The 139,467-nt window shown below is 37.4% G+C and overlaps 1 protein-coding gene across 6 annotated transcripts; it reads right to left on the bottom strand.

The window, feature by feature from the left end:
• Positions 1–69,513: 69,513 nt before the first annotated feature.
• TRIM33 (tripartite motif containing 33) lies at positions 69,514–134,761 on the bottom strand (the record flags this gene model as incomplete). 6 transcript variants are annotated; one of them, XM_083360427.1, is made up of 20 exons in its annotated part: positions 69,514–74,111; positions 74,194–74,244; positions 76,116–76,268; positions 76,631–76,705; positions 80,228–80,351; positions 81,587–81,930; positions 82,452–82,611; positions 85,425–85,488; positions 86,247–86,379; positions 88,446–88,646; positions 89,101–89,271; positions 89,470–89,717; positions 92,677–92,794; positions 99,159–99,305; positions 109,084–109,198; positions 113,664–113,780; positions 116,009–116,141; positions 117,237–117,384; positions 117,523–117,641; positions 134,242–134,761. In XM_083360427.1, the coding sequence occupies 20 exons, from the start codon at positions 134,759–134,761 to the stop codon at positions 73,899–73,901; spliced, it is 3,354 nt and encodes a 1,117-aa protein (XP_083216553.1). In that variant the 3' UTR covers positions 69,514–73,898. The 6 variants fall into 6 exon arrangements, with proteins under 6 accessions (XP_083216553.1, XP_083216555.1, XP_083216554.1 ...); XM_083360429.1 differs by having other exon boundaries at positions 89,110–89,271; XM_083360428.1 differs by having other exon boundaries at positions 116,009–116,138.
• Between the last annotated feature and the right edge of the window lie 4,706 nt (positions 134,762–139,467).

Genomic DNA, 139,467 nt, shown 5'->3' with positions numbered 1-139,467 from the left:
CTTACTGATATTCTAAAAATAACAGACATAGAAGAAAATGTACCCAACCAAATGCCAAGTGCTAGGTTCCAGAGAAGATCAAGAAAAGATTAGGAGTTATAGCTTAATACAAAGAATGCTAAGAAATTGAGGATAACAAACGAGAAGGTTAAGGTCTCGATTTAAGAAAATTACTGACAGCAAGGGAATCTTTTATATAAAGATTGGCATGATAAAAGAGAAATAAGGCAAAGATTTACAGGAGAAAGAAAGCATTAAATATATGATCCAAATTTACAGAACAATTATACAAAAAAATCCCAAAATTGTTGATACATATGACGGTTTAAGCCCTAAACAAAAGCTACACACTCTGGAAAGTGAAGTTAAATGGGTCCTAGAACATATTGCTAGAAACAATTGTACCACGCCTAAAATCGTTCTGCGAGTATATGTGTGTGTGTAAACAAAGCTGAAATTGCTGAAGAAAAGCCATAAAATTGTTTAAAAATTTGCAGAATAGTTTAGTTCAAATTCTATTGTTATTTGTAAGTGGGAATGTAGAACACAACAGTGGCCAAGAGAATGGAAAAGATGAATTCATAATCCAATTCCTAAAGGAAACAAAGTTGAAGAATAGTCATAATGCTGGATAGTGCTTTTATATGTTTTACTAATAAGATAATTTTCAAGATTTAGCAATCCAGACATCAACAATACATGAAATGAAACCTGCCAGGAGTACTAATTGGATTCAATCCAAAAGGAGTCAGAAGAATAAGATCTCATTACTAACAACTGACAAATAATGCAAAAGGCAAGAGAAGTCCAAACACCTATCAATTTTTGCTTTATTGATTAGAAAAGCTTTTGGTTGCTTTAATATATTGTGGATAGATTCTATATATGCAATTGTATTGCCCTATTTCATCTATCTTTTAAAGAGTTTGTATGGTGATCAGGAAACACTCTTAGAAAATGATGAGTGACAAAAAGAGTGTGCCCTAATTTATTTAATTAGCTTACATGCAGATTATATCATGAAGAATGTTGGACTAGACAAAAAAAGAAATTGTAGTTAAAATTGTTGGGGAGGGGGGGAATATCAGCAACTTTTAAAATGCTGATGATACCACTTCGAGGGTAGAGAGTTAAGGGATCTCTTAACAAAAGCGTAAGAAGAGAGTGTGAAACAGATAATACCAAAATAGACAGAAAAGTTAATAGTGTCAAATTTTATCTTCAGAAATTCATAGTGAAGTTGAGTATAGTCATGAAAAAAGAGCATCTCCTACTTAGAAGAAAGAGTATGAAAGAAACTGACAAATAATAACATACAGAGATATCACACAAAGGTACATACTATCAACTGGTTTTCTTAGTCAATGGTCCAGTGAAAGCTGGGCCATTAGAAAGGCTAAATGAAGAAAAAGTGATGCTTCTGAAATGTGGTACTGAAGAAACTTGTTCAAAATACAGGCTGAGACAGCAAGAATAGCAAACTATTCAATAGTAATTAAAACAAAACAAAACCACTCACTAGAACTATTAATAATGAACCTAAAAGTGAGTAATTTTGGACATAGAGTATAATAAGAAGAGTCACTGAAAAAATAGAAAGTGATTGAAACAGGTCATATGACTAAGTACTAGCACTGAGTTTAAGAGAAAGAAGCATTTACTGACAGATAATGCTGGTGATAGGATGTGGTGAGAGATTATGGGGAGGCTGAGAAAGAACTGGAAGGAGAGCAGACAAAAATAATCAAGAGACAGAAGGCAATTCAGTTGGCAGTTCATCACATAAATACCTGCTCGGCCCAGGTCGCAAGAAGGCTGCAAAGCAACCTTTTGAATCTTTCAAAGGTGTTCTGCTTGAAAGAAGTCACTAAATGAGGCTTAGAAATTTGTCTTACAATATCCAAGACTCTGTGTTTACTACAAGACTAGCATTACTGACGGACACCTTGGCCCTAAACAATAACTTATTTGAATAGAACCAAGTCTCCTAAGGGTATCAGAGACAGACTGAGAGAAATAAAAGAGGTAGTATATTTCTTCTATAAGAAGCAGTCTGAGGAGAGAATACCAATTTTAAAATCAAGTGAAAACAAAAAGAAAGTCCCTAATTTGTTATCTCTATCCCTCAGTGGTTATTTGAATAATAGTGTTGCATTTTCAAAATTCAGACTCCACATCAAAATATGACATCAAAGAAGCAACATTGGAATGTCATCTACAAAGGAAATGAACTGTTGGTCAAAAATGCCTCTCAAGACTAAAATAAGATACATAATAATGTTTAAGAATGTCACTTGGTAAATAAATTGTCAGAAAAATACATATACCAGAAATAACAGCCAAAACAGATGGGCATTCCTTTGTCATTCAGGTTTATATGTGGCATTGGTAAAGATCTCGTATTAGTTGGTAAATCAACACACATCTTTCATTTTGAATATGATATTTAAGCCAGCTGTAATGAAAAACCTGGTGATTTTTTTTTCATTATTCAAAGCAACATATTCATCCAGTGTGCTGCAGCTACCAAAAAAACCAACACAGTGCTAGGCTGCATTAACAGAGGGATAGAATCAAGATCATGTGAAATGTTAATACCATTTTACAATGCCTTGGTAAGGCCACATTTGGAATACTGCATCCAGTTTTGGTCACCATGATGTAAAAAAGATGTTGAGACTCTAGAAAGAGTACAGACTAGAGCAACAAAGATGATTAGGGGACTGGAGGCTAAAACATATAAGGAACAGTTGCTGGAATTGGGTATGTCTAGTTTAATGAAGGGGTGACATGATAGCAGTGTTCCAATAGGGGCTGCCACAAAGAAGAGGGAGTCAAGCTATTCTCCAAAGTGCCCGAAGGCAGGACAAGAAGCAATGGATGGAAACTAGTCAAGGACATAAGCAATCTAGAACTAAGGAGAAACTTCCTGACAGAACAATTAACCAGTGGAACAACCTGCCTCCAGAAGTGGTGAATGCTCCAACACTGGAAGTTTTTAAGAAGAGACTGGACAGCCATTTGTCTGAAATAGTATAGGGTTTCCTGCCTGAGCAGGGGGTTGGACTAGATGACCTCCAAGGTCCCTTCCAACATTATCATCATCATCATCATCATCATCATCATCATCATCATTATATAACTTTTATTCATTAAACATGAAACTCCGTCAATTGAACACTCAAATTGACTGGCACTAATGATTGACATGGGTTGCTGCCATCATCCTAGGTATCAACCAGGTATCTCCTTAAAATGTAAGATGTTCCAAGTAGCACAGTTTTTTGCGCTTTGCTGGAGTTATTGCAGAAAGCTGATGTATTTTGCAAATTTTTTGGACATAGTTCCCAGTGCCCCGATGACAATAGGTATCACTGTTACACGTTTCATCCATAATCGTGTAGTTGTTGTTGTTGTTGTTGTTGTCTCTAATGTCTAGTCTTGCAAATGCCGGGTCTGCTATTGGTCTATATCATTGTCCCAGATCAAATAAGGATGTTTCTCCTGTGCTAAATGAGGTCTGAACGGAACCCCACTGTTACCATGCACAGGCATGGCAAATAGTCAATTGATTAACACACTCTCAATTCTATATATATCTTCTCAAAAGTAAGCCTCTTTGAATTCACTTAGCATTACTGTAAAATAAATGACTGTTCAGATTCTAGCCTAAGTTTATATTATTAATTTTAATAAAGACTATAGCTATCTTGAGATTAGATGCTGGATCTTTTATTAAAAATATTAGTACTATATATGTGGACTTCAGAAAACATGCAAATCTAAACCGCAATGTGACTTTCCTGATGAAGCGCTAATACTTCCTGGTAATTCTAATCTGGATTTAAGGATCTGCAAGAAAGCTAAAATGGACTGAGCATTATTATATTTAATAATGTTAAGAAATTAAAATTGTGCTCTGTTTAAGAGTAGGGCTTGCTCTCCCTTCTGTCTGTAGAGCTTGTTAAACTGCACTGTAGCAGATTCTCAGCAATGCTAATACTATTTTATTGCCCATGAACTGTTCCGGTACTTATTCCAGTTGAGTCTGCAATTGCAGATTATATTGCATGGATTATGGGGTCTAAAGCTAATTAAAAAGTTGAGTTTTTAGAAACTAATCATAGGGTACTGCTATCTTACTGAAAGGATTCAATCATGTTGTCATAGCAACTGGAATTTTGTTATGTAAAAGGTATTTGTTCCATAATGCAAATTTGCTATGTAGCTCTTTAATAACATATTTTGGTAACCTATATCAATGAGAAGCAAAAAGTATTAAGAAACTTCATATTCTATTCTCCTACTTAAATCTGTAATACATGGATGAAATAGTGAAGAGATCTTTTCCATGGTTTCTTATGCACCTCTTACTTCAGCAAAAAAATGAAGAATTGCTGTTAAAAAAACACCCAATCTCACCACCACCAACACTAGAAAATTATGGCTTAATATGGTGATCGCTACTTGAACTTCCACTATTAGTAAAACAACTTTGCAACTCTCTTTATGAAAACAGCCTTGTTTACAGAAGGAATTGCTTCCAGTAGCAGGAGCCACCTAGCTGCTTTCAATTTGATTGCATTCCCACAAAACATTCAGTCAGAGGTTTTAAATTTCAGATTGCTAAGCAAAACATTATGTTAAACCAAAATGGATAGATCAGTAAATTATGCTAACTTTAAATTAATCATTAGAGTATTAAGTGAAGCCAACCAAAGGACTATTCCTGCTAACAAATGCTAAATATTTTCCTCTCTGGAGACAGGAAATTCAGCTAGGTACATTTAAGTCAGTATCTCCTTTCTTTTTTTTTCAAAGCCTCCCAATCTCAAGGAAATGGTTTCCCAAGTAAGTCAAAGACTATAAACCATTGAAGTGTTTTTGAGTAAAGTCAACATTCAGGTGTTAGCTATGATAAAAGTGTAGTCCGGTAAGCAATATACAAGATGAATCTAGGAGAGGGGAAAGGCATAAGGTAAAGATATTCCAAGAAAAAAAAATCTGAGATCTGGATACAATACCCTTTAAATATTGGATATTATACCTTGCATTCTCTATTCACAGATCAACTGAGATTATCAAGAGAGTTGCAAGTGTGTTTTATTTTTTTTTAAAAAAGCATTATTGTATAGTAGTGATTTCAATCTCAAAGAAATATTCATTTAGCAGTGGTTTCATGGATTTGCACTTTCTGCATTTGGAAGTCCCTACAGCTGATTCTCCCTTTGTATATGGTAGCCTCTGGGCAGTGTACGATGTGGCCAACGCCCACTTGCAGATCTCGGAAGCTACATTCTACAGCTTCCAAAATGTTGGCACACCCTGCCATACATCAAAAACATTTCAGAGGTTGTAGAATGCAGCTTCCAAGATCTGCAAGTGGGCATCGCACACTGCCCAGAGGCTACTGCAAAGTAATTTGGTCTCTCATGTATATTGCTGCTAGAATTGTAGGACTTCTTTTGCAAAAGTGTCAGAGAAATGCAACCAAAATTCAGGCAGTTAAATACCATTGTACGTATGTAAGTATGTATGTATATATGTATGTATGTATGTATGTATGTATGTATGTATGTATGTATGTATGTTCAGCAGTGGCACATGCGTTTTGTATGCCAAAGTTCCCAAGTTCACTCTTTAGCATCAGGAGTTAAAAATAATGTACCACTGCTATATCTAGGAGGCTACATTTTCAGATATATAAGACTCACACTATATAGAGGAATTTAATATTTCATGCGATTAGCTTGCTTCTGGTCATTTTCCCACTAATGTCTTATAGCAGCTTCTAGACTCATCCAACCACTGTTAGGCCAAAATAACTGCAATGAATATAATCAGTGACAGTTGTGTGATGCTATGAGATTGCTGTAAGTCACTAACAAGGAAATGGTATTTGAAAATCATCATCTCTTCTGGGTATCCTCAACATTTCTGTAGTTTTAAGGCACTAGTTCAAAAATCACATTTTCCCCTGTTTCTGGAAAACAAATTTAAGGGGGGGGTTGTTTTGTTTTATAACTAGTTTTCCATTGTACCCACATACTAAAAATACAGGTTGGAAACTTGGAAATCTAAATTTATATGACAATTTCTGTCTATAATGTGAAGATTACAACTTCAAATTTACATCTTCTTTTTTTAAAAGAACTAGACTTCTGGGAGATGAAGATCATTCCAGCTCAGTGTCATGTTAAAAAGCTCACCACCTGGCACACACTGTTTGCCTTCTCTCAGCAGCTGATAACATATTCAATGTGTCCAAGTTCCAAAGTGACAAGTACATAATTTAGTGTAGTGACAGTGAGAGCCACCAGGCAAGCACCCACTGAAGACATGCCACTTTGGCATCTGTTACACTATGTACGTGCATCAGATGCTCAATGCATAGTCTAGACAATATATTATTTCCTGGCAAAAATTCTTCCTCAGAGCAGATACCAAAGCATGGCCTTGGTGCATCCTTTTCCCTCAAATAATAGCAATCCTGTTAGTGAGCAAACAAAGGCATAAATGGCAATTAGCTTTTAGTAGCATTTAGTTACTAAAGGAAGTTCTGTGTTTCATGGAATGTTCTCTACATTCAAATTTCCTCCAAAAAGAGAAGGAATGGGTTCCAGAAAAACTGCTGCAAAACATGAATGAGGAATGCAACAGCTACATTTTGGAAATATGAGACATTAACTTATTTTCAAATTTTATAACGGGTAGCTTAGAGTGCTTTACTGCCTTTCCATGCAGCTTCAGAACGCTTCGGGTTACCCAAAGGATAACAGCAATACAGTGATTATACATTAAGATTTGTTGCTGTGGGCTGCAAAAATGAAAGAGGACAAATTTGGCTTGCAGCTCCATCTCTCTTGTCCTTATGACTTAATATAAAAAGAATATAAGCACAGAGCAAAAACTATAAAATACAGGTACAAACATAGCTCCCCACTTTCCAGTACTCCCCACTTTTAAGGCATAGGTTCTTCTATTTTTGTATGCATATGTGGTTGTATAGCTACAAATTCATCTAGATAGAACTGCTATTAAAAATATTGCAATCTTGAAACCTAAGCAAGAAGTCACCTATTCATGAACTCCAGCAAACTAAGAAAGGTCTTCACTTACATACATTTTACAACTATTCATCAAAACCAGGAGCTACTTACAGGCCAAAAATAAACATTATTCAACATTTTAGATAAGTAAACCAGTTCTAAATAATTTCTGCTCTATCTTCATTTCTAGCTGACAATAAAATGATTGATTTTGGGGAGCATTTTGAATATTACCTGTACCCAGGATTTCAACATGACTGTACAAAAACCCACACAAGCTTTGTTTAATTAACAAAGATATAAAAGAGTTATTGTACTCTTGTAGACTGTACTGTGTGATTATGATGAGTGAGCAGGTCCCTGATCTCATAAAATAACCTCCAAAAGTACCATTAATTTCCTCTTTAGGCCTTCATTTTATATGCAGGAAACTGGAATGAGCCCAGGAGAGTACATATGAAGATAAAGGTGATGAATGCTTCCCGTTCCTATTAAGAGTAATGTGTGAGGTGGACTTCACTGCAAATTTTTAGTCACATTTCTATGTAACATTTTATATACAGATTACATCTAGTGTATTTTAGCAGCTGTCAATGTTGCTTACGAGTGTAGGGTCTGTTTATCCAGAACACTGTATGCTGCATTATAGTCTTCAAAATGGAAGTCCTTGAATTTTCCTATTGTAGGCATTATCATTTTTTCTGCAGCTTTCCAATAAACATTTACAGCAGGCCCTAGAAGTAAAAGTCAAAGGATCATCATCTTGCTGAGAACTTCAAAGAAAGGGAATGAATAGCAATGAAGATTGAACGATGGAGAGACTGGTGATAGAACACAACTCTGCCTGCTCTAATTGTTAAATTAGGACATCAGGCACACTGATAATGGATGTTTTAAAAATATGCAAAGTATGCACACTGCAGTAAAATGTGATAACTTGAAAGTGAGTGTTAATCTTAAGTCATGTGACTCCTTAGGCAAAGTATTTCTTAACTTATCTCAGTCCTTTACATTAGTATGAAAAGATGCTAGAAACTTGGATTAAGACAACTGCATGGATGTGGAGTCCTAATTATTCTAAAGCACCCATTTACGTAGGTACTATCTACATGTTCCCACCTAGAAATTTCCTTTTATACAATTTTTATTAAGAATTTTGGTTATAATATTATGACAAATTAAAGAAAAAATAGAGAAAAAGAGTAAGAAGTACAAGAAAAAAGAGAAAGAGAAGACAAAAAGTAAGGATGTAATAAAGAAAAGAAAAACTTCCAACCTTAATCACAACTATAAACAAACTGGGTAATTCTTGACCCTTTCACCAGTTACAAACATTTACCCTAACCCTTCTTTTATCCCTAAAATATCTTCTTTTCAGTCCTGGTAACAGCAGAAAGTCCAAAAATGGTATTCAGAAGTAAAAAACAAATCTTATTTTAATGATCAAATAAATCAACACAACATTCCTTCCTTTTATTTATAACAGTTTTAATCTTTAGTTCATTCAAACATTGTTGTAGAATTCGATTTCTTTTCATTTCATTGCATGGAGTTCTTCAAAGCTTTAAAAAGCCTCTAGGAAATTCATAGGAAAAAGTTATCCTGATCACTCTTTTGGTTTATCGTTTGTATTTCCTTTCTACATTTAAAATATCAGCCAATTTCTCTTTTAGATCCAGTGAAACATATTTTTCTAAATCGTTATCTTGGCCTGTCAATTGTAAATTCACTTTTGATACTATCTCTATTTTGTGAAATAAAATTTGTTCTACAGCTGACATTTCTCTAATAAAATCTTTTGGTCATAGTCTATTCACAGAAGGAGACATCATTACTGACAATGTTGATATTTTCTGATTCCATTCTTCAAAAGTCTCCTTCAGCACTTTTGTTGTTATAACCATATTGCAGGCCTGTATATATTACCTCTACCTAAATCTTTAGTCCACTTTAGTGTCAGTTTTTGAAATCTTGAAATTATTTATGTACATTGTAGCTTATTATACATGATCTCTTTCCCACAAGAAGCTGTTTGCATCTCATAATTAAATCTAAAATTTTATTGTAAATGTTTCAATATTCCAATTTTATCTTGACTCTTACTCCATTTATAACTTTCTAAGATCAAAATCTTATTTAGGTTTTTGCTGTTTGTTTCAGGTTTTTGAAATTTAAGGGTTTTTTTTCCATTCAAGATCAAAGACGGACTCCAACCTAACATTTTCACACTGGTTAAAAGTACAGCCAGAAGAAAGAATGATTGATGGTAGAGTTGGCTAGACAACATAGACTCATTACTTATATTTGGAAAACATGAGATGATTTTTCTGAAATTCATTGTTGTCACTTTTGATCAGACAAGGAATGAAGAAAAGCTATAATGTGTGTGTGAGCAGAATGAAAGCATTCTCACATCATGGCAATTTTATGAAGGAGAACACTAACCTTTTTTGGCCTTGCTCCTTATCCTGTGCTTTGTCATATAACTTAAATGTTGTATAGAAGACACTCAAAATCCTGCCCTATACTCAGGCCTTTTGCAAGCAGGAGTGAAGCATTCTTTTTTCTTTCTTTCTTTCTTTTTTTTTTTGCTCCCATCTGAATTAGTTATATTCACTTTGGCTTTGCTCTTTTTTGTTTTATGCTCTGTTTTGTTTTTTTAACATTTTGTAAAGTGCCCAGGGTCATTGGCAAATGGGTGGCATATAAATACAATTAATAAACTGTTATGCTTTCTTTCACTTCAGAATATTTATGGGTGTTGACAAACATCCCTTTTTAAATGGTCTTTCTCAAGTTCAAAATCAGCCTCTTCAACACAACTTTGACATGTTTAGGTAGAGAAGAAAATTTTTGCTACTGACATCTGCGATGTGGTAATAAATATGATATAAAGGCATGCTGAACAAAATTTTCATTATTGCTAATAGCATTATATATCATGTAGTTCACACTTCAGTCTACCTTTCTGCACAACCAATACCCCAACTGAAATCACAGAAAGTGCAAAATACTACCTAGGCAGCAGAATATTTTTTTACAAAAACTGAGCAACAGCATAAAAAGGATAGCAATATTTTAAATATAAACCAGAATCAGAGTAACCCAAAGAACCTGAATGCTAATCTAAAAAGGGCAGAAAAAAGCAACCACAGTCCATCTTACTGGAGAGAGAGTCAACAAAGTGGATGCTGCCAATAAAAATTTTAGAACATAAAATGCTTATTTCATTTTATTCCTGTATGAAAAATAATCTAAGCTAAATAAAGTACATCATATGTTATGCAGTATATATTTGCACTTTTGCCCGAGCTGCTTATGAAAACAAGTATTTATTATATATAACACATGTAATCATATCTCTATATATCATTTCTTACCAATCCAAAATATTCTGTTTTATCTTATTATGGGTGGAGGTTACTGAGAGCTTTAACGTTTAAATGCAAACTGGCAGCATTTGTTTATTCCTATTCTAATGAACACTATCACATTGTTTATTCATTCAATTAATATGGTAATTGGACGTAGCTCAAATTATTCATAGCTTTATTTAGAGGAAAATCACAGTGATCTGGGGTTTGGACTACATCAGTGTGGCAGCTATGTATATATTTAATAGGAAATGTTCTGCACTTACAGAAATTACTTTGATGTGCAAGTGCCCTTTCATGGATATTGTCTATGCAAACAAGAAAAGGAGAAGCAGCATTTTTATTCTTAGCTATCTATATTCATGTAACCAGAAAACACTTTACATCTGTGGAAAACAAATACCCCATTTGTGTTCTAGATCTGTATTCATATTATACATCTGTCCACTATTGCTAAATAGTCTTCCATTCCAATTTTCAAGTCAAAATAATAACAAAAAAGATATTCCAGAAAGAAATCTCCCACCAATTGTTGCCTTATATCCATTCTTCCCTATAATTACTCCTTTCCTCCTTCTCACTTAGTCTCTTGGGTCATCCCATCCACTTGATATGTCACAATGCTTCAAGCATATCAAATTTAGCTTTGTGATAAAATAATTATGGGCAAGCTATTGAATAAATTGAAAAAAAGAAAGCTGGGTAATAGACAAAGTCAGGTCAAAAAAGATCTTGACAAACTTGAACAATGAACCCTATCCAACAAAATGAGTTTCAATGTGGAGAAAAGCAAAGTTTTATATTTAGGCAGGAAAAATCAAAGGTATACAGGTGAAACTTGAAAAATTAGAATATCGTGCAAAAGTTCATTTATTTCAGTAATGCAACTTAAAAGGGGAAACTAATATATGAGATAGACTCATTACATGCAAAGCAAGATAGTTCAAGCCGTGATTTGTCATAATTGTGATGATTATGGCTTACAGCTCATGAAAACCCCAAATCCACAATCTCAGAAAATTAGAATATTGTGAAAAGGTGCAATATTCTAGGCTCAAAGTATCCCACTCTAATCAGCTAATTAAGCCATAACACCTGCAAAGGGTTCCTGAGACTTTAAATGGTCTCTCAGTCTGGTTCAGTAGGAATCACAATCATGGGGAAGACTGCTGACCTGACAGTTGTGCAGAAAACCATCATTGACACCCTCCATAAGGAGGGAAAGCCTGAAAAGGTAATTGCAAAAGAAGTTGGATGTTCCCAAAGTGCTGTATCAAAGCACATTAAAAGAAAGTTATGTGGAAGGGAAAAGTGTGGAAGAAAAAGGTGCACAAGCAGCAGGGATGACCGCAGCCTGGAGAGGATTGTCAGGAAAAGGCCATTCTAAAGTGTTGGGGACTTTCACAAGGAGTGGACTGAGGCTGGAATCAGTGCATCAAGAGCCACCACACACAGATGGATCCTGGACATGGGCTTCAAATGTCGTATTCCTCTTGTCAAGCTGCTCCTGAACAACAAACAACGTCAGAAGCGTCTTACCTGGGCTAAAGAAAAACAGACCTGGTCTGCTGCTCAGTGGTCCAAAGTTGTCTTTTCTGATGAGAGCAACTTTTGCATCTCATTTGGAAACCAAGGACCCAGAGTCTGGAGGAAGAATGGAGAGGCACACACTGCAAGATGCTTGCAGTCCGGTGTGAAGTTTCCACAGTCTGTGTTGATTTGGGGAGCCATGTCATCTGCTGGTGTTGGTCCACTGTGTTTCATTAAGTCCAGGGTCAACGGAGCCGTCTACCAGGAGATTTTGGAGCACTTCATGTTTCCTTTCGCAGACAAGCTTTATGAGGATGCTGACTTCATTTTCCAGCAGGACTTGGCACCTGCCCACACTGCCAAAAAGCACCAAAACCTGGTTCAATGACCGTGGGATTACTGTGCTTGATTGGCCAGCAAACTCACCTGACCTGAGCCCCATAGAGAATCTATGGGGCATTGCCAAGAGAAAGATGAGAGACATGAGACCGAACAATGCAGAAGAGCTGAAGGCCACTATTGAAGCATCCTGGTCTTCCATAACACCTCATCAGTGCCACAGGGTGATAGCTTCCATGCCACGCTGCATTGAGGCAGTAATTGTTGCAAAAGGGGCCCAAACCATGTACTGAGTTCATATGCATGCTTATACTTTTCAGAAGTCCGATATTGTTCTATGTACACTCCTTGTTTTATTGATTGCACGTAATATCCTAATTTTCTGAGATTGTGGATTTGGGGTTTTCATGAGCTGTACGCCATAATCATCACAATTATGACAAATCATGGCTTGAACTATCTTGCTTTGCATGTAATGAATCTATCTCATATATTAGTTTCCCCTTTTAAATTGCATTACTGAAATAAATGAACTTTTGCACGATATTCTAATTTTTTGAGTTTCACCTGTAAGTACAGATTAGGTGAGACCTGGCTCAAAAACAGTAACTGTGAGAGGGACCTTGGAGCTAGTGGACGATCACTTGACTATGAGCTAGCAGCGTGCAGCAGCAGCCAAAAAAGCTAATACAATCCTGGGTTGTATAAACAGAGGCATAGAATCAAGAACATGCAAAGTATTAGTACTGCTTTATAAAACACTAGTACAGGGGTGTCAAACTCGCAATGTCATGTGACATGTCGCAACGTATCACAATTTTTTTTCCATTGCTGGCAATGGGGTGGGCGTGGTTTCACCATGATGCATCCGGCTCATGGGCTGGCAGTTTGACACCCCTGCCCTAGTAATACCACACCTGGAATACTGCAGCCAATTTTGGTCACCATATCACAAAAAAGATGTTGAGAGTCTGGAAAAAAAATTCAGAGAAGAGCAACTAAGACGATCAAAGTCCTGGAGACTAAAACATACGAAGAATGGCTGCAGGACTTGGTTTTGGCTAGTCTAAAGAAAAGAAGAAATAGAGGAGATATGATAGCAGTATTTCAGTATTTGAGGGGCTGCCACAAATAAGAGGGGGTCATGTTATTGACTAAAGCACCAGAGGACAGGACAAGAAACAATGGTTGGAAACTGATCAAAGAGAGAAGCAACCTGGAATTAAGGAGAAACTTCCTGACAGTGAGGACAATTAACCAGTGGAACAGCTTGCCTTCAGAAATCGTGGGCGCTCCATCACTGGAGATTTTTAAGAAGATGCTAGACAGTCACTTGTCTGAGATGGTACAGGTTCTCCTGCTTGAGCAAGGGGCTGGACTAGAAGACCTCCAAGCTCCCTCCAGTTCTATTCTATTCTATTCTATTCTATTCTATTCTATTCTATTCTATTCTATTCTATTCTATTCTATTCTATTCTATTCTATTCTATTCTATTCTATTCTATTCTATTCTATTCTACTCTACTCTATTCTATTCTATTCTGTTCGAATTTACTTTTATTTCAGGTTATAATAAGTATATGCAGAATTATTTTAAAACCAGTTTTTCAGATTTAAAAAATATCACACAGGTACTCTTTGACTTACAACAGTTCATTTAGTGACCATTCAAAGTTACAACGGCACTGAAAAAACTGACTTATAAGTGTTTTTAACACTTACGACCGTTGCAGCATCCCCATGGTCATGTGATCAAAATTCAGATGCTTAGCAACTGATTCCTACTTATGAGAGTTGCTGTGTCTCAGGATCAGGCAATCCCCCTTTGCAACCTTCTGACGATCAGAGTCAACATTGAAGCCAGATTCACTTAACAACCATGTAACTAATTTAACAGCTGCAGTGATTCACTTAACAACTGTGGCAAGAAAAGTCATAAAATGGGGCAAAGCTCACTTAACAAATGTCTCAGCATCAAAAATTCGTAAATTGAGGACTACCTGTACTTCAAGCAAAGACACTTTATTTTTCTAAAACAGAAAAATAAAGCAGTGTTACCCAAGTTCCACCACAGAAGGCTTTAGACCTAGTCTGCTTCCATAATTTATAAAGGTAAAGGTAAAGGTGTGCTAGTTGTTTCCGACTCTAGAGGCCGGTGCTCATCTCCGTTTCAAAGCCAAAGAGCCAGCGCTTGTCCGAGGACATCTCCGTGGTCATGTGGCCGGCATGACTAGACGCCAAAGGTGCACGGAACGCTGTTACCTTCCCACCGTAGTGGTCCCTATTTTTCTACTTTCATTTTTACATGCTTTCCAACTGCTAGGTTGGCAGAAGCTGGGACAAGTAACAGGCATTCACTCTGTTACGCGGCACTCGGGATTCGACCCGCCAAACTGCCAACCTTCTGATCGACAAGCTCAGCGTCCTAACCCACTGAGCCACCGCATCCCTTCCATAACTTATAAAGGTTCACAAATTCCTTTGGGAAAATACGAATGAATGGGCAAGCCAGAAATGTGTCATCAAAAAGAGTGGAAAGGCTTTCGATATCAAAGAAAAATATGATTGAAAAGTAGCCAAGCTCTTACATTACTTGTATTTATTGTACTCTCCATCTCCCTAAGCAGAGAGATTAATAAGTAGATCCTGTTAGGTTTTTTGCATATGCAAATGGAGAGCTGGTGGCATTTTCGGCAATAGGATACTCTCATTTCAGATTAGATGCACACAAATCTGGATATCGCCACCAAGCAGCAGATGAAAATCCTGGAAAGTTATAAAAATGTGGTTTCTTCCTCTCTTTTCTCAGCAGCAGTTGCAGCAGCAGAAAAAGGCATAGTTCCATATGCTGGGAGTGGGAGGGAGGGAACACACCTTCTTTGAAATTTATTTTTTTTCCCCTTCCTAGAGCTTGTCCTACTCTGTGTTCAGTTTTTTTGGCTTCAGTGCTTTCACCTGGGTTAACACATCAACCTGTAAACGTGATTTCTCATTTATTTGTGACAGCTGTAACCTAAAGCGGCTGCACCTGGAGCATGCTGTGAGCAAACTGTTGGATGTAAACTTGCTAGATAAATATCTTATTTACCTTTCCTAGAAAAGCATAGAGCAGGGGTGTCAAACTGCCGGCAAGAACCTAGAATTCTGATTTATTTATTATTTATTTATTTATTATTTGGATTTACATACCGCCCCTCTCCCGAAGGTCTCGGGACGGTGTACAGGGCAATTAAAACACTATATACAACACATAATATACAAAAATTAAAATAAATTAAACCAAGTAGCCCTAAATAATAAAACATGTTCTAAAATGTAAAATTTAAAATTTAAAATCTAAAATCCCAGTCCCTCAGTCCAGGCCGGCAAGTTCAAATAGCCAAGTCTTCAGGTCGCGGCGGAAAGAGCGAAGGTCAGGAGCTTTCTGTGAAAAAGAAAGAGAACAATTTGAATTAATGGAATTAATTGCTGTCATCCCTTCCTTGTCAAGACTAAGAACATGCTTTTTTGGCTTATAAAAAGGTTGAGCATATCACTGTGGTTAAGCACAGGTAAAATTGCAGAAATCTCTTGTAATTCCAGTTGAAGTGCTGTGAGCAAGGAAAAGCCAAAAACAAAGGAGTCAAACAGTGGATTATATATAACATGATGGCCCTTTCTATGTTTTTGAGGGATCAGAGTTAAAAAACAGATATTGTGTCTCAAGGATAGAAGCATAATAGTGTGCATAGACCCCCAATTCAATCATTTTTTAAAATCTTTAATATATTTTTGAGGACACTAATTTGACTCATAGTCTTATAGTTATCTGGTTGGTTGACTAATTATTACCACAGTCATCTAATTACTACCACCATTATTTTGCATCCGTTTGAAGCACCATTCTCTTTTTCTTGGGGCCTTCCAAACTTCTGAATCTATTACTTTTGTCTAGAAAAAAATAGAACTTTGAGCTAAGGTATCAAGATAATTTAATAATTACACATAGCCAGAAAGCCAGGCAGTCTAAAATACTATTTGATATTTCTATTTTGTCTCGCAAAGCCCTACAACTTAAGATTTTGATGATGATTGAAATCTGTTGCATTCTCCTCTTACCTTTGAGTATTGGTAACCTCTCTTGTTTTATTTTTGTTATAATAAAAGATCTTGTTCAATTTTATTTGAATTTTACTTCTTCCTTAATTATGTTGATTAAGCTGTAATGCAAGGAAAATGAAGCGGAAGAAATTTATGAAGGATGCTGTTTAGTAAGGCTTATCCTGGCCTGAAGCAATATTTATGACATGGTTTCTGATACAGAAGTTTGAAAAGAACAGACCACAATTTGAAATAAAGGAACAAAGATGTAGCTAAGGCTTTTGGCCTAGTAATTAATCAACATCCAATTAGTCTTTAATCAAAGTGAAGATTCTTGATTCATGTATTAAGCAACAATTACAATTCAGGAAAAATATTCATGTTTTGAATAAGTGCATATGTGCATATTAAATAATTTGATTAGACTTAGGAGTGGTCCATATGCTTTATTCTTAAGAAGACTTGATCTAAATCTCCTCAATGTTAATTAATTTGGGAAAAGGACATATAGATAGATAGATATATCAAAAGTAGGTACATTTGTATATTTGCCACATATCTCCATAGGAAAAAAAAACTCCAGGATGAAGTGTAGAATGAAGAAAAGTAGGAGTGTTCAATGTTATGATTGTCAGATCTAATTTATAATAATAGAAACTAGATTTACTCGAATTCTTCAATTTGAAGTTGAAAAAGTCATATATTGCAGGACTATGCAATAGTCCTCTATTCTAGATCATTGTCCTATAAGAAGTAAAAGAGTTTTGGCAGAACTGGTGAAATTGAGAGTCTCTTCAGATTTTTTTTTCCTCTTTTTATCTTGGCCACTCTTTACATCCATTCTTTCTTTTCATTGTACTTGTGTTACTTCTCATACTGGAATAGTCAACATAGAGACAAACAATCTCAGATATTCAGTTTTCACAAAAAGTATTGCAGCAATTTTGGAACCAATTGGAAACAAACTGAGGATTTTCTCCACAGTTGTTTTTGTTGGGTATTATTACAGATTTTACGGTCATAGATACTAAATTGATGCTGAATTTAATCACGGCAGCAAGACTTTTAGTTGCGCAATTTTGGAAGAAGGAGGAACTGCCTACTATAGAAGAGTGGACTTTGAAAGTTTCTAACTTGCGGGAAATGGCAAAGATTTCAGCATATTTGAAAGAACAATCACAACAGAGATATATTGTGGAATGGAGAAGATGGATTGAATATATTCAGAATAAATATGGGACTAAAAAGTTTCATTTAGCATTTGAATAAGTATTGGTTTTATATGATGTATTATTAGTTATTTGTTATTTGTTAGTATGTTTAAGGTGAGTTAAAGTGCGATAGAATTTAATGTTTTATTTTAGCTTGTTAGCATATTTTAGTTTAAGTTTGTAAAGTTTATACCCTGTATTCAGCTCTGGGAAGTCGGGGGGGGAGGGGAGGGTAAGGGAGGGTGAGGGGGGGAGGGCAGGAGTTTTTTCTTTTTAAAAAATGTACTGTAAAACTTTTCAATAAAAAATAAATAAATAAAAGGATTCACTAACAGCTCTTTGGATTAGGTGTTATACAGCCCATATACGGAATATTTAGGTTGTAATCCTGCAAACTTGGTGAAAGATCCCAGATTTTTCTGAACTTCTATCAAGGCTGAGGTCCTCACCCTCAGATGCTCACAGCCCCCCAGGAAAACTTTTATAGTCCTTATCTTCTCACCTCCCCAAGAGAGCTGTAAAAGGGCAAAGAAATTGGAAAATTCCTTTGGACTGTGAAGAAAGATATAAATCTGCTAAACCCACTATTTCATGTCCTTGACCTGTTCAAAAATGGGCAAAAATGGTATCTCAATGTTGCTTATGAAATGTTCATTTCCCTACATTTTTCAGACAGAGAAATATAACATTAAAAAAAGTCTATCCGTCATTTTTTCCCAACATTAGTATTCCCTGTGTGAACTAGTAAAATTACTGCTAGGGTATCTGGGAAATTTCAGTGCTTTTGAACAACTAGTTATGTCAATTAGTTAAATTGTGTGTATTTGTGCTTTGTATCTCTCTGTTTACTTCTAGTAAGAGAAGTATCATTAATAGAATGAAAGTTTCTCCACAAAAAAGCCACTCCTGTATTTGAGCAATATTTATTTTATTTATTTATTTAGTTAGTTACATTTATATACCGCCCTATTCCCTGAGGACTCAGGGCGGTTTACAGGGAATTAAAAAATCCATCATACAAAAGTTAAAAAACCAAATTAAAAAATATTAAATTGACCCTGTATACTTAAAACCCCAATTAAAAATTTCTCCTCAGCCTGGGCCTGAGAGCTCAAAGAGCCAGGTCTTCAGGCCCCGGCGGAATGATCGGAGGTCGGGGGCAGTTCTCAGCTCCACCGGCAGCTGGTTCCAGAGGGCAGGCGCTCCCACTGAGAAGGCCCTATCCCTGGGTGTCACCCGCCGGCAATCTCTCACCGGCGGCACCCTGAGCAGACCCTCCCTGTGGGAGCGCACTGGGCGAAGGGCGTTTGATGCCGGCAGCAGGTGTTCCCTCAAATAGCCCGGACCCAGGCCATGTAGGGCTTTATAGGTAATAACCAGCACCTTGAATTTCACCCGGAGGGCAACCGGAAGCCAATGCAGCTCGCGGAGTAGAGGTGTTACATGGGAGTATCGGGAGACCCCCATTACAACTCACGCGGCCGCATTCTGCACCAGTTGAAGCCTCCGAGTGGTCTTCAAGGGCAGCCCCATGTAGAGAGCGTTACAGTAGTCCAAACGGGAGGTAACAAGCGCATGAGTAACTGTGCGTAGGGCATCTCGGTCCAGATAGGGACGCAACTGGCGCACCAGGCGAACCTGTGCAAAAGCCCCCCTGGTCACGGCTCCTATGTGGTCTTCAAAATTGAGCCGTGAGTCCAGGAGGACGCCCAGGTTGCGAGCCCTATCAACGGGGGGTAACACCTCACCCCCCATCGTTAGAGGTGGAATAAGTTGGTTAACCCTGAGATGCCGATATGCACAGCCACTCAGTTTTGGCGGGATTGAGACGAAGCCTGTTTCTCCCCATCCAGACCTGAACCGCCTCCAGGCACCGGGACATCATGGAGAGGGCATCGCTGGGTTGGTTCGGGGTGGAAAGAAAAAGTTGGGTATCATCAGCGTATTGGTGATACCCCACCCCGAAACCATGAATGATCTCGCCCAGCAGCTTCATATAGATGTTGAACAGGAGAGGCGAGAGGACCGACCCCTGAGGAACTCCATAAATGAGAGACCTCGGGGCGGATCTCTGCCCTCCTGTCAACACCGACTGCGAGCGGCCCTGGAGGTAGGAGGAGAACCACCGTAGAACTGTGCCTCCCACTCCCAACCCCCTGAGACGCCACAGCAGGATACCATGGTCGATGGTATCGAAAGCCGCTGAGAGATCTAATAGGACCAGGACAGAGGAGCAACCCCTGTCCCTAGCCCTCCAGAGATCATTCACCAGCGCGACCAATGCCGTCTCCGTGCTGTGTCCGGGCCTGAAGCCCAATTGGTACGGGTCCAGATAATCAGTTTCCTCCAGGAACAGAGGGAGCTGATGCGCCACCACACTCTCAACAACCTTCGCCAGAAAGCGAAGGTTGGAGACTGGACGATAGTTGTTTAAAACAGACGGGTCCAAAGCAGGCTTCTTGAGAAGGGGCCTCACCACCGCCTCCTTCAAGGCGGCAGGGAAGACACCCTCCTTCAAAGAAGCAGTTATTACTGCATGGAACCAGCCTCGTGTTCCCTCCCGAGCTGCATAAGCTAGCCAGGAGGGGCACGGATCCAACAAACAGGTGGTGGTGCTCAGTCTCCCCATGATCCTGTCCACATCATCAGGGGAAACAGGGTCGAACTCAGTCCAGATAACGTGCTCAAGACCGCCTGATTCCTCCACGTCAGACTCTGCCCAGTCAGAGTCCAGACCGGTCCGGATCCGAGCGATTTTGTCCGCCAGATGATGACTAAACTCCTCGGCTCGTCCCTGCAAGGGATCCTCTCTCACCTCCTGGTTAAGGAGGGAGCGAGTCACCCTAAACAGGGCGGCCGGGCGATTATCTGCGGACGCGATAAGGGCGGCAAAGTAGTTAGACTTCGCCGTCCTTATCGCCGCAAGATAAGACCTTATAAAGGTTCTTAACTGCAATCGGTCAGATTCGGATCGGCTGGACCTCCAACCGCTCTCTAGACCTCGTCTCCGACGCTTCATCTCCCGGAGCTCCACAGAGAACCATGGGGCCCAGCGGGATCTGCGCCGGGTCAGAGGTCGCATGGGTACAACCCAGTCAAGTGCCCTGGTGGCAGCCGTTTCCCAGGCCTCCACCAGAGCATCGACTGGGCTGTGGGTAAGGGTGATAGGTATAGGCCCAAGCGCCCTCTGGAACCGATCCGGGTCCATTAGGCGCCTGGGGCGGAACCACCTGGACGGTTCCACCGCCCAGCGGCGGGGGGTGGCATGACGGAAAACCAGCCTCAGGAGGTGGTGATCTGACCATGACAGAGGGGTGATGGACGGGGAACCCCCTCCCAGATCGTCCAACCACTGTCCAGACAGGAATGCCAGGTCGAGAGTATGATCCCCCTCATGAGTCGGGCCCTCAATAACCTGGGTCAGGCCCATGGCTGTCATGGAAGCCATGAACTCCCGAGCTAACTCCGACGACCCTCCCAGTGATGGCAGGTTGAAGTCACCCAGGACTATAAGCCTGGGGAACTCCACCGCCAACCCTGAGAGGGCGTCGAGCAGCTCAGGCAGGGCTGTTGCCACACAGCTGGGCGCCAGGTATGTAAGCAACAAGCCCAACTGAACCCGAGGACCACATCTCAAGAGGAGGGATTCACTCCCGGCCATCTGGACAATGGTGGCCTCCCGGGGACACAAAGTCTCCCGAATAACCACTGCCACTCCACCACCCCTGCCCTGAGCCCGCGGCTGGTGCAGCACCCGGAAACCCGGCGGGCATAACTCGGTGAGAGGCACCCCTCCCTCCGAGCCCAGCCAAGTTTCCGTGATGCACGCTAGATCCGCACATTCCTCCTCGATCAGGTCACGGATGAGGGGAGCTTTGTTGACTACGGATCTAGCGTTAAAATAGACCAACCTGAGCTCAGGGGCCTGATCACCCTCATCCCCGGGTAAGAGGGTGCTAACCGGAGGGTCGGAGCGCGCCACCGCTCGGAGATAGCGGGGGCGCGATCCCAGGTGTTGATATGGCCCTCCGCACAAACACCTGCTGCCATTCCCTATCGCCGTGGGGATTTGAAGCCCCACCCCCACATTCCCAGAACCAGCAGCCACCTCCCCCGACCCCGTCCCGTCGGGACCTCTAACAGGTCCAGACTGAGTGCCGGTTAAAGATTCCCTCCCTCCCCTCCCCTCCCTCCCCCTCCCTAACCTTTTAAAATAACCGGCTAAAAATTTTATCAGGGGCCTCTTAGTACGTCTCCACTCGAGGCCCCTAGTTAAGCCCAGCCACCTCTCGGAGCCCCAGCAATTGGGTCCGTCATCAAGGGGAATGTTAGAAAAGAAGGCTGGTCATATCCAGGAGGGAGAAACCCCTCTGAGGGCTCACAAGTCCGATCCAGAGTATTGTAAACGAGCCATGAGATGGAACTGTCTATATGAGCCATTGTTCACAAATGGGGTCAGAAGTTATTAAGCTGATGGGATGTTAGTTCAGATGTAAAGAACATTAAGTCCGGAACGTGTCTTCATCCAGCAGTCTGCCAATCCGGCTCTGCTCTCACCTGAGCCGGTCCAGACAAGAGCTCATGACTGTCCTCTCACCTAGCCATGAAATCCAGCCTGGGATGGATAGGGGCAGCGTTGCTGGGGAAGCAAAAGTCCACCTTGCTAGTCTCTCACACCAGCAGGGGATTCATAGCCAGTCCAGAGCCGCCCTCTCACCACGGCCTGTCCTAGACTCCTTCCGGAACATCATAGGGAGGTCACGGGAACAGGAGAAAAAATGTCCCAAATCCTGTTCCAGCATCCAGTCCATCTTAGAAAGTAGCAAGCAGACCATCCAGCACACAAATCCATTTCTAGGGCTGCAGGGAGCTCAGTTATAAATGTCAGATGCTCAGGTTCAAGCAGCCAAATCTCCATCGTCCTCTGAGAAAAAGGAGACAGAAAAGTCTCTCCCATAGCCTCCACGCCGAAACGGGAATCCGCAGCCATTTTATAAGCGGAAAGGCCAGGAGCAACAGACAGGAACAGAGAGATCCACACGGCTGCAGACGGCGCCCTCCAACCGAGTTCAGGCGCCTGATAATCCATCCAGAGGTCCGCAGCAGGATCCTAGGCTGCCGAAGTCATCTCAATCTGAAAAGCTTCCACAACGCCCGAGGAAGGGGGAGCGAGCAATCAGCACAGCGCCTAACAGCTGATCCTGAGCACCAGCTGATCAGCGGCAAGCTACAGGCCGCCCGGCTGCTGCCGCTGCCGCTTCTACTTCTCTGGGGGGGGGAAAGGCTCCACACTGCGAAACGGTGCTAGCCTGTTGTTCCTACACCCCCCCTCCGAATATGCCCTTCGGCTGGGCTTTCGTGAACCTCACCAGTCCCCATTGTGTAGGCTCACCGCAGAGCTCAACGAACGCCGCCCGTGGTCGCCGCCATCTTGGGCAAACAAAAAACAAAAAAAACTTATTATCTCTGGGACAGAGCTTCAGAAGACCACTAGAGAAGACTGGGTTCAGCTGCTCCTCCACTTGGGATAGCTCAGGGTGGCCCATTTCACACCATTTTAAGCTACTATACCATTTCTTATCTTAAGGGAAAGGCCTGAAACGGAATTTTTGGGGGAAATGATGATGGAGATCCAAAACTGTTGCTATGCCTCAATACAGGACCATCAGCTGTGTGAATGGAAATAGATACAAGTCAGTCAAAGTTGAAATATACTGTAAGATCTGCCATATCACTTTTCCATAGCTCTGTTTGGTCTGTTTCATTGATTATTTAAAAACATTGGGAATTTACATTACAGGATTCACATTGGGCAGAAGGATAAAAGCCTAACTCAAATGTCAATATTTGATCTTTGATGTGCTTTGTTTCTAATTACAATTTGCCATCATCTTCTCAGAAAGGAGTATGGTGTCATTAAAGAGCATAATTACCAGTTTTAGATTTAATTCATCATACTATCTCCTGGGTATTTATTAAAATTTCTTTTCAGAAGAGTATTTCTTTGTGTATTATTGATTCATTGATTATAATGTGTCATTGAGCCAGTATCAATTCTTAGTAATTACAAAGACAGATTTTCTCCAGAAGGATCTCTTTCTTACCAGGTCCTTCAGGTCTTCCAACAATGTATAATTGCTGCTGTAATTGAATCAATCCATCTTGATGCTAATCTTCCTCTTCTTTTTTCCCCCCTTCCATCTTTTGCAGTATTATAGACTTCTCCAGAGAGTTAGGTCTTTCCATGGTGTATCTGAAATATGATATTTGTGCCTGGTTATTTGTGTCTGGAATGACAACTTTTGGGCTGATTTGTTGAATGATTCATTAGTTTGTTTTGTTGGCTGTCTATAGTATTCTCAGAAGTCATCTCCAACACAAATGTTCAAAAGCACTAATTCTCTTTCAATCCTCCTTCAAAGTCTAATTTTCACTTCCATAGAGCATCACGGGAAAAGTATTGTCTGAATTTATTCTCTCAACTTTTTTAGATATAGGTATGTGCATAGCATCTGAAAATCTGTTCCTAAAAAAATCCTAGGAAGGAGGAGGATAGAAAGAGAATAGAAAGGTCTTCATGGGCAGTCTAGAAAGTTGCAACATATTTCTTAATTGTTGATTCCTTCACTGTTGATAGTAAAAGATGCCCCGTCAATATCTTCATTGTGTTTTCTAAGACTAGTTGCTGTACCTATTGTCATTAATTAGATTTTCTTTATATTTAATCCTAGTCCTATATTGTATTCCTTACCTTTGCATTTTCAGCTGTCATTGTCTATTAGAATCTAGATTTAAGTCTATGGCACTGTAAAGACTAACAAATACATTGTGACACAAGTTTTGTCACAAACATGAACACTAACACATACAATACAGAGACTGGATGCTTTTCTGTTACACTTATGGCTAGTGTGATGGGGTCCTAATGGATTTCCTATTAAAACTATGTAAGGATTTGGAATAATGTGCTTTGGAACACACAGGAACACATGCAAGTCATTATTTTTCTCAGGAAGAGATGTAAACAGTCAAAAGCATCTTCAAAAATATCATTTGAGATTGGGGGGGGGAAACAGAGGTTGCTTTTAACAATTTAAAAAGAGGGGCTTCTGCTCATTCCAAAGTGAGTTCCTCTCTTTCTCAGGTTTGCACAGCTCTACTTGCCGTGTGTTCTGCAGATTCTTAGCAACATTTTGTACAACCTGGGTCTTGTCATGCCAGAAACCTGGTCACTTTTACGTATGCCAAATCTCTCCTTGTACATGGGACACTCAGGCAAAGCTTGGCCATCTGTGCATGCCATGCTTTCTATGTCTGTTCAGGAAACAGTAGCAGCCAGAAAAGATTGGAAGATGATGATGCTACATTCCTCTGGGGTTAGCTTGGACTTTGAATTATAATCTTTTTTAGTCAACCAGAAGTCACAAATGGAATATATTTAATTAGCTAGGGTCAAGTCGCTCTGTGCAAAGTAGGAGTGATTTTCTTTGCCACTTTTTAAAATCTTTCATGTTTTTGGTATTTTATTCTGTTGTTACAAGTGAATGCAGTGGATAGAGATAACTGTTATAATTACTGGAAAAATAAAATGAATATTCATAGCTTTCGTCTATCAAAAGGGAATAAAGCATTTACCACTGAGAATGAAAGGTTATCTTATCTGTCAAGATATTTTACATAAGCTCCAGGAAAAATCTGTAATAATATGATTAGTTGTAATTTAATGCAATCATTTTCTCATCTATTTCCCTAGGGTTATAGTATGTAAGAGAGCTAAACCCAAATGACAGCTCTTCTTCCATCTGTCAGCTTCATATTGGGAATTTATTATCAATAGGAAGATGATCTCCCATGCCAATATATATGTTCTCATTGTCAAGGAAAGATATTTACTTATTTAGCCACCTATCTCATATAAAGCAACTCTGAGTGGCTAACCCAATAAAAACACCTATGCAATAATAAAATGCAAGAAATAAAAAAGCAGAAAGCAAAAGAAAGGTACATTTGTTCAACTCATTATTGCAGAGAACTTTATATTTCCTCTTCTAGTAGGAAGAATACAGGTAGATCAGTTTTGCAGCTAGATCAGTTTTTACTTTAGAGAAGTGTCCTATGTGGTAGAGTGGTTCATCAAAATTCAAGGTTAATTTTTAACTCAACCATTTTGGCTTATCAGAGTTTCTCACGGTTGTTTTTGAGAGAGCCATATACAATCCCTAAAAGATAGTTGCAAGAACTTTTCTGTTTTCATGTTATTGCTTTCCATATTCCTGAGACACATCAACAGGTTGAGGAAAATCATATTGTTAGCCTAATGATATAGAGCATAAATATTCACCGGTATAAACACAATAATAGAGATACTTTCCCAATGCCTGGATGCTGGAAGGGAATGAATGGGGAAGAATTGGCTTTGGCACAATCCTGACCAGACTGAGTAACTGTAAATTTTAGGGTCCCTTGTGACCTGTTTATTTCTGGTTGGAGTAACTTTCCTCCAATCAGAGCTAGTGCACAATCTGAGACTTGACCTAAACTCTTGACTTCTGTATGAAGAGCAGGTAGCAGGAACAATCAGGATGTTCTGTGTGCAAATGCATAATATGCAACTGTTGTTCTCTTGCCTATTGGAGGAGACACTGTTCATGGTCATTCATTCCTTAGTCACCTCCCAATTGGACTACTGCAATGTGCTTTATATGAGGTTGCCCTTGAAGAGCGTTGAGAATCTACTAGTCCAGAATAAATCAGCATGAGTACTCTGCGTGAATCTCAGTATGCTCATATAACAATCCTGGAGCTACACTGGCTCCAGTAGGCTTTTGGGTATAATCCAAGGTACTGATTGTCATCTTTAAACTCTACATGGCATTGAGCTAGGTTACTTGTGGAACTGCCTATCCCTGAGGGTTTCTGCCTACCCTATTAGATTGGTCATGCTTGGTGTTCCCAAGGTGAATCAGTGCTATCTGTTGGGGCCTCAGAAGTATGCCTCCTCTGTCATGGTGCCTGCCTTATGTAATAGCATTCCCCAACCCTCTTGGTCTTCAGGAAAGTGGTGAAAACCTGGGTTTTCCTCCAGAACCAAGATGTTGACAGAACAGGGATATATCAATTGCGACAACAGAAGAGTGGATGGAAAAAGTGGTGGAGCTAGCAGAAATGGCAAGATGGACTGCTTTAATTAGATAAAAGAACATTTCCAGCTTTGATTCTACTTGGAAACCCTTCTGGAATTTGTGCTAAAAAAATGAACTCTTGACTTTCATTTTTGCTGATTAGACTAGTTTGTTGCTAGAGAAATGGCTGGTAACTATCTAAAAATAAAAAGTTGAGGTTGTAATTTTATTTTGTATCTTACTGTGCTGAAAAAAGTTAGAAGTTAATGCTTTTTTTTCTTTCCCCCTTTATCCTGTACTTCTCTTCCTTTCTTATCCTTACCCTTTTCTCTATTATCTTAACCTTCATTTGTATTTTATACTATTATAATTTCAAAAAAAATATTTTTTAAAAAGGATCATATGGGGTGATTGGTGGATAAATATGAATTTTTATCAACATAGTTTATATTTGAAATTGTTGCATTATTTTATTATATTGATTTTTTATTTTATTTGCTGCCAAGAGATAGGGGTTTTTTGGTAGATTAGTGGCCATATAAGTAATCATTTAAAAATAGTAAAATATTCATTGTAGTCATAGCCAATTGACTGACTATGAGTTTGTAATAAGCTTGTCAGTGGAGTATTCTTGAAAACAGCACCTTGAGGGTTTCAGAAATTCCTTTATGAAGGTACTTGCAAAAGCTCTTAACATATCCACTGCTTTGTTTTGTGAAATGAACAGCTCTATAAATCTGAATAAATAAATAAATCTTTTGGGGCTTCAGGTAGGAAGTGATATTGATTTAGCAGGTAGCTAGTTTAGGTATTTTAATGTGTTGTGTAGTGACAATTTCCTATTTATAAAAAGAAAAATGGAATAGATCAAAGTTGACAGTATAGAATTATCATCCTTCACATATACAATTTTAAGACTAGGGATTATTTTACACCAGGAAATACTTACATAAAATTAATTAATCAGTCTGAGGATTCTAAGCTTCTGGAATCCAAAGTTACTACTTACATTAACAAGTACCCTCAAGTTCAAATTGTACCCTCTAGTCCTCATAAACATATTCAATTCACCTCTTACCACCTGTCAAATGCTATATTAAAACATTTCAAATTGTAAAATTAGGAATAATAAAACAGTGTATAGGCTGTTGGATAGATTTATCCAAATAACTGGTGAAGAGACTTAATAAATTAGCCATCCAGGCCAGGGTGTGCAGACCTAGATCAAGTTTAAGCTGTGATACTATTTGGACAATATCAGTCTGGAACCCTAAAATTGAACTAAATAAACCTGAAAAATAAAACCAGGGAAAATGGCTTTCACTTATGCCTCAGATAGAGAGAAATAGAATTAAATGAATGTTAGGCAATAAAGAATTTCACAAAATGAAAGCAGATACTTAAAATATCTAGCTTTTGTCACAATATTATCCTGGCTTTATTCAGAATTATTTATTCATGTACCAACTGATTTAGACAAATTGGACGAGATTATTTGGGAAATGATGCTGTTGCAAATAACAGCTGGACATTAGCTCTGTTTGGAACGTGGCTGAATCTCAGAGGAAGCTCAAGGAGCATTCCCTATCTGCCCCTGAGAGCCACTGATAAGGATTCCAGCCATTCTCTCTCTGTCCTGTAGCTAGAAGAATTTGGAATACCTCCAGGAACATAAGAATATGCATGTTGACAGTAAGAAACGAAAGCTTCGCATCCAGTTTAAGAAAAATAATTAGTAACATTGAAGGCAGAATTTCTTAGAATCAGAGGATAAACTATTGAACACTAAAGTATAAACATTTATATATAAAAGCAAACTATGGGCTGAATCATCATCATCCTTTTGTTTCTGTTGCTCTGTTATTTGATTTCCTCAGACTCCTTCGTTTGGCTTGCAATACTAATTTACATCTTGGCTTGAGTTTTCTTTCAGCTCTTGCAAATAATTCCCTGAGACTTCGCCTCTCACCATTCATTAACTTCTATATACACTCTTGCTACTTTCTGACTACAAAATTATGCCAGAATAAAGTAGCTTCAGGCAGAACAGGCAACACAAAGGGGAGTCTCTTGTTTGATTCTCTTATGGACCAAGATTTATTTAGGTACTCTTTAAGATACGCAATGGCTCAGTGGGTTAGGACGCTGAGCTTGTCGATCAGTTTGGTGGGTCAAATCCCGAGTGCCGCATAACAGAGTGAGCGCCTGTTACTCGTCCCAGCTTCTGCCAACCTAGCAGTTCGAAAGCACGTAAAAATGCAAATAGAAAAATAGGGACCACTACGGTGGGAAGGTAACAGTATTCCGTGTGTCTTTGGCATCTAGTCATGCCGGCCACATGACCACAGAGACATCCTTGGACAAGCGCTGGCTCTTCGGCTTTGAAACGGAGATGAGCACCGGCCCCTAGAGTTGGAAATGACTAGCACGCATGTGCGGAGGAACCTTTACCTTTAGGTGCTCTTTTAGCTACTTTGATTCTAGGATGTTTAGGACTGAAAAGACTATAAGCAAAAGACTGAATTACATCCAGAAATAATTTTATTTATCATAGTGTTCAATAAGCAATGATATATACATATTTTTGAGTCCTTTTTCAAACCAAGCTACATGTCATTATTTTATAGGAAAGCTTCTAGAAGACATGCAGACTCCATTCTTAAATTCATGACACCACTGTGGCCAACTGTTAGCTCAGGGCTTTTCAACCAGTGGTATGTGTACCACCTGTGATACATTGGCACCTGGCAGGTGGTATGCGACCATCCTTGAAAAGTGGTAACGGGGGAGGGGAATGAGCTGAACCGGTGACAGCACCGCACAAGCCTGAGTGAGAGATGGCTGGAGCTGCAGGGCTGTCAGGGCTCAGCGGAAGCACCAGGATCAGTGCTTCTTCAGGGCTGTCAGGGCTTAGTGGAAGCACCAGGATCAGCGCCATGCTCCAGCTGGAGCTCGGCACTGATCCTGGCACTTCTAAGCCCAGAAGAAACACCAATCAGCTGGAATGTTGCAGCTTCTCCAGGGTCTTGTCATTTACATTCAGATGCTTGGCAACTGATTCATATTTATGATGGTCACAGTGTCCCAGGGTCATGTGAAGTGACCAAAACCTGCTGCAACCACCCAGCAGACGGGGGTAATAAAAACCAAACACCCCCACCCCACCCCCACTGCCAATCCTCAACAGAAATGCTCACAACAATGAAAATCTCAGACAGGAGGAAGAGTGCTACCGGGCGGGCAGACAGGCAGGTGTCTTGTTTGGCTGTGACTTGGGGGAGACTTTTTTCAGTGCCATTGTAACTTCAAACAGTCACTCAGCGAACTGTTGTAAGTCGAGGAATACCTGTACTTCATCACTTTTTCCCCTTTTTTTTGGGTCATCAAGTTTTTGACTCCTTGCTAGGTGACTGGTGGTACTCAGATGTTGCCATATCCTAAAAGTGGTACAATGGGTGAAAAGGTTGAAAAGCCCTGTGTTAGCTGAAATAAACATCACACTTGCATCTTGGTCTTTGTTAGCTACCTTGCTGGCTTTGTGTTCTCTTTGCCATGAAATTGACTGTAGGATAGGACTGATTAAAATGTTTGCTATTTTCCATTACAAACCATCATTGTGGTGGTGACTAGCAACAACACATTTAAATATACTCACTTAAGATTAGACTAACAATCAAGAAGCAAACAATACCCCAATCAAGGAACTGCCAAACAAACAGTGAACAACAGCTCAATCAAGGAACCACTAAAACCACTCAGATATAAAAGGGTTGATGACTTGCATGTTTTCTATAGCATTAAGTGAGGCTGTACAATAACCGATTAATTTAACCAGACCTGGCAAAGAGCATGTTTGCTTTCTCAGGGCTTTTAGTGACCTGGCTGCAATCCAATGGGTTTCTTCATGGCTAGAAACTTGGAGAAAGATACTGTATTTTTCAAAGTTGTTCTGCTTAGTCCAGTATACATACATTAAAAAACAATCCAACCAATGTTTGACCTCAGCTTTTGCATGTTCTGTAGCATTATGATTCAAAGTTTTTTTTAAAAAAAAACTACTAAACTGAATCAGATATAAAATAAAATCATCGGAAATAACAAAAAGTAATATAGAGTTTTTCTGTATATGAAGCTATTTATTGTAGAATGTTGAATTTTTCAGCATTCTGCTCTTAATAGGGTCAAAAATCAGGATGAGGCCACTGATGAACCAGTTGTTGAACAAAACAATATCGACATTATTTGCTTTTTTAAAAAGTCTACTACCCAATAACTAGAAAATCCATATCTACATTAGTTCACTGAGGACTAAAGAAAATCAAACAATGACCGCGTGGCTGATTTTTTAAAATTGGGGTTTCTGATCCCAGATCCCCATATCACGTCTATTTATTATTTGACCAAATTTAGAAAGCTAACCATGTCTCAAATGGCTCCTGGCCGCTAAAAATTTTAAAAAGGGAGGAACAAATAAAAAAAGAAAAGTACATTCCAACAAACACACATTGCATTATGAAAACCCACCAAGGGCTCAACAGTCAAAGGCTGGAAGTACAGCCACATTTTCAACATCTTGAAGATCTCTGGTAGGATTTTACTTTAAGTGCCATGTGAAATAAAACCCACAACTCTCTCACCTAATCCTGCTATTTTAAACCACAGGCGTTGACATAGTATCTGGGAAGAAAAGACATTATACTGGGTTTTCTGTTCTCTTCCATTTTTTAAAAAACTATGTACAATCAATCTGAAGATTATATGAGTCTGTGGCATGAACCTGAAGTTTCCCAGGGCCATGTGTATTTGAATATAAAAACAGTCCTACTGTGATTACTGTTCAAAAAGGGCATCCAGATGACAATGGAGAGAAAACTCTGTAGAAAGATCCTCCTATATTTCTTTGGATCCTTCTATTGCTATTGCTTTTCAGAAACACCAAAATTTCTCATCTCACTAAAACAAAGTCTTCATTCCCAAAATTAAAAGGAACTTCATCCTTAAATTAGAACTTCAATAACAGCATTGTTATGGCCACTTAAAAGGACCATAGTTGTCATCCATAGATTTCCTTCTCTCTCTCTCTTCTTTTTTTTTTATTAAAAAAGTTTTAACATACAATTTTCCCCCAAAAATCCCCCCTCCCCCTCCCTTCTCCCTCCCCCCCTTCCTCCCCCCCCTCCCCCCCCGACTTCCCAGAGCTAAATACAAGGTATATATATAAAAAAACAATCATAAACAACCATATACTACCAACCATAAACTCTAAAATCTATCACTCTCTAACTTATATAGGATAAAACAAACCTTAGTAATATTAAATATGTATAAAAAAAACTAAAAGAAAAAAAGAAAAAAAGAAAAAAGACTTATTCAAATACTACATGAAACTTCTAACCCTATACTTATTCTAGATGAACTCAATCCATTTTCTCCTTTCCATAATATAGCGTTCTTGCAAGTAATCTTTCAAATAAACCGAAACTATCAAAAGTCTTATTGCTGTAATTAAATTCAACATCAACTTTGTGTCCAAAACTGTAACATCTGTAATTATTCCCAACAAAACAAAAAAAGAAAAAAGTTTCGGACAAAACTTTAACCTCCATTTAAAAATCTTCTGTATGTTCCACCAAACTTTTATCCAAAAAGCCTTAACCATTTTTACAAGTCCACCATATATAAAAATATATTACGTCTTCATCACCACACCTCCAACATTTAGGCTAATAATTCAAATACATACTTAGCTTTTTAAAATCTAATTACCATCCATAAAACATTTTATAAGAATTCTCTCTTAAATTTCAAGCTTATATAAATTTTACATTCCTTTTACATTCCTCAGCCAAATCTTTTCCCACCTCCCACTACTTGGCTGTAAGTACGTTGTGAAAGTTCCATAGACTTCTGCTGATCTTATTCTTTAATCTTTTTTGATCGTTTTAAAGCAGCACGCGTCACCCTCTGTTCTCTAGGATCATCCAAAAGAGTTATAACTTGATCTCCTCCAACACCATTCTCCTCTGTCTGCCCGTCATCAGCCTCTTGATGTTCTCCTTCTCCAGATCCGTTTGCAGCTTCCAACAGTGTTAATGGGGTTGCTTTTAAAACATTATTGTAAAAATCACGCGCTTGCATCACAGTAACCAGACGGTACCTTTTACCTTCATACATCACCGTCAGCCCAGCTGGGATCTCCCATCTGAACCTTATATCTCGTTGCTTGAGCTCTTGCACAAGAAATTCTCTCTCTCTTCTTTTATCTGACCATGAAATTTGCTTCCACCTGAAAAGAGGCCAAATCAGATAGAGTGATTATTATTATTAGGCAGCAGATTAAGTTGATTAATCTATTATGCTGAAGATAGTCCAAGAACCTTATGGGCAAGCTAACTCCTTATAATTAAATTTGGGGGTAAAGGAAATGATAAGAAACCAAGTAGAAACAGAATTATACTATTTAGGGCACCCACAAAGACAGCAGGAGAATTGATTTCCAGTGACAAAAAGTTACTGGAAGTTATCCTAAGAACTACCGTTGTAATATAGAATGTATATTCAGATATCAACTTCTTTCATAAATGTTTTCCTTGTGAAACAATAAATATTCCAGATTATGAACATTTATTTTAATGTTGAAGCCACCATATAAACCACCAGCCTTCCACATGTTTTGCCTTCTTCGTGATATGATCCAGCAGGATGAGTGTGAACCCCTTGATAAAATAGTGTTGGGAGCCAGGAAGCATGCTTTTTCTGAAGCAGTACTTGCCCTCTGGAAAGAGGATCCCCCACCCCCCTAAGATCCATGCAGTTTTCATGGCGTTCTGGAAGTTTCCTTAAAAATCTAGCTATGCTCCATGGTTAGAGTGGACAGGATTCTCTTCTTGGTGATGTTCTATATATTAATATGTTATCAGAATTGTCCTTTGGCAATTATTTTGGAGCCAGGTTTTTTTTTTCCTTTTTGGAGGGGGTGTAATTTAGTGTATTTTTATTTTATTTTTTTCTACATTGCTCTTTATTTTTGTCCCCGGAGTCAGCTGGAGTCAAGCAGCACTGAAACTGAATAAATACATTTAATTAATTAAATTTTCATGGAGCAACATGCAATGTGGATCCATATTGTTATTCTTCCCAGTGAGGTTGGAGTTTATAGGTTTCATTTTTATGACAAAGAAATCTTGTTGTTGTTAAACTGATCTGAGGTTTCAACTTCATGGATCTCATTAGAATTTTTTATGGCATAGAATTCTTTTTAAACCAATTTCAGTAACTTGTCAGGATCCAGATAAATAAATTAAGTCATTAGTTGGTACGATTGCTAAGAGAAATTAAAGGTAAGGGTTCCCCCGCACATGCGTGCTAGTCGTTTCCGACTCTAGGGGCCGGTGCTCATCTCCTTTTCAAAGCCAAAGAGCCAGCGCTTGTCTGAGGACGTCTCCGTGGTCATGTGGCCGGCATGACTAGACACCAAAGGTGCACGGAACGCTGTTACCTTCCCACCGTAGTGGTCCCTATTTTTCTACTTGCATTTTTACGTGCTTTCGAACTGCTAGGTTGGCAGAAGCTGGGACGAGTAAGAGGCGCTCACTCTGTTACATGTTGCTAAAAATACTAATAGAAACTGTGATCGTTCTAGATTGTTTTGATAGCATATGAACAAATTGACACATATTACAATCTCTGATAGAAGGTCCCGATTAGCCAATCCTTTTCACTGAAAATTTTGAATCATCTAACAGTATTTTATAATGAATCTTGCTGTTGATTTATTGCCCTTATTTTCTAAGACTTGTACATCAATGCCACATTGATTCAGCTCCTCTTGTTAGTTGCCGAGTTTGTTATCATAAAAAAATGGAAAATTAAAAATACAATTGTTTTTGCATCATTTGTATTGAAAAATATAGAAAATTGCTCTCACTAAATATTTAATACAAAGAAAAGAACCTTAAAAAAATCTTCAGTGAAAGCTAAATTTACTCATATTATCTCACCATTTACCAGCAAGATTTTGTCTTATTAGAGTGCTTTCATCTGTACAAATGTCACTCTAAACAGAAATATTGAATATGGGTATATGTCTAATGGGTTTTAGGCATTTGACCAAGATGTCATATTTTTCAAAAAAAAATGCCTAACCTTGTTTATCACCACAATAGTTCTTGTATTAAACAATACAATGGTTCTTCTTTTAGTCTTTTTTTATTTTGATGTCATGTGTATAATCCCAACCACTCTCAATGGGATACAAATTATAATACAAGAGACATATTACTGTAAAAAAATTAAAGGCATATGAATATAAAAGGCATTAATATTGTAAAATATTTCCCCATAATATACTGTTGATTTAACTAAATTATACAAATAAGATATTATTTATTATTTCTGTTAATATCTTGCTCTTCGTAATGTTTTCATTATAAAACCAGTTCATAAGGCAACTCTTAAATATTCCCTAAAGTACTAATTTGGATCTGAACCAAACTTAGTAAGGCATAAACATTTGAGTATGATATCATCATGAACCTATCATTTTGAAGTATTGTAAATGTGGATCAAGTCTGCGTAAAGAAATTATACATAATAAGCTCTTCCTGGACTTAGATATAATAAGTAAACATACTCCATACAGTATGTCTGATTTTTGAAATTCATCAACTTAAATTCTCATCTACTTTACTAAGTTCAGCAAAAAGCACAGATTGTTGGAGCCATGGTTAGAAAAATGCAAAGGGCAACCACATTTATCACTATTGTTTAGTGTCTCTTTGTGCAGGCAGGATTACTAGTTTCTTTCTCTGCCTGAAATGCATGAGCAGTTAAGATTTTATGCCCACTAGCCAATGAAAAGGTAAGGGCCTCAAGTTCCAACATCAATTGGAATACAAGAGCAAATTCAACAGGCCCTATCTGGGCTTTCGAATTTTAATTGCTGTTTTTAGTGGAACAACAAATAAGAGAAGGCAAAGCATCTGCCCAGCATGACAGGAAAGATGTCCATTGAACACAAAATACTCTCTCCAGCAGCTTGGGTTAGTTTGACAGAGTGCCATCTTTTGCGATTGCTTCTTTGGCTACTGAGGGGCACAAATGAGGGTAAATAAAAGGTGACAATATCCCAAAGGCATTAAAAACAAAGCCATTTGAATACTTCAGCCTTGCAGCAAGTACAAAAAGGGGTGAACACAACATACTAGTTATAGCTAGTTAGATAGCTATCTCTCATGGATGCTACAGCAGATTTCCTGCACTAACAGACAACTGGACACAACAAGCTTTAAGTATCCTTCTATACAATTAGTAACAATCCTTATTTAGCTTTCTGGATTTTTGAATACCTTTTCATGAAATGTGACCAGAGCTTTACATGGATCCTAGTGATATATAAAGAGTCCAAATAAACAAATACCAAAGTTATTGTTTGGTATTTGATTTCTTTGTTTCATGTAAAAAAGTAGCCACTCCCCAAATTCAATCAGTTTAGTTAAAGGCTTAACTAGGGCCAGTTATGTGGACATTTCATCAGGGCTGCTTTAGTTCAGCTGGGCCCATATATACATTTTTATAAACAGAGGCTCCCCGCATCATAGCAAAGTTATCAGTACAAAGGTTCTAGAGAAACATAATGCATGCTCAAAAATTCTGTTAACGTATCATTGATGCTTACCAGTCCGAAAAAGTTTACAAAGTCTTTCTTATCTAAACTCTGAGGCTGTCTCAATCCACAGTGAGACTCATTCACAGAGCAATGGTGATGTTCTTACTTCCCATCCTGGAGAGGAAAATGCTACCCTCCAAGCCTACAATTTCCCATGACCCAGCAACAAAGCCAGTATGTTCTCTTCAGGCCAGTGAATGTTTCTCCTTTTCCAAGGTTGGAAAAAAAAATGCAGCTCTGTGTTTAATAGAGTTCACTGGGAAAGCACTTAATTCCTTCTGAGTGCCAGAAATCACATTGTGGTTAATCTTGGCATAATTTCCAGCATCTGTAAGAAGAGTAGTGTCGTTGCAATGAAAGTAATCACTGGTACATGAAGTTCTTTCCCGTACATGTTGCATTAGATGAGGAATTTAATTGGTATCAACAATCATAGGCAGTACCTAGGTTTATTTTTGCATAACAATAACAAAGCAATAACAATAGAGTTGGAAGAAACCTTGGCAGTGGTGGGATTTAGCCAGTTCGCACCAGTTCAGCAGAACCGGTAGCTAATTTTTTGTTGCCTAGGCCCAGAATGGACTTCTGGAAGCAGCATCCACACAGAGAACCAGTTGTTCACATATTTGAATCCCACCACTGGACCTTGAGGTCTTCTAGTCCAACTGCCTGCTCTGGCAGGAAACCCTATACCATTTCAGACAAATTGTTGTCCAGTCCCTTCCAGTGTTGGAGCATTCAAAGCTTCTGGAGGCAGGTTGTTCCACTGATTAATTGTTCTAATTGTCAGGAAATTTTCCCTTAGTTCTAGATTGCTTCTCTCTTTGATTGGTTTCCATCCATTGATTCTTGTCTTGCCTTCAGATGCTTCAGAGTATAGCTTGACACTCTCTTCTTTGTGGCAACCTCTGAGATATTGGAACACTGCTATCATGTCACCTCTAGTCCTTCTCTTCATTAAACTAGACATACCCAATTCCATCAACTGTTCTTTATATGTTTTAGCTCCCAGTCCCCTAATCTTTGTTGCTCTCCTCTGTACTCTTTCTAGAGTCTCAGCACCTTTTTTACATCGTGGTGACCAAAACTGGATGCAGTATTCCAAGTGTGGCCTTACCAAGGCATTATAAAATGGTATTAACACTTCTTGATCTTGATTCTATCCCTCTGTTAATGCAGCCTAGCACTGTGTTGGCTTTTTTTGGCAGCTGCAGCACACTGCTGGTTCATAGTTACATGATTATCCACTAGGACTCTCACAGTTACTACTATTGAGCAAGGAACCACCTATACTATACCTGTGTGTTTGGTTTTTCTTACCTAAATGTAGAACCTTACTTTTTTCACCACTGAATTTCATTTTGTTAGATAGTGCCCAATGTTCAAGTCTGTCAAGATCCTTCTGTATCTTAAGCCTGTCTTCTGGAGTGTTGGCTATTCCTGCTAGCTTAGTGTCATCTGCAAATTTGATGAGTTCCCCATCTATCCCTTCATCCAAATCACTTATCAAAATGCAAGCAAAGATTGGGCTGGAACAAGATGGAGGTTCCATTGAAAAGGCATGCCTCAGCATTCAGTTAACAGAGCACCTTCAAGCCCAGGTAACTTGGCATTTAGATCCAGTCATTGAAGTTAAAGATGGTACAACCAATTACTGAATCTAAGGAGGCAATTGTTTTTCACACTGGCACATCCCATTTTAGATGACTTTCTTTATGAATTAAATGATATTAGGAACAGACTTCATTACCTATTCATTCAGACTATATTAGAATGGAATAAATAATAAATAAATAAATAAATAAATAAATAAATAAATAAATAAATAAATAAATAAATAAATAAATAAATAAGGACATACTTTTTCATACCACTACAGATACAATATTTTATTTCCATAGAAGTTATTTATGAAATAAAATATCTCAAAAACATGATAAAGTGTTACATTCTCAATCCAATCTTTCATATCTTTCATTTCAGCAAGCACTCAGAATCTTAAAAGTACTGTATTATACAAATAATATAAATAAATATTATTATTTCATGATATGGATCTAGGTTGTCAACAAAATAGGTACTTCTTTAGACAGCATTTAGACAGAGAATATACCCTTTCATTGTTCCCTGCTGATTTTATTTAAGAGCACTGTCGGGCCTACCGGCCTGTCTTCAAGTGGTTCTTTATGAAGTGAATAAACGTTGCTCAGGAGAACCAGCTCTCGTTCCGGTCGCATTCTTTCATTTCGTCGGACGGGGGCTGATAAGCACTTTACAAAACTTAGTGTATATTTGAACTCTCCCTAACTGTAGCATGAAGAGTTAAAGCCTATTCTATAACTTCAGCATGATGCATGCAAAGGTCAGAGCAAAAATACGATTAATGAGTCAGGCTTCATTAATTTCCTAGAATCTGATATTACCTTGTAGAAATAAGTCTGCTTCTTTTCTACTTAATACTAATCATAAACAAATAAATAAATAACCAGCAAAATACCTTTCACTTTTGGTAATTGATAATTCCATTTTTCACATCACATTTAATTATGTAGTTCAAACCACAGTTTAAAATACCTATTACAAATACAGGTACTCCTCATTTTGTGGCTACAACTGGGACTAGCAACCAGGTCATTAAGCAAAGCAGAAAGTGTACTTACAATCTTACTTCAGTTTTCCTTTGCCTTACAGTCCTGCAAAGATCATCACAGGAAATATTTTAGAAGCCAATATAAGACAAATTGACATATGTGCCAGAAAACCTGCTCCCAAGTTATTCTACTTTTCATGACTAAAAATTTATTTACTATTTTATGTTTGTATTTTGTTTTCAATAATTGGTAGCTGCTCAGAGTCATGTATTTGAGATGGCCGACCTACAAATTGAATAAACATAATAAAATCAGCATCTTAAAGTTGATTAGAAATGAATAAAAAAGACATTATCTAAACTATCTTTAAACACAAGTTCACATAGCACATATGCCATCTAAAATTTGGCAGCATGATTAAGAAATTGAATAGTGACACTGAGTAGCTTTATCTTAATAATGCAAATTGTATAATGATAATAGTAATGATATCATATTGCACCATGTTTCCATCAATTTCTACATGCCAAGCCAAAGGTAAAGTACCTTCCTGAGCAGACACTCCATATAAATACCTTGTATCAGCAATTAACCACAGTAAACAACTAACATAAATTTCTAACCATCTTTATTAGCATACTGGGAATCTTTCTCAAAGAATCACAGAAAGAAACATAAAGGGAACACAAGCAGCATCTAGTGGACAAGATTTGGCACAAATGTCTCTTTCACAGAGCTGAACAGAGAATTTCCATTAGGGTAGCCCACACTTTCCAACATGGTGATACCCAAAACTCAGCATTGCAATTCCACTAACACATTGTTAGCGTAGCTAGTGATTACATGGCACTGACCTCCAAACAGAGGAGGAAAAAAGGGAGAAGGAGAAAAAAATCAGCAGCACCCCTTAACATCTGTGCCCCAATTGCCTCATTTGCAATATATATCTAGATGTCTAATAATAGGTTATACAATTTAATATAAAACTTGATAGGATAACTGCTTCCAGTTCTCCGTTTGAGCATAAATAAAATTTGCTTTTCTATGATTTCAGGTTCCCATGACTTCACCTTTGATTTAGTTGATTTTTCCATTTCAATCTTTTTGCCAAACTAATAGCACAACTTAAAACTGGGTCTGCACCAGGGTTCTCACCACCACCTGGACGGTTGAGCAAAGACCTCTAGTATTAATCAAGTAAGATTATATACTGTTTTCCATCATTTGGTCCACACTATAAAAGAAAGGAGACAGATCTTCTGAATATTTTTTTTATTTTATTCTCTGGTTAGATTTATTCATGCATGAGTAAGGCCTACTCATATAAGGGAGCGAGAAGTCCCAATTCTCTAGATGTGTTGATACTATAGCTTCTAGAACTCCTAAACAGCATAAGGAAGAATGTGATCAGACTGCTCACTGTGAATCAGACTGTAGTTCATTAAATGATATCCATCCATTCCTATTTCAATAAGCCAACTAGACCTTATATTGAGAGATTTCTTCATATAGAATTTCTTATTCTATTCCTTTAGACATGAAGAGACATAAAGTGATCCATTTGAAGGATTTGCATGTTGCCAGAAGTCATACTTTTCTTCTTAGGTAAGTTTACAAAGACCCCCATTTTCTCTTCCTACCACTTGTCAATGGGGGATAGTAAGACCTTGGCAAAACCCAGGAAAGAACACAAAGGCATATTAGAAAAAATGGAAATTTTCACCATGAAAAAAATACTTATCTGGGATCATCCATGTCCTGAAAATATATTTTAAAAATGTATAATATTCTTCACTAGGAGAAGATTTAACTGCAGTTTCTTAAATGCAGTGATAAAAATATATTAATACTTGTTCTTTCGGGCTTATGTCCACTTCAAAGATTTACTATGTCTGCATGAATTTAAAATATCTTATGAAAGTTTCCTCAGAATAAATTCTACTGTATCTAAATGTGCTTACTTGGCTCTAAAAGACTAAAAGAGCCCAGATCTTTCCTAGCATAAAATGCTTTAAATTCCATAATAACTTCTCTCAACGTTAAGATATATTAATACTCCAAACCTGAATATGTCAAACTATCGTCTACTTCCAACTGGAAGATACCAGACTGAGAAAATCTGCTCTAAAATCACATTTCTATCAGACTTACAATTTGATTTTCAAAACTTTTTTAAAAATAGTAAATACCATGCTTATCTGAAATGTATATAACATGGAATTCTACCTCCCAAATAAGACTGGACAGATATAGTTTTCCAGTATCTCAACAAATATAAAGATCACCCTCCCATTTCAAATTATTACGTTATTGGGGGAAAATAGTCTTTATTCAGATAAATAGAATTACTAATATTAGATTATTAAGAAGCCAATAAAACAGGCCTTGAAGGAATCATGAAAATGTACAGCTTTTGCCACTAAAATCAACATGTTTGTGTGATTTTAAAAAAATATTAATATTTATAAACCAATGATTCTTGGCATGTGTAAGGAAGATTCTCATGTAACAATAACCTTCAATATATACAATACAGTGGTAACTAAAATCAGATGATCACCTCTCATCCTGAATAGGCATCAGAACCATCCATAAACCTATCTACAAGTCTTTATAAATTTCTTAAGTATCAAGATTGAGGGAGCCAAATGTATATCCAGGGTCACCATATTTTATGGCCCATCATAGAAAAGATGTCCACCGACCTCTCATTTTCCATGCATTTGGGACATTAAGCTAGACTTTCTCCAGAATCATTTTGGACAAGATGGAGTACTGTAAGACTTTAAAAGTAATAACTAACCTTAAATCTAAATTAGGCCTGGAAGAATATAGTGACTATAAATTCTATTTAATGGTAGAGTCTCCTTGCCAACAATCTGGACATTGCATTCTGGATCAGTTGTGGCTTCCAAATGATCCAACTGCAAGCAAGAGTCACTGTTACCAAGCTCCTGATCCAGACAGGGCAATGACTGATATAACTGGCAAAAAAAAAAAAACAAACCCTGATCACTGTCCCACCTGCTTATACAGAAGAATCTGCAAGTTATGAAGTAGGGAAAGTAGTATCCTGTCTAGAACCATAACTAGAACAGGTACAGTATTTCTAAACAGGTCGGGATGCCTATGAACAAATAGCACTCACCTTTTGCTAAGGTTTAGTTTTGTTTCTCCCTATTGAGTACCTGACAGCCTCAAGAAGCCCACAATATCATCTGGAGTTGGGATGTACCCTGTACCAAAGAGTAGCCTCTGTTTCATATAACTATTAAATAACATAAGGGAGAGAACCTTAGTACATTCACATTTTTGAATGTGGCAGATAAATAAAACTGAGAGAAATTACAGTAAAATGGATATATTTTACTGCATTTGTAGTTTATTAAATTTATGTGTCACCCACTCACTCTGAAAAGCTTGTAAGCTTTGGGCAACTTATAATTAAAAGTGAAGTGATGGTTTCTGATTTGGAAGAAGTCTTTCATGTTTGAATGAGCTCATCTTTACCATGCTGCAATCACCTTCACTTCACAGTATAATATTTTTTTCCATCCCCCAGTTTATTTATTTATTTATTTGATTTATATACCGCCCTTCTCCCGAAGGACTCAGGGCGGTGTACAGGGCAACAAAAATATGAATACAGGATGCAAGATTTAAAGTTAAATGATTGTGCCCAATGTAGTAGGTTAGTTAAAATAATGTTAAAACCCAAACCCATCAGGCCAGGCTGGCTTGTTCGAATAGATAAGTTTTTAGATCACGCTGGAAGGAGCGAAGGTCGGGGGCCATCCGGAGTTCAGCCGGTAAGCGGTTCCAAAGGATTGGTGCACCCACCGAGAATGCTCTCCCCCTGGGGGTCACCAGCCGACATTCTCTGACCGGTGGTACCCTGAGGAGGCCCTCTCTGTGGGAACGTACAGGACGGAGGGAGGTTGACGCCGGCAGTAGGTGCTCCCGTAGGTAATCCATAGTTCCCGTAGTTGCAGGGAACCCAGAGGGAGCACTAACTGGGGATGGTACCAAACTAGAGGAACAGGAAGAGAAACAGCCATGAGCTGGTATGAGCCGATCTCTGATACTGACTTCACTTATCTATGCATAACTTTTGAGTTTATAAAGAAAGAATCAAGTTACAAAAATTAAGGGAGAGGATGTTATTTGCAAGTTTTCTCCTTCTTCATTGTATCCAGCAGGAAATATCATAACGTTTCAGAAGGACAGTAGAAATGTTGAGTTCAACAGAATTGAAATAAAATAATTAAAAGTAAGGAAAAGTTATATATGTAACTTTTATATATATTTGGCCTTAGGTAAGTTCCATAATTTATCATGCCAAGCACATCATTTTTGTTTAATTTCTTTATTAAAGATTTCCCATAATACAGTACTTCAAAGCCAAAATGGTTAATTTAAAAGCCTGAAAAAATAAAAATGCCAACAGTGGCTTATAAAATTTATACTGCCACATAAAATGATTCATAATAATGTTGAAGTATAAGATGAAAAAAGAAAATTAAAGACAACATAAATAACAAGAGGCGCTTGCCTTTTTTGATGTATGTGGCATTACAACATGAGACAGTAGTGCAAGTGAAAAACAAATATCAACATATGGGTACCGTATTCGTAAGAGCTATAAATTTAAGCATCACTAGGGAATCAAAAGAAGCACAGGAAAAGAAAAGAAAAGAAAAGAAAAGAAAAGAAAAGAAAAGAAAAGAAAAGAAAAGAAAAGAAAAGAAAAGAAAAGAAAAGAAAAGAAAAGAAAAAAAGAAAAGAAAAGAAAAGAAAAGAAAAGAAAAGAAAAGAAAAGAAAAGAAAAGAAAAGAAAAGAAGAAAAGAAAAGAAAAGAAAAGAAAAGAAAAGAAAAGAAAAGAAAAGAGAAGCAAATGAAGCCAAAAATATCAGCTTCATCAATGACTTCTCAAATTATCCTTAGCTGTAATTGTTTTGCATACACATACACAAATGCATATATGTCCAAAGTGGTCATTTCATCATAACCATCTTTTCCATCTTTTTTCACAAAGAAAGCCCTTCAAACAAAAAAAGTGACTTTTTAATTCTCAACAAAAATGAAAATACTTCACAATAGTCCTAATAATGGCCTAGGATTCAAACATTGTCCTTAAGTAATGTTTCTTATTTATAGTCATACACAATGAGATTATTAGATAGATGACATATAGATACAGTAGATGATAGATAGATAGATAGATAGATAGATAGATAGATAGATAGATAGATAGATAGATAGATAGGTAGATAGATAACCTTTATTGTCATTTTTACTGTGGACACATTGGCAAGTTGATCCAATTCAGGCATAACAAATTAGAGTTAGTTCAAACAGGGAAAATGCGAAAGAAACTGGATTCTCCAATCTAGTCTCCTACCAATAGTTAATACATAAAATTCCAAGACAAATCCATTTCATTAATCATAAGACATTTATCGCTCCCTTCCAAGGCTCCCTACAATGCAACTAAGTTGGCCTCAGTCTCAACTGCAGCAAGGGATGTAATTATCAGACAAAGACAACTTACTGTAATTTAATTCAATACACTCACTAAAGTTGAATGAGTGGCAGAGCATTTCCTCACCTGATAAAAATTCAAGCTAACTCAAGCTGTGTTGTTTAAAAGGACAGTCATTTTATGTTTTTAAAGGCAATTTGATAAACCAGTTCTCAGCTTGTTATTCTAAACCCCCAACTCCTTATCTATGTCCCAAATAGATATAAGCTCTGAAGGGATTTCTATCATGTGAATGCCTCCCTCCTGATAATGATTTAATAGGGGCAGACACAAAGTTAGAACATTCTGTGTTTCAGGGTCAGAACAAAATAGCTCCATTTAGAACATTCCAGGCTGGTTGCATTCCAGCAGAATAAAACTGGAGGCTGCTGAAATAATTAGTGTAGCAGTAGAACAAATATCAAAGCGTTTCTTATGTTCTGACCATAGGAAGCAGTGGAACTTACATGGTTTGGTGGAATTCTGTTTTCTGTCACCCCTGGGTCACCATCATTAGCTGAGGACTCCGATTCAGGACAAGAAACCATTAAAGTGTTAATAACTCTAAAGCACCCTCACTCCTTTGCTTGTGTTAGAAAAGCAGCTTTTGTCCAACAATTGTGTAATGTAGTGGGTCCGACGCAAGGAAGAGACGCCAGCCGGAGTACGTGTTCAGCTCTTTATTTGGGGGGGTAGCATACTAGAGAATGAGGGTTACCTGGCCTCCTTAAATACCTAGCCAGGTAGGCGGACAGTCAATGGGGTTGGCCCTAGGTTTCCCACCGAAACTAGGTTTCCCGCCAAAACTGTTCAGGCCAACGCCCCCTGGTGGCTGTTGCTATGCAGGTGCCTGCATATATAACAAATTGGCTCTCCCTCAACTTCACTAGCCACAATGACACAAGCCGAGGAGTCTACATACTACCAATGTTGAGTCTCCCCATCATATCAGCCTCCCAGCATCATAGATCTTGCCCTAGCCCTTTCTCTGACTAAATCAATGGCCCCTTCCCAGTCATGGAGTCTGAATCTGGACTTTTACAGGGTGGAAAAGGTGGGTGTAACCTGAACGGGGAAGTGGTAAAGTCCAGTTTGGATTTAAAGTGGAAAGAGCTTTTTCCATGTCCCTCTGCAACTCAGTATTAATTTAATAGTGATTTCCCCCCCACCCCAAATAAGCATGCAGGCATCACTGGGAGGTGGTGCTAGGAAATTTGGAGGACAGGGAAATGTAATGGGAATGAATTAAAAAGTGGGGGTGGTGGAATTGGGAGAGGTGATTAAAGGAAGTAGACAAGATTCATCAGTAAGGAAAAATGAAATGGTAACTTGTTTTTTAACTGGGTTAGAGTTCTCCCAACTTTCCCTTTCTAGTCCAACCAAAAACAGAGAAAATATAGTCCATTTTCCCCTCAAATATTCTTAAAAAAACATGCCAACAGAATGGAAAGAAATTGGGGATGGGGGAAGGAAGCTGCAAAAAAAAATCACAATCAGGAGCAACGTTAACTACATCCTGGAGACAACACTGAGCCATCACTTCTTGAATACTTGCTCTCACAAACCAGATTTGTGAGGTCTAAGATAGCAAATCACCTAATCATGTACTTCTTGCCTATACCAGAGGAATCTCCCTGCAGTGAATTAGGGGTCATCCTCAGTACATGGGATAGCCTTTCTTCTATTCCTGAAAGATTCCATTTGGGATATTATTAGGGTTTTCTACTTTGTTGTATTTTTATTGTTGAAAGTTTTAAAAAGACAAACGTTCACTCACTGAACTACAGTTCACTAAAGCTTATGCTTTAAAATAAAATTTGTTAGTCTGAAAATGTGCTTTCCAATTCCTTCTAATTTTTGGTTTTCATAGACTTTCATGGCCATCTATCTACAATGAGATACAGTATGTAGTATCATGACAGATTTTAAAATCACAGGTATAGATTGTTTGGAATCTATACTTAATAACCAAGCACATTGTAATAATACACTAACAAGAATATATCATACTGTATCTTTGGACCAAAACAAGTTTTAGTAATTTTTAAGCTGAAAAGTCATCATAGAGATGTAAGATACATTAGGCAACTATATTTCTCCAGCTCAATCCAAATTTCTTCTTAGAAGAGAGATGGCAAATTTAATTAGAGGATTAAATATAACATGTTAAATATAATGCAAAATACTGTAAAGTAAATTCAAATAGCTTTACTATCCTTATAAAATTGTAAAGCATTTGGTTGAGTGAAAAGTAATTTTGTTTGTTAAAAATATTATGAAAAGAGGGGTTGGAAATGTTCAGTATTATAATTAATCAGATAATTAATTATAAATCTTGCAAACTTGTAATGTTTGAATATGTTTTGCCAAACAAATCCCAAACACAAACTACCAACGTGGTTTCAAACAAGTCAGGTAAATCATTCCTTTAACAAAATACATTGCTTGTATCACTCAAGTCAATTAAGAATATTTAAAGAACAGTATGCGTCTCTTCCATTTACTAGTAAGACATCAATATCATATAAATGTGTTATATTAAACACAGCAGTTTCCCTTGATACTTTCAATATACTTTGAACAGTAAGCTTGATAAATCTCATTGGGTTTTTTTCTTGACACAGAGAGAATTCAGAATGTTGTCAAAAATTTCTACTGAAATTATACTGTTGTTAACAGATATAACTCTTCTAGAATGTGTGGATATGCAAACAGATGTGTACAGAAAATCTGTAGTGATAAAGCCCAGTAAGTCAAATATTTTTAAAGAAACTGGAGAAGTCATAAAGCAGACATGTCAAACACAAGGCCCGGGGGCCAGATCCGGCCCGCGAAGTGGTTTCATGTGGCCCGCGAAGCCATCCTGGAAACACTGAGGGAACGGCCCCCACTGCCTTGGCCCTGGCCCAGAGACCTTCCTTCTGCCAGAGACCCTCAGATCTGTCCCACTCCTGCCCAGGCCCCCATAGGCACCCTTGATGCGAATGATGTAGAGCTGGCCACGCCCACCCAGTAGGCCATATGCACTTTAGCCACGCCCACCCAGTAGGCCACGCCCACACAGGCCACACCCACCCGGCCCCCTGAGGGCAACCACAATGCTGATGCAGCCCTCAATGAAATTGAGTTTGACACCCCTGTCATAAAGTAATACTACTGTATTTCCTACTGTATTTCTTAATGTATTTCTTAATGCAGCTTAAGGTATTATTATATCTTATTATCAGCAGCTAGGTTTATTACTGTAAAACACTGGAAACAAAACTGTTTTCTTTTCAATTAGCTCTTAAGTAAGCTTTAGGTTCCTATACTTTGTGCTGGTATTTTCTTTCAACCATTGCTTTTTATTTTAAAGTTAAAAATAAGACGATAAGAAATTTTGAATTGCTTGAATGTTGAATTAAACATTTCAATTTAAAATGCAAATTAAAATGGCTGGAAAATATTGAGGAATAATATTTGAACATTTACCAAACTTCAGAAATTTATAAGCCACATTTGGTTCCAGCGTCAAAGGGTGAATCCATACAAGGATCTCATCATAGTCTTATCTTTCAGCGTTGAAGCATTTATTTCAGCTACTTCTATATGAATTCTATTTCCCAGATGCCAGACAATGAGACAGCTTTGGCTTCTCACATGTCTTCCTCTCTTTCCCACATTTCTTCAAATCTCTAGTTGGAAATATAAGAGATTGAATTGAAAAACCACACAAACTAAATATGCCCATCCATTATTAAATAGAACCACCACAATACAATACCGTCTAAATGAAATTCAGACTGGCTTTCAGGGTACAATTCATGACATTGCAAAGAAAATCAACTTCGCTTTTATCAGTTCCAACTGAGATCATCCCATAGAGCATTCAGAATAACCTTGATAGCAAAACCACCGCTGGTATCCAATTACAGATGGCAAAGTCTGAAAACAAAATAGCTTTCTTCAGAAATAATAGCACTTCCTTAAAAGCTTAGAATCATTGCCTTCTTAATTTCTGGAATTAATTTACTCCCACAATCTACTAGAGATCACCTTCCCTGGTAGAGATAGCAAGGCATGAGGAACAGGGATCAAGTAAGTGCCTGATAGCAAAAACAGTATTAAGACCTAATCTATATTCTCAAGACTCACATATTAAATTATCCAACAGTATAAGATGTGGATGGTGTTCCGTACATACTAGTGGACTGACCAGTGGCAAATGTAGAATATAAGTGATGACAAATGCACTTTGAGCTATGTTTGTCTTTTCTCTTGGTTCATCTACAAAACTAGCAGCTCTTGACTGCTGTCTGGAATTGAAGGAATAAAACATAACTGAAAAGTACATTTCAGTGCTACAAGCTATTATTTCTTCCATTGTCTCATGTGTTCACATTTCCTCCTCAGATACAATTACTGAAATTATGTCAAAGAAATTATATAGCTATGGGTCTCATTCTGTAACATCAGGGACATCTATTTAGATGTTTAAATCCAATTGCTATTCAGGTTCACATGAGATAGCTGTTTATTTACCTTATTTCCTTTCCACCTACTTGCTTAATGGATGCAAATAGAGAGCATTAAGTGACATTTAGTGTTAACCCTACTGATATTTGGGTCAATTGAAAAGAAATCGCCTGGCTACCACAGGTGTATTTTTCAACATCAAAGCTTCAGCAGTTCATTTTATGGGATTATCTGGAGGGTGTCTTATAAATTATAGATACTTAACCTTTCTGAGTTTAGTGATAATTCCAGGTATAGTCTGGAAGTTTACTGCTAATAGTTTCATTTTCGTCATAGATATATTAAGGGAATGGAGGTATTATGAAACTGAGATACTATAGCTTGGGCTAGACATGTAGATTTGACAACTTTGTATCTGTGACAACTGTGTCTAAAATAGCATGCAGATTCTAATTGTTTACGCCATTGTTTTTTAAATGGCAGGCTATCTTTGTTCTAGCACAACTAACTAAAACTTCACATATAAGAAGAGGATATAGAATGTATCAGTTGGATGAAAATGCATCTGTTGGGTTTAAATAACTAGAGCCACATTCAACATTCAACTATGTTATGTTATCAAAGCTAAAAAATATAGATGGCATTCATAACTGGAAGGGTTGGAAAAAATGTTCCCAAATAATATAAATAAAATTATATACATAATAAATGATAAGCGCATTTTTAGCTAGGAGAATTTTCTGAAATCTCCTATTCATGTAAATATGTACATTTACATATATGCATCCAAAATTATTATTTTGTTGTATTTATTTAATTATCACATTTATACACCACCCATCTCACTATCTAAGTGACACTGGGTGGTTTACAGCTGTAGCTATATGAATACCCATTTCACTGCTTGTTTACTTCTCTCCCCCCCCCCCGCAAAAAATATATGTGGGAGTGGAAAACAGAATATGGAGAAAGGGGGAGACGTATTTCCAAGTCAGGAAAATGTAATGAATTAAAGATTAAGAAAATGTCATTGCCACACAGATCAATGCATCTATTATGCTTCTCTAACGTTTCTTTCCCCTTCTCTTTTTTATTTAATTTTATTTTTTTAGGGGGTTGTATAACTATACTAGGGACGCGGTGGCTCAGTGGGTTAGGATGCTGAGCTTGTCGATCAGAAGGTCGGCAGTTTGGTGGGTCGAATCCCGAGTGCTGCATAACAGAGTGAGCGCCTGTTACTCATCCCAGCTTCTGCCAACCTAGCAGTTTGAAAGCACGTAAAAATGCAAGTAGAAAAATAGGGACCACTGCGGTGGGAAGGTAACAGCGTTCCGTGCGCCTTTGGTGTCTAGTCATGCCGGCCACATGACCACGGAGATGTCCTCGGACAAGCGCTGGCTCTTCGGCTTTGAAACGGAGATGACCACCGGCCCCTAGAGTCGGAAACAACTAGCACGCATGTGCGGGGGAACCTTTACCTTTACCTTTATAACTATACTTGTGCTTGAGTTGCACAGCTGGTTCACTGCCGTCCTGAAAGGAATACCAGGTAGTCCTTGACTTACGACCACAACTGAGATCAGAATTTACGTCATAACTCATTGGCATCTTCAGTCAAGTCAGACTCAATTTTACAAATATTTCAGGGTGGTTGTTAAGTCATTCGTGCAATTGTTAAGTGAACCACAAAATGAATAAGGAAATCCAGTTTCTCCAGTGCGGTTTTTGTCAGAAATTGGAAAAAAAATTCAAATCTCATGATCATGTGACTGCAGGATGCTACAACTAGTCATGATAATCAAATGATCAAATGATTTGCAATCAAGTGATCACAGGGATGGTGTGACACCATAAGTGCAAGTACAGGTCATTAGTCACTTTTTCTAAGACCATTGTAATTTTGAACCATTAAACAAATGGTAGTAAATTAAGGATTACCTGTAACATGGTTTTTTTTACATTAAACCAACTTTAAAACAGAGGGAAAGAAAAAGACAAATGCTTGAGGCATTGTGAACTGATTATGTGATACATAATCACCAATGTTCAAATACAAAACTATAACAGTATAAGCACAAAATGTAACTATGATATGTGTGTAACTGCTCTCTGCAGCACTATTCCCAATTATTGAGAAAACTTTATGGTATCTCTTTCTGAGTTAGATGATATTCCCTCCAAACTCTGCCTGTGGACTTTCTGCAGTCATCTAGATATCCCATCATTTAGAACAGATACCTTGGACTAATCTCACATGAATTTAATTATCCCCATGAATTAATTACTCCAGAGTGTTGGCTGACATGCCAGGGAGCACATGCTTGCAGGGAATTAAAGGAGGGGTGAAGTAAAAAGAGATAGGATCAAAACAAAAGTGAAGACAATTCCACCTGTGAAGAAGTACTGTGACTCAGGTTCTGATTGTTCCTTTGTCTACTTTTAACAATCAGGGAATCTTTAATCAGCTGCCCAAGCATTTAAAAAAAGAAGATAATTCACTCTCATATAAAACAGGCTATTAAAAAGTATCTTAATCCTTTCAGCTAGAAATTTCAAATATGAAAAAATAAGAAATAGTAGGTTTGTGGAACTGTTAAAGTCATGGCAAGGACTGTCATTAAGCAAAGCAATCACTAAGTGGGATGTTTCATGACCATAACTATGCTTTTCTTTTTCCCACTTCCCTAACCTTTGAAATGCTTATCCCAGTGCTGGAATAATTTGCAAGAAGGAAATTTATTTTTATAATTACATTAATTGGAGAAGAAAGCTTATAAGAATGGGAATACACATCTAAAACTATGAAGAGAGTATGCTACACAGTCAAACTGGTACATTCTCCATTGCTTACTCTCTTGTAATCCCTTCCTCTCAAAACTCTCCATGCTTTGGGGTGAGAGGGAGAGAAATAAAAGAAATTTCTGTAGGCAATTTGCATCTAACCTGTTTCCTCCTTCACCCCCACAACAAATGAGATCCTGCCAAATATCACAATCATAGAATTTCTATCAGCAAACCCCAAAACATACAGGTATGCTTTGTAAAAAGAAGAATCAATGCTAATGATAAAGCATCTTACATAAGCAGTGCTAATTGTGATAAGTACTAATTGAGACAAATCACTCAAGTAAGTCTCCTCACTTTCTTCACTCACATAACACTGTACCCTCCTTCCCCCTTCATTCACACACATCCATGATCACTCTCCTTCCCTGCCTCCCTGAATTCATAACCATGCACACATGTTTTCCACCCCTTCTCTTAGTGGCAATCTTTCACAGATTAGCAGGGACCCAGCCATGGTCTCGAGATATAGAAAAAAATTCCCTTACAAAGTCAGTTGACCCCAAATGCTGAAAACCTTCAGAAGCAAGTGAAGATAAAATTCTTTCTGGGGGCTTCTTTTCATTTATATGATGGCATCTTTTGAATCATTTCTTGTGTAGATCTATTTTTTACACTGTATGGTGGTTGAGTTTGATTTTTTGTTGTTATTTTTGTGCCATGGATATTTGTTTGTTGTATACCAACAAGAGTCTTTTGTTTGTGGCACGTGGGGAAGGGGAGGTAGTCCCAGCAGTTTTCTTGGCAAGATTTCAAAAGTGGTTTGCTATCGCCTCTTACTTAGAGCTGAGAAAGAATGACTAGCCCAAAGTAACCACTATACCAAATTGACTCTCTGTGGCACTATAAGCATATAACAAATAAATAATTTCAGGATTATACTTAGCTCTGCTACTGTGTGATGCACACTATAAATATGAACAAAATCTAAATTCTAATCATTTTTTTTCTTTGCTGTGAAAAGAAATAAGAACTGACCACAAATTTCTGGAGCTCTGCAACTTCTTTAGGAAGAATGATATATATTCACTTTATGAAAATTTCATGATCTTCCATGGTTCCGTCCATTCAACATTCTTCTCAGATAACATCTATGGCAAAATTAATGCAGCAAGAACGAAGTCTAAAACATTAATCTTTTTCTTTTAAAAATCCAAGGAGATACTACATTAAAATGAATGAGATAACCAACTTTGTATGATTGCATGATATTCCTAGAAATGCTCCACTGGAACATCAGGTTTGCTGGGAATGTATAAAATTAAAGATTAAACAATCAGTCCCAGTCCCAACTATGGTTGTTGTTGTTAGCTGCGAAGTCATGTCCGACCCATCGCGACCCTATGGACAACATTCCTCCAGGCCTTCCTGTCCTCTACCATCTTCTGGAATCCATTTAGGCTCACACCTACTGCTTTAGTGACTCCATCCAGCCACCTCATTCTCTGTCATCCCCTTCTTCTCTTGCCCTCAATGTTTCCCAGCATTAGGCTCTTCTCCAGTGAGTCCTTCCATCTCATTAGGTGGCCAAAGTATTTGAGTTTCACCTTCAGGATCTGGCCTTCTAAAGAGCAGTCAGGGTTGATCTCCTCTAGCCCAACTATAGTAACTAAACATTAAAAAATGAAGACAAAAGAACCTGACAATAAGGATACCATAATTAAATCCATTTTTTTCTAAATGTTTAATTTTAAAAACCTTACAAATATTTTCCGCTTCAAATATATGCCCTGGGGAGAAAAATGGTAAAATATCACAGAATAATACTGATCTGCACAATCCCAGTCATAAAAATGTTCCAATTCCAACCCTGAACAATTTCATAAAAAGGAAGCAGATTTCCCTCCTTCCTCTGCCAGAAAGCCTGAAAATCTGGAATTAGGGATGACCAGTAAAATGATTAAATTAGCCTAATGGTTAGCAAAGAGTAAATCTGAAGGAATCCAAAAAGATCTTTCCAAACTGGAAGAATGGGCATTAAAATGGCAAACAGAATTCCATATAAGCAACTGTAAAATGACTCTGGGCTCTCACCTAAAAAGAATTTGCACCTATTATAATTTCTGCTTTTTATATACCCATTAAATAGAAAGAGGGTCTGCCAGAAAAATGTTGTTGATTTTCGCCACCAATGACGTGTCCACAGTGACTCTGGAACAAGCAACATGTATACTAGATGGCCCACAGGGAACAGAAGATGTGCTGAACTGCAGCTGGTTATTTGCTGAAAAGAAGGATCCGCTATAAATAACTTGTTTCCCTGGTGGAATCCATCTTTTTTAATGAATGAAGCTGTATAAGAAATTATCAAAATATTGCTATTAAATTTTAATTTAAGCAGCTAAGGGAGCAGTGAAACAGAAGTAAATGCCAGGCAGGCTGCTGAAGTTCTAGCAATGAGTAAAGGATATAACTTTCCAATCTATCATTCATGTATCATCCTTTAGAATTTCAACAATGTATTTGTATAATGCAAAGGAATTATTTGCAGGAGAGGATTCACACCACGCTCTAAGCTCCACATGTTGCTTCCATCTTTTGCCTATTAAGAATGTAAAACTGAACACTGAGAAGTGTATAAAGGAGAGTTTGAAGTAGCAAGCTCAATATTATTTCTGGGAATTTGTTTCAATTTCAGGAACTTTAAAGTCAGATCAGGGACACTATTCACAGCACTATCACAGCACTAGGTTAGTAGCAAGCAGCATGGTAGATTTGCTAGATTTCCACAAGACAGCTTTCAGCTCTTGAGTCAGATGATGAACACTGCTGAAGCAAAAGTTCAAGCACCTTGAATATATTGGAGGCTGGCAGGTCAGAGTTATTACAAGAACCAAGAGAACTCATTCCAAATCATGATTAATTTTTAAAATGAAATCTTTCCTGTTTTTATCTGCTGGTCTCATCACTGGATTTTAGGAAGGGATGTTGTTTCAATTTTATCCTTTTGGTATACTTGCGCTGTGCTTTGACTAGGTAGGAACCCAGAATGAGGTAATTGACATTGACTTAAATATTTATTTGCAACCAGAGGTTTTACTAAATTCATATAAAATAACAATAATTAGTTCAATACATCCCTTCTAATATTTCCGTACTATTTGTCAGCAAGTGCTTTAGTATCTTCCTTGAACCCATTGCAAATAGTGCAACTTGTTTCATTAGATGTTCATCTTCATCAGACAGCAGAAACTTTTTTTTTCCTTCTAAGCTAGACTCCTCCAGTTGGTTTAACAAGGGCATAATGAATCTAGCTCTAGCTTCTTGATAAAATTTGCAAAGTAATAAGTAATGTGTTAAATCTTCCACCTGTAAATTACAAACGTATAAATGGTGTTATAGTTAATAATCCTTTATATCATACATGTCAAACTTGCAACATCACGTGACATCACAAGACATATCGGGACTGTTTTGCCATTGCCAGCAATGGGGTGGGTGCGGCTTCCGGATGATGCGGCCAGCCCCCAGGCCTGCAGTTTGACACCCCTGCTTTATATCTTCCCACCAAATAGGAAGTTTGGCACTGTTTGAAAGCAAAGTTCTATAAAAGCTTGTCTCAGGGAATGGGATGTAAGACATTGTATAAAATATGACATTCTTTGTCCTTCTTTAAAATATTGATACCCCTTAGCCAACTTAAGATTAAGTTGCTATCTTGTTCATTTTTTTTTAAAAAAAGTAGTCTCTCAGCAGTATATGATAATTTATGTCACTCAGATGATCTAGGGAGAATTGTGAGAGTAATTTTAGACACAAATTCATCCATCTATTGCTGTTAAATTGTTTGTTTTGTCATATAAGTATTGGGCACGAGAACTTTTTTCCTACAACATTATTACTCTCTTAACTCTTATATTTATTGATGGAAGGCCCACTTCTCATCTCAGAATTGCTGATAGTATACCTGACGATAAGGCTAAGATTGATTTTATGAATTTATTCTGGACCATTTCTAGTTCTTCCAGATTACTAAACCTCAATGCCCCATACGTCAACTGTGATATTGTTTTCTCCAGAAAGATCTTAAGCACAGGCAGTACTAACTGTCCTCCTTTTGGTAAATAGCTCTCATTGATCTCATGGCCATTGCTCTTGTTGAAGATATATGTGCTTTCCATGTTAGTGTTTTAGTAAACTGGATGCTCAAATACTTAAATGACTTCAGCTGCTGTCTATGGAGATTCTCAATCATCCAGGTCATGGTTGTCCCCAAGTGCTTTTTCCAAAAGGCAACTGGACTTTCATGCAAGTACAGGTAAACCAAAGCAGCTCTCTAACAGAACAGATTAAAATAATAAAAAGTGTCTGCCAGGCTGAAGAAGCTTCTGGGATGAAAAGCAAAATGTTTTCAAAGGGGAAAAAAAAACAAAAAAGTCCAATTGTTCAAGCTTCTTACCATTTAGGGTCCATCTAGTTTGCTTTGGTCTTTTAGCAAATACTACTCTCATAGTTTTGGAACAATTTATCTGTAAGCATTCTTTCCTAGAATAAATGCCAACTTCTGGCATTTGAATAGATTATTTCCATTTTGATTAATATTGTCAACATGTATACCATATCATCTACATCTAATAATATAGGAATTTTTCTTCCAATTGATGGGATATAAATGGAAGGATTATTAAGCTCTTCTGCAACATTGCTTATATAAAAATTAAACATAAAAGGGGCCATTATACAGCCTTGGCAGGCACTTTTTATAATTTTTACTGCTTTGTTAGGGAGCTGCTTTGATTTATCTGTACTTGCATGTAAGTGTCTTCATATAATCTATATATTAGTTAAAGTAATACATTGTGCATTGATTTTGAAGATCCATTTGAGGTTATTTTGAGGGTCCATTTACTGATTTGTGAATCAGATATTGTAAAGTGGAACATTGATCTACAGTTCCATGTCCCTTCTGATGCCTGTTTGTTCTTCCATTAATCTGCTTAGTATCCTTTCAATGAATCAGCCTGTTTAAAAGATACCTTGTATATACTGTAGTTTACACCCAATGTCAATTATAGGGCAAAAGTTAGCAGGTTTATGAACTCTCCATTTTTAAATATTGGGATTACCACCCTGTTTTTCTAACCCAGAGGATTTTGCCCAGTGGCATTGATATAAATAAACAAGGAGGCTCGCATAGCTGACAGGCAATGCCTTAAAAATTTCTGGTGGTAACATATCCTGTCCTGGGGGCTTTGCCAGCTGTCTGTTGTGAAATTATTCTTTTAACTTCTGCTGCACTTAATGGGAGCAATTTTAATGATGATTTTAATAAATCTTTATCCATTAACTGTTGGTAAGGTTTGATATTTTAATATCCTCAAATTTATTTTTAAAATAAATAAGCTCATAAAAGTTATTTAGAAGTAATTATTGGAATGTGATAAATCAGATATTGCAGGCTTTTATGATTGCATAAGAAAATGCAAAATAAAAGAAAATAAAACTGCAACCCATTCCCAGTCAGTTACACAATGATCTAAAGAATTCATTTTTGTTCCTTTATGTGAACAGGCATTGAGAATCTCAATTTGAAGAACTATTTGTAAATTTGGACTGCATCTATTAGTTTATGTAATTAAGCCCCTTTTTAATAAATAATCTGACTTAAATTATTAACACAGATAATGAGTTGATTTAAGTTAGTCTGCTTTGATTTAATATATCAGATCTGTTTGTGGGCTTCCTTTCTTTTCCCTCCTTTTTACATAAAATGAAAAACAAAGCTAAATGGCTAAATGTGTTAGACCCTGTTCACAGATGATGCAGAAAAATAAATTATGTAGAAATTCTATCAATTGTCCCCCACATGCTACATACATATAAATTCACAAATAGCCTCCATTCAGAGTAAACTACAGCATATAGCACCATCTGGTGTGTACTATCACCAATACAGTCTACATTCTGATCAGTAGGAGATAGACTTCTGAAGAAACACAATTATATATATTGGCATTTAAAGTTCAACAGATTACAAAAGCAGAAAACCGTCTCAATGCTATTTTCCAGTGGTAATTTTATTTATTTATTTTTATTTTAATTTCATTTATATCCCGCCCTTCTCCGAAGACTCAGGGCGGCTTACAAGCTTAGCAGTAGCCTTCATTCTATGTATATGCCTGCTTATTAGGGCTTCACACCCCCCCCAAGCGGCATTATTACAAAGTCAGCTTAATTGCCCCCAACAATCTGGGTCCTCACATACTGTATATCACATACTGTATATGATATACGTAGATATATTACAACCTAAATTGTTAAATAGTTTCCCCTTCTTTATATATTATTTAAATGTTTCTTTGTGTATCAAGTTAGGTTAACAGAGACAAAATTACAGTGACTGAATTGTGTTCCAAGTAAAATGAAATGAAATGTTTTGCTAATAAAGTATATTAGTGAACACAAAGAATTACAAACTATTTTATAACCTTTGTGTTGGCTTAATAATGTCTAATAAATAGTCAAAGCATAAAAAAGGAGGTCACGTTAGGCACTATAAGCTAATTCTACATAATCTTTTTCTTCCTGATGGTAACTTTACAAACTTTTTAAAAACTATTTTAATATTTGAATAAGGAACCCATACATTGATGCCAAACTGTTTTTCCTAATTAAGTAAAAACACAAAAAACCCACCCATTTATATTATAAGAAGCAATCTATAGGTACTTAGAAATAAAGGTCACTGAGCTCAGCTCTCGATATTGTAGATAAATGTCCTTAGAACATATACTTTTACAGAAAAAAAGTTCTCCTCCTTAACCTTTAAATAAGCGGAGGCCTTAAGCTTCATGATCTAAACCAATGGTTTTTTTTTAACCTTGCCAGCTTCTAGATGTGTAGATTTTGGCTCCCAGAATTCCTAAATCAGCATGACTATTGCTGAGAACTATAGGAATGAAGTCGACTCAACTTGAAGTTGACCAGGATTGGAAATATTGCTGTAAACAAAGAGTAAGGTTTGCTAAAATGTTTTGTCTATTAAAATTAATGGAAAACTTATTCAAAATATTTATTAGAACAAAATATTTTTAGAGAAAAATACCTTCTACCTAATGTGCTATGTGCAAAAGATCAGATCCACACCTGAAGGTCCAGTTTAACTGATTTATTGCTGCATGGTCTATGTACAAGAATCTTCTGAACTAATGGGCAACACCTGGTTAGAGTTAAATAAGGTTTAACAGCAATCAATGGAGGGCTGGACTTTGTTTGTGGCTATGTAATGACTCTAAACTGATCTCTTTTTTTACCTCTGGCTCTGGCTCTACCAGTCCTTAATGATTCATTAAGGAGTTTTCTAACTAAAAAGGAATCTGGAAGTGGCAAAGGTCTATGACATTTCCAAGTCAGAAACTTCCCTGGATTCATTCAAGCACCAATTTAGGCTGTCTTTTGCTTCTCTTAATTCAAGCATTACAAGCAAATATGGCTGGCTGACAATGGCTGTCCTAATTTCTCTTTGTGAATTTTTTTCTGGTCTCAGGAGCATTCTGAGGCTAGAATATAAAGTAGAAATGCAATACAAACAAAAATATGAGTGGATTCTTTCATTGAGAAATTTTTACAACTACTATGGATAATTCTTAGCAACTCAGATAAATGCTATCTAATCATATGAAGGACCTGCCTTCTCCAAGATTTTATTCTCATAATGCCCAATAGTCAACTATGAGAAGACTATGAACTTCCAGAAGTAATTTAATTGATTGATTGGGATCTGTTTTATTGTCCAGAGTGATTAGGATAATAGTATCACTTCTAAGATTATTCACACACTGAATCAGCATTGCAAACATTTGTTTGCCAGCTGCTGAGGACAATGGGAGTGATTGACTTACCACACAATTCCATTCACACCATACCAAGAGATGCCTCTTGGGTCCACCATATATCTAAAGAAAACTAAAGGCATTGGCCAGTTTTCACTTTTTCTGAAATACTAGGCATAATTAGGCTGTTAAACTTAAATCCTTCTAAATCTTACTGGGTATCTACTAGTCAGAATTACAGATATGCTGGAAATAATTGCTTGTACAATTAGTATTTGCAACAAGCAAATGCTTCAATGATCAACAGAAATGGAACTTCTAGCTATAATATCCAATAAATCAGTAGCTCAGGTCTTAGGGACATAAAATAAGTGCAGATAAGCATTTGGCACATTGTAGCTTTGTGGTGCACAAATTAGAGAAATCCCAATAAAACAGAAGGGGTAAAAAAACCAAATAATTTTCATTATAGTCCAACAGGAAGAAATAGCACAGTAGAATAAGCTTTAATTCTCAGATTCCAGAGTCTGGAAATTTCTATCATTATACCAGACATAAGCACAATTATGAGCTCCATTATTTTCATCAGATATGTGATTCAATGTCTTGTATGATAGTTTCACATTGGAACATTATTAGCTCCCAGACAAAGCATTGTCCTAAACCCCAAGAGAGAGGATTTAGTATAAGTTGTATCCAAAATGCAGCTTGATTACAAACAGCATTTTCTTATCAGTGTTCACGATATTTGCAACTTCAAACTCATTTTATAAGCAATCTTTCACCAAAATACAGGTATAAACAAAATAAAATAGAGACTAGGCTTTAAGTTCCACAAAATTTAATGTTCACAGGTTTTTTTTTATTATAATTGGAGGGAAGGACAAAAATCCAAGAAATCTTGCCAAAAAGGTAGTTACTTATCAATGGCTTAGTGTTGAAAAATGTGTAGACCTACATCCCTGATTATGCATGTGAAATGTTGGTATGGAAAAAATGCTATGAAAGAGAAACAAAATACAGGAGATGAAGACAGCATTCATTGTTCCTGGGACTTAGTAATTAAGGCAAGGCTTATATGCAGCCACTAAACTTGTAACTGGCACATGAATATATCTTTGCAGCAAAAGGATTTGGAGAACTCACTTTGCTGCCATGCATTGGTCATCAGTATTTTTGCAATCCAGATGTGATATTTTCTATGTCAATGTTATCAAACTCCCATTATTAACTAGGTGCTGAATATGTTTTCTTACAGCTACTAACTTGGTATGCAAAAATCCAATGATCTCTAAGTAAAATCAGGTATTGAAACCCCTAACTACTAATTGGTGACTATTAGATAGCTCTAATCTTTTTTAAATTGAATTAAATACAAATATAATCAAAGAAATCTTCAAAACTCCCAACTGCTTAATCAATATCTCTGTTGGATGCCCCTTGAGAATGCCCATTTGTTTCCTACTCTCCAGGGGTCAGTATCTTTCTGAGTCACTTTCTTTATTTAGAAATAAATAGTGGAAACCATCCTTTCTCCTGCTATTTATACTATTATAGGGCAAGTCAATGCTTTTGGCCCCGGCTTACTTCCTTCAGAGTCAAGTTCTGATGTTCTTGCAGACAGTTAATTAAATTTGTAGTTATTAACTATAGTTAGATATAGCTAACTCCATGGCCCTGCCCACTCAATTTGTGTGTGCGTAGTGGAAGTGTAGTGTGTAGCTTTTGATAATGTTGAGGAATATAGAAATAATCTTAAAGAAAGAAGGCAAGAGCATTTACATAAAGCTTTAGGTCTGAAAGAGAGGCAAAGGTAAGAGAGAAACTCAGAGCTGCCCCATCTTGATTATCTTTAGTATAAGAGGGGAAGAGAGAAACTCTACCAGGCTTCCAAGATACTATTATTATATCCTATCACAATAAAGTTCCAGTGTTTCTTGTAGTATTTGTTTCCTGATCCTTTCAGGGTGGACAAGCAACTATGTGTATGCACACATATGCACAAACATGTCATGTGAACATATTTATCTGGGAGTGCAATTTTCAGGATTACTTTCAGCTATTATTGGCATCACTAAATTGATAAGGTAGAAAAGTTGCACAAGATCTTTAAACCTCTGAAAAAGACATGAAACAATATTTTTCAACTATTGTTTAGGTAGAAACAAATGTTATGCTAACACTACATTTAGAATGTAAGCACACACATATACACAAAGATGCACAAAGTCTCTGTGGCTAAGAAACTGGTTTTGGTGGGTTTTTTTTCTTTTATAAAGATGGACCTGGAGAAAATTCAAATGAATGTAAAGGACAATTGATTCTTCCCATAAAAGTAAACAGAACAGAGATTTATTGAAGTCTGGCATTTTCTAGCATGTCAGTAAACACTAAGGTTAAAAGAGACACAATCTATATAGGTCATTCCTGATTGAAGACCTTTTCATTGGTATATAAGTAGATTTATATTCTAATTCAGAGCTCCCCAACCTTTTGAGCATAGGGACCGGTTCCATGGAGAAAGATTTTTCTGTGGACCAGAGGGTGCTGCCTGCATCCAGCAGATGGGGTTTCACTTGTTCTTGTAGATTATACTTAATCTTTGTAGTTTTGAAGTCACTAAGCCAGTGTTTCTCAATCTTGAAGACTTTTAAGATGTACAGTTTTGAACTCCCAGCCAGCATGGGCGGTAAGTTCAGCATTTTTTTCCTCACTCATAAAAAGCCACATGGCTTTGCTTGACCAGCATTCTTCTATTATTAGATAGGGAATTTCCATACATCAGAGCAACATCTTCCTGTTCTAGCAACCCTATGTGCAGAAATTTATCTGCTTATGTTTGTAGATCATGAATACTTGTTTCATAAGTTTTAAGTTCACCTTTCCTATGTTTCCAAGTGAATCCTTCTGTTTTCAGTTAGAGATGAAGAAGTTTCTTGGATGAGAAATGAAATGTTTTCAAAGAAAAAAACAAGGAAGTCTGGTTGCCTTTTGGAAAATGCACCTTTGGGACTTCCCCTTTTAATTAATGAACTTCAAGAGCAATCATGTAACATCTCATATTCCTACAAAGTTCCCACACTTCATGCTAGGTTTACCTTCTCCCCAAGGCCTTGCATCAAAAGAAATGCATAAAGTGATGCACTGAACCAGTGGGCAAAAAGGGCTTGCAGGCATTTGGAATCAAATTTTGTAACCTCAATGAATTGACAAATGTACTAATTTTAAAACAAAGCTAATGGAGGTGACAGTATTCCAGCTGAGCTATTCAAAACCTTAAAAGATGATGCAGTAAAAGTGCTACACTCAATTTGCCAGCAAATTTGGAAAACTCAACAGTGGCCACAGGATTGGAAAAGTTCAGTTTACATTCCAATTCCAAAGAAAGGCAGTGCCAAAGAATGTTCAAACTATAGCACCATTGCACTCATTTCATATGCTAGTAAAGTTATGCTTAAAATCCTACAAGCTAGACTCCAGCAGTATGTGGATCGAGAATTACCAGAAGCACAGGCAGGATTTCGAAGAGGCAGAGGAATTAGAGATCAAATTGCCAACATACGCTGAATCATGGAGAAAGCTAGGGAGTTCCAGAAAAACATCCACTTCTGCTTCATTGACTATGCTAAAGCATTTGATTGTGTGGATCACAACAAACTGTGGCAAGTTCTTAAAGAGATGGGAGTACCAGACCATCTTATTTCTCTCTTGAGAAACCTATATGCGGGTCAAGAAGTAACAGTGAGAACTGGACATGGAACCACTGATTGGTTCAAAATTGGGAAAGGAGTCCAGCAAGGCTGTACACTGTCACCCTGCCTATTTAACTTATATGCAGAGCACATCATGAGAAAGGCAGGGCTAGATGAATCAAAAGTTGGAATTAAGATTGCTGGGAGAAATATCAACAACCTCAGATATGCAGATGATACCACTCTAATGGCAGAAAGTGAAGAGGAACTAATGAGCCTCTTGTTGCGGGTGAAGAAGGAGAGTGCAAAAGTTGGCTTAAAACTTAACATTAAGAAAACCAAGATCATGGCATCCGGCCCTCTCAATTCCTGGCAAATAGATGGGGAAGAAATGAAGGTAGTGACAGATTTTATTTTCCTGGGCTCCAAGATCACCACAGATGGGGACTGCAGCCAAGAAATTAAGACGCTTGCTCCTGGGGAGGAAAGCCATGGCAAATCTAGACAGCACACTAAAAGGCAGACATCACCTTGTCAACAAAAGTTCGTATAGTGCTGGGAAAGATTGAGGGCAAGAGAAGAAGGTGACAACAGAGAATGAGGTGGCTGGATGGAGTCACTGAAGCAGTAGGTGTGAGCTTAAATGGACTCCAGAAGATGGTAGAGGACAGGAAGGCCTGGAGGAACGTTGTCCATAGGGTCACATTGGGTCGGACACAACTTCACAACTAACAAAAAGAACAACTAATTTTGGAAAATTAGTCTTAAGCACTACATTGCTCAAATGTATTTTCGTCCTTGCCTCATATTCTGTGTACAGTGAAAGCATTTTCATGTTTTTCCTATAGATTAATTTCTCATATCTAATAAAAAATAAATAGGCACAATGCGTCACAGCACTACAAATTATATTGGCACCATTTGTTATGTTGTAAACAGTAAATTCACCCAGGTTAAAAACATATCCCAGGATTGAGGCTCCTTTATCAACTTTGATACAACATTGATTCTAATTTTAGCAATATTTTTTCCCTATTCATTTTGGGTAAAGGGATTGTAAAAGATGTCGATGGCCATTTTGATTCCATAAGTAAATGTAGTAAGTATTCCACATGTAGAAGTAAATGAGAAAAGACACAGCCAGAACAACTGTACAACATGATGGTAAATGCATGAGTGAGGGTTTTTGTTGGAAAATATTCAAATAATTTTGATGGGAAGTCTTGGCATGTTTCTAGACCTTTGGTGCAAAGTAGCTATGCTGGCAAAAAATTCCAAATGAGATTTTTTTTTCATAATAAACTGAATTCCTGGACAAAAAGAATCCTTTCATAATAGCAAGTTCACATAATAGTGAATTCTTATAAAGTGAGGGAAACCTCTATTTCTGGTTATTCTCATTGTCTCTTTCTTGAATTTATCTTTTTAACTACTTCCAAAAAGTAAACATTTCCATTTCCCAATCTTGCCACAATGAAGAAGTATCTTCATTCTTCCTCTCTCATAAAGACTTTGGCTGATTCTTTAATAAATAAAATGTGGCTGCAAGGAATGATCCTTTGTTTAAAAAAACAGTGTTCAGCATCTACGTCAAATGTGTTTGAAACCAGACTAACCCCAGGATAAGCTATAGCATTTACTACAGAATAAAACAGTAAAATAAGACCACTAAAAACAAGAAATCGTTTCTCAGAAAACAGTTCAATTTCTTTAACTTCAGACCTGCTTAAAAAAAGAAAGGTCAGCATATTACTTCAGATCCAAAAGAACCTGACAAGACACATCAATTTCTTGAATTTGTATCACATACCTCAAATACAAGAAATAAAGATACAAAAGCAAAATTTTGATCTGAGATAGCCACAATTGCAAACTTCAGAGATTCAAAATTTCAAGTGGTTTGACAACTTACATCAGGCATGTCAAACTGCCAGCCGGTGGGCCGGTTGCATCATCCCAAAACTGTGTCCACCCCATTGCTGGCAATGGGGGGAAAGTCCCAATACATCACGCGACGTCATGTGACGTCGCGAGTTTGACATGCCTGACTTACATGGTTTGCTATAGGCTGAAGAGGAAACCTTATTTGTTGTGAAAAAAGGGAGGAACAATCCAAATATTAAGACAGATCAGAATTAAGCCAAAAGTTTATAAAACATTGGGGGTTTTTTGTCTATGCATGTTCTTGGTATGTCACCATTTATAAATGCAAAAAAACAACTTCTTGATTTGGTTGGTAAGCTTGGTGTTCTTGTGCTATTATTATATTTTATGTATTAGATTGCTGTTTGTATTTTCAAAATGCCCCCCTGCTTTTGATTGGTTAGTGCAGTGTTTGGTTTTTGTTATTATTGCGCTCTGTGTATATTCTTGATTTCAGTGTACAAGATATAATGGGCCTAAGTATTTTTGCCAGGCCCATTTCTGTTACATGCTATATTATAAAAGGCATGTATATGCCTTGCATATGTAGAGTAGATAAATTTATGTCCCTGTGTTAGCTTACTAAAGATGACAGTTGCATTAGATATTTTTTCTAGAGGGATACAAAACAGAGAGATCCCATTCCCCAACCCTATTTATTTTTACTCACTGAAAATATTGTACTTATTTAACCTCTTCAAGCTATTTGCTTTCTTGGATCTGGTTGAAACCTGTTTTCCATATCTTGTGGAAGTATAGTTCCATGATCCCTCACCATTGGCCATACTTCTTGTTGGGGCTACTTCGAGATGCAACTCAGTAAAGACCACAGATCCCTCACTCATATTAGATGATACAATGCATGCATCATATATATTAATAATACATACTTGTCTCTCTTAATTCATGTCTGTAGTCTGCTTATATTCACCAGCATATAGTTTATCACATATTAACAGTTGTGAAGTACACATATTAACAGTTGAATGCTATTAATATTCTCACTTACTGTAATTTCTCACAATAGATACCATATAATCAGTTTGGATTTAATTGTACATTACTGTACATTTTTAATATTTTAAAGTTCAAGAGCAATTGAGGTGTTGCTCTGTAGTTGAGGGAAAGTAATAACATTTATGGCATTTATTCTTTAACCTCATTTTCTTAAAAATATTATTGCTATAACAAAACTTATTAAGTAATTATGAATTGTTCAGAAAAAACTGCTGGAGGAAGAAGACAAATAGTAAAAGATTAATCATCCCATTCATTTTCATATTTTAAAATTCTTATTTAGGGGCCTTTATAATTGCTTCATTTTTCTCCCGTACACTTTGCTTTAGAACAACAAAACGTATCATCATACAACTTTATTGCACATTATTAATATTCATCTTATTAGGGATCACCCAAAAGGGAATCCTGCATACAGCCAAAGCTTAAATACTATAGTATTCATAATAGAAAACTATTGCTCATTTTCAGAATTATCTTGTTTTGAAAGCTCTAACAAACTATAAAGCATTCTTACATACCACTCTTCCTAAGTGATCCAAATAGTAGTACTATTGTTGCAAACTAAAGGAATCCTTGTAGATTTTACTCATTAGTAGTTGCTGATAATAGGGGGAGTACTCACCTGTTTCAAGGCCCATTGAACCAGACTTGTCTGAAGACATTTCATGGTCATGTTGACATGATATCACAAAGCACTGTTACCTTCCCAATGAAGTGGTACCTATTTATCTACTTTCAAACTGCTAGGTTGTCAGGAGCTAGGGCAAGGACAGGAGTTCACCCAATCATACAATACTCAAGTTTCAAACCCAAACTATTGGCTTTCCAGCCAATATGTCCAGTATCTTAACCGCTGAGCTATCACACTACCATGTTGTAATCTAATATAACATTTATAAAAGTAAAGTTTTTCCCTGTCCAGTCGTTTCTGATTCTAGGGGTGGTGCTCATCTCCATTACTTAGCCAAGGGAGCCAATATTGTCCAAAGACCCTTTCTATGGTCTTCAGTGCAGAGTATTTATGGAACTGATCATGCAATGTAATTTTCCACCTTCCTTCTAATGTTTAAACAACTGTATTCATTTCAGTTTTTCAGTGTGCCTTAAAGCATTAGTAAATGTGTCACTTTTTATCATGTGTATAAAATGTCAAATTGGGATTTCTAATGCTTCAATGTGAACTTGAACACCATCTCTGATGCTCTTCTATCTTTTGACATTAATCAAACAAATATGGGGAAACGACCCATTATGTTATAGCATCCTTATTGTTGGCAGAATATTTAGAGATGTGGCTAATAGTAATAGTTATTTAATCTCACCAGCTACCACTCTTATCTCCTAATGTTTGTCAATGTGTTAATTCTATTATATGTTTGTTAGGGAGCTAACAGGCTTTAAATGCAGCTACAAAATACAGAAGTATTTTGTTTGAAAAAGGCAAAGATATTCATACACTTCAGTAGATGCTTATACTTTCTTCAAATATGCAATTATTGTTTTAACAAATATGATAGGGAGAATGGCCTCCAGCAATCTTATTTGCTTTTAATATATGCCAGTAATTCAAATCTTATTTCCCAATACATAGTTTAAATGTAAATTCCTTTTCTCGTAAAGTTCCCCTTTCCATGAATATAATTATCTTCTTCCACCACAACAGATGCCAAAACTGAAGAATCATCCTAATAAATAATGTTGTATTATTTCTATCCTATGTTTCCACTTGCAAATATGTTAAGTCAACGACCAACAAGGTGTATTGTTTGCTGGTATGTACCATTTGTGGAATATGAACACATACAACTCACTAGCAGTAAAAAGAGACTAGGTGAAGATTATCCAAAGAAAAAAAAGACTATAAATTCCAAAGATGAACATTCAAACTTATTCATACAAAATTACAAGAAGTGCATGACTTTTCAAGAGGTTAAACTGAGACAATGCAAGAGGATGAAAGCACTAAATCTAACACGCCAAGATAGCTAAGCAGAGAGCAGATGGGCTGGCAAGAAATAAAGCCTGTCCTTGCTACTCAAAGGGAAGAATGGATTGCACTTACCATCTGAGTTACTCATAGCACTATGTATTTGTCCCAGAAACGTCTTCAAGGATAATAGCATGGTAGGTAGTTTGATAGTGAAGTCTGGATCTTGGATTTATGGATTCCAGATAGGAGCTAACTATACAAAACCAGTATTGTTCACACTTCACAGTGACTAAGTGCATATTCATTTGTGAGAACAGACCTTCCAAACACAAACAAGCAAAAATCTATATGTCATGAAGTAACAAGCTCTTCACATTTCATTAAGCTGTGCTACAACATTGCTTAGTTTCTATAAAGGTTCCATTCTTATCATCTATAGCCTCTGTAGTCATCATAATTAAATGAAATCCACAAATAACCTTCCACATCAGTTCATCTATTTACATTCAGGTACAAAACTGGTGAATAAAACACAGGACAGTTAATATTGTAGAACACATTGTATTCAAAATGAAAGGGCACCCTGAATAGAAAGATGGAAAATATGTTTTTTTTCTTAATAACTGAGACAATGTTATCTCTTCAGTCTCATTACTTTGCAAAGTAAAACACTATAGTGCAGGGGTTTTCAAGATTTGTGGACTTCAAGTCCCAGAATTCCTCAGCCAACGTGCCTGGCTGAGGAATTCTGGGAATTGAAGTCCACAAGTCATAAAAGGGCCATGTTTGAAGACCCCTGCTATAGTGTGTACACTGAGGATTTATTTCTGTATGCGTGTTTAAATTGATGTTTAGATGAGTTATATCAATCATACAGAGATCTTGTAAAACAGAGGTCCCCAACCTTTTAGGCACCAGGGACCGGTTCCATGGAGAAAGGTTTTTCCGCGGACGAGACGGGGTGTGGTTTCATATGCTGCCTTTATCCAGCGGATGGGGCTTTGCTTGTTTGTGCGGACTGGTTGCTGGCATGCTGCGGACCAGTACCAGTCTACGGACCCGGGGTTGGGGGCCCCTGTTGTAAAAGGCTTGCGTATGTATTTAGTAATATTAAATCATAACCCTTAATTCTTAAGTCACTGTGTAGATGCTAGCCAAATTTTCATAATTTTCCCATGCTAATAATTTATCAAATAGGTCTAGGGAGGCCTTTAATTTACAAAATAATACTCATTTGAAAAGTTCTTCCTTTTCTAATTTAATAGAAATAACCAAAACAAAGTGGTTTCAAAACAATGCTTTTTAAAACTGTTCTAATACAATTGCTACACCACATTCCAGAGCACTTAACAAGAAATATTTACAGGTTGCTAAATGTATTAAATAATCATGTAAAGAAAAATGCTTTTATTACACACCAGCCAAAAAACACAGGAACTGAACAATTAGAAACGTTAACTTGTTAAAAAAATTAAATATTATTCAGAGAATACAATACCACAGAAACAGCACTTTTTTAAAAGAATCAGTAAAGTTACCTATGTGCAAAAAGTACCAGTTTTAATTACCAGAAAGAAAGAATATGGGAATTGAACCCTTTGATTTGTATGTTTACATATAAAATTAAAACAGGCTTTCAATTGCACAAATCTTTATCGACCTCATATATACATGTTTAATGGCATTTTGAATTAATAAACGCCTACATTGGCAGGCCTTTAACATGCATCATTTTCCATTTCAAAATTTATGTTCACACTAAGGGAATGCTGAAATGGGTGAGAGATCTATAAAATTCTTTGAATTTATTTATACAAAGTCACAGATCATTTTAAAAGAAAAGAGGAGCTCCCTACTTGAAAAAGAATTGAATAGAAAAGAGAAAGTTGTGTGTTATCATTGTCAATCAGCTACTAAATTAAGAAATCAAAACTTCCATTTTTAAAACAACTTTGATTAGGATGCATTTTAAAAGTAGACTAGCAAATAGGTGGACACAAAAACCTATTATGAGTGGAATTACTGCACATGCATCATTGAAGCAAAGTGGTGGCCATATCCAAAAATCACAATCTTATGAATTACTTTGAAATAGGTCTATGTAAATTGTGGCATATAAAGTTTTAAAAAAGTACCTCCATTATTTACTGAAACACCTACTTCTTAAAAAAATATGTTAACTTTCCCCAATTTTTAAAATAAAATGCCACACTATAACTGCACGCTTTATTTGTTAAAAGCTAGACTTGGGTGATACACATACAAAAACTTTCCTATAAAACCACTACCCAAAGGAAATGGATCCTGCCATGCTAAACAGGCAACAGACAAAGCAGTTTTATTGCTTTTTTGCTAAGGAGAGGTGGAAAAAAGAAAGAGAGAAAGCCTACATCCAACACGTAACATTTTCAACTTCAAGGTAGTGTTGCCATAACTTTCACGTAAATGGGACTGGCTAATAAAACTACATTATACAACAGAATGGCAAATTGGGGTGATTTATTAAAAAATACTACTTTTGATGCAGTGGCTCGCAGCAATGTTTATAAAACATTCTGCTCTTTTATCCAGTGTTGAGTATGCCGACACTCAATGCCACCTCAAATATTATTAATGGGAATTTTTCTCATGAAAAAGGCTATCTACTTTATACAGCATACAGTATCTACTTTAAAAGCTAGGGGCAAAGCCACCCTTTTTGGATAGTAAATCAGCCTTAATAGTATATGATAGGACACTTAATTGCAGGGCACAGTTAAGTAAAACCTGAACATACTTAGCTGGTTAAACTTACACTAATCACTAGTAATTTACAAGGCAGGGGACCTGCTGAGGTAATTGAGAAGTCCACAATCAGCACGCTGTACACTTGTTAGCCTTCTTGTTTCAAAGCAAGCTGCCTTTTTCTTCTTTGGATTAACTTAAATGTTTGGAACCTATACAACGAGGGAAAAACTTTTTTGTTTTGTTTTTAGCAAGAGTATTTGAAGTCAAATTATATGACAAAATATTGGGGGACCATATTAGATACATTGTAATTTATGAAGCCCAGGTAAATCCATTTCACATGCAAGGAAAGTCCCATTATCCACTAGAAAGCAGATATATGGAGAATATACTCCCAAAAAAACTATGTTTTCAAACCCAGTATAGCTCAATAATTGCACAGGTGCCTGTGATATGCCAAACACAGGCTTCTTTTCAGCTGTACAGGTGGCAGAAGTCCTTTTGTGATATACTTCTAACATCACTGGGAAAAGCTCATCAAGACTGCAAAGCATTTCCATCTATGAATATATTCTTCAAGAAATGACTCTTATATAGAATCTATGCAGAATGTTATTATCCACTATGTTTCAGGTAGCAGATAATCAATTTAATGTCTCAGATTATGTTATTGCAAAAAAGTAAAAGATATTCATACAATTTTAATACACTAAAATCTGAATATATTACTTTTCCATTGCCATTTCAAGGATGGGGAAAAATCTAAATTAGCTCAATAAAAATTCTCTTTTGCAGAAAGGAATCTGCATATATTTAATTAAAGTAATAGATTCATTATCAATTGAGATACGAAGAACTGTAGTATACATAAGAAGTACTTTTTCATCCAATGGTTATTTAGCATTTTGTTCTTGCATTTGATGCTTGCAATAAGTGCATAGATTGATAATTTTGTGGGAACTTGTCGGAGAGTGAACACACTGAGAGAACACCCTCCCATTCACCCTCAAATTTTTATCTGTAAATAAAAAGTGACATTCAAACTAGGCTATGCTGATTGCCTACATGTTAGAACTCTCAAGCTGAATAATCTCACCACTACATTTAGAGAAAAGGATAATCAGTGACACTATATATAGAAAACATCACACAGTCCAGTTAGAATGTTACCTTTTATATGTGGAAATGACAGCTATGATTATGAAACTTTCTCCCAATCTCTCTGAACTGACTTCTCTAAATTTACTTTGGACATAATATAGACCAATATATATTCATAAAACAGACAATTTAGAATTGATTTGTTAAATAAAACCTTTTGTGAAAATAAATCCTGGACTCCTTTCATTTTGAGAATATAGTTTATCTAAGAAAGTGAATTAAAGTCATAAGTATCTTTAATTACTTTCATGTTAAGAGAACCATCCTGTCTGCTCTTTGTCTGTACAGGGAAAATGAACTCAGCCATTTGAACCAAAACTCTTTAGGGAATCACTGGGAATACCTTGTACAATAGAAATTATTCAACTCTACTCTATAGATCAATTCTTCATATACTGTGAACTGTTGGTCATAATGAATTACACCCAATGTCACAGTAAAGCCTATATTTTGGTTACCTCAGTATAGTTTGCTTTTTTGAAACAGACATAAAAATATTCTATATAAGGGTTTGAAATAGTTTTATAGTTCAATATAGACCTACACCAAGCATATAAGGATTTTTACCTGTTCTACACTGAATTACAATAATGCAGGAGGGTTTTTTGTCTCAAAGTTGCTATCAAGGCGAATTGAAGAGCTTTGTTATGCACAGACAACTGCTTATTATTATTCATCTAGTTACTTGTCTGATATGCTGGTCCATTTTCTAAATTTAAGAATAGACAAGTAACTTAGCCTGAAAGGGCACATTATTCTCTTCAATATTTTGTTTAAGCTGCTTCTGAAGAAAACTGAATAGATCTAACAAAATAATACAGAACGTCAAATTATGAACTGCTTAAGAAATAAAGAGCATATTACAAATCTGTTCTTGATTAGGAACATTAGTAAGAATACATATTAGCTTAAAAACAGTTCAGCAAATGTTGCTGCCTGAAAGAATTTACAGTACCATTATTTACAAATAAGACAGAGTGAATACAGGAAATTTTACACATTTGGTAGTTGACAAAGTTATAGTTTGCTGATAGCAGTCTATCAGAAACTGTTAGTAGGGAAGACTGGACAGTCACCAGTTATTAACATCATAGGCTAGTTCTGAAAGTACTAAAATCTATATTTTAGTTGGTTTTGCAGCCAACATCCTGCCTTAAAAGGGGAAAGAAAGAGACAAAATACAAAAAAAAAATGGTGCTGAGGTGTACTGTGCATGGGACTTCCATTTAATATCATGAATCCTACTTAAAAACATGAATTGCAATTTAAGTCAATAAAGCACATATGAAGAACTCGCATTCCTGCGTTCTCAAATTCAAGATGATTTAATGATGTTATGATACTTCTATACATAATAAAAGACTGCAGAGCCTGGCTATTTGACCCAACAATGTATGATACTTGCATTGTCACTTGGATGAGATGTTGAATTTCAAAAATATAAAAAAGAAAATCACACAACCAGTTCTGGTTGCATGAAGAGAAAGGATGCTTCGAATTTAAACCACAACCCGGTATGAAAGTGAAATATGATTTGTCTTGGTCCAAACCTACAGAAATAGTTTGTTCATACAAATGTCACCATATAAAAATTTGTTTCTTATATGAATGATAATAATCTCAAACTTCTGTAAATGAAGGAGTGAAAAGGTGAAATAAAAATCTAGCACTAAACACACACACACACACACACACACACACACACACACAGAGCAATAACAGAAGTTGAAAGCTTTTCCCCCTTAGACAAGCATGTTTCTGTACAAATGCTTTTTGTAATCTAATACTGTCTGAACACTATCAATAAAATGGCCACTAAAGCCATGATAATATCCCAGGAACATTTAAATATTTTTTTCTTTACAATAGTATGGGTCCATTTAATCAGTTTACTTTATATGCACCGGCCTTTCATCTGATTTTAGACGTTTTCTACGTGGCTGTATAAAATCTTCATCTGAATCATCAGTTATTTCAGCATCATCTTCTTCTTGCTCGAATTCAGGTAAAGGCTGGAAGATCCTGCCTGGATATATCTCTGTAAGTTTATCTTCAAAGTATAATGCAACTGCTTTCCCTGCCTGTGCTACTTCTGAATCAACCTGCAAAGTAAAAAAGATAGTAACATTCACCAATTGGTAATGCACTTCTCTTCAGCAAGTGTGCATGGTCTGAAAAGCTTACCTTCAAATTAATCTCTTGTGTTTCTGCATAAACTTGAACAACTTTCATCATCTAAAAAGGATACCAGAGTCAAAACAAAGGAAATTATAATCCCTTCTAAAGTTATGATACTGTACAGGAATGGATGATGAAACTCAGCCACGATGGCAATTTATTTCTAAAAACGGTGACACAGAAGTGACACTTCATAAGGCCCCATTGCTAAATTTTGGGTATGTGATCCATTAACAAATGGATCAGTTTTGTAAAACTGATACCAAGCACAGAAATCCAAAATTGAGCTGTACAGTAAATAGGATAATTGTGTTATAAATGGTTGGCAGTAATTTCTTCTTGTAAGTTCTTCTTGTCATGATATAAATGTGACAACTGCAGTAAGAAAAAAGGGCAAGTTTCTTTTTTAGTCTGTACTAACTGCATTTATCTGCCCATGAAAATTTCTTTTCATCGTATGTTCACCTTTCTTAAAATTAATTTATTTTGAAAAATACAATTCTTTGGCTTCACCTATTACAATCCAAGTTTAAAGTTCCAACTGCTTAGGTAACTTAATACTTTAAAAACCTTTACATTTTGAGATTTTACTATTAGAATTTTATATGCAGGTATTAATATCAACACTTTAAAACTTTTACATTATGAGATTTTAGTATTAGAATTTTATATGCAGGTATTAATATCAACACTTTAAAACTTTTACATTATGAGATTTTAGTATTAGAATTTTATATGCAGGTATTAATATCAAACCAGTACAAAGATTATAACCCACTTTAAATGAAACTGAGGTTTTCAAATTCTGTCCTATAGAAAATTCAAGACTCTTTTTCAAGAGTCTCTGAGCATATTTAAATAAAAACTTCTAAACAATGGGAGACAGAATAATGATTTTAGATAATATAGATAATAAAGATAGAAAAGATCCAAGTCTTTTCTATAGATGATAATGACTCTAATTTAAGTATGATTAAATGTGGCCAATTTTCCTGGAGTCAAAAAATATCTTAGGTACCTATTATTTCTTTTCCACAAATATTGTGTATTAATTGAGGTTCACATGCCATATTTTTGATGTTTCAAAAACTCCATATTATGTCAGCACTCCTTTTTATACCCACATGGCCTTCTAAGTATTTTTTCTACATATCTGAAATTATCAATGATTGCTTTTAAGACTTCGTTATCTGAATTGCACAAGATAACTTTCAATTAATAAGGAATCTAACAGACTGCCTTGCAGAATGGTTTCCAAACTTTTCAAAGATGCTATTTAAGCAGTCACAGTGTCTACTGATAGCCATGTCTCCCTGCATTTGTTTAAATCTTGCTTTACTATTTAATTACATCAAAATCTTCATGTAATCTTGATTAAAGATTACAACTTTTCAAAACTACTTATCGTTCACAAAATGATCTAGATTTAAAGATAATCTATGAATACACCATGTATTTAATTGTAAAATTATTTATTAATGACCGATCTTGTTTTCTACTGTTTTCAATGCCTTTTACATATCAGCTAAATCATTCACACAGAGGATTTCTGCTTTTCTGCTGCTTGGACTAGGTAACAATGTGCTATTAAAAAGAAAATGTCTCCACAAAATGGAGGCATTAAACAGCTTGTGCACATACATGAATGCAACCCACCATTTAATTGGTTCACTATTAAAATCAGTAACGAAACTAGAAGCATGTCCTCAGGATCCAATTTACATTATTATTTCGGTATATAGTAAGAGACTGTATAAGAGGCTCAATGTATGCCCAGTCACATCTTTGTACAGCTTACATGTGGAACACTAAACTATTTCCATCCAACATTCAGAATTTGGAAAACTTGTAATTAACATCGATGTGAAGACACAGAAGAGATTTTTTTCATCACTCAAAACAATTCTACAGGTTGGAAGTTAACATACTTCATTAAACCTTTCACAGTTCTTGAAGATCAGCCGAACATCTGCCACAAAATCTTCAGGTGTCTGATAATGTTGCGAGTGTTTCTTCTGGAGTTTTTTCTTTACTGTAGATAGATCCATGGGTTTCTTTATTATTTTATAGTAATTTGGTATCTGTCCACAAAAAATGCAGTCACATTAGAAGAGAGAAAATTTAAGAAACATACTTTTACTGTAGAATATTTTTCTATGTAAAGGATTCTCATTTTTAAAACCAGACTCAAACATTTAGAAAACATACTATAAATGTGAAATTGTGATATTATTTTCAAATGTGGAAATTCTGCTTCATAGCTCAACATTGCTAATCCAAGCATTCTGTAAACAGATACTTTTTTAAAAAAGTACATGCTGCAAAATACCATTCATAACATAATAGCAACTATGATTGTCAAATGTTGATCATCAATTTCAGACTCCTAAAAGTAAAAATCTGCATTTTATCATCTCGAGATAATGTGCATGAAGTCACTCACCGAGGCTGGAACTGGCTCTTGGAATTCAATACTCAGCTCATGGCAATATAGATAAAGTAGGAGGCGCTCACATTTCTTGTAGAGGAAAAAAAACAAATTCAATTAAAATTGCTTCATTCTTAAAAGACTGAATTTTTGTTAACTAGTTATAGCAATAGCATTTAGACTTATATATCACTTCTCAGTGCTTTACAGCCCTTTCTAAGCGGTTTATAGAGTCAGCATATTGCCCCCACAATCTGGGTCCTCATTTTACCAATCTAGGAAGGATGGAAGGCTGAGTGAGACTCAAACTGCCAAACTGCTGGCAGTTGGGAGTAAGCAGAAGTAGCCTACAGTGCTGCATTCTAACCACTGCACTACCAGGGGCAGAATATGTGCTTATCCTACAGTTTTCTGAAGAATAAGATTCTCAAAGTCTAATTCAGTCTGCAAAAAAACCTATCAATATCTACACTACCTGGAACAGAGATAAGTTATACATATTTTAATATCCATGCAACTAATTCCTTTTGCTGTCACAGCTTTGAATCTAAATAAAGTTATAAGGAAGTAACTTTCAGGTTTGTAAAGTATTTCAAAAGCTATTTATGATCCTGCATGCTTCTAAATGTATGTGCTACTTCTGAATGTCAAGGCATCATTTCAAGGTAAGAGTCACTGACAAGTCTAATTCATTTTTAAAAAAAACACTGTGTATACTATTGATTATCACAATACTGAGCACAACATATTCCATGCATCAATAATAATCTGTTTTTCCATTAACTGCTGTTCAATAGCAATAAAGCAAATATAACATCAACTAAAATATCAATCAAAATGACAGAGAAAATCCAAATGAAACATAGTTATAAGCTACCTTATGAGCGTAATCTAAGAAAATAGTTTTTGCTCCCAGTGGAAAGCAGATAGAGCAAAGCAGCTTTCCTTGGCAAAGAATCCCAAAGACTTGGTATAGCCATTCAAAAGGCAGTACCTCAAATTTCTGCCAAATATACTTCAAAGTCAAATATCTCCCCGAAAATTTAAAACAGAACTATATTGGGAACATTGTCTTCCAATTGCCAGAAATACCTATAGTTTTATGGTTCCCAGGAGATGATTCATCCTAAATCACACATGGCTTGCTATTTTATAACCAGCCTAACGCATTATGCTTACAAACAGCAGTTTTGATTAAGGTGTTGAAATAATGAAATCATTTACTGCCTACAATTGGTCATTATCATTTGCTCAGTTAAAACCCTCTAAGCATAGCTCAGAATAAATAGAAGCAATATGTTCAGGTTTATAGGGGTGGGTGGAAAATGATAACTGGTTGAAAAAACATGTCCTATAACTTGCTTGATTGCACTCTATGCCATTCCTTCTAAGCAAATTGTATCATATCATATCCTTACTCGTAGTCTGTGGCATTCCTTCTAAGCAAGCCTTATCATATGGTATTATGTTTATCATACTGCCTAACAGCACTAGGACATTAAATGACCAATTTTAGTTCACTTATGATAGAGGATAATTCAATGGACAGAACACAGAAACAGCTGAAAAAAGACTATAAACACAGATTAAAATTTTCCATGAGAATAACTTAAAGGAAGGGAAAAATTCAATGAGTAAAAGTAACTAAATGCCAAAGACAAAAGAATCAGAAGAAATTCTGCATAAATGGGATTAAGAAAAGGGGTCAAACCTCTAGGAAGAAAGAATTATAGTTCTTCTGTAATAATAGTTCTTTAAATGTAAAAGAGCAGAAATGCTATACTATTATACACATCACAGAAAAATGAAAATTCACTGATTTAGATTGTATTAAAATTGTGATTCATTCCTCTTGTAAACAAAGGGGTCTCTTGATAGCACTACACATTGGTCATGGTGGTGAAAATATTGGCTCTCCACTGATTGAAGACTTGCAAAGCTATGTCCCAGTAGATCCACTCTGCTATATTGTGACCAGGTGTCCTCTGACACCTAAATCAAATTAATTATTCAAATAAATAATCCAGATTATCACTAGATGGAAGTCAAAAGATACAGAAAACTCCATCTCTCTGCTTCCTTTAGTGGATATTTGAATTCTACAGTCCAGATGTTGTGAGAAAGTAAGAAAGATCACACTGATCTCTGTTTATGTACAGAATTGGTTGAATTACTGAATGCAAACTAAATAGTACGGTTTAATAAAACAGTTTCAAATGTACTGAGAGATTGCAAACAGCGAGCTATTTTTTTAAAAAAATGATATGAATGGAAACTAGGATAATTGGCCTGTAGTAAGCTCCCATTTCAATACATGTTCCATTATCACTGTGGGGAATGGAGTGAGGAAAACAGACAAACCTGGTTAAGAAAAGAATAGTAGACTTTCATTGTTTCAAAGCTGGGTGTGCACGAAATACAACATGTCTTACAGTGGATGTAGAAAGTCTAAATATACCTGTTAATATGCCAGATTTTTGAGATGTTAAAAAAAACCAGACCAAGATAAATCAAATCAAGGTTGAACTTTTTGATCATAAATCTAAAAAGTATGTTGGCATAAAAACAACATTATGTATACCCAAGAAGTACACGATACCCAGAGTGGAGCACGGTGCTAGCAACATTATGCTTTGGGACTGCTTTACTTCATCTGGAACTGGGGTTTTAGTCAAGGTGAAGGGAATTATGAGCAGTTCCAAATATCAGTCAGTTTTGGTACAAAACTTTCAGGCCTCTGCTAAAATGCTGAAGATGAAGAGGATTTTCACTTTTCAGCATCACAATGACCCAAAGAACACTGCCAAACCAACAAAAGGATGGCTTCACCAGAAGATTCAAGTTTTGGGATAGCCCAGTCAAAGCCCAGACCTGAATCCAGTTGAAAATCTGTGGGGTGACCTGAAGGCAGCTGTGCACAGGAGAGTCTTGCAATCTGACAGATTTGGAGCACCTTTGTAAGGAAGAGTGACTTGCAAGATTCCCAAAGCAAGATGTGCCGTGCCGTGCTGATAGGCTCTTATCCCAAAAGTCTGAATGTTGTCATTACATCTGGCATTAAATCAAAAAGCGCTTCAACAAAGCATTAGTTTAAGGGTGTACATCTAAGCAATCGTGTTATTTTAAGTTTTTTTTCCTCCTAAAAGGTTTCAGTTTACTTTTCAGTTGAATTGCACAGCTTGAATCTTATGTTAAAGATGGAAAGAATTCTGAAATGTTTTATCTTGGTCTGGGTTTTTTTTTCATTCAAAAACTTGGCATTTTAACAGGAGGTATGTAGACTTTCTATATCCACTTAAGTCTAAAACAAGAAGAAAGACTTAGGCAGAAACCTCCCTAATTTACAAGATTATTTGAGGGAAGGGAGGAAGGGAGGGGGGAGAGAGAAGCAAGCACAGAAAAACTTGCAGGATTCTGTTACTATAGTCAATATTAATAAAGGTAATTTTAATTTTCATACAGAGTTGATTTCTTAATTTTGTTTACATAATGCAATGGCAGTTGCTGACTATGTAAAATAAAGTATAATTTAAATAAAGGAACATATAATAGCCAAGATAATTGGGTTAAATTGATTTGAGAACAAGATACCTAAAATTATGAGACACCTACCCTTTGGTCCACAGGACTCAATCCTTGTGCAGTTTTCCCCTTCTTGGTGTGCTGCAAATTATCGCAATCATATTCTACCTCAGGTGTGAGAAGATCTCGACAAAATGTACATATCCATTCTCCACTAGAAAAGAAAAAATACATCCAGAAATTTAGATAACATATTATAAATCTTCTAAATACATAAATACAAATCTCCAATTAATCAAATCATGTTTGTGTGTGTGTGTGTGTGTGTGTGTGTGTGTGTGTGTGTGAGAGAGAGAGAGAGAGAGAGAGAGAGAATATGTGTGTGTGTGTGTGTGTGTGTGTGTGTGTGTGTGTGTGTGTGTGTGTGAATGTATGCATGCGTGCGCATGCTAGTCAGTCAATTCCTGTCACAACCAACAGATCAACATTTGGTTGATCTGAAAATAGTGGACGCTGCGCCTGCAGAGAAAGTGCTGTTCGAATGGCTGGAAAAATAACTTTACAATTAGGCTTTTTAACCATCGCAGCATCTCTGCAATCATATGATCAACATTCAGGCACTTCACAATGGGTGTGTGTTTACAGCGGTCACAACATCCCATAGTCAGGATTGTCATTTAAGCATTTCATAACTGGCTTTTTATCACAGAAAGCTGACAGTACAATTGTAAGTTGATGTCCTGTAATGCCTCACTTGTGACCCACAATGACTCACTGTGGAAAGTGATGTCATGAGTCCCTCAGAGTCACATGATGTTTTGTTTAGCTATGGAGTTACTGGTCCCAGTTGTGTTTGCTAAGGAAGAGCTATCTATATTATAATCAGTAATGGCCTCACAAAAAAATTGAGGATTTTGTAGAAAAATTATAGAAATGCAAATTATGTCTAATATTTTTCACTAGAATAACAAACAGAAATTCACCTGTCACAGTTAGTTACTGTAATGACATAAGTTTGCTTAACATATTGCAATCTACATTTTTTTTAATCAAGTGCCTTGTATATGTATGATTATGAGGACCAGCTCTCCCCAAAGCATATAAGAGGTAATGGAATACTTTTTCCTGTGCACTGTTTAATATGAAACAAAGCATAATTGTTTCACACAGATCATGGCTGTTGGCTAGTAGCAAAATCTCATTTTAAATATGTAACTGCTATAGTGTGACTGTATTTATGTATTTATTACACATTTTAGGTCACTTTAAAACAATATTAAAAACTACCAATACTAATAACACTCCAAGAATACATCATTCCAGTATAGTAACAACCTGCAGAGGGACCATCTCCACCTCAATATTATACTTTTAATATTCAATATTATACCTTACTACAAATAATCACATTAAGCTCTTGCAGGATGTAACGTAATAGTATTTTCATACCTTGGAAAGCTGAGAAGAGTAGGTACATGACATGTCAGATGGAAAACCTTAGGACACTTTTCACAACATAATAGATCTCCCCCATTTTGGCAAACAGCACACCAGTCTTCATTTGGGTCATCATCTTTATTGTTGCCTTCTCCAGCCCTGGCAGACCGGTGCATGAGGCTACGTAATGGAGATTTGCCATTTACAAGACCATGTGCAGACTGTTTACAGCTTTCATTCAATTCTGTTGGTTCAGTTTTTACATGGTTGTCTATGCTTCCCAGTGCTTCTAATTCACTTTCCAGATGTAAGTTTGTAGAAAGTGGTGGCGTCAAACTGCTCTCAGGACTGCTAAGCTAAAATTAAGGCACAAGTTAAAAGTTAAGAAAGTTTTCATTAGGTGTCTCTTTTTCCCCCATTTATTTTAGTAAGCTATTCGAAACATGAATACCAATAAAGGAGAATATTTGTAGCTCAGGGTTGTAATGTGGGATTCCTTAGTGCTCTAACAGCTTGGTTGAATACATGAATAAATATGGATCCAGTTCCATATTCTAAGACATATCATTCTGTCAAGGTTTAACCATAGTTTATTAAACTAACAATAGTTTGCTCATATTGAGCCAAGCATCTTAGTTTGCCCTTGTCTTAGTGTGATTTATGAACCAAAGCAACTTGGTTATCTAATTATCTAATCAAGGACAGGTTCAAGGAAAACAAAACATGGTATTAAAACAGAAATGTTAAATATTTCTAGCACTATAGTAACCTCCGGAGAAAGAGTAGCTACTCTGAAGAAAGTAACAAGTGTCTTTAATTCCCCCCACTGCTTAGAAATCCTGTGTTAAAATGGTATAACCCAGAAATAGAATTTTACCATGCAGGCACTTCTCCTGCCATCTTCTGTTTTTTCTTGCTTCACAGGTCCTGAAAAACCACACACCTCTTCTTCTGTGCCAGGCTCTTGTTTAACTTTCACATGGTCAGATTTAAAGCTAATATTGTTCTTCTCCACGGTTCTGCCTGATGAGCCACAACTGAAAAGTATATATGTTATACAAATTAAACATATCTCTGCTAAAATTCTGAGAAATACACATTCCCTAATCTAATAAAATCCTTCCTCCAAAAACTGTGTAAGGAACATAATTATGCAATAATAAAACCAACAGATGTAATTCTGCAATTAATATTTTTATTTGTTAAATTTGTTAAAATTCTTCATTTTTAATATACAAATATATATATTAATTTATGAAAGCATGATTTCTACTTAATATGAAATCAGGGCCGTAGAATCCTAAAAATTACATCTAAAACAATTATTGAGGGGGGAAAAACTTGCACTTCAAACATTCTGCCTGGAATAGTAAAGTTAATTTTCAACTATTTTTTCTACAAATAGCTTCAAATGTTTGTTTTAGCAATAGAAATTTTCAAAAGTAAATTATATCACTGAATCATTCTTTTCATTAGTTTGTTTTGTGTTTTAAAGTCAGGTTTATTTTAAAAAGTTGCTTTAGCTCTTCTTTATGAAGGCATAATTCTCTCAAAATTATACAAGCAGCAAAAAATCACGGCAAATTTTTCCACAGTAAAAATACAATACAGGTTCACATACAGTACTCTGCTAGTTTTCAGTTTAAATAACATATATCTGTATTTTATCTTGATCTGTAAATCAGAGGAAAAAAATGAAAAAACAATCGCCACAGAAGCAATAGTCACTACATGAAAAGACTGACACATATTAACAGTGATAATTAACCATAAAACCAATATGTTAAAATGCAGATATAGTACACAGAACTGAAGGAATTCCAGCAGTGGGTTATAGGTTGATAGCATAAAGAAGAAGGACAAGAAGACACATGTATATATATAAAGGTCTGCAACACAAGACCTTATTTTAGGAATCATTCAAGTTACATAAATTATTACAAAAATGATAATATCCAAAGATTTATCACAACTGTAATCCTCTTATGATTTAAGGTGTGTGTGTGTGTGTGTGTGTGTGTGTGTAGAGACATTGCCAGTCTCTGAGTCTAAAGCCTAAAAGACATGCCAATACAACTGGATATTGACTGGATACTGAAAAAAAACCTTTCCCTGTCCATTATGCTGAGGTACTCAGTATAATAGGCCATTATGTTTCTTACTATAGGAAATAAAAAAATGATAACAATCCAGTTGGCAAGTATGCTTCCACTTTCCAAAGCAAGGGAAAAACCTGAAAGAATTTACCGTACAACCATTATTGTATGGATCTCACTGAAATACAACAGACTGTTTTACCCTTTTACAGGGCCTTGCCCCTATGGATCAAGATATACATTATAGTTTCTTTTCTATAGGTTTATTAATGGAGTGGGGTTTTTTAGAAGAAATCTAGTGTTAATGTGAATGTTGCATTGAAAAAGAAAAAATACAGAGAGAAAATTTGAACATGTACTGTAGAATAAGGCTACAAATATCATTTTTTGTATTTTTACTATTATATTTACCTAGGAAATCTAATGGTTTTCCCCCAAATAACTAGTGAATTAAATTGGAGAAAAGCAGTTATACATTCCATGTTAAGAATAGAAGCTGTTAAAAATAAAGATAAGTACGAGGTTAAAAAAAGGTTGCAGACCAGACTGCTGCAAAATATGGATGCCTTTCTAGAATAGCTATTGCTTGGGAGATTTATCTATTTATTTTATTCACCACATTTCTACTTCATCTGTTTCATCTAAGTAAAGAGATCCTATTTAATTCTTTCTGTAACATCTAAATAGAGCAAATATTTTCTCTCCTTTCCGCCCTGTCTCTATTCAGTTACCTGATCCCTTCACCTTATCTCCATCCAATTGTTTCCCTTCTTCCATTTCTTATTTCTTTTCCTGTCCATTCCCCTCCACTCATCTCCACCTCTTTACCTGATTACTTTCTGCTGGGAGAGGGAGGAATTTATACGAACACGTGGGTACAAGGGGAAGAGAAATACACGAAGTTAAGTGGAAACATAAATGGAAGGGAAGAGACCTCTTCTCAGTCAGAGAACTGTGGCAATCCTTTTTATTTTAGCTCTGTCTATTGAAGCAAATACAACAACCCTATTTTCAGGGTTCTCTCTTCCCTTATAAGTATATATTTATAGTTTATAGTTTAGTTTATTAAATTTTTATACCGCCCTTCTCCCGAAGGACTCAGGGCGGTGAACAGGGCATATAATAAAAATACAAAAGTACAAAAGTTAAAAAAGAATTAAAATATTGCCCAAAATAAAACAGTAAGAATATACAAATATTAAAACCCTAAGTTAACTCCCCATCAGGCCAGGCCAGCTTGTTCGAATAAATGGGTCTTTAACCCGCGCCGGAAGGAGCGAAGATCCGGTGCCATCCGGAGCTCAACCGGCAGTTGATTCCACAGAGCCGGGGCGCCCACAGAGAAGGCCCTCCCCCTGGGGGCCACCAGCCGGCATTCTCTGACCGGAGGCACCCTGAGGAGGCCCTCTCTGTGGGAACGCACAGGGCGGAGGGGAGTCGACGCCGGCAGCAGGTGCAAATGAGCACAATAAAAACATGAGAGAATTATGTTACTTCTTATATGATGCAGAAATTAAAAATAATGTATAATTATGTCTTCCACGTCTTTTAATGCATAAATAAATTGTACAGCCCCAACCTTTGTCTTTTTTTTTTATTCCATTTATATCCCACCCTTCTCCGAAGACTCAGGGCGGCTTACAAGCTTAGCAGTCTTAAATTAGAATTTATGTTCCTAGCTATGTACTCAATTCTCTGGAAACTTCAACATGCATTTAGAACCGAGACCCTGTTTTTGATGCCAATTAACTCACCTGCCTCTACTGCCTGTGCTAGATGTACTGGGTGGCCTCACAGGAGTATGAGAATTGGATAAACCTAAGGAAGGGAGGATGAGTTTATAGCAATAGCACATCACAGAGAACATTTCTAGAAGTGCACAGTTTCAGCAGGTCATACTTTTAAAAATCATCATTATATTTTTTTAATCCCAGCTATTATGAAGCTTACCAGCATTCAAAGCTTACAGCCTTCTAAATCTAATTCAGCTGTCACGCTCATGTAACAAATGGAATCTATATTCAGTATTTTGCAAAACCAGAGATTTATCATTTACCATATAAAGTATTATAATAATAACATATAAAGTATTATAATTTACCTTATAAGTATAAATTATTATATTTAACCATTCACCATATGAAGTATTCCCATTTAAAAGGAAAACAATGGTGTTACATTAATGACATTTATTTGGAACACGTTTTTGCACATTCATTGAAGACAACAGTTTGGAGATAAAAAATCCTGGGATAAATTTAAAATTTATGATATTTTATTTCTTATGGCTTTCCATTTTTAGCTCTTATCAACTCCACTAGCTAAACCTTTTCTTCTATTGAGAATGAAGTTATAAAATTAGTCTTTTCATACATATGCTGTTATATAAGGAAAAAAATCTGCCTACTCATGGAAAGAAACTACTTTAAATTTAACTAAATAGTTATAATATAAAAAGTCCGTACATTGAATCAAGAAACATTCAGTGACTTTACCATGCAAAATTTCAAAATAAGTATTGGTTGTTTTAAATACAGAAATTAAAATGTCTATCATGTCTTTCTTTCTCAGCTTACCTGATGAGCCCGGAGATAGTGCTGAGGGTCCAGGAGAGGGATTCATACTGCTTATGGGTTGAGGGGGTAGATGGCTCCCTGCAATATATCTACTTAGTAAATTATCTAAGTTACTGGAACCAGCATCTTCTAGCTGAAATAAAAGACAGTCATACAGTGAATTTACCAAGTCTAAATGCAATATGCTAGAAATGACTGCTTGAAACTATCTGCATTTTTTCTGAAGAATATAAAAAAACCCTAAAGCCAGCAATATAATAGGACAATGTCCTGGAATCAGGCAGTGGAACATAAGGTGGCTTCATATAGCCTCTTTCCACTGTTTTAAAAATTATTAGGTTACAACAATTAATTATTCAAAAAATAACGGATATGGTGTTCCAGACTGAAGTTAACAGGCTTCCACAACATGCCAGAATTTGAATTAACAAGGATACATGGCAACCAGCAACTTATTTGTTAAATCTAAGCTGAGAATCACATTCTATAAAGCTAGACTTACTATTCTTCCATCTGCACTTCTTCAAGGCACATATAACATTTCTATCACTTAGTGTATTTGTCCATGCAGGGACAAGAAAGTTGAAACCATCTCACACCCATTAGTGGTTTGTAAATTTTACAGAGACATTAGGTCAATCTACCTTGTACCCTCTAATTCAGACATGTCAAACACAAGGCCCGGGGGCCAGATCTGGCCCGCGAAGTGGTTTCATGTGGCCCGCGAAGCCATCCTGGAAACAGTGAGGGAACGGCCCCCACTGCCTTGGCCCTGGCCCAGAGACCCTCCTTCTGCCAGAGACCCTCAGATCTGTCCCATTCCTGCCCAGGCCCCCATAGGCACCCTTGATGCCAACGATGTAGAGCTGGCCACACCCACCCAGTAGGCCCTATGCACTCTAGCCACGCCCACCCAGTAGGCCATGCCCACCCAGGCCATGCCCACCCGGCCCCCTGAGGGCAACCACAATGCTGATGCGGCCCTCAATGAAATTGAGTTTGACACCCCTGCTCTAATTGATAAATTCCATGGGAGGCCAGATAAATGTTATAGCAGACAAAGGAACCATATATTTCCAAACTGTTAAAAAAGAAATTGAAATCCTTCCCTATTCCCTAGAACAAATTAGCACAATTAACAAAAAGAAACAATTTGTAAATATGTAATTTTCAATCAAGTCTCTCTTTTAAAATACTCAGGAGACAGCACAGTTGTTAGTTTCAGTCCAAAATTAATGAAGCAACTAAGAGCGGATGTGCATTCACATTCTGGAGACATCTTTAAGGCTGTGCATCAGGAGTTTATTGGGGGGGGGGAGAAATCTCATCTCCTGTTTTGATGGAAATGTAAATCAGTGGGAAAACCCTGGATATGCTTTAAAACCATTTACACCAAAGAGGGCAAAAAGCCAAAGTATCAAAATATAGGGAACACATAGCTTATTGTTTATTAATTTTTTATGCTACCCATTTCCCTACAAGGTGACTCTGGGCGGCATTTGCATTTGCCATTTTGACTTTTGTATACATAAAGGTAAAGGTTCCCCCGCACATGCGTGCTAGTCGTTTCTGACTCTAGGGGCCGGTGCTCATCTCCGTTTCAAAGCCGAAGAGCCAGCGCTTGTCTGAAGACGTCTCCGTGGTCATGTGGCCGGCATGACTAGACTCCAAAGGCGCACGGAACACTGTTACCTTCCCACCGTAGTGGTCCCTATTTTTCTACTTGCATTTTTACATGCTTTCGAACTGCTAGGTTGGCAGAAGCTGGGACGAGTAAGAGGCGCTCACTCTGTTACGCGGCACTCAGGATTCAACTCGCCAAACTGCCGACCTTCTGATCGACAAGCTCAGTGTCCTAACCCACTGAGCCACCGCGTCCCTTTGTGTGTGTGTGTGTGTGTGTGTGTGTGTGTGTGTGTGTGTGTGTGTGTATCTTCTGGAGATATCCTTGATCATGAGAGATATTAACCTTGAATTTGTGCAATAAATTCCAAGATTGATTGAAGACTTAAACACAAATCTTGTTAATCATTCTTACAGTCTTCAGTGCAAAAAGAGACATTCTAATAAAGACATCCTATAGGTTGGATTTTATCTTTTTAATACAAATTATAAAACATTTTACCCAAGTGTGTGTGTTAAATGTTAATTTCAGTAACAATTAACTTTCATTCTTTTTTTTAAATCTAATATAGTTACCTGTATGGGAGGAATATCTGGCAAGGAAGGTAGGTTTTCTGGGTTGGTTACAGATGGAATAAGCTCTATTGCTGCTACGGATGGGCTTGTTGGACCACGATTAGCATTTGCCATGGTGGCTGTTGTTGGGCTTGTTGGATTGATAGTATTGTTATGTACTGAAACAACTGGGAAGGGACCTGCATGTCCTGGATTTGAATGCTAAGAAGAGTGGAGAGAGAAAAATAGAAATTATCATCAAGTTAGTTAAACAGAAGAGCAATATTCATTTTTAACCTGTTATTTTTAATAAATCAAAATAATAACATTTTCTCATTCATAACTTAATGCTGTTTTTTGGACACTTACAACTTTTGCTTTATCAGAGAACACATTCTTATGGATTAATAAATCTGTAAGAGCCAACAATCAAAGCAATAAAAAATTGTGGCAAACTAATACCCATGAATATTGCATGCCTTATGCGTGAAAACTATGTTTGTATCTAATTTCAGATTCTTATAACAAAATTTGAATCTGTTTCCTGAAATAGCAAGCAGTACCAGAATAGAAATGATGCTTTTAATTTTGAAAGTATTTTCATAGCTAAATTATATAAAAAAAACAAGCTGATTCACTTTTCTAAAATGAAAGGTGGGAAACAAAATGTGCACACAGCATATACTTGTCTTTGTAAGTGTGGCTGCATCATAGAATACTGGGGCCCGTTGTGACGTGGTATCCCTGGGAGACGAGCTGCATTCTGAGCCATTCTCATCTGATGAGCTTGGAAAGCACCGCAATTCATACCCCTCTGCATGGTCTGCATACTTATCAACCGTGGAGGCTACAAAATATAATGAATTTTATAAAACACTAGTCTCTTTCCTATGTTTTTCCTCTTCTTCATAAGGGAATAAACTGCATTGCACTGATATTAGAATTAACAAAACGTAGCCCTATATAAACTTTAAATGTGTGTAATTTTATGCCTAAAAACTATCTTGGAGATTATATGAGTACCTGAAAGAGTCTAGAGACTTGCCTGTTGCTGAAGCATCTGTGGACCTGCCTGGCGCGTGATTTGCCCTGCAGGCTGCCCCATCCTCATCTGCTGTAATTGCTGGTGTTTTTGTTGCGCAAACACCTGCTGTTGCATGTGCTGGAGCCGAAGCTGTGCAAGATTAATTTGCCCTGGAGGTTTGCTGATATGATTTGTTCCTGGAGGAACTTGTCCCACTACTACATTAGGAGTGTAACCTTGTGTTGGCTTATTTTCAATAACAAGATTACCTAGACAATAGGAGAAAGTATGATTAACTACAAAGCTTTCTTTAAATACAGTTTTAACAGTGAAATCTTTGTGATTAGTATACATTAGCACAACTAGCGTATCTTCTAGTATACTAAAACAGAGGTCCCCAACCTTTGGGGACCGGTTCGGTGGAGAGAGGTTTTTCTGCAGACCAGAGGGTGCATGGTTTTGTGTGCTGCCTACATCTCAAGGGTGGGGCTTTGCTTGTTTGTGCAGCCCAGTTGCTGGAATGCCATGGACCGGTACTGGTCCATGGACCAGGGGTTGGGGACCCCTGTACTAGAAGACAAAGCATGCAGCTTGGGGTTGAACTGTGGAGTCCCTGATGCTTTCTTAACCTGGTTATTTGCTTTCAGGTATTTCTTTACCCAACCAAATGACATTATTAATGTTACCTAGTTGAATAATGAAATGTCTGCAAGCAAACAACCAAGCTCAGAGAGCAAAAAAGACTTCATATATTTTTTTATGTTAAAAGATTCAGTCATATTTTTACTTAATGGCAAATAAGATGTGGATTTTAATATATCTGCATTATTTATTTTGATCAAACTAAGTTTAATGGAACATTTTCCTCAAAAAAGCACCTAATAAATATCTTTTAGGACAAGTGGGAAAAAGTCTAATTACCTATTATACAAAAGGTAAAAAATTTTCTACAGCTATGCATCAGTGTATGGAAAATCACATATATTGATACAAGTGATTTTCCATACACTTTGATGCATAGCTGTAGAAAATTTTTTACCTTTTGTATAATAGGTAATTAGATTTTTTTTCACTTGTCCTAAAAGATATTTATTACTGAAAAAAATTAAAAAGGAAGAAAATTAAGAATGTAGTTTTAATTACAACAGCAAAATCTCATTAACACTTGTAGTCACTGGAATAAAGTATGGTCTCTGAGTTATTCTCAGGATTATTCAATATATGAAAAACCCTATTTTGAATAGTTTGATGAACCACTTTTTCTTCCTCTTGCTATTCTGATATATTTTAATGTCAGTATTTCAATTTGATTACAAAAGATACTTCCCTGCAACTCTTTATAGCAGCTGCATCTTTCCCAGGATTGCATGGCTGCCCCTACAGTTGAAGCTAAATCTGATTTATTGCACAGCCCTATTTAGTACTGTTTTTTTCTTGTACAAAATAAGAAATATTCTTTTCTCCAGAACAGTGCCCATAATTCTTTTTAAAAGAATACTCAATTTTTGCTCTTTACTACCAATGATCAAAATGGAAGGTTCTGTTCCTTCTCTAAAAGATTATTGTTGCTTAAGAATCTGACAATGATATCCAATGTCATCTCAGTTTTAACCCAGGCATTTTATTATTGTCATGTGTATTTATCAAAAATTGTACTTAAATATTTATTTCAATAAAATAAATAGTTTAAACCTTTCTGCACCTTCTAGGATCTTTTCAAACAGTTTTATAATATTTCATTTGCAATACCTTTTCAGTTCCCAATGTACATTCCCATTCCAAAGGACCATATGATGAGCTCTGCACATGTAACAGGGAGTTTGGGTATCTCCCCTTTCCAGAAGCATCCTCTCACACTACCCTGAAGTTTGGGAACCTCAAAAGTGGCCTCCAACAGAGTAAGAGGTGCTGCTGGTGGAGAAGAACATGGGAAAAACCTGGTATGGACATGTAAGCCTTTGTACATACCCACAAGGCTGTTTCTAATTTAGATGTTGACTATTAGTTCTTACTTATTAAATCTAAAGGTATTCTCAATGGGATCAATTTCACTATAAGAAATAGAAATACATTATTTGATACATGTTGAGAAGATATAAATGAAATACATGGACCAATGTGTTTTTATTTATTTTATTTATTTATTTTTACATATAGAAAAATGCAAGGGCTATAATAGAAGACAAGACTTGATTTCCCCTGGATTTTTCTTTTCACTGGAAATTACAATTTCTCTATGCCAACAACCTCATACTTTCTGCTCAACCACCAATTTGTTGAAAGAATTTTACTTTTAAGAGTCTCCACCCCATTACTCCAGAGTTTACACTGGACACACAAGGGTTGCAAAGAAAAGAACAATAAAGAAAATTCGTTTTGAAAGAGAAAGAATATTATATCCTTATTTGGTGATGGGGAGGGGGGGAGACAAGAAAGGAAGACAAAGTTTCTGCCTGTACCAAATAAAATAGTTTGGGGTTATTTTGAATCTGATTTTTGATTATTTTTTAGAATATGAAGGCTCTTGATACATTTGTAGATAGCCCCATGGTTACGCTTCTGAGTTTTCCAACTGTAATTGATATATTAAAAGTTAAGTTGGATCAAATCCAAATTACTTTCCTATAGTTAAACACTTGTCTTAATATTCTTAGAAGTAAAAGACAGTGACCACACAATTATGTAATACACCACTCCGTCTAGAATATTTTTTTTTCAAACAACACGTCTGTACTCACTCTCTTCTACAATTGTCATGCCCCCTTGCCACTATTATGTATATCTCATTTCACAGTGCATTTCTCTGAAAAACACCGCTACCTATTATTAAGAAGGGTCAATTACCACATGAATGAAGATTTACTATAAAGGAAAGTATTCTTGTAACAAGAAATTACATGAAGAAAAGCAAACAAACAGGGTAGAAAAAGAAACATATCTGGGTTGTGATTTCATTTGTATCACTGGCTTAAATCCAGACCTACATAAATAAATTACACTTCATCATGTGTATATCAACTGTCATCATGCAGAGACCCTCTGAACATTTTCATGGAGGATAGCTTCAATCTTAAAGAAGGCATATTGGTCCCCATATGAACAGCTCCAGTAACAAACCTTATTTTACTGGAAGTCTCTTAGACATATAAGGAACATTATAAAGAACATGCCATTTATAATTACAAATTTTTACACATTAAATCTGTCAAGAAATATGAAATGCTCTACCTAGGTTGACTACATTCTTTGCCCAAAATGTGGGATCACAATGGAAGCGAATTGCTCCATTAGCAGCTGGAACAGGATCACACCGTGCTTTCAAAATATGTCGCAGCTGAAAAGTGATCTGCAAAGCAAATAATCTCACATTACTGTTATATAAAGCATAAAAAAGAAAGTAAAAGTAAGCTGTTTGCAAACGAGTGACATTGAAAAATTCACTCTTCTTATATATTGTAAGATAAGCTAAATTTCCACTTTATATACTCTGATGAAAGGATTTCTTGATTTATCATAAGAAAATAAATATCCATAATGTTAACAAATACAGATAAGAGGATTTAGTTTCAAACAATAACTTTCAGGTTTTTTAAATTAATAAAATATTTTTAAAAATATTTTGTAAGATTTGAATTGTACCCATGTTCAAAAATAGATAATCAATGAAACTAAACTACTTTGTATCGAAAATAATCAGGTAATTTTAAATAGATTATCCCAAGAAAAATCCTGGATGAGCAAAAAAAAATATGCTCAGTACATGTGCTATACTTTACTCTTATTTTTAATTAATAACTATGAGAGATATGACTTTAAAAAGGGCAGGTAGTATGTTTTTAAAAACCACCCTTTCATTGCAACAAGTTAGTTCCATTCATCACCAATACTATTATTCCCTTCTTGAATAAGCAACATTATATAAAGTGTAGAGGGGAAAAAAGCAGTGATTAGAAAAATAAATTAAAGACCAAAGATAATAAAAACTGAATCTAATTACATCTAGATTATATCAACACTATTCGCTGTTCTTCTCCATACCTTTCTATCCTTGTAAACCTTGCTTCCATGCACTGTTTTTATACTCTTTTTAATACTTCTTACTCTTTTTTGAGGATCTCATAAATTCTAGACAGCTACCTGTTTCTCTATTTTCCCTTCCCTTCCAACCTACTCATTTTTTGTTCATATATTTGTTCTGAGATTCAATCCTCCTTCTCTTGAATAAGAAACAAACCACTCTGCTCATTTTTGTACTAAATCTACGTTTATTCTTCATTTACATTCCTGTTTCTTCTTGTTTTACCACATAGGCCACTTAAGTAGCTCATTCCCACTGCATTCAACTCACTTATATATTTCATCTGACATACCCAACTTTTACTTTGCATGAATGAAGTGGATAAACGTGCACTCCTACACACAAATATTTTCACTTATATTAAAAGAACCCAAGCCACCCTACTCTCTTTCTACCTGCATTTGCACATCTTAAAACTTCTCCATGCATTTTATTAGTAAACCAATTTCAATTATTTCCTCCCATTTTATCAGGCAAGCTTAAAAAATTAATCCATAAACACTGTTTGCATTCACTGTTGCTACCTCTCCCTTTCTGTCATGCATAGATGAATTTTATCACACATGCTACACAATTCAGACAACTGTTCCCTAATTTTTCCCATTTATACAGTATATCCTTGAAACCTTAACACAAAATAATAATAATAATAATAATGATGATGATGATGATGATGATGATGATGATGATGTTGGAAGGGACCTTGGAGGTCATCTAGTCCAACCCCCTGCTCAGGCAGGAAACCTTATACCATTTCAGGCAAATGGCTGTCCAGTCTCTTCTTAAAAACCTCCAGTGTTGGAGCATTCACAGCTTCTGGAGGCAGGTTGTTCCACTGGTTAATTGTTCTAACTGTCAGGAAGTTTCTCCTTAGTTCTAGGTTGCTTCTCTCCTTGACTAGTTTCCATCCGTTGCTTCTTGTCCTGCCTTCAGGTGCTTTGGAGAATAGCTTGGCTCCCTCTTCTTTGTGGTAGCCCCTGAGATATTGGAACACTGCTATCATGTCACCCCTCACTCTTCTCATTATCTCAGTAATGAAAATCATCTAAGAAACTGTAATAATTAGACCAGGGCTTTTCAACCTTTTCACCCATTGTACCACTTTTAGCATATGGCAACATCCGAGTACCACCAGTCGCTTAGCAAGGTGTCAAAAACGTGATGAGAAAAAAAAATGAAAAAAGTGATGAAGTACAGGCTTGTGCGGTGCTGCCACTGGTTCAGCTCATTCCCCTCCCCCGCTACCACTTTTCTAGAATGGTCGCGTACCACCTGCCAGGTGGCAATGTACCACAGGTGGTACCCGTACCACTGGTTGGAAAGCCCTAGATTATAGGACATGACAATATTCGAGTGCCACCAGTGCTTAGCAAGGTGTCAAAAACTTGACAACTTAAAAAAGGGGGGATTTGGGGTTTTACTGATTTGATTGATTTGATGTTATAGAAATGGCTAGTTTATACTATTATGGAAAAGTAAAAAGTTGAGGTTTGATATTAATGCTTCATTCTACTGCAACAGAGGAAATCGGAGGTCAATGCCTTTTCCCCCCCTTCTCCCCCTCACTTTTTTCCCTTTTTCCTCCCCTCTGTGACCTACTATTTGCTTTTGTATTTTTGCATTTTATTCTATAATCTAATAAAATGTAACAAACCATTAAAAGTGATGTATTCTGTATTTTTATATGTGCCCTGTTCACCGCCCTGAGTCCTTCGGGAGAAGGGCAGTATACAAATATAATAAACTAAACTAAACTAAACTAAAAAAGGGAGGGGAAATACTGGTTTTAATTTCCTCGGTGGTGGTTCCTTTCCTGAATCCCTTTCTTTTTGCATTGACAAATGTATGATGAGTTTATCCATAGTTATTAATATGCACCAGTACCTTGGTGGTCAGCTGGCTGGTTAGCCCTTCTTCCTCTCCTTACTTTTTTTCCTTCCTGCCTGCTGGGCTCTCCTTCCACAGCCTCTTCTCCCTATCTCTTTTTCCTCCCTGCTTGCTGGGCTCTCCTTCCACAGCCTCTTCTCTGTCCCCTTTATTTCCCTATTGTCTTGTTTTCCCTCGTCTGCCAAAACCTGCTTTTATATTCTCTCCTCTCTCCCCCCTCCTTTTCTCTTCTGTGCATCTCCAGCTATGCGCTGCTTACGGAAGCGCCAATCAACTGGAGAGCGGCAGAGATCCTGGAAGCTCAGCAGAGCCCCAGTAACACCACAGCTTCAGCTGAATCTCCCACTGGCCTGTGAGGGGCTGCTGCCACTTTAACTCATTTCCCGCTACACTTTTATGCTTTTTTTAAACACTTTTTTTACATCACTTTTCAACCCGTCAAACATGTACTACCTGCCAGGTGCCAAAGTACCACCAGTGGTATGCATACCACGAGTTGAAAAGCACTGAATTAGACTACGTTAGAAGAAATTTAGAATCTTTCGTGTGAGTTTTCTTGTTTTTCTTTTAACTTAGATATCTCTTGTGTATTATAATTTCAGTTTTTAATTCTGCCTTTATTGCCTGTATTTTATATAATACTCTCTTATGTGATAGTTGGAACTTTTCATTAACCCTGACATTTGTGATACTAATTTCTTGAACAGTTATTAAGTTAAGCATTTTTGAGCCTGATTTCTCTTTTTCTAGTCATCTTTTCTTCATCTCTATTAACAATGTTCATCATTCCCTTCTTTCTTTATAACTCATGAAGATTTTTTCCATACAATCTCCTCTTATAGTGCTGTAGATAGGTTAAAGCTCAAACAGCATTCTTCAAAATGAAAAAGTTCTTCTGCAGTCACGTCATAAGCCTAAGATTGAAAATCAGGCTTGCCAGATGTTATATTTTTTCTATCCTGCTCTATGGAGTAGAGAGTTGGCCTCTGACAGAAGGCCACCTGAAGAGACTAGAAGCATTTGAAATGTGGATTTACAGGTGGGTATTATGTATAACAGTGTTCTGTGCGCCTTTGGTGTCTAGTCATGCTGGCCACATGACCACGGAGACATCCTTGGACAAACGCTGGCTCTTCAGCTTTGAAACGGAGATGAGCACCGACCCCTAGAGTTGGAAACGACTAGCACGCATGTGCGGGGGAAACCTTTACCTTTATTATGTATAAGCTAGGTTGACAAGATCAGAAATGAAGAGGTGATAAGCCGCCTGGGAAAGCCAAGGGAAATCATCAAAACAATTAAAAAATGAAAGTTAGAATATTTCGGACATGTGATGAGACACCCAGAAAAATATGGCATACTCCATTTAATCCCCCAGGGAAAGATTGAAGGCAAACGAGGCCCAGACAGAAGAAGAACATCATGGCTTCAAAATCTAAGGGACTGGTTTGGACAAAACTCAGCAGCACTTTTTTGTGCGGCTGCTGATAAAAACAGGATCGCCAACATGATCGCCAACGTCCGATAACGGATATGGCACAAGAAGAAGAAGAAGATAGGTTAAAATAATTTAATCTATTATTTTCAAGATGCTTTATTTTGCAATAAACCAGAACTCGAACAACTCAGTAACCATTTTTCTCATTCCAAATCTTTTCCTCCCACTTTTTTTATCCTCTTATTAAAAAAAATTTCTCACCAATTACTAACAAACTTTTTCAGAATTTTTGTATTCTTCTCTCCTTCATTCCCTTTACCATCCCAACTTGTAACAAATAAACTGCATATATACATATGCATCTAGACACGCACACACACGCGCACACAAATGTAGTTCAGAGTTTAGTTAAATTGCATATTTCAGGAATTTTAGAAAGGTATTATAACTTGGCTTTGCTAGTTGTCTTGGGCTGAAAGAGAGGCGTTCACTGGACGCAATTGATGGGGTAACATCTCATTCCTGTACCAGCCATCTTTTGATTCCTGGTTTTTTGTTTTGTTTAATATTGTTTTTGCATAATTTCTCCTTATCAGCAAGATGGGCAGCATATAAATTTAATAAATAAAAATATTCACATCAGACTTTTAACAAATGAGAGGCTTTTAAGTGTAGAAGGAAACAAATTCAAATATTTCAATACGTCTCTCCCAAGACTGCAAAAGGAAAGCTAAGATATTTCCTTTCCTAAAAAGAAAACCATTTACATTAATACAAGTGTACAATGAGCAAAACAAATTAGGCATAAACAAAAAATCCCATTTGCATTGGAATTCTTTTTGGAAAGAAGGCAAAGATAATCATCATCTTTGACATACCACTTTTAGTCTCATAAGAGACTAAAATATTCCATCCAGCATTTCCAAACTTGGTTTCATGCCAAATCATTTAATTCTGTTCATCCTGCTGAAGAACCTTGTTCAGTGCTTTTCACCTATTTCCAAACCAATTTTTATTTCAGTCAAGACCACTCTTCATTTTCTAACTCTTTTAATCATAATTATTCCATGCTGTCTTTAATTATATTTTACAATCATCTTTTTTCTCTATGACCATACTTCAGTATCTTTCTCCCATTATTTGCAGCAGTCTTTCTCTTATAACAAATTCCTCATTCATAACCTTTTTCACTGCATCATCTCATGCTTCCTATTAGTGTAACTACAGCATTTCTGTGGCACTTTATAACATAATGTATTGTAAAATAATGTAACTCTAAACTTCCTTACACTCTTTTTTTCTTTTTTACATTATACTGATAAAGTCTTCCTACATTCAGAAGGTTTCAGCAACCTTGTATCCTTTATAATCTTTCATCCTAACCAACCAAATAATGCTTTATTTATTTCTTTGATACATTATACATAACCAAATTCAAACTTCAACCATGTATTTGAAATTAATAGATATCTTCCTAAGCAGATACTAAATAATCACCATTTCCATCCATTTTGGGTTTTTGTATAGCCCACTTTGTATACTGTCATTCCATCTCCATTCAACCAGAAAACTTTCCTCCAGATCATTCAAAATTTTAATTTCAATTCCATGTTTGTATTCATCAACTTCATCCCATAAACTCAAATTGCCATTAAACCCCACTGTATGCTCCCTAGAGTTTTACAAAGATTATATAAAGATAAAGAATGAGCAAAGTATGCAACATTTCTTAACAATACCAATCACTTGGGCTCATTTTGACTAGAGTGCCACAAGCTTAATCAAGATTCAATTTTACTCCAATTATTTTAACATACTATTTGCAAACTAGGATCTCTTAAGAATACCTTGTAAACCATCACCCTGCTGCATACATATAATTGAGCAGAATGTTCAATCAAATACCAATACATCTAGGTTAATAAAGGAGAATATTTGTAGTTCAAGCTTGAAACGAGGGGTCCTTAGTGCTCTCTGAGCTTGGCTGTTTTCTTACAGATGGTTCATTACTCAAACTAGGTAACATCAGGGCCAGAGCTAATAATAATAACAATAATAACGTTGGAAGGGACCTTGGAGGTCATCTAGTCCAACCCCCTGCTTAGGCAAGAAACCCTATACCATGGCTTTGATAAATCAAATATATCAACAATTGAAATACAAAGCAATATGTTAAAACAATTGTGAAAAACAAACAAAATTTTATAAAGACTAGAAAATAAGAAAACTACAGATTTTCATAATAAAGATTGTTGCAATAATAGAATTTATAGCCAAACTGCAAATATAATATCTGATTTTTCTTACCAGTCGCTTGCTATAGAGCAATGCTGTGCTGCTGCCACTTGCAATGGCCCAATTAGTGAAGTTCATCACATGCTTCACCTGTCTTGATAAACCACTGATATCATTCTGTTGTTGTATTAACTTCATCTGTCTCTCCTTTGTCACAGTCTGAACAGAGAGAATACATACATATTGAACCAATTAAAAATACACAACAGCAATAATAAAGCCTCTTATCACAATGTTGACATCTAGCAAGCACTGCAAGATTATAAGTGTTCTAATAATAATACAAAGCTTTTTTAAAAAGTATTGCAGCATGGAAATCTATGTTATATACAATTTAACAATTATGCTTTCCAAAGGCAATAGTCCTAAATTACATTCACCTGCAAGACCAGGTTGTAATTGTAACTGAGTTAAAATTGTGGCTTTGTGTGCCTTAATTTTATTTATTGCACTTGTAGCCACTTTCTTTTAAAACCAACCTCAAACTAAGCCACCTTCCATCCAAACACTGGTCAAATTTAGACAAGCTCAACTCCATCTGTCTTCTGATCATGCAGTTTTCAGTATTGTTTTTTAAGATCTCTATTTCAAAATGATACCACTTATTCTCAAAATTAATGTTATCCAAACATTATTGTGGGTCTCAAGAGATTTTAACTTTCTTTAAACAGCAAATCCCAGTTATGTCACTTCAAAATATTTTGATAGACCACTAACAAATCAAGTCCACCAGGCAAACTCCCACAGATAGTAACATTGAAACAATGAGTGAAACAATTACCGTATTTTTCGGACCATAAGATGCACTTTTTTTCCCCAAAAGTGGGGGGGAAAACGAGGGTGCGTCTTATGGTCCGAAGGTGATCCGTATGGCCAGCCCCAACCTCTGCAAGTGGAGCACAAATCGGCACGTGCTGAGAAACGCCGATCTCACGCTCCTGCAATCTGCCTCGCTCGGTTTCAGCTTCCCTTGCTACAAGAGAAAGCAGGCTGAAACCGAGTGAGGGAGATTGCCAGGAATGTGAATCAGCTGATCTCGCGCTGCTGCAATCTCCCAGCCTGCTTTCTCTTGTAGTAAGGGAAGCTGAAACCGAGCGAGGGAGTTTGCAGGAGCGTGAGATCGGCCAATTCGCATTTCTGGCAATCTCCCTCGCTCCGCTTCAGCTTGCTTTTTGCAAGAGAAAGCCGGGCCGCAGGGCCGCCTCCGCGGGTACTGCTCTAATGCAGAGAGGGAAGGACAAAGAGGGTGGCAAGGAAGGAAGGAAGGAAGGAAGGAAGGAAGGAAGGAAGGAAGGAAGGAAGGAAGGGAGAGAAAGAGAGAGAGAGAGAAAGAGAGGGGGAGAGAGAGAAGGAGAAAGAAATAGGGAAGGAGAGAAAGAGAGAGAGAGAGGAAAAAGGGAGAGAAATAGAGGGAGAGAAAGAGGCAGAGGGAAAGAGAGAGGGAGAGAAAGAAAGGGAGAAAGGGACAGAGAGAAGGAGAAAGAAAGAGGGAGGGAAATAGAGGGAGAGAGAGAAAGGGAGAAATAGAGGGAAAGAGAAAAATAGAGAGGGAGAGAAAGAGGGAGAGAGAAGGAGAAAGAAAGGGAGGGAAATAGAGGGAGAGAGAAAGGGAGAGATAGAGGGAAAGAGAAAAATAGGGAAAGAGGAAGATGGAGAGAAAGGGAGAGAGGAGAGAGAAAGAAAGAGGGAGGGGGAGAGAGGGAGAGTTAGAGAAGGAGAGAGAGAAATTAAATTAGTAACATGATTGTTAAGTAAATCTGGTTTCCCCACTAACTTTGCTTCTCAGAAGGTTGCAAAAGGTGATCACATGACCCTGGAACAATGTGACCATCATAAATATGAATTGATTGCCAAGCATCCAAATGTAAATCACATGACCCTGGGGATGCTGCAACAGTCATAAGTGTGAAAAATGGTCATAAGTCACTTTTTTCAGTGCCGTCGTAACTTTGAACAGTCACTAAGTGAATCACTGTAAGTCAAGGACTACCTGTACTTTATCATTTTTTTTCTTTTTTGGTGGGGGGTCAAGTTTTTGACACCTTGCTGGGCGACTGGTGGTACTCGGACATTGCCTTGTCCTAAAAGTGGTACAACGGATGAAAAGGTTGAAAAGCCCTGTTTTAGTATACCGGTACTATTTGGTTCAGATTTTTTTTTCTTGTTTGCCTGCTCTAAAAACTGGGTGCGTCTTATGGTCAGGTGCGTCTTATGGTCCGAAAAATACGGTAAGCCCCAACTCTAAAATCTGGAGGTAATATTAGTTTTATGCAACAAAATACAACTGTTCTTTTTATTTTAGTTACAAATACCCACTCTTTCTCATCAGTCTCATTATCTAATAACACCATCTACTTACAGGTCTACTGTTTTATACTTGAAATGTATATAGTTCTGCCACCTAATAAATGCTGAAAGTATATTAAAGATTATTACACCATGAATTTCATTATACTTATTCTGCTTTAGGAAAATGCTTTTCTTAGTGCTAAATCTTTCACCTGTATTTTGACCAAGTTTGAATAAATTTCTGTACGTGTCAATTGCTAAGCAATGAATAAAACAAGCATCCTCAAGTGATTATCTTACTTAAAAACAAGTTCAGTAATTGTTTTATAGGCTTTATAATGATATTTCTTAATTAAAACAGAAAATCATGTTAAAATTAAAAGAGGAATTGGGTACACCACATGTCTTGGAAAAGTAATGACAGATGCCATGGAACAGAAATATGATTTCTCAGTGGAAAGAGTAAGTTACTTTTGTGACATCAAAATCCTACAGTATTTCAAGTCATTTTTCAGAAGCTGCAACTTTACAATATAAGTAACATTTTCCACTGTTGGGTCTAAATTAAACAAATCTCAACATTTTCTGATGAAACCCAAACCCTATGACACTATGATATAAAAAATCATAACTGTGACTGTTACTCTACCCATCTCTAAAAGTGTTTATCATTCAGCATATTAACCATGCTTTCTTTCTCATTTATCTTCTGCTCAATATTTGTTTTCTACAATTATTTTACTAAAGTATTGAAAGATTTTATTCAAAATGATCTAGTCTAGTTTCTGATCCTGTCCAAGTATTATGGTTTTCTATTAGAATTCCAGAACTTGTAATCCAACACATTAGGGTATTAGATTGAGGGAAAGAAATATACAAAGTACAAAGATTAATATACTGATAGATGGCCTTCTACCTTCAACTTTAAAATTCTACTCACAGAATATGGTTATAGAATAAATTACTGTAAACTTAGCACATCATTTCTAACATTGCTTTAATCCAGGGGTGTCAAACTCCCAGCCCGCAGGCCGGACCCGTCATCCAGAAGCTACACCCACCCCATTGCCGGCAATGGCAAAACTGTCCCGATACGTTGTTTGACATGTCTGCTCTAATCTATCTTTCAATATTGCAGAAGATGTTTCAACCAGACTGAGGGTGGGGGGGGGGAGGTTGCATGAGCAGCTTTAAAAATAAGGGAGGATATAATCAGAAAACATCAATCCAAAAAAGCAAAATATTACTAGTAAGAGATCTGAAATAAATCATATTGCATGTAACACAGGCAAAGATTTTAATAAAACTTCACAAGAAAGAAGCAGTATTAGCGTTACAGTCAAGTGGCTTCTGCAACTGGTTCCTTACTTTCTTCTAGAACGAATGTTTACAATTATGTAAACAGTTTTAGATAGGAAAATCAGGTTGCTTACCTGTAACTATGGGTTTTTGATTACACATTGTTTTATTCACAGTTAGGGTTCTACATCAAACCGCAAGAAGAAACACTGTACAGCTGAGTATAATTGGCAGGCCCTCATTGTGAAATTTCAGAAACTGTGCCAACTGACACTAACAACAAGAAAAGAACAGATTACTACAACTGCAGCTGCAAGTAAGTAACCTGTTCTTCCCAATGATTTCTGTATTACATACATGAGTGGTCAGCAAGCTGATTTAACAAATAGTAAGGAGATGGAATTTTTTTTTTTTAAAAAAAAGGATTTTTCACAAGATTTAAATCCGGTCAAAGCACCTTTTGTGGAATTTTATATATCATCAATACACAAAATATAAAGTTTGTCAGGCTGATGTGATTGTTACTAAGAAAGATAAAAGTGAGAGGTCATTTAAAAGTTCAAGTAATAATGAAAATTCTGCAAGAATCATTGATAAATTTCAACTAAGTTTAGGAACCTGAATTGATGGGGGAAGTTTCCCTACAGCTTTCATTAGCTTTTATGTTAACATGCAAAAGAATGTAAAAATGCTATCAATGAGAAGTGTGGTTTGATATGATTGCTATTTAACTGAAGATAAACAATTTTTAAAATATGTTATAATAAATATCTTAGCAGGTGGCAACACTTGGCCAATTTTGATTTGAAACCTAAATAGGGCTGGGCTTAGTTAGTTCCTAGATGGGACACTGCCAGGAATTTCATAGCTACAGCAGACCAGACTAGGAAGCTAAAAAGATATTCCAGAAGCAGGCAGTGGCAAAGCATCTTATTGCCAAGAAAACTGAATCAATGAATCCCTAAAGTCACCAGGAACTGGGATTGACTTAAAAGTAATTTTATTTCTGATAAATAAAGAAGACTTCAGCTTGCATGAGGACAGAATATTTGCTTTCAAGGTAATAAAAATTCTGACATCCTGAAGACTTAACATGACACATCACTTTTTGGAGAAAAGTGAAATATGTTAAAGAACTGTACCAGTTAAACACAATAACCCTCCTCTATCACTCCTTTGCACAGTAGAACAAAGATGTCTTCCAAAAGAGGAAGAAAGGTACAATTGTCTAAGAAGTTTCCAGACAACTTCAAAAATCCAAGAATCAACAGAAGTATTTGTATGAATCACCAAAGGCGGAAAGCAGGCTAAGACATTAGCGACAGAAAATAAATGACATGAAGCCCCTTTTAATTCCATGTTTCTATCAAATTGTAATATTTAAAGTGGAATAATATGAAAATTATTAATCACATAGGGAGAAATCATATTTTAAATTTAAATCAATAAACATTTAAATTAAATCAAATCAGTTAAATCCGATGTTAGTAATTGTTCTGGCTTTGTCCTTTTTTTCCGGAGTGTTGTCTCTGCTACGCCTTTCAAAGGCCAAATACACTCCTAGTAGTTCACAAAATGCCTTGAAGTTCAAAAAGAAATGTCAGAAGAAACAGTATCAAGAAGTTAGAGTACTTTAGAAGTATTTGTTCCAGAACCCGAATTATTATTTATTCAATAAATTTATATGCTGCCCGCTCTGCATTAATTTGTTCCTTAACAGACAGCATGGCCTTACTTTACAAACACCTTAACATAGCACTTTGCTTTCTGGAAATGCTCATTCCCTGTTCATTTTCTCTAATAGAAATGCTGATATTAGAAAAATAAATAAATCAGTAGGAATGTAGCAATGAACATCTCTTGAATTTAATTCCTACCTTTTTGTTCAGTTTTTTTTTAACTGAGCAAATTCAGTAATGAAGGAGTTGAGATCAAATGATTAAAAATATACTTCATAACTATTTCTCTGAATTCAGAAATTGTCTCCAATTTCTTGGAAGTCAAAGATATGGATAATAGGGTTTTACCTCAACGTTTTATGATAGTAGCAATCTGGAGTCGTGTTGTTGTTGTTGTTATTATTATTATTATTAATATACCGCCCTATTCCCGTAGGACTCAGGGCGGTTTACAGGGAAAATTAAAATACATAGTATACAAAATTAAAATCAGTTAAAACTATTAATTAAATTACAATCCCTGAAGTTAACTAAAACCCAATTAAATTAAATTAAAACCCCTCAGTCTGGGCCAAACAGCTCAAAGAACCAGGTTTTCAAGTCACGGCGAAATGAGCGAAGGTCCGGGGCAGTCCTGAGTTCCATGGGAAGTTGGTTCCATAGGGCCGGCGCGCCCACAGAGAACGCCCTTCCCCTGGGAATAACCCACATTCCCCATGTAGAGAGCGTTGCAGTAGTCTAACTGGGAGGTCACGAGCGCATGGGTAACTGTGCATAGGGCATTTCAGTCCAGATAGGGCCGCAACTGGCGCACCAGACGAAGCTGGGCAAAAGCCCCCCTGGTCACGGCTCCTATATGGTCTTCAAAATTGAGCCGTGAATCCAAGAGGACGCCCAAGTTGCGAACCGTATCAACGGGGGGGTAACACCTCACCCCCCCATCATTAATAAATTGATCTTAACTTTTTAATCTGTATTAATTTATTACGGGCATTGCTGTTTAATTACTTTTTAAATTTTGTATCTTGTTTTTTATTATGTATTGCCCTGTTCACCGCCCTGAGTCCTTCGGGAGAAGGGCAGTATACAAATTAAATTAATAAATAAATAATAAATAAATAAATAATGAGGGAACAACCTGGCTAACCCGAGATGCCGGTATGTACAGCCACTCAATCTTGGCAGGATTGAGACGAAGCCTGTTTCTCCCCATCCAAACCCGGACCGCCTCCAGGCAACGGGACAGCACGTCGAGTGCATCACTGGGTTGGTTCGGAGTGGAAAGAAAAAATTGGGTATCATCAGCATACTGATGATACCCCACCCTGAAGCCACGAATGAGCTTGCCCAGCGGTTTCATGTAGATGTTGAACAGGAGGGGAGAGGACCGACCCCCGAGGGACTCCACAAACGAGAGACCTCGGAGCGGACCTCTGCCCTCCTGTCAACACCGACTGCGAGCGGCCCAGGAGATAGGAGAACCACCGTAAAACAGTGCCTCCCACTCCCAACCCCCTGAGACGCCGCAGTAGGATACCATGGTCGATGGTATCGAAAGCCTCTGAGAGGTCTAAAAGGACTAGGACAGAGAAACATCCCCTGTCCCGAGCCCGCCAGAGATCATTCACCAGTGCGACCAATGCCGTCTCCGTGCTGGACCCGGGCCTGAAACCCGATTGGTACGGGTCAAGATAATCAGTTTCCTCCAGGAACAGAGGAAGCTGATGCGCCACCACACTCTCAACAACCTTCGCCAAGAAGCGAAGGTTGGAGACCGGACGGTAGTTATTTAAAACAGCCGGGTCCAGTACAGGATTCTTGAGGAGGGGTCTCACCACCGCCTCCTTCAAGGCAGCGGGAAAGACACCCTCCTTCAGGGAAGCAGTTATTACTGCCTGGAACCAGCCTTGTGTCTCCTCCCGGGCCGCATAAACCAGCCAGGAGGGGCACGGGTCCAGTAAACAAGTGGTAGAGCTCAGTCTCCTCATGATCCTGTCCACGTCATCGGGGGAAACAGGGTCAAACTCAGTCCAGATAACATGCTCAAGACTGCTCGATTCCTCCACATCAGACTCTGCCCAGTCAGTCCAAACCGGTCCGGATCTGAGCAATTTTGTCCACCAGATGATGACTAAACTCCTCAGCCCACCCCTGTAAGGGTTCCTCCCTCATCTCCTGATCAAGAAGAGAGCGAGTTACCCTAAACAGGGTGGCTGGGCGATTATCTGCAGATGCGATGAGGGCAGCGAAGTAATTAGATTTCGCCGTCTTCATCGCAGCGAGGTAAGACCTTGTGAAGGCTCTTAGCCGCAATCGGTCAGATTCAGACCGGGTGGACCTCCAACCGCTCTCTAGACCCCATCTCCGACGCTTCATCTCCCGGAGCTCCACAAGAAAACCATGGGGCCCAACGGGATCTGTGCCGGGTCTGGGGTCACAATGGTACAACACGGTAGAGTGCCTCGGTGGCCGCCCTTTCCCAGGCATCCACCAAGGCATCGACCGGGCTGTGAGTGAGGGAGATAGGTAAAGACCCAAGCACCATCTGGAACCGTTCTGGGTCCATTAGGCGCCTGGGACGGAACCACCTGGTTGGCTCCACCGCCCGGTGATGGGGGATGACATAGCGGAAGACCAGCCGCAGGAGATAATGATCGGACCATGACAGGGGGACAATAGTTGGCAAGCCCCCTCCCAAATCATCCCAACCATTGCCTGGATAGAAAAATCAGGTCGAGAGTGTGACCCGCCCCATGAGTCGGGCCCTGAATTACTTGGGTCAGGTCCATGGCCGTCATGGAAGCCATGAACTCCCGAGCTAACTCTGACGACTCTCCCAGGGAAGGCAGGTTGAAGTCGCCCAGAACTATAAGTCTGGGAAACTCCACCGTCAACCCTGAGAAGGTGTCAAGCAGCTCGGGCAGGCCCGTTGCCACACAGCTGGGTGCCAGGTATGTTAGCAACAGGCCCAACTGAACCCGAGGGCCACATCTCATGAGGAGGGACTCACTCCCACCTATCTGGACAATGGTGGTCTCCCGCGGACATAAGGTCTCCCGTATAACCACCGCCACCCCACCACCCCTGCCCTGAGCATCTTATACTAAGATCAGCAGCCCCCTTAATCTAGATTCATTTATCAATAACATAGTGACAATGGATCTGGCAATTAGTGAAACGAGACCAGACCAGCACAGATCAGGTCCTGTATAAGTTTATTAACTGCAATTTATTTAACAATGAGTAAAGATAGTAAATGTATAAATGCTTGCAATGACAACTATCACATTCACATCTTAAAATATTCCTCAAACATATGAAGTCTAGCCGATTTGTTATAATAAGCCTATTCTAAAAAACCTGGCAAAAACAACAGGAATCACCACTGTAACAATCCTTGCCTTGTAAGGGGCAATGTGTTCTCACAATAATGGATTTTTTAAGTGTGGCCCCTGAAGTCACAGTCAAGACTAAGGATATACATGGACCATAATGAAGAATTTGAACTTTATGTTGCGTCTGAGTAAAGATTAAATGAAAAAGAGCTCAGCTCAATCACACTCAAAAAGAGAAAGTAAAAATATTCTGAATAAGGCAACAGCTATAGTGGATAGAGCAAATGGACTGGTGGTGTAACTCTTCAGCACCTGCATTAGTGTAGTTCAACCAATAGTTTTAGCTAGCTTGTTCCTGAATAAGGCTCAGCAGATATAGAAACAGGATAGCTAATGAATGAAGACTATTTCCATATTGAGAAAGGGAGACATCCAAACTACACTAAGGAAGAGGTTAATATTATGTGTTATGTTATATATACTGCTCAAAAAAATAAAGGGAACACTTCAACAACACAATGTACTGTAGGATGTCTTATCTTGTGTTCCCTTTATTATTTTGAGCAGTATATATATTACTACATTTAACTATGGTTTTTTTTTTATGTTACAACTGGATGGGTTCTTATGTTCTTGTCAGATTGCCACTAAGACTATGAGAATCACAACCAGCAGCAGTTTCTGAGTAAATGGGAATGGTAGTTTAGAATTTTTATCTAGGCAAATCTCAAACCTTTTCCAATATTTTCCAGCCCCACCCTCTTTAAAGAAGGAAAATGGATTTCCTCCTGTCTCTAGCCCTTCTAGTGTTGACTGACAATAGATGCAGGTTTATATTATTTGCATTCCTACTCTCATATTCAGTTTAGTTCACGGTTAGCCTGAACTATGCCCGAATGGTACTAAACCAAAACTAAAGATACCAAGCTATCATTTAGATCAAGAGTGGTCATTTGCCAGAACCCCTTTTGTGGATTTCAGAGCATGTATTCCACTAGATAGGCTAACATTTTCAAACTTAGGGTGGAGACTGAATCTTAAGGGGGAAAACAAATACCTTAAACCTTGCATAGATTGAATTAAACTACTGCTTATATGCTACACTTATAAACTAATTCAAGTCTAAACTTCTTTGGAGAAATTATAGACTAAATTAAAGTGAAAATAGATGCTTCTGATCTTCCTATAACCAGATTAAAATGGAAAGAAATATAAACTGAAAGTGTGTTGCAACGACATGGTATATCAAGGACAGAGCTATTAAAAGCTCATTTAAATCAAAATAATAATACACATCAACACCCACATTATGTTCACTTTTAAATTTAATTGTACCTCAAGCTGTTGTAAAAGAGATTTTCCTTTTTTATTGATTTCATTAATGAGGGTAAAAATAGCCACTTTGATTTCCTGTTCTACTCGTTTGTTAGTTTCATTTACTTCTTTTATCCTGAAAAGAGAGAAATCTGTCATCAGGCACTTACATTACAACATCTTCAACGTGATTTTTTTCTCCCACACAAATGAAAATTCAACATTTAAATTGATGCAGATTCACACAAAATATCATTATCCTAAATAAAGATAGCATTAAACATCACAACTATTAATTATAATTTTAAGGTTCTTTTTACTACACTGTAAAGCATTTTTCTTAATTTAAATTTGCTCCTGGGTTTTAAAAAAAGTATTTTACATCTTGCACGTCTGTTGATTTTCTACATTATTAAGAAAACAGTAAAACTTAACTAAAAATCATTTATCACTATAAAATACCCAGCTATTTCACCTAGCTAGCTGTTTTTACTTTCCTTTCACAACAGGTAACTGTTCTCCTATAGCTGCCTATCCTGGTATTATTGCCATAGCAATCTTATAGAAATTATAGAAACAATATGGAGTATGCCGTAATGGTATACATACTGTACTTTAATTTAGGATAGGAAAGGATGCCACCAAAGTAATGATGATTACATGATATGAATATATTCAGAGACTAAGAAACACCTTAAATATAAATGTGTACAGAGGTTCATGATTTTGCTCCTGGAATTAACAAAGAAAGAGACAAAGAAAATTGATGTATTTTGAGGAATTGTCTGCTCAACTGTTTGGGGTGAAATATTCCTTTCCTGAATCATTATAGACTGCTGGAATTAGGAACTGAGAGGTACTGACTGGTTGTTATGCATGACTGAATGCCTCCTACTGAGTAAGGAGAGATTGCTGCAAAGCCTGTCAGAGAAATATAAGTCAACCAATTTCTAGACAGCAAACTGAGCAAGCAAGTTAATGTAAATTTGCTATTTTGAACTTAACAAGAATTGATTCTAATAATTTCTCCCATAAATTAACAATGTATAATTAGAAAGTCTGAGAGAATGGAATAAGAATTAAAAGTGTTTATACTCTTTAAAAAAAGTGAAAATGAAAGACAGGATTGCAGCCATGACCAGCAATGCTTCTGACATGTTTGTATTCTGTCTTGAAAAGATCCTGGTCCATTAAAGGAAAATATTTGTTGCTCAGGGTTGTAAAGAGGGGTGATTGGTGCTCTCTGAACGTGGTTGTTTTCTTGCAGATGTTTCATTACCCAAACTAGGTAACATCATCAGTGCTAGTAGGTAGGGTGGTTTGCTCTCTCTTTATATTCTGGTGGCATGCCCTGTCAGTGTTGATGGGGATGGTCTTAGAGGTTCTTTGATTGGGTTGTTTTCTGTTGGCTTGTTTGGTAGCTCCTTGATTGGGGTATTGCTTACCTCTTGAACATTGATCTGATGTTAATCTTGGAGTTAATCAATGCTCATCTGGGTGTTGATTGCTGGTAGGGAGATGTTTTGGTCTTTTTGTTCACTTTTTGGCTTGTTGATTGTCTCTTTTGCATAGTATGTAGATATTGTTTATGTCTATGTGTCTACTGCTGGTTAATATGTCAAGAGTGCCAGGCTTCTAGAAATTCCCTAACACTTTTGAACTTGGCTTGGTCTAGAATGGTCACAGCTTCCCAGTTGAAACAATTATTAAGTCTGTCCATGTGTTGTGAAATTAAGTTTTGATCATGCATTCTGACTGTTAGTTGGTGTTCATGGGTGCATTTGTCCTATGTAGGACTAACAACCTTCTACCTGTTTGTTCTACATAGTAGCTGTTGCAGTCATTACACTGTGTGTTGTAGACGATTCCTGTTTATTTTCCTGGGACTGCTGAGTCTCTAAACTGACAGCAAACACAACTCCTTACTAACACTGATGATGTTACCTAGTTTGGGTAATGAAACATCTGCAAGAACAGAACCAAACTCGAAGAGCACCAAGGACCCATCATCCGGGTCCATGTTGGCAGCAAATGCAAGCTTGTAGCAAAGCTTTAATAAAACAACTAAGGACTGGAGCAGAAAATGGCAACTCTGTGTGATAACAAGATGAAGATTACTCTCATAAAACAATGAGAGAAAAAGGAAATCTTCAGAAGAAAGATGAACCAAAGGAATGTACTTAATAGGTGAGAATGGCAAGGAAATAAAATACATAGAAAATATTCTTTACTACTGAAATTCAGATACAGTTTGTGACCTCAAAAATGCATTGAGCCTTCCAAATAAGAAAAAAGACTCTGTGGAACAGGAGACAGAGCAGTGGATCCCTGAAAGGATTCAGGTATGGCCTGAAAAATGATTAAAATGAAAGTTCTGGTAGCTGGTAACTCAGCTATGAAGAGCCAAAATAAACTTGTCCCTGTTGGACTATAGAAATATAGGAAAGGAATATGTCAAAATAACTTTCACAGACTGTTATATTTACTGACAACTACGCGCACATGCGCGCGCGCACACACACACATAGGTAATCTATGTAAGCACAAATAAGAGTCCCAAAAGCAGTTACAGCCTTATCACTCTGGACTCTGAAGGAGGATCAAGAATCTGGAGCTCAAGTGATATTATCCATCCTGTCAATTGATGGCAGAGCACTGGAAAAGGAAACAAGAATATTGTAGGTGACAAGGCTTTAAATATGGTGTCCAAAGGGAGATGTGTTCCTAGAGCTACAGCTTGAGTTAATTTAGAAACAATATTGCCTCGTTTATAGTCTGTTGTCCCAGGATACAGGAAGTGAAGAGGAAGAAATTCTTAATACAGCAAGACAAATATGATTTAACAGTCATAAAAAAGCAGTATTGTAAAATTATCCTGGTCAGCATTTCATTCTCTGCCTTTGTTAGAACTGATTCTCTCATGCTTAACTTCAGGATTCTAACTGGGTATATAGTCATAAAGAATTGTTGCATGTGCATAGGAATTGCTGAAGAGTACTGGGAAGCAACATAAAGATTTGATGTGAAAGAAAGGCAAGGAATACAATCCTTTGCAGGGGATACTAAACAGAAGTAAAGAATGAGAATTGATATGATTGGGTTTTATTAAAAGTAATGCACAAGTAAATGAACTACAAACAGAAAAAGGAATGGATCCTGTCATAAAGAACAAAACTTTCCTTTTATTTGGTAAATGAAATTCTGAACTGTAAATACAAGTTACAAACACACAGAGGATTCAAATTATATGAATCTCAAATGCACAAATCAATAACAAAAATGTAACAGAGGGTGCTATGTTATAGTTTCTAAACTGTAGTAACTTAAATATGAATTACATATCCATGAAGTTAGAACATCAGAAAATAAAGCTGCCATTATGTGATTGGTTTGCTTCGCCAATCTTCATCCTGCAATCTGCAGCTAGCTGATTTTGAGACTCTGATAAAAGAAAAAATCAATTTTGGAGTCCCTTATCTTATTATTCCTTTCTCTGACTATTCATTTCCACCATCTGGAGTAGGGGGAGGGGAATTCTATCAGAACAGAATTGTATGTCAATTATGTCTGGATATTAATTGATGTGTTAGTATCATAGTGAGGTAAAATTAGGACATTCAGTGAGATTTTTGTCTAAAATAAGAATCAAATATAAACAAAGGTACACAATGACTATCTATTGAGATTCTCAATCATTCAGATAATGATTGCCCCAAAGGTCCTTTTTTTAAAAGACATCTGGACTTTCTTGCATTTTTCTTTGAAAATATTTTGAAGAACTAAAGAAGCTTCTTGGATGAGAAGTGAAACGTTTTCAAAGGAAAAACCAAGTAAGTCCAGATGCCTTTTGAAAAAAGCATACTGCGCTTTGTGCAAATTGCAATTATTCTCCCCCTGGCAGATTATCACAAAATCACTTCTATAGGAATCTCATGGACAATGCTTATACATTGATTAATTCTTTCCCACAGGCTGAAACAATCTAAAGAAAATCTAGATGGATTTTCTATGGCAGACTTTGATCATAAGAAGGCCACTAACTGCCAATGATAACAAACTACAAAAAAAATAAAGGTCAAACAATGTAGGATGATTTGTATTTAGTATACTATGTTTACTAGATGTGTTAAATATAATAAAATGTTTAATATTTTTAATGGCATTTATGGATCTCTTGCATCTGCTGTACAGTTCACTGCAAGTAAATGTACCATATTTTCGTTGCCTCAAGAGGCTCTGACAAGTAAAATTTTAAATGGCTGTTAAGTGAGCCAACATTTCTTGACTCCTCTTGGCAATGCCTTACAATGACTTTTAAAATAAGGGGGGAAAGCACTAAATTGTTTCACCTGAGATTGAAACATCAAAATAGTTAAATATCCCTAAAAATAAACATTTGTGCAAAAGCTTCTACATGATCACTTGTGCTCTTTTATGCAGCTGATATAGTGGATCCATGATAGAAGTTTCCCTTTCTTAGAAACTTGGTTATCACCGTTACAAACTGCTTAACTTTTAAGGAAAGCCACGTGATATTGAAATTTTAATAATTCGCTCAATTTAAATAAAAGATCAGCTCTTTTAATGAAACTGCTACTTACCTATTTTGTACTTGAGTAGCTGCAAAATTAACATAATTCTTCTTTTCAAGGAGTTTGGCTAAGAGATTCTCGATAACACCTTTTTGATTTTGAAATGCCTCTTCCAAAAACTGATACCTTCCAAAACCAGAAAATACAACACACAAACTATGAAGGGTCAGAGTATTATTACATTTTATTAATAAAAAGGTATATTACCACATACGGTAAAGTTTTTTTAAAAAACCCAGGTTCTTTTAAAATTTAGACATTACCAACAAATTTTTATTGTGTGTTAACAGACGCATCTCTAAGTCATCAGAATCATACCCTAGCTTGTCTGATGTCTCAAAATAGTTTATCTCGAAGAGATTAAGATTCTAAACAATGTGAGAACTTTAATGTATTCTGGCATTTTATCAAAACAGTTCACATGTGAGATCCAGAGGCAGACCTATGAAAATAGCTATGCTTTGCAGACTGATAATCTTGTCTGCTTCTAATACATTGAGATAATTTTTCTACACATTTAATTGGGAAAGATAAATAAGAACTCTGAAGAAGACACATTGTCTCCTTTTATCATCAAAATACACACCACACAAATCTTTCTATTGTGCTCATCCAGATTATAATCGGTATATGATAAGCAGCTGGACTATTGCCAATAGTCCATCAAAAAGAAATCCACTACATTTTCCCTATTGCTACTTCAACTTTACTAATGGTACTTAAATATTCTAGATAAACTAAGTTAATTTAGTTAAGATAGATTACTTAATATGGTACATATCTATTATTTACGCTATGCTAAACCCAGATTGCTGAAATATCTTAATGACAGGCAATATATTATTTTAAAAACATATGGGAACTAAAATAATTTAGTGTCTTTAACCATTTTAGGTAATAAAGAAAGAAAAATAGAAAGATATAGCATGGATGTAAACCATTAAAGATATTTTCATATATAAACATATAAGAATATATTGCTATTTATATCTTTACTAGTGCTAGTAACTACCTAACACAAGTTAAAAAAGGAGGAGAGGGAAGAATGCTTTCCATATTTTTATGCTATCTGTTCATTTATACACAGACATCACATTCAAAAATGACATAAACTGAGTAAACTGATAAAAGTACATAACTTCCAAATCTGCAATTCGAACAGAATTTGCCTTGTTTTTTCACAAGACTTGAACACAGTTTCTACACAAAAGTTATATTCTGTCCATTCAACAAAATTGAACTTGCTAGAACTAATAATTACTACTATATCTCCCTTTAAAACAGTTTTAAAAACAACTAAAATGTATATAAATGCTATAATCTATGTACTGAATTCAAAGATTAGTTCAACTGTTGTTAAAATATCAGCAGTATTATTGCTGATTCCAATTGCAACTTAGCAGGTAATAATTCGGCGTTTATGAAATGTAACTTCTTCCAACAATTTTCTTAATCAGTTCAAGGATCATACTGGAGCTGTACTTCTGTTTTGAATGAGGAAGATGCCTCAGAGGATATGGAGGTGCTCACAAAGCATCTGTCAGCAACAATTAAAGCATCTGTGTCTATTCCTGGCATAGTGCTGCTAATCTCCATAGTTCAGAATGAATCCAGGGAAAATACATATTTGATTTAAAAAGTTACTACAGATGCATACCTATATGTATTCCAAAATACATTTTCCCTCAGGATCCAATGTGCTCCACAGACCTAAATCATATAATTTAGTTTTGTAGCTAAACTACCATTAAAATGTGTTGTTATCCTTATTTTATTCAATTAATGCTGATCTAAAAAATGACAATGCAAAAGAAACTACAAACATCTCTGAAGTTTAGTATTGCAATTTGTGATGCAACTTTAAACTATTTATGAAATTCTGATATGTTTAAAAAAACCTGTTTAATTAGGCAATATAGTTTAGGAAAAAAATATTTTTTAGACAAGTGTACTTACAAGAACCAAAAGCACTGGTACTAACTTAGAAGAGACATTTCCTTCCTTCCTCCCACCCACCACCTCCATACCGGAGGGAATGTTTCTTTCTAAAATGGCACCTGCTTCAGGTATCATCTAAAATCAAAGAACATTGCTTTACTAATGTACAAGCATATATAAAGTTAACAATTAAAAGTCATGATTACATTGACAAAGACTTTTTTATTTAGATGCCTACTTATTTTTAATTGTCATATAACCTAACTATATCAGGATGAGAAACAAAAGGCTGAATTACTACAAGCCTATTTGGCACAAAAGCAAAAGGAAAGAAGACTTTAAAATATATTTGAGGATTATTTTTCAAAGTTATCTATATAAGAAAAGGTTCATTAGGAAGACACAGACAACTGTACCTATGTTCTTTGTGTTCCAGTAACTGACAATCTCTGCACGTCAGCCTGTCACAGGTTTCACAGAAAAGTTTTAACTGTTCTTGTTTGTGCACAGGACAAAAAACAGGACGTTGACCAGATGCTCCAACAGCTTCTGTGTTGAAAGAGACAGACTATCCAAATCACTGCACAATTCCAACAAATCCAATACAAATAGTAACGCAGGCAACGAAAGTTAGCTGACGACTGTTGTTTTACCATTATTTCTGTTTCTTCTGACTGAAGTGCTTCATTGACCTCCAATTAATATTACAAGAACCATCTTGTTAAGCTGTTTGCTTCTCTCAGGAAATATACTAGCACTAACTAACATCTCTTCAGCAAAACAGTACCTAGATTAAAGGGCAGATTAGTTGCAATAATCCATGGCTAGCTATTTAATTACTTAGCCAGCCAAAGCAACTGTAGTAAATGGGGACAAAGAGAGTCTTCATATTTATTTATATACCTAAGAAAAAGATATAGTGATAATTTTTTGCTATAAATAGGCCAGCATTACTCACATTTATAAAACTAACCAACCTTGTCTCATCTTGCCACTACAACTTTTTTCTCTTTTTGAGATAGTCCTCAACTTATGACAACTCTGGTCATTAAGCAATGCAGTAGTTAAAGCACCTTCATATGACCAGATCCAATTTTATGACCATTTTTACTGTGGTGGTGAAGTGAAACACTATGGTTATTAAGTGAAATACACGATTGTTGAACAAAGCTGAATTGACTCTGCTTGTCAAAAGCCAGCTGGAAAGATTGCAAATTATGATCACATGACTGCAAGGCACTGCAACCATCATAAACGCAAAGTGGCTACCAAGTGCCCAAATTCTGATCACAAGGATGGATAGTAAGTTTCCAAGGCCAATGTAACTTCAAACCAACATTAAACAAAGTCATAAATCAAGGAGTAGCTGTAATTCTTTATCACCAAAGCATCCCAAAATTGGCATAAAATATCAATATAAATGAAATTATAAGATAGTAACTGCAATTTGCACTATGCTCTCTAAACATTCCAGCCGAAGAAAACCATCCACAGTATAAACATTTAATAGTATTTTAAAGTTGATTACATGCAAGTTCCTCAATCTTTTTACGAAAATGACATGGATTTTCACTATTTTAGGCAAATGATATATCTCAAAGTATTTCATCATAACTACTCAATCAATATTTTTAAAAATTTCACCTGAAGAGACATCTTCTTTTTTTCTGATCATATGGTCCTTTGTAAATTTTACACGTTGATGAGCTTCTATACAAGTTTTGCAAAGCCATTCTCCACATTCCACACAGAACCCAACAGCACTAGAATTGTCATCACAACTGGTGCATACCTAGAATCAAGAAAAATGTTATCTTCAAATGTTTACATCTTGACATATTCTGAAAATTACCAAAATGCACAACATATTCCCCCACACAGAATATAAATCAAACTATGTTGCAAAAAGGAAAAGCTGGAAGTGACGTACCTGTTCAGTTTTCTCATCAGAGCTACTTGGTGCTTCAGAAGTATCTTTGACAAAGTAGTTATCTACCAAATCTATTTGTCTGCATTCTTGGCGACAAATTGGGCATCTGATCACACCAACTGCAACCAAAAGAGGATATTTCTTATACTTTTCTAGATTTTGTTTTATTTTCTAGTTTTATTAAACTGAAGGTTGATCATATTTTTCTTTAATGTTTTTTCTAAATATATTAGCAAAGTCCCAAAGATAAAAATGTAAGAGTACTTTCTGATTCAGTAGTCTTCTATGTTAACAAAGGCCAAACAAAAAATATTTCTCTACATGGGGCTGCCCTTGAGGTCCACCCGGAGACTCCAGCTGGTGCAGAATGCAGCCGCGCGAGTCGTCTTGGGAGTTTCCCGATACTCCCATGTTACACCTCTGCTCCGCGAGCTGCATTGGCTACCGGTTGCTCTCCGGGTGAGGTTCAAGGTGTTAGTTATGACGAACAAAGCCCTTCATGGCATGGGTCCGGATTACCTACGGCAACACCTGCGACCGGCGTCAACTTCCCTCCGTCCAGTGCGCTCCCACAGAGAGGGCCTCCTCAGGGTACCGCCGATCAAAGAATGCCGATTGGTGACCCCCAGGGGGAGAGCGTTCTCTGTGGGCGCGCCAGACCTTTGGAACAGCTTACCGGTTGAGCTCCGGACGGCCCCCGACCTTCGCTCCTTCCGGCACGATCTTAAAACATTCTTTTTCGAACAAGCTGGCCTGGTCTGACGAAATGGGGTTGGGTTTTTAAAATTAGTTTTTAAACTTACTATGTATTGATTTTATGGGCATGATGTTTAATGGTTTTTAATGGTTTTTTAATTTTTGTATCTGATTTTTATTGTGTATTGCCCTGTTCACCGCCCTGAGTCCTTCGGGAGAAGGGCGGTATAGAAATCAAATTATTAAATTAAATTAAATTAAATTTCAAATTCCCTGACAGAAACACCTTTTAAAGTATGTGTGTAACAAGGCAACTAAGTTTTTGGAATGCAGCAAGCATTCTCTAATTAGCGCATAATCATTTTCATAAGGTAACCTGTATTGTAAGACATAGATAATCTGCAACTTCGGAATTTTATAGGATTTTGGTTCTCAACATTTCTAAACATTGATCATGCTGACTTTGATCTGAACAAAACTGTGAGTCCAACATCACCCAGATAGCCACAAGTAACTCATCTTTATTGTACAAAAGAACAGCTATTTCTGTTGTCAGGTCACCTCTGGCAGAGATAGGGGGCTTTAAAGTTTAATAAATAAAGAAAATTAAATAATTAAAGTTATTTTTCCCAAAATAAATTTGCAATTAATACTGCTTGGGTCACTTGGAAAAAAGTGGCTTATGACCATTTTTCACATTTGTGACCATTGCTGCATCCCTGTGGTCAGATGATCAAAATTTGGACACTTGGCAACTGGATATATTTATAACAATTGTGGTGCCCTGGGGTCAGGTGAACACTTTTTGTTACCTTCTGACAAGTAAATTCAATGGTGAAGCCAGATTCACTTAACAACCATGTTACTAACTTAACAACTGCAGTGATTCACTTAACAAGGTTGTAAAATGGGGTACAACTCACTTAACAAGTATCTTGCTTAGCAATGGAAATTTTGAGCTCAATTGTGGTCATAAATTGAAGACTATAATCCAAGAACTGCATTAAGTGCATGTGACACCATTTCTGGAGCCTCCCATTTTAGGTAGGGCTGCAACTGACACACCAGCAGAGCTCGGCAAAGGCACTCCTGCGCAAGCTTCTATCTAAAAGAAGCCATGAGTCCAAGATGATTTCAACATCATTAAAGTGCTCTTCACAAGGAACGCCCCAATCTTCACGGACTAGTTCAAGATCTCAATGCAATTCTGGCTTGGCACAGGATAGAAATGTATAGTCAAACTTCATCAACACACTAAACTTATAAATTGTTCTCCCAGTGGTTTCATACAAATGTTAACAGCAGAAGGGAAATAATAAAACCTGAAGGATTGTACAGGACCATCAGCCAGCCTCTAGTCTCCCACTTTCACTGACTAATGCTATCCCTTCAACAGCAGCACCTTTCAAAACCTCTGTACTACTATTCTGTATTGGTTTCTTTTTGACAAACAAGATCAACACTGAATTTCACGAGGATGAAAAGCTTTCACAGCAGGATATAGAACCTAGAACTTTCTAAAATGATAGAATTGAGGAAGGAGTTTGATCCACCAAAACAATGAAATAATTTTTTTATAACTGTGTAATTCTGAAAGATGAGATATTATGTTACTGCATGATCTTGAGCACACAGCTTCTGTAATTTCAAAATAAAAATTTTAAGGAACTGAGTCTCTCTTAAAAACAACTAAAGGCTAATACCCACATAATTAACCCCAATGGAAGTTCATACAGAATTGAGAAAAGGTTGAGGGACAATTAAAAATATTTTATAATAAATCTAATTAATTTCAACGCTAGAAAAAAACACATTATTCTGACTATAAAAATGAATTAGAAATAAAATTATACAAAGAACAATCACATTAACTATTTTGAAATGGGGAAAAAATCATTTTATTGGTACAGTCAAAAATAAAAGTAGCAGAATACACAGATTTAATAAAAGTTTGCTTTCTAATACTGCGTTTAAGAAAATTCTTCCTATTAAAAAAGGGGAAAGGAGATGATGGGAATATTTAAATATACTGGATCAAAGCAGGTTAGGTCAGAATTCTGCTTTCTAAGAGAACCATCTAAGTGCCTTCATAAAGCTTTACAGGAATATAAAAATGAAATAGAACTCTCATCTGTTCGCTCTGCAATAAATAATATTCATAAAAATCATAGAACGTATGAATTTGAGGAGACTTTTAGGTCACCTACTATAAACACCTTGAAGACAGGATTTACATTACAATTCAATATGAAAATTAAACCTGATCTTTTGCCTGATCTTTTCATTACCGTATTTTTCGGACCATAAGACGCACTTTTCCCCTCCCAAAAGTGGGTGGAAAAACGAGGTGCGTCTTATGGTCCGAAGGTAAGCGAAAACACTTGTCTCCCATTCAGTCAACACAGTCTATCAGCTCCATTGGAGAGACGTGATTGAATGAAGACGTGGAATTCTCCGCCCCACCCCTGTGATTGGTCAGCAGGGGAGGAAATACGGACGTGCCTGCCATGCCTTCTGACTGCCTCCCCCTCCCTGCGCGCGCACATTTTCTTTCTTTTACCTCGCTGCTAAAGAAATAGTTTTTGCTAAACTAAACCTCATAGGCGACTTGCCCCAGCAAAGACGTGAGGAGTTGTCCCTGCAGGTTTCTCTGCGAAGTTTATTGGAAGTGATTTCCCATTTGCAAGATAATACTGCTAATTGTTTGAAATTGCTTCGGCATCTTAGAAAACCTATTCAGGGAAAAGAAACTACCGGTACCTACCTTTCTTTCTTTCTTTCTTTCTTTCTTTCTTTCTTTCTTTCTTTCTTTCCTTTCTTTTCTTTCTTTCTTCCTCCCTCCTTCCTTTCTTCCTTCCTTCTCTTTCTTCCTTCCTTCTCCCTTCCTTCCTTCCTTCTTTCTCTCTCTCTCTTCCTTGCTCCCTCCCTTTCTTTCTTTCTTTCTTTCTTCCTTTCTTCCTTCCTTCTCTCTCTCCTTCCTTCCTTTCTTTCTTTCTTTCTCTCCATCTCTCTCTTTCCTCCTTCCTCCCTCCCTCCCTCCTTCCTTCCTTCCTTCTCTCTCTCCCCTCCTTCCTTCCTAGTATACCGGTACTATTTGGTTCAGAATATTTTTTTTCTTGTTTTCCTGCTCTAAAAACTGGGTGCGTCTTATGGTCAGGTGCGTCTTATGGTCCGAAAAATACGGTAATTTGCCATATAAATCCAACATAGGGAATATTCCCATATCCTGCAGCAGCAAATATTAAATGTTAATTACTTAGTGTGAAATGTTCATCTTTTAATGAAGTGCTAGTACTAAGAGCCTAAATATTTTGTTCACACCATCCCTAAATGTACAAATCGCTAACAAAACACAAAAAAATCAGAAAGGTTGAAACAGAAACAGAAGCAGAAGGGCTAGAACAGGGGTCCCCAATCCACAGTCCATGGACCAGTACTGGGACCCGGCATGCCGCAACCGGTCCACACAACTGAGCAAAGTCCCGTCTGCGGGATGCAGTCAGCACAGAAAATCACACACCCTCTGGTCCATGGAAAAACCTCTCTCCACGGAAGTGGTCCCTAGTACCCAAAAGTTTGGGGAACCTCTGGGATAGAAGACAAGTAAATCAGACTATTTTCTGAAAATGTTTGCAAAGGTCCTATAAATTTAAAATTAACCAATGTGTACGTTATTTTTCAGAAATATTTTCAAAGTTGTAATTATAAAGACTACAAATGGTTGCAACTGACAAATAGTTATCTTTCACTACAGCAAATATTATCATCACTAGTTGATCTAATGTAAAAATTCCAGCATCTACCCAGATCTTCCATAAAAGTCTACTACCCCATGCCACTAATTACAGAAAATAGGAGAAAAGGGATCAAAAAGCATTTCTCCAGAAAATATATGCCAGTTTTGAATCAACTTAGTTATAGTAAATGCAATAAAATTACTTACTATATAATCAAAACAGTCCAGTTAACAAAATATTATATCTGTGTATTTCGAAAAGGCCTAGGGAAGAAAATTTACAGCAACTAAAGATGTTAAAATTGAATTCAGTTGTTGAAAACATTTTAGAAGCTATCTCCTGCAGTATGTAATACATCAAATTCTTACTTTCTTAAGGATGCAGGTTAGCTTCACAACTGAAAAGTTTTCTGCTATACCATTAGTCTTTGATTAACAAGAGGATTTGGGAGCAGAATTTCCATTGATAAGCAATGCGGTCATAAAGCTCAATATCATGACCACATCACTTAGCAATCCCAGCAATCTCTGTTGCCAACATTAACTGAATTCCACCCATCCCATGGGTCATTAGGTGAGGACCCAACCCGATTCAAGTCATTCCTAGCTTGCTTCCTCCCAATCCTAAACCTTGAATAGGAACTGTCTCCTCTTCAACTTCCCCCATCTGCCCCCATCTCTGCCTTTTTGGCTGCCTACCAACCCGCTACTGCCAGTCCCCCCAACTCCCTGCCCTGCAGGTCACTATCATGCCATTGCACTCAACTACTATATATTCCTACTGTACCAACTGGTGTCTTCTCTTGTGCACCAGCCTCCATTCACACCCCATCCAGACTCCTTCTTTTCTACTAGACTTACTTGGGAAAAAAAAGACTCTAGGTGAGGTGCAAAGAGCGTCCAGTCTGTATATTTTTCAAGTAGATTGCTCTTTTCATAAGACTAAGACAAACAACAAATAGCATTTTCTATCTTATATTTATCAAAATATTATGCAACACTCTAGCAGTTGTCCAGAAACAATATTTATATTGCAACAGAAAGTAAATATATTTAATTTTAAAAACTTTGTTTAATGTTAAAATATTTAACAGTGAAACAATAATCATATATTATACCATTATGAAAAAGTTGGTAAAATAATCCTATCGATATTTTTAAAAGAAATAAATGTGTTAGCATGCTATTCAATAAAATCTTCCAGAAGGTACACATAACCAACATAGATGCTAAAAGTTAAGTTGTAAATTAATTTATATTAAACGTAATAAATTAAACAGTACGAAGACAACCTAACGTCCACTTCCCATCAATCTATATCTAGCCAACTAATGCAATAAATAAAATAGTTTATTCTCTGGAGCAATTTTAGATTTCTTGTGACTTGGCAGCAATTTATTCTTAGGAGCAAGAATAAATTGCTGCCAAGTCACAAAAAATCTAAAATTGTCCTGTCTCAGAATCCAATCCTTTACAAAAAAAATTCCTAATTATTATTTAGAAATCCTTGTTTTACTTTTTCCTTTCCTTACAGTATTATGTTGTATCTAGTCACAGTGTTATTGGGTTTCAGAAAAGGATAAATAATATACCTTTATATTTTTCTTCCTTTCTGTTCCTGTATTTTAAGAATTTCCTTCTCTGGTTTTCTATTGTTATTCTAATAAATTCTCAATACTGCTGGATCATTCCCCCATTACTTGAGACAGGGCTTTACAACCAGTGGTACACGTACCACTAGTGGTACACGAGCACATGGCTGGTGGTACACAAAGGACCGGTTGAACAGCACTGTAAAAAAAATTGTGAAAAAAAGGTTTAAAAAAGCGTTTACTAACCTGCTTTCAGCTGCATTCCATTTGTCCATTCACTTCTCAGCTTTCAGTGTTTGTGGGACAAAAAACAAGTTCCATGAGACTTTCTAACTTCTCCCGAAATCTTGCGAGAAGTTAGAAAGTCTCATGGAACTTTTTTTTCTTTTTTACTGATAGTCCCATAAAAAACGTGGGGAAGGCTGAGAAGGGAATGGAGAAACAGAATACAGCTGAAAGCAGGTTAGTAAAAAAACACTTGGGGGAGGCGAGGGCATCTGGGTGGGGGCAGGGGCGGTCACCTTACCCTGCATGGTGGCGGGAGGGTTAACGGGTGTGGGGGGCCCTGGAGGAGTTCTGTAAAGCAGGAGGAGGGGAGGCCAGATAGATTGTGGGCGCTGCTTGGGGCGGAGGGCGATGACATGTTAGAGGCGCTGCTTGGGGCCGGAAAGTGATTGCACAGTAGAGGCACTGCTTGGGGCCGGAGGGTGATTGCACGGTAGAGGTGCTGCTTGGGGCTGGAGAGCGATCACAAGCGTGAACAGGACAGCCACACATGGCAGAGGCGCTGCTCGAGGCCGGAGGGGAGGGTGGGCAGACTGCACGCACTGGCCCTCAGCGCCAGCACCGCCACCAGTGCCCGCAATCTGCCCGGCCTCCCCTCTGGCCCCGAGCAGCGCCTCTGCTGTGTGTGGCTGTCCAAGGCCTTCTCTCGCCTGTTGGATATCAGCAGCCCAGATTTGGTAGCTCCACTTAAGACCTGCTGAGGTGATTTCTCTTCACCAAGCAGGAGATGTGACCCAGCGCCTGCCGCCGCGGCTTACTACTGTTCCCCATGTTTTTCAACTGACAACCCGTAGCTGCCCTTGAAAGCGGCTGGCTGGAACTGGGGATCTAAAAGCCTGATCGGCCAAGACATCTCCAAGCCGGGGACCTGGCTGCGTGTTGCTCCTCTGTCCTCCTTTGCCTGCCCAGTCGCCTAGCTGGGACCCAGCCCTCCCACCTGGTTGTGACGCAGAGGCTCCTGGACAGTGCTGCTTCCAGACGACAGAGGCTGCTGTGGCGGCGGGCGGGCGGGTGAGGGAGGCGCGGCATTGGCACCCTCCTCTCCTCTCCTGCCTTCCCTTCCCCTCCTCTCCCTCCACTTCTCTCCGTAATGTCCTTGTCTCGGCATAGATAAGGCTGAGCAAGCATGCGGGAGGCAGCATCCTCCGGGCACGCGCTGGGAGCCAGCTCTGGGAAGCCGAAGCCCTCTGTGCCTGCTGTGGCCACTGCCTGGCCTGCTGGCTCCTCCTGGGGAAGGAAGCTGTCCCACCCCACCCCCGAGGTGTCTTTTCCTGCAGCTGTGGGAAGCGCACTGACTATGCTTGCCTTTGCTCGCCGGCTTTTCTCTGCCACTTGGGCTGTCCAATTGCAGCAGCCGGAGCAGCCCCTGAGCAGCTATGCTGGCTCAGGAATTCTGGGACTTGAAGTCCACGAGTCATCAAAGAGCCAAGGTTGCCTATCCCTGCCTTAGCCTTAAGGACACACCTGACTCGGGAACCAGGCGGGCAGGCTGGCAAGCAAAGACGCCCCGCTCGAAAACCTGGAGCAGATCTCCTGTTTGGTCTGCGCAGGGAAAGCAGGGCCAATTGGAGGAGAAGCTGCAGCCGGAGGCAGAGTCCAGTGGATTCTCTCAGCTCTCTCCTCACCAGCCCCTCCCATCCCCCCAAGCCTTAGACTTAGGGAGGGAGGGAAGGAAGAAAGGAAGGAAAGAAGAAAGGTAGGGATAAACAGTTACATGCCTTTTGAAAAGTTTGGTTTCCCTCCTGCCCACTCACAATAGTAACCCATGGATTCCCCCTACACACATACACACACAGGCACCCTGCAACCTGAGGGAGGGAGGGAGGGAGAATGGAAGGGAGGGAGGGAAGGAGGAAGGGACAAAGAAAGAGGAAAGAAAGGAAGGAAAGAAGGAAGGGACAATGGGAGAGAGGGAGGAAGGAGGGCACCCACCCCAGTCTAATCCCCCTCCACCAGAGACCCATGGATTCCCCCCCACACAGGCACCCTGCAACCTGAGTGATGAGCTGCCCCCCGCCAGTCATAATGTTCATAAGTCACTTTTTCCAGTGCCATCATAACTTCAAACAGTCACTAAGCAAATTGTTGTAAGTCGAGGACTACCTGTACTTTATCATTTTTTTGCCCTTTTTTTGGTCAAGTTTCTGACAACTTGCTGGGCAACTGGTGGTACTCGGACACTGCCTTATCCTAAAAGTGGTACAATGGATGAAAAGGTTGAAAAGCCCTGACTTAAGATACTTAACTGATTAAGTCTCTCAAATGAGCTCAATTAAGGTTCACTTTTGATTAGAAACATGCATTGTTTGAATTTCTGATTCACCTCCACCATCCTCAAGGCTTGTTAAATGCTTATATCTCTAATAGTACTTTAAATAGTTGTGTCAAGCACTGTCCTTAAATTGCTCGTAATAGCTCAAACTCTTGATTATTAAAGCCCATCAAAATATTCCCTCTGCCACTATTTCTATAATTCCCTCTTCTTGTTTGCATATTCCTGATTTTTAAAGCTTATCTATGTATAAGAAACTTATTAAAACTGCCACCAAATTACTATTAAGAGAAAGAGAATTGCAAAAGTCAAGAAAGATACCTTTGAATGTGCTTGTCCCAATTCTGGAATTTAAAATAGTAATGATGCCTTTTGCTCTGTCTGCATGTGCTAATTTTTAAAGAACTCTCTGAAATGAATGAATATTTATCAGCATATTTTCTTTGGTTCTTAGAATTCATTATTAATATTAGTTTGGAAGGGGAGAAAACATTTAAATAATGTAAGGCAATGTACTACCTTTAAACCTTCTAATTTAAAAAATCTATGTAAAAATTATATTAAATATACCTTAGGTTTTTTTCAGTGAAAATCCTGAAATATTTAGTGTCAAATACTTGTCACACTGGGGTTAAAACTAACATACGATTCTCTTTTAAATTTTGTTCACTTCTTGTAAGTAAAATCAATATTTGAAATCATATTCTGTGTTCAGTCACTCAGGCCCTGGTCATCTCATGCTTGGACTACTGCAGTACGTTCTACATGGGGCTACTCTTGAAGAGCATTCAGAAGCTTCAACTTGTGTAAAGCGCGGCACACAGACAGTTCTTGTGTACCATGTTACACTGCTGTTGAGCAAGCTGCACTGGCTTTTTGCTTCCAGGTGCAATTCAAGGTGTTGGCTATCATCTTTAAAATCCTACATGGTGTGGGTCCAGGTTACTTGAGGAACTGTCTCACCCCAAATGGACAGAGCCATCCCACCCCTGCTCTAGAATATTAAAAAAAATTCCCAATGTTATTTTAATCAACAGTCCAAAAGATATTCTATGCTAGCCTGTTTCCCTTTCCACACTACAAATTATTTATTCATTCACTGATATAGTTGCCCACATCACATACATGATTCAGAGTAGCTTACAATATAAAGATAAAATGTATAAGATAAGATAAAATAAATTAATATAAAAATAAAAGCAGCTGAACATCATAAAATGACCATCAACAAAGACAAGAGACAAGCCCGGGCCTTTTTCAGGGCCATGCAAAAGACCAGGAGCATGAGGGCTAACCTAATCTTAGAGGGAATAATGTTTCCAAGGATAGGCACCATAGTAGAAAAGAGTCTCCTCTTGGCCCCTGCTGGCCACTCCTTTGCTGATGACACCCAGAGCATGCCCTTCCTACCAGACAAGGTAGGCTGAGCGGAAACGATTGGGAAGACATAGTTCTGTAGTCCCAAGCCACGAAGGCATTTAAAGTGAATACTAACACCTTGAATTGCACCCAGAAGCACACTGGAAGCCAATGCAGTTCAAAAAACAGTGGTGTTACATGTGTCAAATAACCAACACCATTAATTGCCTATGCCATCACATTCTGCACCAGTTAGCTTCCAAATGCTCTTCAAGATCACCTTCATGAAAAACATGTCGCAATAATACAGTCTGGAGGTCATAAGGCATGAATGACCATGAACAGGGCCCCAGTCAAGGAATAGATACAAGTCCCAGAAGATCCCGATAGTGCAGTATCTGTCTAGGGCAGTGCTACCTACTCAGAACCAAAGATCTATAGAACCAGGAGGTCCAAAAACACAAAGCCACCCAGTCTTGTTTGGATTGAGCTGAAGCTTTTTACTTCCCATCCAGGCACCACAGCATCCAGGCACCAAGACAGAACCTCCATGGTATCACTTGGGCATAACAGATGGAGATATAAAGCTGATTATTATCAGCATATAGATAATATTCATCCCAAACCACTGGACAGCTTTACCCAGTGGCTTAATGTAGAGGTAAAACAGGAAGAGAGAAAGTACCAAGCCCTGAAGCACCTTGCAAAGGACTGCAGACTGGACCTCTCTCCCCCATCAATATCAACTGGAACTGACGCTGGAGAAGGAAGAAAAACCACAACTCCCAGAGCCAGCCCAGAAGAATACCCTGATTTATAGTGTCGATTTTACAACACTGGTGGTATGAATATGACAGGCTGATGTGCCTAAATACAGGTAATATAGAACACAGAACCAAATCCTTTAGGAGCAAATGGCTACATCAACACTCTTAATATCCTGCATGCAACCCCCTTGTCATATTTCACACAACCATTTTGCTGAATTTAAATAAATCACTGTGTTCTAATTGCTCATTATTTCAATCAAGTAATTTACATTCTAAATAAGATTTAAACTAATTGTTGATGCTGCTAAATTAGCTTCAGTACCTAATGGGAATACAATTCTTAAGCCAATTTGCTTTACAAAATTATGAGTTATAATTAAAAAAAACATTAATGAGTAACATCTACAAAATACCTCAAATATAAGGTCCATTTGAACAGATCATACAGTCAGCTTTACTACTTATAAAAATTAAACAGGAATGTATTTGTTTTATTTGGTTCATAAATAATCTGTCTTAATCTGCAATTCTAAATTATATTTTAGTGACAGAATAACCTAAGCTATACTAAATTTCATTTCTAAAGTTTTTACTTCAAAGAAAAATCCTTTATAACTTTCGAATAGGAAAGGATAATACAAGAGACCTGGCATTTTTATTTAGTCTTGATATTTCCACAGGAGCTCAAGATATAAAATTCCTCCTTCTGCATTCTTCCCAAAACAATAGTATAGGTTGGATAGAGAAATAAATAAATGGCTGGCCAATTATTATTCAGTGGATTTTAATGGAAGAAAATGGACTTGAACTTCAGAAACCTAGACAAATTGGTAGGCATTCTCTTCCTTGGAGTAATGTTTTCAAGATTGAAGGTAGAAATTATCATCTATTATTGAACAATTTATAAACAACACTCAGCAAACGAGCCTAATCATTAAACATTAAGGATACACAAACAGATCTGGAAAAAACTACTGAAACTTATATAGCCTAAGACAGTCTTTCTCAACTGCACATTTTCTTGATGTATTAGACTAATCTCAGGCCATTATGGCCTCTGATCATGCAGGCTCAGAATAAAATAGAAATCCAACGCAACCGGAGGTCATCAAATTGAGAATGGCTAGTCCCAACAATACAAAGTTATATGGACTAATGGTTTGATTAAAAATCAAATACAGTCCACTTTATTAGAGTTCTTTATTTTAGACCCAACCTCAGTCCCTATGCCATCTGGTGTGGTAAACTTGCAAGATTCATTTTTCTCGCCATGCACATGTATACATAATCTGAACTAATCTGTGTTGTTTCTCTGTGTCATATAATATATGTGGCTATATGCATAATTCTGTATTTATTTATTTTTGTCATATATATGTAGTGTATATTGGAGGAGGTGACCCTTTGAGAGCTGTGTGGCATGCAACAAAATTTCATTTTAATGTATGCCAATTAGTGTACATTCAAAGTGACAATAAAGTTGTTATTCTATTCTATTCTTTCTCTCTAATTCCTCATAAATTAGTCTGTTTATAGGTTATCAGCAAATAAGATTTTTATATTTCCAAATGTTATCATTTTTTTCTGAAAGAGGCTCCATTGAGGCAGAAATCATAATAAACATTCAATCTACTTGTTTGATATCTACAGATAATACAAATATTTTGTCAGGAAGATAAACATAAGATTAAAACTCACTTTTCTGCATTGTATACATTTTTGAAGAACAATTTTCCTCTATATTTACTACTGTGACTAACTGCGGCATTATATAACATTCTCATACTGAAAAATATGATTTGTAATCATGTTCAAATGCAAAGATAATATTCTTACTTCAAACAGTGAAGAAAGAAATTGGATTACATACAAAATATTTATGTATTATTAATCTATGTTCTAATACTATGTCCAAAACAGGTTTTCAGCATGTAAGCATAACAAACCCAAATGCTTCCTGTAAAGAGGATTAGCTATATATATTCTTCACAAAACAAGCAAACATGGTCATCAGTAACTAGTTCTAGGAATTTCCATCAATTTTCAAGATTACATGAACTCACAGAAAAATAAAAAAACATCACCAATTAAAAAACAATTTTCAAGACTACATAATTAAAGCACCCAATTAAGTCCATCTGAGGAGGCAGAATATAAAAACATATTAACTGATAAAAGGACTAGATAAGAAAATGAGGTTACAGTCCCAAGGACATAAGATTGGTTGGCTCCCCCTCAAATGTCAGCAACAACATTAGAATTAGTCTCCATCATTGGCCTTTCGCAAATCACAAACCATGATTTCAAGACGCCCTTAAAAGTGAAGCATGATTGAAAGCAGGATTCAGAACATGAATTTAGCAGATGCAAATAAGCTGCTTTCCTTTGAAGGTGTATTTATTTATCAGATTTATATAGCCACTTATTCACAAAAGATTATTCTGGTTGGAGAGCAACCATCAGACAACAAAAAGGGAAAAAAAGCAAATAAGGCAAAATATAAGGATAGTGATTACTACCCCTTCCAGCTTGGAACATTGGAAGGCTTAATGGTTGCCATTAAGACTGCCATTTCTATCCCAAAAAGTCCAGCTTACATACTACCTGTCATTAGGACAGTTAACGGCCTTAAGTCACTCCATCTCCCAGCTACAATGTAGACACAATACAGATTACTGAATTAATTTATATGACTACTTGTAAGTTAATATTATATATAATATAATTAGTTGATAATTATTTTAGTAAAAACTTGTACCAGTATCATTCTGACAGAGAATAACACCAGAGATTTTGAATAATCTCAGAAAGCTCAAAATTATTTTTGTAAATTTCTTTTATTTTTTGACGGGAAAATTGCAAAGATGAAAATAGAAAAACCATAAGTATAGCATTAAAAGTCTGGATTAACTGAGCATCATAGGCAGTTCATGGATACTGGTGCAATGAGATTTTCTCAGTAGAATTCTTTAAAAAATGTATAGCAATTCATGGAAATTGCATATATAATTATTAAAGTTGTGTGCATGTGTATACATTCACGTGCATACACATCTCATCACAAATTATGTTTATTTGTTCAATTTTTGTGGCTGCCCATCTCAATCAATGACTTAGTTGAAAGAAAGTAACAGTAAATCTAGTCCCAAAAAGCTCACAAAGTATGATCACTCCTTTTGACCTACATGATGGTTTAAAACATTTTCCCAAATAATACTGTTTTCATAAAGGTTTTAAAAAATCTGGGGGAAAGGTGAGCCACAATATATAATGTGATGTCTGATACTATGTTAGGCACAGTTATCTGAAAATCTATTTAATTTATATCTTCAGAAGTTGCAAAAAAATGCTCACGTAAAACACACTTCAGAGAATCTGGATTGAGGAAAAGGTATCCTACAGTGAAATTTCCAAAAAGAAAAACAATATTAGAGAAAGTCTAGAAGTATTTGACATGCATTTCATTTACCCTCAATAATAATGTAATAATACTGTCTAGAACAGGCATGTCAAACTCGCAACTTCATGTGACATTGCATGACATATCACTTTTTCCCCATTCCTGGCAATGAGGTGGGCGCGGTTTCGGCGTGATGCATCCAGCCCATGGGCTGGCAGTTTGACATGCCTGGTCTAGAACAAAACACTATCCACTATTATTTTCAGGCCAAAGTGAGTATCAACATTGATTTCCTAAAGGCTTCCAGCATCTGTAATGTGAATAATAGCTACTAAAAGGCAGACAAAAAGTGCTGGACCAGTGGTGGCGAACCTATGGCATGCGTGCCAGAGGTGGCACTCAGAGCCCTCTCTGTTGGCACATGCGCCACTGCCACCAGCAGCAGGTCCATCAGTCCACCACCATTGCCCAGAGCAGGAGGCCTGCCTAGCACAAAGGAGATGAAGCGGCTAACTAGCAAGCTCGAGCAGAGGTAGTAGAGCAGAGGTCACCAACCATTGTCGATTGATGGACTGGAAGAAAAGGGAAGGGGAAGGATTTTACATGCATGTATGCGCGCACAGGGCTGCGAGCACACACGTGCTGCAAATGGGGTGGGGTTAGTGCCTGCGTGATACTCAGTAGCCCTGCCCCGTTCTTGCATGGTGCAGCGTTTTGTATCTGCACCCTGCAGTGCTGCAGCGGCCGTTTTTGCGCCTTGCAGCATGGTGGCCCATTTTTGCACCCCTGGGTTTTGCATGCCAGAGGCGGCACTCAGAGGCACCTCCCTGCCCCGTGAGGGCACCACAATGATGATGCAGCCCTGGCACTTTGCGATAAATAAGTGGGTTTTGGTTGCGGTTTGGGCACTTGGTCTCTACAAGGTTTGCCATCACTGTGCTCAAATTAAAATTAAAATTTGTTTTTCCTAAATACTGTTAGCCAATAAAATGTAAAGATCTGAGGATGGACAGAGGGAATATTTGAATTTGATCTCGAAAAGATGCTACCGTGTTTCCCCCAAAATAAGGCCCGGTCCTTTTTTTTTGCCTCCAAAAGAGGCACCAGGGCTTATTTTCAGGGGATGTCTTTTCCAGGGTCTCACGTCGCCGCCGTGGCACCAACAGCCCCGCCCAGCCTGCCCACTTCTTCTGTGGCCGCTCGCCACTGCTCACACATGTAGCCCCCCCCCGCCTTCATTTAGCCATCCAGGGCCTTCAGGAAATACTTCTGCAGCTAAGAATGGAGCTTCAGACTGACGCACACAGTGCTCCACCCCCCACCCCGCCCTCCAGCTAGGTCTTATTTTGGGGGTAGGTCTTATTTTCAGGGAAACACAGTATGAAGAGGAGTGAATATAGAATCTCTATGCAATCCTTTAGAGAAACTACATTTTTCCCCAGGATCACACAGCAACTGCAAAGAAAAACCAAGCAATCCTAGGAAAGGAACTGCACAGATCTGAACTGTAGAATAAGAGGGAGGGAGGAGTCTGTTAGAATGGAATGTTGGAAACAGTTATAATTTGTCAGTTAGGATTAGACAGGATGGAATTCTTAAATAAGAATTGTATTGATACCTAAAGATTTACTCTTATCATGCAAAAAAATTCTCAATCTCCCCAATATATTACTCAAAGTATTAGAAGAATTTGTGTAGAAGTGCTCAAATATACATTTCTGAGTTCAGAATTATTTAATTCTAAGTGTAACCTCTTTTGTAAGAGGTGCAAATTAACAAACTCCATAATATTAATATAATTAAATGCAACTGAACTAATAAAAACAAGTTCTTCAAAGCCTAGTGTCTACTGACTACTGATGGCAAGAGATGACATTATGCACTGTGTTTGAAGGTGACTGAAGAGAAGAAAATAAGACTTATCAGTTGGACCACCCACCCTAAAGTTTGGGTCTTTGTTTTATATTCACCAAGTAGTAACTTCTATTAAGTCCTACTGACAGTCACCTGTAGAAATCCAAACGGTTTAAATATCTACCTCAAAGCAATGTAATCTAATATGGCCTCTCTGCAACTGACCATTTAGACACACAGAGATTCTCCAAGGTCAGGCTTGATGCTGTATAGCAACAAAGGTAGCAAATTCTACATAAAAGATCTGTTCCAGACCAATTCCATCCTATCACCATTATTCAACCTTTATGTTTCACACCTAGCCATTGACACAAGCAATTCAGTTCTGGAATTCCTTTTCTAACCCAATCCTGTATCGTCGCATCACACGGGGTTATTGATCTGGTCAAAATGGTGTCAACTTAATCACAAGCACTCTAATAAGCCCCCTCTCTTCCTCCATTCGTTCATCTTGTTCAGAGCCCCTTCCCTTAGGCCAGGGGTCGGCAACCTCGGCTCTTTTATGACTCGTGGACTTCAACTCCCAGAATTCCTGAGCCAGCATAGCTGGCTCAGGAATTCTGGGAGTTGAAGTCCACGAGTCATAAAAGAGCCGAGGTTGCCGACCCCTGCCTTAGGCGCACACCTTAGCAAGGCTGCCTCCCCAGTCAAGACGTCTGTCACCAGCACCGAGCACCCACAGCCTTCGCACTCACCCTGCTGAATATCCCCGTTGGCACCGCCGGGCACCGGCACGCTGAGTTGGCGTTCAGGCTCCGGCAGGCAGCGGCGGCAAAAGGAATGAAGGCAGGGCAGCAGCTTCGGTTCGGCCTCCCGGCTTTGCAGGCTTTGCGCGCACACTGCGCAGGTGTCTAGGAGCGAGAGCGGGCCCGGCGCGGCGCTGGACAGAGCGGGGGGAGCAGGGCTGGGGCCCAGAGGTGCCGGGATAGAGGTGGAGTTGGAGCCTACGCTTACCACAACCGGCGCCGCGGCCTCCGCCTCCCCTGGGCCCTTGTCCGCTGCCGCAGCCAGGAGCGCCGCGGCGGGGCTTTCCCTTTCCTCGGGCTGGGTAGGGGCCGGAGGAGACTGAGATGCAATTGCCGCCGCAGAGGTGACAACAACAGCCGACGCCGCAGCGGCGGGCTCGGGACCACCCCCCGTCGGCCCGGCCTCTCCAGCCCCCTCCCCGCCGCCACCGCCGCCGCCTCCTCCTCCTCCTCCTTTGTTTTCCGCCATATTTCCTCCTTTGAACCCGACTCCCCGCTTTGCTCACGCCTCGGACAGCGCATGCGTCCGCACGCACGCCATCAGGTTGCGCGCGCGCCTCCGACACTCTTCTGGAACGTGGACTGCGGAGATCGAGGGGAGAGCGAACGGGCGAGCCTGCGCGTTCTAAGAGTGGGGGGGGTGGGGGTGGGGTGGAAAGAGGTGGAGGTGGTTATAGCAACCTTTATAATGTATAAAGCGAACGGAGTAAAACGTAGAGGGGAGCGCAGGCGCGCAACTCTTGGGGATCTGTAAGGAAACAGCGCACGCGCATCAGTGTTTTATACGTGGATGTCTAGATAATTTTGGGCGGCTGGAGATTGGAAGAAAATTACGAGTCATGTGATACTATTTGAAGCATCGGAACTGAACGTCTTTGCAGATTCTCAGTCATCCAAGTCATAGTGGTCCCAAAAATGCTTTTTGCAAAAGGCAACAGGACTTTCTTGGTGGTTTTTTCCTTGAACGCGTTTATAGCTTCTCATCCAAGACGAGAAGCGAAACGTGTTCAAGGAAAAAAACACCTTGGATCCTGCAAAACCAAGTAAATCCAGTTACCTTTTGGAAAAGCACCTTTGGGACATCCGAACTGAAACCAGATGGGCTAAATCGCAGATGCTATGATGAAAAACAATATAATTTGCTTCTAAAAAGGTAAAGGTTCCCCCGCACATGCGTGCTAGTCGTTTCCGACTCTAGGGGCCGGTGCTCATCTCCGTTTCAAAGCCGAAGAGCCAGCGCTTGTCCAAGGACGTCTCTGTGGTCATGTGGCCAGCATGACTAGACGCCAAAGGCACACGGAACGCTGTTACCTTCCCACCGTAGTGGTCCCTATTTTTCTACTTGCATTTTTACGTGCTTTCGAACTGCTAGGTTGGCAGAAGCTGGGACGAGTAACAGGCGGTCACTCTGTTACGTGGCACTCGGGATTCGACCTGCCAAACTGCCGACCTTCCGATCGACAAGCTCAGCGTCCTAACCCACTGAGCCTGATTTTCAGAGATGTCTAATGCTAGACTAGATGCAAGTAATGACAGCGATATTGCACTTTCAATAGTAAATTAATTGTTAATGTTAATTGTTTAATAATTCCAGCAAGTGTATTTGCATGGCAACCTCTGTGCATCTGAATTTGTCTGCACAAATTTCAAAAGGAAATTTGCTGCTGTGGTATCTCATCAGGCCACTACTTTAAAAATTGGTGTATTGTACCTTCAAGATGCTGAGTTTATAACCGTTCACATTCTGTGGGATGTTATTTTTTTGTTTCAAATAGGTTTATGTGTAAGGATGGAGAATGTGGAATGTTCTTATAAAAGGGAGGCATGAAAGAGGAGAGTATGGCTATCCCAGTTAAAATGATCACTGGTTATAATTATAAGAAGCCATTTGAGGACCAGAGGTTCAAAGATTAGAAACTTCTGCTCTCTATCTTCTCTCATTTAGACTGTAGCAACATGCTATACATGAGGCTGTACTTGAAGACCTAAAAGCAACCACTGATCAAAAATACATCAGGTCAGTTAGTGATGGGATATCAATTTGCCACATTAATAACATTAGTACAAAGTTGCACTTATTACAGATTGACTTCTGGATGCAATTCAAATCTGATTATTGCCTTTAAATCCCTATATGGCAGGCATGTCAAACTCGCAATGTCATGTGACATGATGTGATGTATTGTGACTTTTTCCCCATTGCTGGCAATGGGGTAGGTGCGGTTTTGGCGTGACGCATCCAGCAGTTTGACACGGCTACTATATGGTTTATCACCTGAGTACCTACAAGATTTCCTACACACTGGATTCTACTATTTTTATAAAAACTGGAAGAGAAACACACTGCAAGTCCCTATTCTTCCACTTTTCTGCAACATCATTCCTCTTCATATCAAATATTCTCATGTGATGTAGTGATCCCACCTGCAGGAAAAATGACATTACTCGGTTACTGCTTGTTCCTTAGCTGAGAAGTAATCAAGTTATACTTTCTTGTGGTTTACTCTTTTAATTTTACTGCTGCATTTAAGAACATAAATCATGTGGTTGTATTTGCAGTTAAAGTGGCATCTAAGTCAAGTAAAATGAATAAATTAATTTAGGCTATCATCTCCTGATGAATTCAATATTGCAGGCTAATTCTGCTGACTGCCAGGAGTTTGAGTCTCTCAGGTACAAGGTTGACTCAGTCTTCCATCCTTCCAAGCTCAATAAAATGAGGACCCAGATTGTTGGGGGCACTAGACTGACTCTTTAAATCACTTAGAAAAGGCTGTAAAGCACTATGAAGTGGTATATAACCCTAAGTACTATTGCTATTGCTATATCATGAGGCATGATCATATTTTTCTTTCCCTCATGATATTGCCTGAAAACACCAGGTAAGTTCACAGTGAAGCAATATGTATGTGGACAGATTGCTAAATGAGGTACCTTACATATGATAACATTTTTGTTGAAGGAAATGCCCTGGTTGTCAATTAGTTACCAAATCAGATTCAAAGTTTTGGTTTTGTCACAAAAGTCTGTAAACAGCTTGAGACCTGAATACCTATCAGATCACCTTTGCCATTAAAGATTTGGTCTATCACCGAAATCATCAGGGCATGTTCTACTGCATATACTGTACTGAAGATTGCTGAATGCCACCTGGCATATGTTCACGGAGAGATAAGTCGTCTTTTTGGTGACACCCACACTCTGCAGTGCCTTGTTCCTGAAATCTGGTGCCTGCTGAAAACTTCTCTCTTTGATCAGGCCTTCATAATATGACTATTGGAAGAATATGCCATACTTTAAAAGACTGTTTTAATGAATGTTATTTTTATGTTTCAGCATAGGAAGCAATATGAAAGTATATAAATGTATTTCTAAATAATAAAGTTGCTATAAGTGGGACCACTTTAAGCACTAACAAGCATGTGTATGTGTGTGTGTATTGCTGCTTCTTGTTTTCAATTGGATTGATGTTTTAATCTTGAAAGCTGTTTGTGAATCTTCTGTTCGGTTCTAAGATATTATATGAATAGATTAAATTAATGGAATAGTTGACATCTGCATACCTAACTTTGTTGTACATGTATAATATCTTAGAACTGAATACAGTAGAAGATTCACAAACAGCTTTCAAGATTAAAACATCAATCCAATTGAAAACAAGAAGCAACATAATGGAACAAAGAAGTTCCATAGCTATATTTATAGCATCCACTATCATGAAAAGCGCAAGCAAAAGCTTGATGATCTAAGTCAACATGTTTTCTCCGTTTCCAGAAATTTTCAAAATCAGTTGTAGAACATAGTGGAATTAATGTGGGTGTTAGGAAGAAAACAGTAATTGCAGAGAGGCTGCTTAAAATGGTGATATTTTGCAGTTGTACATCTGTCTAAGAGAATATGTGGATTTTTAATATGAAAATTAATTGTGAGATAACAAGCTGGAGAAATTTAATTTTTATCTAAGCTACATAGTTAAATTATTGGTATTGTTTTCATACTAATAAAGATGTGATTTTAAGTATACCTCATCCAATCCCCATAATTCCTTTAACAATGCATTATTTAAAATGAGGTTGAAAATGGTACTTCCCCTGTTAGAGAAGAGACCAGGTACAATTCAAATCTATGATAAAGCTATAACAATCTAGTATAAAAACGTCTTTGTATTCCTACATAGAAATGATGTGATGGTTTTGGATAAAGATATAAGCTAATTCTGAGAATCAGAAATAACTTCAGTAGGTTTGAAAAAATTAAAGTACGGTATCTTGGATTCTGATTTCTCAGTCTCAGATTATTGTTCTTATGGCCTCCAGCAATAACAGTTTGTGGCTTAGAATATTTTGTACACTCGGCAAACTGACTTGTTCAACTCAGTATGGTTTTGTACATTGTATCAAACCATTTTTTGGCTATGTTCAAATTTTATTTTTTATTTTTTAAATTTGACCACCTGCTGCCAATGTCAGCCTCCCATCGCCTGGTTTGCTCCCACTGAGTCGGCCTCCTCAGGGTTCCGTCAGCCAGGCAATGCCGGCTGGTGACCCCCAGGGGGAGAGCCTTCTCTGTGGGCGTGCCGACCCTCTGGAATGAACTGCCTCCAGAGCTGCGGTCGGCCCCCGACCTTCGATCCTTCCTGAAGACATGGCTGTTCCAACAAGCGGGCCTGGACTGATCATGGTTTTTAAATTTGGTTTTTTATCGGCTTAAATTGTCCTTTATTTCTCTATTTTGTTTAATTCTTTTTTTAATCTTTGTATTCTATGTTTTTTTTAATTTTTTATTGTTGTGAGCCGCCCTGAGTCCTTAGGGAGAAGGGCGGCATATAAATTTAATAAATAATAATAATAATAATAGTATGCCGTTCATTTTGTGGTTTAAGACAACTCTGGAATACAACATATGGATGTAAAAACAATTATAAGTTTAAAACATTAAAATTACACAGATGTTTATGTAGGCCATGTGCTACAATATCTAGCTTGCCAGATGGATGGCAACAGAAAATATTTATCAACTGATGCATCAATTCCAAAACTCCAAGATAATCTGGAGAATATTGTCGAATGGGTCCCTCTGCTTTTTTTTTGGGGGGGGGGAAGCTGGTTGCTGAAAGGAGGGACAGGGCGGAGGTAATTGGCCTACTCTCCGGGTAGGCAGCCTCAGGGTAGGTAG

This window comes from Vipera ursinii (genome assembly GCF_947247035.1).
Source record: "Vipera ursinii genome assembly, chromosome: 3".
NCBI lineage: Eukaryota > Metazoa > Chordata > Lepidosauria > Squamata > Viperidae > Vipera > Vipera ursinii.
The sequence above is the reverse complement of the archived record's forward strand: the minus strand, read 5'-3'. Positions and strand labels throughout refer to the sequence as shown.